The sequence below is a fragment of the Hyperolius riggenbachi genome, chromosome 6, assembly GCF_040937935.1.
Source record: "Hyperolius riggenbachi isolate aHypRig1 chromosome 6, aHypRig1.pri, whole genome shotgun sequence".
NCBI classification, from domain to species: domain Eukaryota; kingdom Metazoa; phylum Chordata; class Amphibia; order Anura; family Hyperoliidae; genus Hyperolius; species Hyperolius riggenbachi.
In genome coordinates this window covers 77,661,691-77,789,286 of record NC_090651.1, presented here as the reverse complement: position 1 = coordinate 77,789,286, position 127,596 = coordinate 77,661,691, and the positions used below count along the sequence as shown (strand labels likewise).

Sequence of the window (127,596 nt, the reverse complement as noted above, 5' to 3'; positions counted from 1 at the left end):
GAGAAGCTTGGGAGACCCCATAATGGCATGTACTTAGATATTTGCTGGGGTACATAGAAAACCTTCCTAAGGGCTCTCCAGGCCATCACTGTGTCTCTAATTACTCTACTGGTTTTGAGTTTTGGGGGCATATATTTTTGTGTGGTATGGAGAAGACCAGGCAGCGACCATGGGTCAGAGAAAGATGCTTCTAAGTAATAATTTGAATGATTGCTGGTCTTGTTCAGCCAGTCTCTGATATGTCTACTCAGACATGCTAGGTTATATCGCCGAATGTCTGGGATTGCTAGGCCCCCCCATAGTCTAGGAAGTGTCAATTTCGAGAGTGCTATCCTCGGCTTTTTATTTTTCCATAGGAATCTAGTCAGGGCTCTATTTATGTCTTGTATATCTGTATGTTTTAACAGCAGAGGAATTGTCTGTAGTGGATATAGCAACCTACCAAAAGTGATCGATTTGATTAAAGCAGCTCTTCCGGGGAGATTGATAGGCAAATTCTCCCAGCTGATTAGTTGCCTTTTTAAGCTTGCAATTAGTGGGGCATAGTTCAGGGAATATAGCAAGTTCGGGTCTTTATGTATCTTGATGCCTAGATACGTAATCACTGAGCTAAGTTTGACAGGAAGATGTGACAAAGTGTGTTTGGGTGCACAGGGAGAAAGGTATAACAGTTCACATTTAGTAATATTAACTTTGAATCCGCTAAATGATCCCACTTCTTGAATGATGTCAAAAGCCTTTTCAAGCTGGGACTCCGGGTTCCTCAAAAATAGTAAGATATCGTCAGCGAACATGGCCTGAGAGATCACTGCGTCCCCTATTTCCATCCCATCTATATTTTGGTTAAGCATCTGGGTTAGAGGTTCCAGTGCTAAGTTAAACAGGAGGGGAGACAAAGGGCAGCCTTGTCTAGTTCCCTTTTCAAGCGCAACTTCGTCTGATAGGAATCCCGGGGTATATATCCGCGCCTTCGGGTTGATATGCATTGCTTTAAGTAGTCGTCTAATGCCCCCCTGGAAATTCATTTTGTCTAGAATTTTCTCCAGCCAGTCCCAGTTAACATTATCAAAGGCCTTTTCCGCGTCGATCAGCAGTAGCGCATAGGTGCTACACGATTTAGGATAGGCTCTCACGTGATCTTGGGCTATCAGAACTTTACGGATATTAGCTATAGCAGATCGTTGTCGTACAAACCCCACCTGGTTAGGGCTCACCAGTTTGGGGAGCAGGTCTGCCAACCTGTCAGCCATTATTTTTGATAAAATTTTGAGGTCTTGATTTATTAGAGAGATGGGACAGTACTTTTTCACTTACTTTTTGGTACCTTTTCCATTGCAAAGTGCTAAAAAGTTCATTTAAATTGAAGATGAAAATGTATCTCCTAGGAGAAAACTTAGGTGAAAAAGTGAATTGCATATGGGCCATGGTACACCCATCCTCTCCATGTCCTACAGAATTGGCCCTCCCTCCCTGCCCTGACCAAAGAGAACCAAGTCCTCCATCTGTTGAGTTACATTCATCTCTTTAAACCATTCTGAATTTGTTGGGGGTTGGGCTCCTTTCCAATGTGCAATGATAAGCGATTTTGCATCATCAAGAAGGTGTCTAACCAGAGGGTTTTTATACTTCTTAGGTGGCCAATCATTATTATGTAATAAAAAAGAAGCCTTTTCTAAGCACTGGTGATTTGAAAAAGCTCTTGCTAATGCAATGCTATGGGGGATTTTTATAAAATCACATCACTCAAGTGGGATCACACCTACAGCATTACATTAGCAGGAAATTTTCAAATCACAAAGTGCTCAGAAAAACGCTCCTAGTGGGTTCCAGGCCTAAATATGTTTCCCAACTTCCAGCCAAAACCTCTCCAGTTTCTTACAGTGCCAATAAATATGCAGCAAGGTCCCCTCTCTTCCCACATCTCCATCAGAGTGGAGAGGAGGTGGGAAACATCTTATTGAGTCTGTCCAGTGTATAATGCCACCTTGTGAATACCTTATAATTTGCTTTTCCATATAAACAGGGAGAATTCACAAGCATACTGTAAAAAAAAAACAAAAAAAAAAACAACATCTGGCATGGGGATTGGCAACACCTAAAAAAGATACAAAAGTCTAGACATCAAAGACATTTTAACTACCGGTACTCAATCTTTTAAACCAAGAGAAGGATGGTCGATCCCAATTCATAAATAAAACCTTTCCTGATCTGCTCCAGGGCCGGGATAACATTTTGGGCAAATAAACCCAAGGATTAGCTGTAATCTTTACCCCTAAATATTTTAAAGCCTTGACTGGCCATTTAAAAAGGAAATTAGCTTCTATACCAGCTCGAACCGGAGATAAGCCTCTATACCAGCTCAAAGTGGAGGGATCAACAGGATTCCTAGGGCCTTGCTTTTATTGTAGTTTATTTTAAAATTTGACAATTGTCCATATATCTCGAATTCACTCATTAAATTTATCAGGGTAACATTTTGATAAGCAGCTATCTTATGTGTTGATTTTGGGAGCGAAAGCGCCATGATATCCGAATTAGCCCTTAATCTCCACAATCGCTTTGTCGATAGTGCGCAGATCAGTGGTGAGAGGGGACATCCTATTTTTATTGGATCCGAAACGAATCCGTTGGTCCTGACCCTCGCACTAGGCATTGTGTTTAAAATCATTATATGTAACCACATCTTTTCTGCCAGGCCCACATAGCTCAGGGTCTCTGAGATGAAGTCCCAGTCCACCCGACGAAATGCCTTCTCCACATCTGTGGACAAAAGCATGATCGGAAGAGACCGGGACCTCGCCCAGTGAATGGAGTTCAGAAAGCACCATGCTTTATATGCAGTTTTTGGCATTTCCATTAACTTTACGCGAACACTCAAAGTGTGTTTGTGCAAAACTTCTATTGCAGTAGTGGAAATGCCACGCCATTGCATTGGAGTAATGCAGACATCCCGCAATGTGCATCAAATTAGAGGCAGAGGAAACTGGAACTAAATCTTTTTACTCACCACTTAAAACTTAATGTCCCATTACCTTAAAGAGACTCTGAAGCGAGAATAAATCTCGCTTCAGAGCTCATAGTTAGCAGAGGCACGTGTGCCCCTGCTAAAACGCCGCTATCCCGCGGCTAAACGAGGGTCCCTGACCCCCCGAAATCCCCTCCGAGCAGCGGGGGATCTCTTCCGGATTGAGGCAAGGCTAACCGCCGCAGCCCTGCCCCACGCGCGTCTGTCAGCGCGTATCTCCGCCTCTCCCCCGCCGCTCTCAGTCTTCCTTCACTTCGCTGATAGACGCGACTGGAGGCAGGGCTGCAGCCGTTAGCCCTGCCTCTAGGAGCAGCAAAATCTACGACCAATTTGGTCGTTGATTTTGCGGGGGGGGGGGGGGGTGAAGGGACCCCCGTTTAGCCGCGGGATAGCGGCGTTTTAGCAGGGGCACACGTGCCCCTGCTAACTATGAGCTCTGAAGCAAGAATTATTCTCGCTTCAGTTAAAGTGTAGAGAAACCGAGAGCCCAATATAGTGTAGTATGTTAAGCATAAATTAAGTAAAGGTTATCGTGAGAAAATTATACTCACAAACATGGGTTACCACACAGGCAACCACTGTATAGGCAGGTGAGGAGATTAGACCTATCCTCACTCAGGGATAAGAAGTCGCTCTCTGTAGATGCGAAAGGGGGTAGATCACCCCTCCACCAGGGGTGGACACGGTATAGCAGTAGGAGAACAGAGGCGCCAGCAGGATAAAAGTGGATAAAAACTTTAAAATTTGCTGGGAGGAAGTGGTGGACTTACCTCCTTTAAAGCAGACACGAAAGACTGTCTGAATAGTAGTCACATTTATTAATTAGTACCCCAAAACAGTGCAACGCGTTTCGCAGGCCCAGCCCGCTTCATCAGGCAATAAAAATGGGGACAAGACAGAATTTCAGCAATAGCAGGTGTAGCGCCTCAGTAGCACTGAGGCACTGAGGCGCTACACCTGCTATTGCTGAAATTCTGTCTTGTCCCCATTTTTATTGCCTGATGAAGCGGGCTGGGCCTGCGAAACGCGTTGCACTGTTTTGGGGTACTAATTAATAAATGTGACTACTATTCAGACAGTCTTTCGTGTCTGCTTTATGGAGGTAAGTCCACCACTTCCTCCCAGCAAATTTTAAAGTTTTTATCCACTTTTATCCTGCTGGCGCCTCTGTTCTCCTACTGCTATTCTCGCTTCAGTGTCTCTTTAAGGGATCCCAAGGTGAGAGTGATATGGAGGCCGCCATATTTATTTCCTTTTAGACAATACCAGTTGCCTGGCAGTCTCCCTGGTCCTGTGTCTCTAATACTTTTAGCCATAAACCCTGAACAAGCATGCAGCAGATCAGGTACTCTGACTCAGGTTTTACTGGATAAATATATGCTTGTTCCAGGGTTCTGACTCAGACACTACTTATGCCAGAAGATCAACAGGGCTGCAAGGCAACCGGCGTTGTTTACAAGGTAATAAATATGTCAGCCTCTGTATTCCTCTCACCGCGGGTTCCCTTTAAAGAGGAACTGTACTGAAAATAACAATGAATAAAATGGCTTTTTTTTTTTTTTTTTACAATATTCACTTATAAATTATTTAGTCAGTATTTGCCCATGGTAAAATCTTTCCTCACACTGATTTACATTCTGAAATGTATCACTGGCGGCGACATCTTTAGTTCTGCCAGGTGATCTGTGCGGGATGTTCGTTACTGAGAGTTCTATGCACAGAGGGAGATATTGCTTGCTTGGCAGTTGGACAAATCTGTTATTTCCCACAACGCAATGAGGTTCACAGACATGAAACTGTCAGGACCATGGTCATGACATCACACTGTGGGAGGGATGTCACCACAATATCAGCCATACAGATCCCCCTGATCATCTATTTGAGAAAAGGTAAAGATTTCTAGTGGAGAAGAGTGTACAGAAGAGTAGAGAACAGCTACTGATTGGGATGACGTTCAATCCTAGGTTACAGTTCCTCTTTAAGTTACATTGTAACAGAGACTACTGACCTTTTTCTTTAGTCTAGAACATGGGCAGGGGAGGACTGGCCCAGGGGGACGGGGGGCAATTGCCCCCCGGGCTGCCCGAATCTTAAGTAATTAGGGCCAGCCGCTGCTATACGCAGCAGCCGCAGACATACCACAGGTGACAGGTTCGCAGTGGGGATCGCAACCTCGCGCGATATTTCCCCGGCAAGTTGAAGTATCCAATCCGAGAAGGGGCTGAGGCGGTCGGCCGTGGTGTGCCCTTGTGCGTGGCTGTGCCTGCGGTGTATGTGAGCGGCACAAGGACACAAATAGCTTAGGTCCTCTCCGGCCCGGTGGGTTGACCCTGCTTGACTCCGCCCCCCGCCTGGAGCCATTGCCGCCCGCAACGTGCTGCTGTGCCTGCGGTGCCATCGGAGTGAGCTGTCTCACTCTTCAGCTTTCTGTGCTGGGGGGGCTGGGGGCCTGGAGCTGCGGCTACGTGTGGCTGGCCTGGCTGGAGGAGTCGGACACAGTCCTCCCCTGTGCTGCTGTGCCTGAGGTGTCGTCAGAGTGAGCTGTATCACTCTTCAGCTTTCTGTGCTGGGGGGGCTGGGGGCCTGGAGCTGCGGCTACGAGTGGCTGGCTGTCCTGGCTGGAGGAGTCGGACACTCGGGGGGGCTGGAAGTCGGAGAAGCCACCTATAGCTGCTTGCTGCTGTGGAGGAGGAGGAGGAGGTGTAGGACTGAGGAGACAGGAGGATAGAGGAGGTCGGGTCCAGGTTGCCAGAGGAGAAGGTGGTTTTTATAAATTTTGTTTCTGTACTTCATCTCCCTTCTTGTCACTGAGTTACTCACACTTTGCTGCCTGCCTGCTACTGCTGTCAAATTCAATTCTCTGCCCAGGCCAGTGCCCTCTGAGTTTTTTTGTGTGATAATCATCCCCATTCTGACCCTGGCCTGAGGGGGAACGTTTTTTCTTCTTGTGGTGTGATTGGCGGCAGGGGAGGGGGGAGGCAGGCAGTTAGGCACTGTCAAACAGGTAGTTGGGGGGGGGGGGGGGGGGGGGGGGTAGGTGTCAGACAAGTAGTTTGTATGGTGGGTGGGCAGGAGTGGGGTTAGGCATCACCAGGTAGGTAGGTTTGTGTGTGTGTGTGCGTGGGGGGGGGGGTTGTTTAAAGGAGTTATCAGACATTTTTAATGAAATAAGTGCTACTTACCCGGGGCTTCCTCCAGCCCCACGCTCCCAGCATGTCCCTCGCCACAGCTCTGCAGTCAGCCATTCGCTGCCGTTGCACCTCCCAGTCCCCGGCGATGGCACCAGTCCGACCTGGATGTCGGCCTGTACTGCGCCTGTGCGAGCAGCACTGTCAATCACCGCCACGTGGACCGGAGTGTACTGCGCAGGCGCAGTAGTTTTGCGTCTGCACAGTACGCTCTGGTCCATGTGGCGGTGATTGACAGTGCCGCTCGCACAGGCGCAGTCGGCCTGACGTCATCGCCGGGGGCTGGGAGGCAGCGGCAGCGAACAGCTGACTGCAGAGCTGCGGCGAGGGACATGCTGGGAGCTTGGGGCTGGACAAGCAAGCCCTGGGTAAGTAGCACTTATTTTCATAAAAGAAAAAAAGCCTGATAACGCCTTTAAGGTTAGGCATCAGACGCAGACAGGTAGATTGTGCGGAGAAATGGGGTTAGGCATCAGGTACATAGTGTGTGTGTGTGTGTGTGTGTGTGTGTGTGTGTGTGTGTGTGTGTTTGTGCGTGCGTGTGTGTGTGTGTGTGTGTGTCTGGGGCTGTTAGTCATCACAATTTGAAGATTTGCACACAAGAAAGATATGGCTTTGGGCTGGGGATGCCGTGAAACGGGCCTCTAGTTTGTGTTGTCCCCCCAGGCCAAAAGGTCCCAGTCCTCCCCTGAACATGGGGCATAACTGTTCCCAGTTCAACTGGCTTTATTGACCATGAAGAATTGAAATGCACAAGTATGATGTGACCAATCTCTTTACTCCTTGAAATTCCTCATCATATTGTTATCAGTGTACTCTCATTTTTTGTCTATTCTGTAGAAAATAGTTCAGCAGATGTAACACCTTTGCCAAACTTGGCACAAAACGAATGTAATCCTTTAAAAGTCCCAAAATAAGAATATAGCTGTGATATATCCTTAAGCGGGAGAGCCTGAAATATTGCTTGGATTATCTCTGGAGACTTGTGGAGACCATGCTCATTAATACCATAACCACAGTCTTGTGTGGAATTTTAAAAAAGTCCTAATTTTGCTTTGTTAGTTCTCAGGCCGTATTATTTTCATGCCAGGACAATTTTCAAGTTTTCCACATGTTCTGAATCACTTGTAATGGTCACAATTATATCATTTCAAAGTAACAGTGTCAGAGGGGATGCCCCAAAGAACTTGATCCAGTGCTCTCATTACACAGCACACTGTGGATGGTGAACTCTAAGGCCCGGTTCACCATCCACACGTTTTTTCCCGCAACGTAAGCAGAACGTATACTGTACAAATGGAACGGATGTGAATGGATCTAATGTTAACCTATAGATCCATTCACATGCGTCCGTTGGTACGGGTACGTTCCGGCCCCAAAAAATGCTGCAGGCCCTAATTTTCCGGACCGTTCTGCCTAGCGGAACGGATCCGGGAAAAAATACTGCAGCATTGGGAGCAATGGGAAACGGAAGGTTTCTTCACACTAGTGAAGAAACGGATCGTTCCACGGGGGATTGGGGCATGGGCCGACGCGATCCTGAGCGACGGGAGGGTGAGGAGAGGGTGCAGCAGCCGGGCGGGTGGGCGAGGGAGGGTTAACACATACCTAATCTTGTGCAGCAGCCGGCGGTAGAGGCTTCCGTCTTCTTCCGCTTCATGATGCGTCATGTGACTAGTCACATGACTCGCTGTGTAATCACAGCGGAAGAAGAGGAAGCCTCTACCGCCGGCTGCTGCACAAGATTAGGTATGTATTTGCTGAGTGAAAATGGATCCGATCAATAATTGATCAGATCTGTTTTCACTATGCGAACGGGCCATGGACTGAGCCATCCGGATCCGGTGAAGCGGACACAACATCTGCTCACCGGATCAGTTTTGGCCAAAAACGCAGATGTGAACCGGGATTAAAATTCTTCAAATGCTAATGAGACCATACAATTTGACAATAGGTACACTCCCAGGTACTTTTGAATATAGATCAGGTTTTTTTTATAGGTGATGTAGTTCCATGCCCACATTTGGGTGAACATAGCTCAGGACATGTTTCTAAAATTTAGGTTGCACATTGTCCTTGAGCAATGTTTTTGATGTACTGGCATTTATGTATGCATTTGATATGTTTTATGTTACCTAAGCCTTTTTCAAAAAATTTTATTGCCTGCAATAACATGATCTTTAATTCCTACTCAACAGATTTAGAAGCATCTGGTACAGCATATATTCCCAGTTAACAACTTTTTTTTTTTCAACCGTTCCCAGCCCTGCAGGGTCAACAGTCTCTGTGATATGTAAGCCCAGCATGCCTTTGGATTGGTTGTAATCTACTTCTATGCATGTACCACAACCCATGGTAGTATTTTATCCCTGGTGTTAGTCTTTAGGTGCAGTTTGCTTTTCTGGAGCATCGTGACTTGTTTTTGAGTTTTGTTTATTTTGAGTACGTCATTATTGAGAGTCTGAGACTGCTGGCTCTGTGTTTGACTCAATCTTAACAAAGATCTCTGATGTTTTCGGGGTCTAGCAAGCAGATTCATCATGGCTATTGATGTCATAATTAAGGTTATGGATTTTTATAAACAAAAAAATCTTTTGCCCCAGAAATGCTTTTCTTGTCCATTTACAAAACTGTATGCATATGTCCTATCTTATTACTGTTCCAACAATATAAATCTTTAAATCTGCAGATTACATTTTTGACTTCAATAGCAGGATTCTGATTTGTGTCCCTTCCTGTGGCCTGAACTCAGAGTAAGGCCTGGAGGAAATCCTGACCTCCTTCAGTCCCTATGTCCCAATCTCCAATGAAGTCTTCACCCTCAGTGGTGGTTGTCACAGGGCCCCTAGTGGCCGGACCGCACAATGCCTTCCAATCGGTTTCAGCACACAGACCATGCAATCTGTGGTCGCAATCGGTGTGCAGAAACCGCTGGAATTTTGGCAGCAGACCGACTAGAAGGGAGCCTGTGAGTTACGGTAATACAATTTACACACTATTTCAGGGTATAACTGCCACCACCCCTGTTACCATGGGACAGAGGAGCCCACTGACTGGCTGATTCTAGACTTGCAAATAAAACGATTAAACACACTCTATTCTGTCTAGCTAGCAACAATAGTAGCGACTCCAGGGTTCAGTTTGTGCGGCTGAATAATAGGGTAGCTGGACAAATAAAGGACGGCTGCGTAGTTTATTAAAAACGCAATACAAATAATTAATATATACTGAAAATAATTAAAATCAACAATTATAGAAACATCAATAGCCAGTATGAAAATAAAAGGAAGGAGAAAATACTTAAGTTCGTGGAAATATGTCCTTTCTGGGAAAGAAATGCTAAGTCCTTGGTTTCAGAGTGGAGGACTCAATGTCAAAGTCCAAACAAGCCAGACGCCAGCATGTTCTCAAGCTGGCAAGGATGTAATCAGGATGATGTTTCAAAGTGGAGGACATTGATTTTGGGTCCTCTGCCATTCTTGTACCCCTGATCCAGTAGGAGGGAGCGAGGGCTGGAACCACACACCCCTTAGAACATGAGATGAGTCCTCCCCTTCTGCTGGCGACCAAAAATCATATCTTACCATATTTGGGCTCTATCTCACAGAACCGTACAGGTCAGGGCAGATTTACTAACATTTTCAGGTCCATCCCGATTTACCCAGTACCCTGATACCAAACATGAGTGGTAGGATCCCTGTGGTATCACCAGGGTACATTTGAACTGCCTAACTGACAGCCCTTACCTCAGAATGTTCTGAAACTTTCTCAGTACCAGCGCCAGGCAAAGCCCGGCACGCTCTGTGAGTTTGGAGGGCCAGGCAGCCTTGTAACACAAGAAATATGACAAATATAGCAGTTTATGGATTATTATATACATCTAGGAACTACAGTAGTTCTAGGTGAAGGGCTCTTTGAAGCTAGGACAGCAGGCTATGTGTCGGCTTCCCTGCTGAGATCGGGGCCGAGGAGTCTCACTCTCTCTCCTCTAAATTGGTTCTGTCAGGCTACTTATCTGACTTCATCTGATGGATGGGTCCTTACCTTAGCACAGCTGGGTGCCTGGGACAGTTCCTGCTGAAAGCTTCCTGCCATTTGGTAAAAGAAAAAAAAAACCTGTCTTTTAAAAGAAGGAATGCCATTTTGTTTGCTGCAATGACTGCGCAAATCTAACCAGGAAGTGATCAGAAAATTGACTGCGCAAATCCTCACGATTCGCCTGCGTTTCTCACGGCTGTTCTGTGACAGTGGTCCCCTGCCCAGCCAAGGACAGGAATGTATTTTATGGCTGCAATTACTTATCAGTGAGGGTTATGCTATAGTCTGATCCAGTCTGACCCAGAACCCAATCAGAAACTGTCACTTGCATACCCGATGTTTAACTCTTTCAGGCAGAGAAAGAAAAAAAGGGACACAGCATAGTTATTTGTGTGCTTGACACTATTCATACACATGTCTATCTAATCATGTCACATGTCACCTTGTTTTTCCTTTAAATATGCAAGGTATAGGGTCAGAAGCCAGGAGGGCAGAAGTACCTCCAGAACCCCTTTATGCAGGGCGCTAGCCAAGAGCAGTCAGGCTACTAAAGCAATCTTAAACATTAAACAGGAGAGGCCAGGAGCACTGGAGAGAGACAGAACATTATTAAGGCAGGGACCAATCAGTGGATCTACTAGCTATGAAAAAAAAACCAGAGAAGCCAATTGGCTTCTTCCCACCAAATGGCAATTCAACAATTCCCTCCAGTTGCTAAGAGAATAAGACAGGTGCATGGCCCTGTGCGTCCACCTAGGAGAATGCAGGTGGGCTGTTTTTGTTTTGTTTGATGTACTTGTACAAATGGTTAATATATTAAATCCCCTCAGATTCACCAGTCATATCCCAACTTCACTGGCAGTGTACCATACATCTGTTGGTTCATGATATGGAATAAAGCAGGAGTCCCCAAACTTTTTGGGTTGAGGGCCGGGGGAACATAATTTAGACTGCTGGTGGTCCGGAGTATACATAAAATTACGTTGGAAAAACATAACATTGAGCCTAGGTATTGTAGACAGTGCTTATTAACATGTCCTCATGTCTCCCATTTAACCAGAGTAGATGTTATGCCCCCAACTCAACAAGTGCAGTTATTATGCCACCAACACAGCATGTGCAGACAGTAAGTGCAGATAGTAAGCCCTCCAACAAAGCAAGTGCAGATATCGTGACCTTAACATAGCAAGTCATATGTGAGCCATATTATCACCCAATATACTGTACCTGCAAAAGCCTGCAGCACAAGCTCACCCATACACACACACGATCTTTGTAGAAACAAAAAACGTACAACCCTCTATTTCCCCTTTGCAAAGTAACCATAACATTCCTGCACAGCACTGACCAAAAAATAAGTGATTATGCTTGATACAAGTTAACCCTCCACCTGGTACCCACTTTCACACAACCCCCCACATGGAATGCAATCAATGTTCAAAATACATATTTTCAACAGTCCTCTCTCCCCCCAAAACTACCCCCTTTCTCCAGTAATTGCATGAACTGCAAATTATCGACCCCTATACATGCACACACTGCCTTTACATTACATTACCTCTAACCCCACCCTCTCCATTCACTCCCCACCCCCTCCATTCCCAGAAGAGAACTCCCAGCAGCAGCCCCAAAAAAGTCATTGTGCACTAGACAGTGACGCATACCCAGGTGACAAACTGCAGTCCAATTGGACAGCAGTGTCATCCGATGTGGAATTTGATAGGAAGCCAGCAAATGACTGCTTTTTGGCTTCCATGTGGAAGGGTGCTGCTAGCACTGCAATTCTATATGCAGGCCGCCAGTATTTAAAGATACAGTGGGTAACATCTATAAGTAACACATTCTGCATGTGGGGAGCCTGTAAAAAAGCCTCGGGAGCCCGCTGAGACCCCAAAGTGCGCCCCTCCATCCCTCCCACCCCAGCCGGACACACACTGATTGCTATTAGACTAAAAGGTACCCCAGGTCTACCAAACCCCCCCCCCCCCAAACCTTAGTCTCTAGTTATCTGGAATGCAGTCAATGCTACGTATTCCCTTTTCTTATTTTTATCTGCTTTAAACACAATAGGGAAGCGATAGGTGAGTGAATCGCGCGCCCCCTCCTGCACTGCGCCCTGAGGCTGGAGCCTCTCTCGCCTCTGCCCGGCCCTGCGCTCCGTACTGCTCACGCATGCGCAGTATAGAGTGCCCCGTCTTTGGGAGCACTTGGGGGCTCTTGAAAACTTCCGAAGCCTTGGGTAACAGCAAAGAGAGCAGTCTCTTAAACTTCAGACTCACTTTAAATAAATAATACAAATATACACCAAAACAAACGCCTCTTCTATCAGAGCGTTACATAGTCAAGAAGAAACTCACATGGCTGCCCTCATGTAAGCCTATGGCACTCCCAAAATCCCTGTCCTTCCAGACAGGTACTTCATTATAACATTTGAAAATAAGAAATATATCAACTGAAATCATGGGAATAAAGTTTAGAGTCAAACACATTTTGTCGAACACATTTTTTAATACAAAACTACACATATTTACACATACATGAGTCCTGAAAGAGGGTCAAATAAGGAAGAAAGACGGATAGAGGGATTTAGTTCCCAAAAAAGGAACCGCCCCTCCGAAAAAAGGGACAGTTGGGAGCTATGAATTAATGACACACCTCCCACTATACTCATGTAAGGCTGAAAGTAGGAAAGACCTGTACATGTAAAACAGGAACAACTGAGAAGAACAACAAATCCAATGTTGCATAAAACAAGCATTTATTTTCTAAAAAACTAGATTTTACACAAACATTTTATGTATAATTAATTTTAAATAGTATTATCTCAAAATATATAAAACATTTTCTAGACATGGGTTTACTGCCTGACTGAAGAAAACGTGAGAGTAAACTCCTAAAAACTGTAATAAAATTACAAAAGGATTTGTATACCTTCTGCAGTCTTTCCAAAAGCAAAATAAAAATGTTTACACAAATGTGTGCTTTAAAACATACCTTTTACTAGGCCAAAACATTACAAATAAAACAGACTGAATACAATACTGCCCTCTGGGCACAGTGACTCTGCAGCTAACCAGAACAGAAGTGGTCCACATACTCAAATTATCATTAACCCACAGTTTTGTTCACTAAAGGTCAGTAATAGATGACACAATTTCCAATAAAGAAAAGTTGCTCCTTCCCTAGTTCTAGCCTCTAGGGCTCTACTTTTCCAGATAAATTGACTAGCTGCTGTCTGTAGGCAAGCTGGAACAAATTTAAACGCAGCAGAAAATAGAATCTGTGTTTTAAATGGACCCTGAGCAGTGGCCTAAAATGAAAATCTGGATTTACCTGGGCTTCCTCCAGCCCCCCGTAACCCGCGAGGTCCCCCGGCATGCTCTTCCTCCCTTCCGTGGTCCAGCTGGCAGCTCCGGTAATCTGGCAACTTCTGCTGAAGTCGCGCATGCACGCCCCCCGACGCGTCATAACGCCGGTCACCGTAAGCACAGAGAAAGTTAACCGTTTGCACACTCAACTGTTCATATATATGCATTCACAAAAAAATAATCATCCAGGCACCACTGCTAGCCCTACAGCTAAGTTAAAAGCCAGGCACTTGGTTATAAAATAATGCATTCTCTTGTGTATTCACCTACACTGCGCAGAAGTACCCAGGTATTCGTAGGTGTCCTAATTCTGGCCCTGTAGCATGCATAATGCAGACATACATTCAGTCATTAAAGAACCGTGCATGCACAGGACGCTTACGGCAACCAGCAAGATGATGCACCGGGGGCGCACATGCGTGACTTCAGCCAAAGTCGCCAGATTACCAGAGCCGCCAGCGTGACCATGGAAGGAAGAGGATGCCGAGGGACCTCACAGGGTCCCTTTAAAAGCACTAATTTCCATACCACAGTCAGGGCTGGTTCACAGAGCTTTTTCTAAGCGTTTGTGATTTTAACCTGCTGAGCGGTCTGGACGAGCTCAGCTCGTCCAACACCGCCAGAGGCTGCCGCTCAGGCCCTGCTGGGCCGATTTTTGTCAAATAAAAAGCAGCACACGCAGCCGGCACTTTGCCAGCCGCGTGTGCTGCCTGATCGCCGCCGCTCTGCGGCGATCCGCCGCGAGCAGCGGCGAAAGAGGGTCCCCCCAGCCGCCTGAGCCCAGCGTAGCCGGAACAAAAAGTTCCGGCCAGCGCTAAGGGCTGGATCGGAGGCGGCTGACGTCAGGACGTCGGCTGACGTCACTCCGCTCGTCGCTATGGCGACGATATAAGCAAAACAAGGAAGGCCGCTCATTGCGGCCTTCCTTGTTTATTCTGGGCGCCGGAGGCGATCGGAAGATCGCCTCCGGAGCGCCCTCTAGTGGGCTTTCATGCAGCCAACTTTCAGTTGGCTGCATGAAATAGTTTTTTTTTTATTTAAAAAAAACCCTCCCGCAGCCACCCTGGCGATTTAATCAGAACGCCAGGGTGGTTAAAAGCTCTTGCTAATGTAATGCTAGGTGTGTGTTCTCACTTGAGCCATGTCACCCATAGCAATGCATTAGCAAAAGCTTTTAAAATCCTTAGTGCTTAAAAAGCCCTTGCAGTGTGAACCCAGCCATTAGTCGATTAGGCAACGTGATCGCAAGCGCATTACCTTTCATTTCCACTGCCGTGATCTGTCGGATACGACCGCAACTGTAGTGACAATCCTGCTGGCCTGCGATTTGGGAAAAAATGAATTGCATTAGTGGAAAACTGCATCACGATTTAATCGCGGTGCTGTTGCGATCTGCAAAAAGTCTGTGATCTACTTCAAAAATCTAGTGAAAAAGGGTCCTTACTGCCCACAGTTCGCTGCATGAGTTCAACCACTTACATAGTCACCTAAGGATAAAATAATCACATAATTTCTTACATTTACAGGGTATACATTCCCCCCACTTTTCTCCAAACTTCTTAGCAATCACTCCTCCAGCCACTCATTTGTCCTCACAACTCCTATCCTGTCAGCTGTTCTTTCCAGTCTCCAAGGAAGTTTGCAGTCTCACTCTAATGCCTTGGAGGTCTCTTTGGCTACCAGTAGGAACTTAGTTGTCACTCTCCCCGCCCCCCTGGATGCCTATGTCCTCACACACTTTTTCATTGTATTGTAAAGGGATGTTATTGCACGGGACTAATTATATTTTAGGTCTGTTGATTTATTAATGTACACCTGAAGTGAGAGGGATACAGAGGCTGCCATATTTTATTTATTTTAAACAATACCAGTTGCCTGACAGTTGTGCTGCTCTTTTCTGATCTATCTGCTTTAGTGTCTGCACCACACACCTGAAACAAGCATGCAGCTAATCCAGTCAGACTCCATTCAGGAACACCTGATCTGCATGCTTGTTCAGGGTCTATGGCTAAAAGTATAAAAGTATTAAGGGTAGAAAGCTCAGCAGCCAGGCAATCTGGATTGGTTTACAGGGAAATAAATATGTCAGCCTCTGACAGATTGCTGGGGGGGAGGAAGGGAAGGGGGCGTTTGGTGTCTGCACAATGTAGTTACACACCTGTTTAAATGTCGTTGTTATGGAGGATGCTTGCCCCCGCAGTACTTTAATTAGTCGTTTAAAATGTTGAAAATTTTGTCGGAAAGACTTGTCGTTTGTTTTGGTTGTTTGATTGGGGAAACTTTTGTAAAGCGTGTGTATGGACCTTAGGGCCAAATTGTGTGTGGAGATAATTTACTTTAACCACTTCACAACTGAGGGGTTTTCCCCTTAAAAACCAGAGCATTTTTCACTCCTCCCAGGCAGTCTTCATTCATTTATTTATTAGGCAATATGATTGGTTATTGGGGACTGGGGTCCCCAAAACCAATCATTGGACTGTGGAGCTGGTGTGCACGTGCGCGCGCGCGGTGCGGGGGCGCGCGATCGCGCGCTGCACCTTTGTTTACAATTGTTGTTATGAATGAAGACTGCCTCAAGCAGAGGCAGTCTCCATTCATTTATTTGTCATGTGGTATGATTGGTTATTGGGGACTGGGGTCCCCAATAACCAATCATTGGACTGCAGGGGCTGTGCGGGTGGGTGTGTGCACGCGCGATCGCGTGATCGCGCGCACATGGACACAATAACAATGTGCCGGCGGTTTGTTATGAAGACTGCTTCTCTTTGAAGCAGCCTTCATACATCAATCGGGGACTCTAATTGGATTTAGGAACACTTGTTCCTAATGTCCAATTAGTCAACTGCTATGCGGGCTGGCTAGAGTGTGCGAGCGTGTTGCCCCGCCCACTCCCGGCATGTAAACAGAAACATACGCCTTTCTCCGTCCCTGGGGGTGAAGCAGTGCGCAGAGGGACGGAGAAATTTAGCACTGCGGAGGTAAAGTGGACCTAAATTAAAAATACAAGATTTCAGAAATAAAATCTATTTTTTAAATTATAATAATAAATAGCAGCCTTTTTTCAGCTGCTTGATGACAAATATAAAATATTTTACATTTACTGGAGGAACCCCTCCCTTCCTTTCATAATGCCGGGACAGAATCCGGCAGACTGGTGGAGGAGATAAAAAACAAAACACAGGCTGCTACTGATGATGTCACAGGGGAGGTTATCTCAGCTTGTGTGAGATTACACATAGACGACACCCCTGTGAGAGAGGGTAGCAGATGACAAATTGACACGGACTCAAAATGACATGAGCTAAAACCATCTACTAAGCTCAGAAAAACAAAAGTTTGCTTTCCTAAAACAGAAAGAATTTGCGATAATTCAGGTTGGAGTGAGCTTGAGATGTCTCCCAGAGCAACACTGCTGAATATATGCAAATTAACCATTGTACTCTTAGAAGCTAAACACACCTCCAGAACCGCTGGAATGCAATGATGTGTCAGCTTGTTAATTTGTACAGCGCCATAATAATCCAACATGCATACAGACTGTTTTGGATTGTTTGATCCTCATCAGTGCATGGCTAAGCTCAGAAGTAATGGCTGCCACCTGTATAACCCTAGTTATGAAAATAGAAGTTTGAAAAGCATGCACTGAAATTCTCATAGGCTTGAAGGAGTGTTTATTTATCTTTGTATGGGCCCTTTTCCACTAGCAATTGCTAGCGTTCACGCTGAACGCTAGCGATTGCTGAATCACAATTATCGGCGATTCCCCGACGTTCGCGGCCGCGATTTTGCTATGCTATGCACTGCATAGCAAAATCGCGGCAAATATCGCTCCGCCGCGCGTTCCCGGCAAAAACGAATCGCGGTAGTGGAAATGACCTACCGCGATTCCTATGTTAAAAAGCAAACCGTAGCGATTGTAAAATCGCTAGCGGTTTGCGTTTTTGCGATTCAGCCAGCGCAAACGCGCTGGTTGAAAAGGGCCCTATGTGTCAGAGTGGTGCAACTAATTATTTTGAATTAAAAAAATGTTTGGTTTGGATTCCACTTTAAGTTTTTGGAAAGTGAAAGGAAATCAGAGGGAGGAACCCATGTAAACACAGAGAACAAACAAACAAATCACCTGCAGATCATGTCCTGGCCCAGGTGTAAACTAAGGACCCAGCTGTGCAAGGCAAGAGTGCTATATACTATGCCACCATGCTGTTGCTGCAAGTATTTAGGTGATTTTGTTGTAGGATACTACTGGTAGTCAGTTGCAGAAAACAGAACCAAACATTTCTAAAGAAAGTTTTGATATCAGGGACATACTGTGCCTCTAGATTTTCATGCTGTTGCAACATTACGTTAAACCATCTCAGGACAAAAAGGAGAAGAGGCAGTTCAGAATACTTGTGCAGAATCCCCTGCAGGTTATTTTTCTGGCAGAGATGCATGTCTCCTTGTAATAAACCGTACTGCTAGATGAAGGTTTACAGCAGTGCTGAGATATCGCATGTCTCTCATATCTTCTTCATCTTCACCCGCTTGGTCTCGACTTGTCTCTGGGAGAAGGCGCCAACCTGTCAGCTCCTGAGTGACAGATGCCCCCAGCAACAGGCCTGATGGAGAGAAATCTGAGCTAGAGGAAACATTACAGAACATCTCAAACTTTTCCTTGCCTTTCCAGGTGTTACCATGTGTTTAACCCTTTTACTGGTGTAGAACCAGGATTATGACATCATCTGCATTGCACATATTAGATTGTCTTGAGCACTGTGCTGGTGACCAACGTCTCTGGCCAGGAAAGCTGCGCTAAGCTACTGTATTCCCTTCCAAAAGCAAATACATTATTTTCATTACAAACACCACTTCTGTATGTGTGATAATTGTGCAACAAGGACATACCAAAGGGAACCTGTCATGTTTCACCAACTCTAAATGCGCTCACGTAAGCATGAACTTTGTTGAAATAACATTATGCTGCACCTGTGTTTTATATACCTTGTTTCTCTCCATTGTTTTCTATGCTAAATGTAAATTGAGACAGCCCTCCAGGCAGCCACATCTACAAGGTGCAAAAGGCATATGGCGACCACACTTCCTTCAAACTCATCCATTTAATCCATGGCTACTTTAGATAACTACAGGCTCCTTCTCTGGATGAAAACTGGAACTGCCATTGGACTAGCTGTTTTTGTTTTCCATTAAGTTTTCCTTGGCTTCCACTCGACCTTACAAGACTTTAGTATGTTTGGTTCCTTCGGCCCTTAAGTTTCAGAGTATGCCATGTGCTGTATGTTTCTCTGTTTTATGATCAATAACATTATTTAACTTGTAGATGGAGACAGACATATTTGCTTTTTACATATGTAGGTTAAAAATGCTGCATAGCAGGGCTGCACCTTATAATGTCACCACGCGTCTCAGTTGTAACTTTCAGTTTTTTACTTCCTAGGTTCTCAACGTGTGGTACGCGTACCCCACGGGGTACTTCTGATGGTTCCAGGTGGTACTTGGGCTTGATATACTTAACCAAGAATAACAAATTTAGAGTTTTAGAAAATGATTAGTTTTATTTAAACAACATCAAATTAGTGTTTTAGCTAATTAAAAGCAATAGTAAATGCTTGGATATTGTTTAGATCCAATTATTATGTAAAACAATTAAATATATATTTGTCAAGGGATACTTGTGATAATGTTTACTATGCCAGGGGTACTCGGTGAGTACAGGGTTTTAACCACTTTACCAGTAGATTGAAGAGATGAGGGCTGCTGGGCACATCCAGTAAAACGCCTTTTATTAGAACAGATTAAAATCAATCACAAATGAACAGCATCAGTCCACCAGGTTAGAGAGGGACAAACATGTGGAGATGTCAACAGCCGTTTCGCACTCAACTACTGAGCGGTTCCTCAGGACCTGAGGAAGCGCTCAGTAGTTGAGTGCGAAACGGCTGTTGACATCTCCACATGTTTGTCCCTCTCTAACCTGGTGGACTGATGCTGTTCATTTGTGATTGATTTTAATCTGTTCTAATAAAAGGCGTTTTTTACTGGATGTGCCCAGCAGCCCTCATCTCTTCAATCTACTGGCCTGGTGCAACTACTTTTTGGCTTGGAGCACTCCAGGGAAGCCTGCTGTGGTTGGTCCTGTGCACCTTTTCTTCATAAGATTGCCTGATATTTTAACCACTTTACCACCACAGGTGCGTAAATCTACGCTCCTTTTAACACCCTTTGCCCACCAGGAGAGTAGATAAACGCACCTCCCGCCGCTACCTGCGCTTCTGCTCGCTCGTGCGCGCGCTCGTGCACGCCGCCGGCCGCTCGCTCCTGTTCATTGATCTCAGCCCCCCAGCAATGATCGGCTGCTTCAGCAATCATTGTGAAAAAAAAAAAAAAGTTTCCCAGCCTCGTTGAACTTCCTGTACTTCCTATGCTTACAGGAAGCATTTACAGAAAATTACTGTGGCCATCTTGTGGCCAAATAGTAAAACTACATCCAAAATATATTTCATATACAAATACATACTTTTACACTATAAATTAACTCATTACCTCCCAAACTCCCCAATTTAGAAAAGAAAAAAAATTACAATTAAAAAAAAAAAACATAAATAGTTACCTTAGGGACTGAACTCAAATATTTATGTCAAGAGGGTACAACACTGTTATTTTATAAACTATGGGCTTGTAATTAGCGATGGACGCAAAACTGAAAAAAATGCACCTTTATTTCCAAATAAAATATTGGCGCCAAACATTGTGATAGGGACATAATGTAAGCGGTGTAATAACTGGGAAAAATGGGCAAATACATTTCATAAATTTAATTACAGTAGCATGCATTATTTAAAAGCTATAATGGCCGAAATGAAAAATAATGATTTTTTCCCCACATTTTTTCCTATTTTCCCATTAAAACACATTTAGAATAAGATAATTCTTGGCATAATGTCTCACCTAAAGAAAGCCTAATTGGTGGCGAAAAAAAAACAAGATATAGTTAATTTCATTGCGATAAGTAATAATAAAGTTATAGACGAATTAATGGAATGAGCGCTGAAAGTAGAAAAATTGCTCTGGTGCTCAAGGGGTAAAACCGCTCAGTGGTGAAGTGGTTAAAAGGGGTACATACCAATAAAATGTTGATAAACACTGTTTTACTTCATGCAATCATTTTAGAAATTGTTTCTACAAAACGTTTTACTTGCCATCATTTGTATTTAAGCCCTATTTAAATGATTAGGCCCTATTTACACTTAATGCGCTGCACTGAGTTGCATTGCATCCCACTGAAAAAAGCTGCTGCAATGCAACTCAGCACAACGCATCATAGGGACTGTCTTCACTCCAGTTTTTCTGCATGAGTTGTCTGACAGTTTTGTATTGCTGTCAATTGTTCTTCTGCATGTGAAAAACGCATTCACGTGTGAACTAGCCCATTAATTAACATTGGTTGCAGTTTTTCTGGGCAGAAAATGCACAGAAAAACTGACGAGTTGAGACAGGCCATAGGTGGGAATCCAGACTCAATCAAACATACATTTTGTTCTGTTTTAAAACAGAAAAAAAAATGGAATGGACAGATTTTTTTCATGTCATTTTTTTTAAACATGTATTATGCGTGGAGGAATCACAACTTAATTGAAAAAAAAAAAAAGATGAAATATATATATATATATTTTTGTTTAGGACAGGCGATCTCAATTTTTTTTAATGATTTTTTTTGCAATGATATATTTTGTTTGGCTGTTATAAGTTAGATTGAGTAAATACAAATTAATGCTGTCTTTATTTCAGGCTACAAAGCAATAAACTGAATATTTTGAACGGAGTGATTCTTTTTTATGCCCATTATAGATGCTCTTTTTGATCCATCCTACAAACTGACTTTCTTCTCTGTTCAAAATTTGTGCCTATATATTTTAATAAATTGGTTTAGTGTCAGCTAGCTGGACTGTTGGCTGAAGTTACTGCATTAAGGGGCGTAGCTAGAAATCACCGGACCCCATAGGGATATTGCACGCTATATTTTCTTGGCCGCTCTCAACCACACCATCCTTCAACTGCTTTCCTGTATGGTGAAAGACTGGCATTAAAAGAAATGTCAAACATGAAGGCAAAATGCCATTCTGGCTCTAAATTATCCCTGTAAAGGAGGCCTACCTGAACATTATATTCATATTGGAAAGACTGTACAGTCAGACTGCATAGTGTATGACCAGCTTTAGAGAGCATCAGATATAGATAAACATAGAGAGATGGAATTTGGTTCCCTAGAATTACAGCTGGTAGCTTGCAGTTAGCAGTAGTAGGGATCACCAAAACAGTTGCTATGGGGCCTGTAGCTAAGGGGGGCCCAATGTCAGTGGCCAGAGGAAATAAGAGAGTCCACAGTGGGCCTCATGGAGAGCCATGACAGACTCCCTGAGGTGCAGATTAAGCAAGTTGAGGAAAGAAGTTAACTCACCTCTCCAGGATCTACTGGCAATCTACATTTTCCAAGGGTCCCCACCTCTATGACTACAGCATTGCCTTTTAAGCTACCTATATACCTGAGGGGCCCTTTGGTTACCTATACTAAAGAGGGAACTTCTGGCTGCCTATACTGAGGGGGAGACCGATATGGGGGGGGGGCTACTTCTAGCTACCTATACTCAGGGGCTACATTACCGGGGAGCTACCCATGCTGGGGAGGAGGGGGGCACTACTTCAGGCTACTATAAAGGGATGTCCCTCTGGCTGCCAATACTGGGGGACTATTTCAGGCTACCTATACCATGGTATGCTACCTATACTGGAGGACTACTTCTGGCATCCTATACTTGGGCTACCTAATACTGGGGGCTACTCTAGTGACCAACTGAGGGGTACCTAATACTTGGGGCCCCTCTGGCTTCCCATACTGTGGGCTACCTATACTGGGAGTCATTTCTGGCTACCTATACGGAAGAAGCTACCAAATATTGGAGGGTCACCTATACTCGGGAGGAAGCTGCTTCTGGCACCCTATACTGGAGACCCTTCTGGCTAACTATGATGGGGGCACATCTGGCTACCTAAAATGAGTGTGTAAATTGTGAGGAAAGGGGGCACACAAGCCGTAGAATTTTTTTTTATTGTCTTGGGGAAAGGGGCAATACAAATTTTGCTATGGGGGCTCCACAGTCAACAAGCTGAATCTGGTGTGACTACATGTGCACTAAGCCCTCTTTGTAAGACCTCCTGCCCCTACCATATGGAGTTTGGTGTGACTAAAGATATTGCGACTTATAATCTTTTGCAACTTGCTGTACAGACTGCGCTTAACTGTGCATGCCCGCCTTCTTTTACTCATCTGGGGGGAGGGTAAGTGTTATTAGTTGCCCACTGGGATGGGGGGATGTAAATTATTTTCTTCCCTTCACGGGGGTTATTAGTTGCCCAGTAGAGGAGGGTTCTGTGTGAGAATAGAGGTTAAGCTGGGTTGCATTTTCTGATACAAATAGCTTGAATCAATGGTTAGGTTGCACTTTCTGATAGCTATACATATAAATTCTTGCAAACGGTTGCAGAATCTTATAAAGTTCAAAACATTTTTGCCACACCGGCCCTAGAAACAGAGGGGTAAGGAGCAGAGTGTATACCATCCACTTGTGACCTTATGACTTGCTTTGTAGTACAACACATATCTGATGCAGGACATTACACTCACCATTTGGCCTGTGCTGGTCTGAGGTAGCCAAAGGGGTCCCCAGTATGAAGTAGCAACTTCCAGTATAGGTAAGGAGAGAAACCCCCTAGTATTAGGTAGTCCCTAGTTCAGTATAGAGTGTCAGAAGTAGCACATTCCCACCCACCCAGTATAGGTTGCAAGCCTTAGCAAGTAATACACTTCCGGTGCTTCGGGTAGTATGGGAAGCCAGAAGTAACACCCCCCCCCCCCCTGCAGAGGTAAGCAGATAGATGTCTCCCCTAATAAGTATAGATAGCCAGAAGTTATAGCTAGTCTACTTTAGGGGACCTAGAAGGAAACCTCATAGGGAACAGTTGTCCAATCACAGCACCCACCACAGTACAAAGCATTGTGATTGGCCAAATAGTGTGGATAGGGTTGCCAGGTGTCCGGTTTTAGACCGGACAGTCCGGTTTTTGGCCGCTGTGTCCGGTGCAAAAAGGCATGTTAAACCGGACAATTAAGATGTCCGGTTTTATGCCTTTTCCGGCGACTGTCAGTGTTGACAGCCGCCTGTAGCAGGAGGAGAGCAGCGCAGTGGAGGGAAAGCGGTGGGCAGCGGCGGAGAAGGGGGCCATCTCCCCCCCTTCTCTCACCTTAGATGCTTTCCGTCCCTCGCTGTCTCCTCCGATCTGTGTGTGGCTGTCTCTGACTGGCGGTGGCGCTTGGCAGCGGGCGGGACTTACCTTCCGTGTCGCTCCAAGCGCCGGCCGGAAGTTCTGGTGCCGCAGCCGCTGCTCTGGTCTGCATCAGACCAGAGTAGTGGCAACTCATCCCACGCGGCGCCTGCGACGAGACCAGACGGAGGAGACACGGAAGGTAAGTTCCGCCCCTCTGCCAGCCACCGCCGCACACACCGATCGGAGCAGACAGCGAGGGAGGGAGAGGACCCTAAGGTGAGCGAAGGGGGGGAGATGGCCCCCTTCTTCACCGCTCTCCCTCTTCTCTGCGCTGACTGCTTCCCTCCTGGGGGGGGGGGGGGGGCGGGGACACACCTGCCCACATATACTGGGCCCATATACACCCTGGCTAAATATACTGGGCCCATATACACCCTGGCTACATATACTGGGCCCATATACACCCTGGCTACATATACTGGGCCCATATACACCCTGGCTAAATATACTGGGCCCATATACACCCTGGCTACATATACTGGGCCCATATACACCCTGGCTAAATATACTGGGCCCATATACACCCTGGCTACATATACTGGGCCCATATACACCCTGGCTACATATACTGGGCCCATATACACCCTGGCTACATATACTGGGCCCATATACACCCTGGCTATATATACTGGGGACATATTCCCCTGCCTACATATACTGGGCATATATACCCCCTGACTACATATACTGGGCCCATATACACCCTGGCTACATATACTGGGCCCATATACACCCTGGCTATATATACTGGGGACATATTCCCCTGCCTACATATACTGGGCATATATACCCCCTGACTACATATACTGGGCCCATATACTCCTGGCTACATATACTGGGCCCATATACACCCTGGCTACATATACTGGGCCCATATACACCCTGGCTACATATACTGGGCCCATATACCGCTGGCTATATATACTGGGGACATATTCCCCTGCCTACATATACTGGGGACATATACCTCTGGCTACATATACTGGGCACATATATCCCTGGCTACATATACTGGGGACAACTGGCTGTTTGTCATTATGTGCAGTTACTGGTGAAAAGCTGTCTCTTATTATGTGCATTTAGTGGTGAAAAGCTTTCTCTTATGTGCATTTAGTGGTGAAAAGCTGTCTCTTATTATGTGCATTTAGTGGTGAAAAGCTTTCTCTTATGTGCATTTAGTGGTGAAAAGCTGTCTCTTATTATGTGCATTTACTGGTGAAAAGCTGTCTCTTATGTGCATTTACTGGTGAAAAGCTGTCTCTTATGTGCATTTAGTGGTGAAAAGATGTCTCTTATGTGCATTTAGTGGTGAAAAGATGTCTCTTATGTGCATTTAGTGGTGAAAAGCTGTCTCTTATGTGCATTTACTGGTGAAAAGCTGTCTCTTATTATGTGCATTTACTGGTGAAAAGCGGTCTCTTATTATGTGCATTTACTGGTGAAAAGTGGTCTCTTATGTGCATGTACTGGTGAGGACAGTTAGTGACATGGCTATGTACTCTGTAATGTGCTGCAGAAGATGTCAGTGCGATATAAATACTGTAAAAAACATTTTTTAAAAAGCCCATTGCTTAGCCCCACTCTACATAAAAGTGCACGTCTGACTCCGCCCCGACTCCGCCCCTAACTCCACCCCCTGTCCGGTTTTCTCCATCAGCCGACCTGGCAACCCTAAGTGTGGACATAGTTTAGTGTAACCTATTGGAGACCTAGCAGATCACGAGGGTGCCATTCATGCAATCAAGTTGGGTCCCCTGTGTAGCTCGAGGGCCCCCAGTGTAGACAATCAGAAGCAGTTTCTACCCTTCTTCAGCATAAGTTGCCCCCTCAGTATAGAGGGCGCCCAGTATAGCCCCTCCCTTAACATAGGTAGTCTTTCAGTGGTGATGGTAGCCAGAGAATTGCTCCAGTATAGCTACTCTGCCCTGATGATGTGACCTCCTCCTGCAAAGAATAAAAACTCGCCTCTTCAGTCTCCACCGACGATCTACATTCTCTAGGCGCCCTTGTCTCTCTCTATGATTCCGGAGCCGTCTCTGGTCACGTGATGACTGAGACGGCGCTGGTTGTCATAGAGACGGGGACGCCTAGAGAATGTGAATCGCCTGTGCATGCAGTCCTGAGAGGTGAGGAGTTCTCTCCTTTCAGCTCGCGCGCCCCCGTATTGCCGCAGTGATCTCTACGTTGCGCCCCAACTATTCACTCCATGTCCCCATCACGCGCGGCACACCCCATTAGTTCCAACATGTCCTCTTATGCCTCGCTTCATTCCTATCACACACTGCACACCGTACCTCTCGCACGACACCACAACCACTGGCACCGCCCTCTAATGTATCTATACCTCTGTACTGTACTCGCAACTATTAACAGCATGCTCTTCATTTCTCACTATATTACCATTACCATACGGTGACCTTTTATTCTACTCTGCATCCCTGTTGGCTCCCCCATTATACAATGCCCCCCCCCCCCCCATTATGCACCACTCCTCTGACTATTCTCACATTGTTTCCCCACTACGTACAGCACCCCAAACTATTCACACATTGGCCTCTATTAACATGTGCGGAAGAGAAATTTGTAACGCAAAAATTACCAACAGCGGTTACTATCATTTTTTTTCTCCACATTCACAAACTTTTTTCTGAGGGTATGGCCTGGTGCACACCAAAACCCACTAGCAGATCCGCAAAATGCTAGCAGATTTTAAAATGCTTTTTCTTATTTTTCTGTAGCGTTTCAGCTAGCATTTTGCGGTTTTGTGAAGCGTTGGTGTAGTAGATTTCATATATTGTTACAGTAAAGCTGTTACTGAACAACTTCTGTAACAAAAACGCCTGCAAAACCGCTCTGAACTGGCGTTTTTCAGAGCGGCTTGCGTTTTTCCTATACTTTACATTAGAGGCAGAAACGCCTCCGAAATCCAAAAAATGCCTCACCCCGGGAGTATGCGTTTCAGCAAAACACCTCCTGCTCTGGTGAACCACCCCATTGAGATATAATGACCAAGCGTATCCGCACCCGCAAGCGGCTGCAAAAACGCCGAAACACCCGCTCGGTGTGCACCAGCCCTATGGCCTGGTGCACACCAAAAACCGCTAGCAGATCCGCAAAATGCTAGCAGATTTTGAAACGCTTTTTCTTATTTTTCTATGGCGTTTTGCTAGCTTTTTGCGGATTGCTGCAGCGGATTTCAGTATAGTACATTTTATATATTGTTACAGTAAAGCTGTTACTGAACAGCTTCTGTAACAAAAACGCCGGCAAAACCGCTCTGAACAGGCGTTTTTCAGAGCGGTTTGCGTTTTTCCTATACTTAACATTAAGACAGAAACGCATCCGAAATCCAAAAAATGCCTCACCCCGGCATTTTTCGTTTCTGCAAAACGCCTCCCGCTCTGGTGTGCACCACCCCATTGAGATACATTGACCAAGCGGATCCGCAGCCGCAAGCGGCTGCAGAAACGCTGAAAAAGCCGCTCGGTGTGCACCAGCCCTATGAGTGAAGCTTTGTTCACATCTAAAATCAGAATCGCTGACGGCAGCGATTTTCGATTTTTTGAGCGTTTGCTTTTTCCCCCTCCCGACACTCCACTGCGCTGTACGATTTTGAGCAAAACGCTTTTGTAAGCGCTTTTGCAGAGCGATTCCTTTTTTTCACTTCCTGATGTCAGTCAAGAAGTGAACTCTTTGACCCGGAAAATAATAAATACAGTGTATTTATTCTTAAAAACGCAAACACAATCGCCGGATAAAAAAAAAAAAAACATTTGTGAGTGTTTTGCGTTTTTCCTATACCTTACATTGTAGCAAAATCACAGCGAAAATGGTACAGGCAGCACTTTTGTGAGCAGAAAGCATACGAACGCGCTGATATAAACTATCCCATAATGATTTATTGCACAAGGTATTTTAGGGTGTTTTTCAAAGTCGCCGGCGCTCAAAAGAAGCAAAAAGGTCCTAGGTGTGAACAAGCGCTACGGCCTCAATCACATCATACGTGCTTCCGTGCGGATATGGAAGCACGTATGATGTGCTGAAACGCAGGAACGGCAGAAGGGCATAGACTGCCCTTCTACCGTTCACATCTACTGCGCTGCGCAGCAGTACGATGTGCTGGGAAGCGCTTGCGTACTGCTGCCTGCATTATGCCCGCAAGCGCAGAGCTAATCCCATCACTGTCAATGGATGGGATCAGCAGCGCACCGGACAGCGGCGCAGATGGCGTGCGACCGTACACGTTGCGTTCGGATCACACGGCCATCTGCGCTAGTCAGATGTGAACGAGGCCTAAGGGTCGGTAAAATAGTGCGGTAACATAGCAATAATATTTTTTTAACTGCACTTTTTCAGCAAAAGGTACTTTCAAGCGGAAAACATTGTGAATGTGAACATAGTCATACTTCATTAGGTAATTTTCCGACATTTCGTTACCGAATGTGGTATCTCATTGAGAATAATAATTCCTTTTTTTGTATAGCGCCTTTCTCCTGTCGGACTCAAAGCGCTTGCGAGGCAGCCACTAGAGCGCACTCAGTAGGCAGTAGCAGTGTTAGGGAGACTTGCCCAATGAACTCCTTACTGAATAGGTGCTGGCTTACTGAGTAGGAAGAGCCAGGATTTGAACCCAGGACTCCTACATCAGAGGCAGAGCCCTTAACCATTACACTATCCAGCCAATAGGAGGCCAATGCCTCCTATTATACATTGCACCCCAACTACTGTATTTTTCGGACTATAAGACACTCCAGACCATAATACGCACCTAGGTTTAGAGGTCAAAAACCAGGGGGAAAAATATATATATATATATATATATATATATATATATATATATATATATATATATATATATATATATATATATATATATATATATATATATATACTAAACCTGGTGCATACATGTTGAAGGGGCATCTTGTGGATTATGCCCCCTTTGTACCTCATTCCCCCTTGTACCTCTTGTGTCTCCCTGTGTCCTCCTCTGTCCCCCTTGAGTCCTCCTGTGTCCCCATGTGTCCGCCTCTGTCCTCCTCTATGCCCCATTGTGTCCCCCTTGCGTCCTCTGTGCCCCTTTGTGTCCCCTGTGTCATTTGTTTGTTCCCCTGTTCCCTCATCTGCATGGGCACAGTGCAGGGAGTCCCTGACATTGCGGCAGGTTGGAGGATTGTATTAGTTTACTATGTGGTATAGGCGCTCCTCTTTGCACTCTTAAACTATATGGCCAATTTTTTAAGTAAATGTACCACCTCCACCCTGGCAGATCGCTACGTACGCTGGGGGGTATCACCTCCCTAAAGGACAATCTTTGTGTATGCGTACAGCGCTCCTACTCTGTGACACAGATTATATACAGCTTCTGCAATATGGCAATTAAGGTTTAGTGACCATCCCTACTTAATAGTATAGGTATTGGTTAAATGTCAATGATCCTATCACATCAATGTCCTCTATTATTAAGATCCAGTATCTAGATTAATCCTGCACAGTCCCGGATTCACATATATCAATTCAGTTGTATAAATCCTTCATTCCACATCCCATTTGCATAACTCAGGACCACTGTACAATAATTTACTCTCACCGATGTCCAAAGGCATATGTCAGCCTTTGGACATCGGTGAGAGTAAATTATTGTACAGTGGTCCTGAGTTATGCAAATGGGATGTGGAATGAAGGATTTATACAACTGAATTGATATATGTGAATCCGGGACTGTGCAGGATTAATCTAGATACTGGATCTTAATAATAGAGGACATTGATGTGATAGGATCATTGACATTTAACCAATACCTATACTATTAAGTAGGGATGGTCACTAAACCTTAATTGCCATATTGCAGAAGCTGTATATAATCTGTGTCACAGAGTAGGAGCGCTGTACGCATACACAAAGATGGAGGATTGTATTGGCAGGAGTTCACAAGTCAGGAACTCCCTGCATTTAGACTGTACGACGCAGTGACTTTTTTTCCTCACTTATAAGTGAGTCTTATAGTCCAAAAAATACAGTAATTACACCATGACCTCTTATTCCATATTGCAACCCACACAAGACTCCCATTTATTAAAAACATGCCCTCAAATATACACTGCCAACCCATCTAATTACATGGTGCCCTCTCTTTCCACACTGCACCTCAAGTGTTCACACCATGCCCTCTCTTTCCACACTGCACCCCAAGTATTCACACCATGCCCTCCCATTATTCACTGCACCCACCAACTAATTACACCATGACCTCTTATTCCACATTGCAACCCAATTGTTCACACAAAAGTCACATTTATTAAAATGATGCCTACACATAACACACTGCAAACCCATCTAATGGTATGGCTGCCTCTCTTCCCCCACTGCAACACAAGTATTCACACCATACCTCCCCACTTCACACTGAACCCACAACTATTGGCACTCTGTCCTCCAGATAGTCACTCACTGTTGCACCCCCTCCCCAGTCCACACTGCATTCCCAGCTACTCAGATTATTGGTGAGGAGTTTTGGTTAGGTTGTTACCCTGGACAGACCTTTCACAGAAGGAGAGGGAGCTTTACAGTGGTGATCCTTGCATCAATCCTCTTACACTTTAAAAAAAGTATGAGGGTGATAGCCGCAACAATCCTTTAGGAGAATACAACTATTTAATTAACACGTCTCGCTTTAGTTATGACTGTCCACAAGGTGAATAAAAATGCTGAGCATCATAATTGGCACATTTGCATTGTTTCCTATATTTTTGGCAGCAGATTTTGTGTAGTCACTTCACTGTCTTCCTGGATGAAAAACTGATGACCCACCTTGACTGTTTTCATTCCTTATTTATGCTGGTTTATTGGATATATGGATCAGTGTTTACTTCTTCTGCCCTGTTTGACTCCTGATCCCCACTACTTCCACACAGTTCACTGTATATAACATTGACATTCTCAAAGGTGGTGTACAGAGTACACTCAGTCATTTACTAGTCACTAAGGTCCACACATTAGGTCCTCTGCTGGACTGTTTTCCATTGCAATACCACAATACACCTTCACAACCTGCACGTTAAACAATGAATGTGTTGCCATATCTGATGATGTGCCACTCTTATGATCCGCAGACAGTGGCAGAATCTCAACAAGCCACCAGAGCAGGATCACCCGCACAGGGTACGCTACACACTGCAGCTGGGTCCGATGTATTGTGGACCGACCCTAACTGTTCCTCAACTGAGCTCGCAAGCAATCGTTCTTACTATCGTTATAGTGTAACATTGCTTACATAGTCAAGGTCGGATATGTGGGAAATCCAATGAACCTATACGTATGGCCTTGGAATGTGGAAGAGGACTGGAGTGCTTCCATGCATGTAGTGTCCTGGCTAGAATCAGAACTTGAATCTCTTGCGCTGTATGGTAGGAGTGCTGGCCACTTAGTCACAGAGACTTACTAAGGTTCACCCCTGGAGCAGGAGTCCACTATGGCCCGGTTCACATTAGCGGTGAGCGTAACGGGAGTGGAATGAATACCGTACAAACGGGCGGGTAATGCGAACGGATCCCATGTTAAACCAATGGATCCGTTCACATCCATCCGCTTGTACGGATCTGACAAAAAAATGCAGCAGGACCTAGTTTCCCAGACCATTGTGCCCAGTGGACCGGAAATGGAAAGTTTTGCAGCTAAATAGGAACAAATAGAAAACTGACATTTTACAGCGCACTGGATGTAAAAACTAACAGTTTTTACCTGATCCTGATGGCTGGTTCCGTGAAAAAACGCAAATGTGAACCGGGCCTAAGAGCCTTCTACAGGCAGGGGACACACTTGACTGTTTTTGTACGCGTTTTCTGCACAGAAAAACTGATGTTAATCAATGGGCTAGTTCACACTTAATGCTTTTTTCGCGCTAAGAAATAAACTGACATTTTGCATTATGATTCTGCACATTTTGTCAGTTATCTCTATCAATTACATTAGCTGCTTTGAAAAAACGGGCACCTTTTTCTGCTTAGAAACACACTTGGGACCTGATTCACTAACTGGTGCTAACCTAGTTAGCACTCCTAAAGGCTTTGGGTGTGCTAACTCGGGTGCTAAGTAGTTAGTACGCACCAAGCCAAATCAGATCGCGTGCAAAACTTTGCGTGCGCAAAGCCGGGTGCGCGCGAAACAAAAACGGCGCACCCAATATACCTATTACGGCGCATTGGGTGCTCCCTAAACATCGCACCCATGCAACGTTTAGGGCGCACCCAATGCGCCGTTATAGGCGCATCGGGTGTGCTGTTTTAGCGAGCACCGGGCAGCGCTAAACTTTGCGCGCGAACGCGAAACTTAGCTCGCGCAAAGTAAGTTTAGGCATGATAAGAGGCTTTTTACAAGCGTGCTAACAGTTAGCACCACTTGGTGAATCAAGCCCTAGGTGTGCAGAAAACATGCGCAGAAAAACGCGCACAGAAAACTGAAAGACACGTGTGTTCCCTGCCTCAAGCATTGTATTTGCTCTTCATTGATGCTATGCACTAGTTTTGGTGTTCAAATCTGGGTTTCTTTATTCAGAAACCAAAATTATGCCGTACACCGCACTTCAGCACCAAAGCTAGTGTAGAGGGTCATGGGGTTTGTGCCCACGTGGTGCGTCACGTGACTCCGATGCTTACTCCTGCCAGCTTGGAAGTCGGAAGCATTGGAGCCATGAAGCTTGAGGTGGACCCCATCTCCTTGATCCTATCCACTAGCTTTGGTGCTGCAGTGCAGTGATGGCATAATTCTGGTTTAAGAATAAAGAATCCCGGATTCGAACACCAACATTACTAGACAAAAACATTCATATTGTGCTTTTTTTCCCTAGTGGACTCAAAGTGCCTGAGCTGCAGCCACTAGGACACCTAACCTTAAACCCCCTGCCACAAATGCTGTTTTCCACTGAGCCACCCTTGTTCAGCATCATTGCATGCTTAAACTTGTGACACTTGGAAATACCCCTACATATACTAATATGTGTGTGTATATATATATCTACCATCATACAGTATACTACAAGTTTTTATTACATAATGAATTATCTGCGCTCCAGTCTGGGATTCTCACAGTTTTGCAGCATGTGACAGGCAGCTCCCTCCCCCTTAGCCTCACAAACTGCATCACAGTAATAAACAAAGCACACAGGAGTGAGCCTGTAGGGGGCGTGCATAACTTGTATTCATTACAACAGAGGCAGCCCATTCCTCCCTGGGTGGACAAAGCTTGACAAAGAAAAGAAGATTAGATATATTACAGAGACAGTGCAAGAGGATAGAAGAAATAAAGCTGAAAATGTTGTTACAGAGTCTCTTTAACCATCTTACTCATTCCCAAACAGATTGATGTGCTGTCAGTACAGAACTTGATATGTTGCAGCCTATTAATGACCAGGACAGTGGCTATGGAGAGATTATAGAGCCTCCACCATCATTATGGAGATTAGTGGAAGACCAAGTGCCCATGAGTGAGAGGGCAGAATTTAAGAGGATTCTGGGAGACGCAGCTGTGGATCTGAGCCTGGATCTACATACAGAGGTGTGTGATGCTTGCTACTGTTGTCCTATTGTGTCACTAAGTGACAGATTAATAAAGTTATTCATTTTCATTTTGTCCTCCACCATAGAGTGCTGGTAGCTAGAACTGGGTTGCTATGGGCAGCACAGAGACTTGCCTTGTCTTTTTTTCACCTCTCTTCAGTATATGTAGGACAGTCTTTCCAACTTTAGTGACATATCTGACTGGGCTGCTCTCGCTGCATAATTCAGAATAATTACTTAATTTCTACCACAAGTGAAAAACCACCAAAGTAAAAACACCCTCCATCACTATATGTTTCTTCCCAAAAAAAAACTTGAAGTGAACACATTTTTTATCTAGCCCTGGTTGCAGTTGTTTTAACCCCTTGTGCCCCTTGTGTCTTTTTTATGCAGGGGAATTTAAAGAGGGGCTGTCAGGGGCTACATTAAAATTACAAAATACATTTGCACCACTTTTCCTACTATTATTATACACCTCTTTGTTAACGGTAATAAAAAAAATGCAGCAATTATCCCCACCTATGAAATGCGCACTCACCACCCGTATATGAAAAGGAACAATTACCTTAACCTATATGAAATGCATCCCCACATACATGAAATGCAGCAATTAGTCCCACAGATCTGAAATGCAGCAATTAGCCCCACATACATGAAATGCAGCAATTGGCGCAGGTGTGTGGAGAGGATACAAGTGGTTATTTACCCATAATTCCGCCGTTCACCCTGCGTTCCAAACTGCTTGCACGCGTCCCAATTGGTCGCGTTGCAAGCCTCACCACGACGCACTCCCTCCTTCAAGCCGGAAATATATCCTCCAGAAGAATAACCCCTTGTATCCCCACTGCACACCTGAGCCAATTAAACTTAATTTCAATCACAAGTGATCAAGTATATTATTTTTTTTCTTTCGTTAAACTACAATTTTTTTTCTGGCATGCAGGAGCATGTTGCTAAGTTACCGAATGGAGTGGGGTCCCAGAGAGCAGGACTGTGAATGAGAGTGGGAGGGAGCACAAATGGTAAGGGGCAGAGAAGACAGGAGCCAGGGATGAGAGAGGGAGAAAGAGAAAAACCTGCCCAGCAGTATATCAGATCCAACAGAGTTAGGAGTAGGACAGGGTGGCTCCTCCTGTTGGCTGTCTCCAGTAATGGTACCGCATCTCTGTTTGGCAGTTATCGACTGTTCAGAGCAGATTTTAAAGCAAACCTGAAGTGATAGTTAAAAGTCAAAATAAACATACACTCATCATACTTACCTCCCGTGAAGTCTGCTCATCAATCTCTTTCTCATTAGAGGAGATTCTGAGCTTTCTAATGGTATGTCCCATGTGGGGGTTGTGGCGGCGGGAAGGCGGAAATTTGTTGCAGTTTACACGGAGGTCAGTTTGTCTATGGAGATTTGTGGTGGGTCCCCTAAAGTAGACTTACCATGTCTGCACTTTATCTGATGAAGGGGACCCTCCGTGGCCCCAAAACAATTGTCATATTGTGCATACAATAAAACTGCTTGGAATATTGATACTGGTGTGCCAGCCGAACTTGAATTGTTTGTACTGGATCGATGTTGCTTTTTCATCAGGGCTGAGCAACCAACCATCCACGGCAAGGTGTGCCTATCTAAAACCTGATATTATATTGAGTTAAGTGATGTACGGTACTATAGATTTTCTGAGGCCAAATGATCTTTTGCCATCCTATCAGGCTGAAAATCTAGTGTGTGCAAAGGCGTTCTTAAACGTTACTTGCCAACTTCAGAGATCAGGAAATTTGAATTTCTCTTGCCAGACCGCTATTTTTTTTTTTATGGTACTGTATTCTTGCTACGGACACCCATCACTCTTTCATCAACAGTGTGTTCATTAGCTTTGAATATATAGTGCTACGATGATAGCTGTCTCCTGAAACAAGTGGCTAGGCTAGGGCTAGTACACAGCAAGAGCGCTTTTGAGCATTTTGAATAGCGCTTGGCTAACTTATTTTCTATGGGCTAGTGGACACCAGAGCAATGTGTTTTGTTCTCCGCCCCCCCCCCCCCTCCCCATCTCAAACGCAGGTCCTGCAGCATTTTGGGGGTGTTTGTGCTTCAATGTGAAGTATATGAAAACGGAACAATCGTTTTAAAAAGCACTGCACATATCGATTTTTATGACATTTTTTTTATTTGTTTTTTTCTAGGGGGGGGGGGGCAAAAACCGATTACACCCTGGTCAAAGTGTACTTTACACTAAATCGATTTTGCTAGGCAAACGCTGGGAATCACTAGTGAAAATCGTTACTAAAATCCCTAAGCGAGGCTTTGCGATTTTTGGTGTCCACTAGGCCTAAACATGATTTTGGGTGCACCACATAATAACACTGGCATGCGTGCAAGGGAGACGTTGCTACAGTTCGCAAGCTGTTGTTGGGCCTGACCCCTCCCCTGATCCAGGGTCGTCTCTTTGCTTTAGACTTGAAGGTAGACATCCTCTGGATCCCACCACTGCAGCCATTTCTGGATCACCCATGTGATCCTGAAATTGAATTGGAAAGGATTAAAGTATAGAGAAGACTTTAGAATGTAAGGTTGGCCTGTATTCTCCCAACCAATTTCTGCCTGGTTTGATCGCATTGGTTGAATCTGCCAGTTGATTATTGCCCCAACATGTCCAGTTGATTCATTTTCTATCTATTGATTTTGAGCAGTTTATCAATGGAAAGTCTGATAAAACATGTTGGAAAACCTCTGTGCAGGAGGAAGTGGAGGTGGGTAATGGCCTTTTACTGTGTGCTTTAGGGATTTATTGGCATATTGGGGTGTAATCAACTAATGTTGTTAGCTTGGTTTACACTTGAGCCGAAAAAAATAGATACTTTTTGTCTGTTTTACTGATCACAAAATGTAAATGTTTATGTACCCTCCACTATTAATAAGATCCATACGCACACATCAATCTGCAGTGGATCCATTACAATCTGTTGCGGTCCAAAGAAGTCCAAGTCCCTACCTGTATGATAATTGTGGACGAGTGAATGCAGTTTCTATTGAAGTCCGTTTGGGAAATGCATTTGCTCTGCTCTCCAAATAGACCACCAGAGTGAATACTGTGCAGTCCCCTCTGGTTGGCGATTGGAGATCCAGCTCTATTGGGGAACAAGCCTTATAATTATGGTTCAGTATAATTATGGTTCAGTGTTCCCTATACATACATACATACATTAGAGCAACTACCTCCACATGCATTAAATGCAGCAATTACCCACAGATATGAAGTGCAGCAATTACCCCCACCGATATGAAGTGCAGCAATTACCCCCACATACAAGAAATGCAGCTATTACCCCCACATACATGAAATGCAGCAATTACCCCCACAGATATGAAGTGCAGCAATTGCCCATACCTACATCAAATACAGCAATTACCACTACATACATGAAATGCAGCAACTACCCATATATATATATATATATATATATATATATATATATATATATATATATATATATATATATACAGTGTATATATATATATATATATATATATATATATATATATATATATATATATATATATATGTGTGTGTGTGTGTATGTGAAATGAAGCAGCAATTATCTCCACATACATGAAATGCAGTAATTACTACTATATACATGAAATTCAGTAATTACCCCTACATATATGAAATGCAATAATTTCCCCCACATACATAAAATACAGCAATTATCCCCACATATATGAAATGCAGCAATTATCTTCACATACATAAAATACAGCAAATACCCTCACATAAATAAATAAATAAATAAATGCAGCAATTACCCCCACAGATATGAATTGCAGCCATTACTCCCACAGATATTAAATGCAGCAATTACCCCAACAAATATGTGAGCTTAATGCATTGTCACCCGCCCATCCCCCCCACCCCCCTCCTCCCCCCCGATCCAGAAACTGTTTCCTGGTTGCATTTGTGCTGAACTGAATTGCCGTGTTCCTTGCCGAATCCTCGTCTTCTCCACTCGCTTTCCTATCACAGTGTTCTCCCCAGAATTTTTTTCCAGCCGGGTGGTATGAAATCGTAGCCGGGTGGCATGAAAAAGTAGCCGGGTGGGGCAATATGAGAAAATGCTGGGCTGGTACTTCTGTGCACAACTCTCCTTATAGCATAGGAAGAGGTGAGCCGATGACAGCCGGGTGCTCATCAAAACTAGCCGGGTGGAGCACCCGGCTAAAAGAGCCTGGGGAGAACACTGTATCATACTGCAACCGCTGCTCTCTTCCACCCTTACTGAAGGCACGTAAGTAGCTCAATATGAGGGCTTGGTGATGCACCATGGATTAGATACGCCAATCGCATCAACAATGGAGTGGAACTACTTATACCCACTAAAAAGGGGGAAATGGGACTATTTTGTCTCACAGAAGTAGCAAAATGCTGCAGTACCCCTAAAGGGATTTCACTGAAAACAAGGGTTCTGCAAAACCTCTGAGTATGGCCGGACTAGATGCAGGAATAGTGTGTTTGAAACTATAGCTAACGAGATGGGCAAAATGACAAACAAGATGGGCAATGTGCTACTCATTCGGTCTTAGGGATGTAAAACAGAAATATTTTGTGTATCCATCTAGCTGGTTCTTTTTTGTTTTGTTCCAGCTTGATACATTTCAATACATTAGTTCCTTTTTCTTGGGCTTTTACAATTACTGGGCTCATAGTTTTCTTCATTTTTATTTCATTTTGTTTTTCTTGTCTTCCTATTTTTGCATTTACTTAGTTGCTAGTAGCATGAGCTAAATACTTCTGTAAGGCCTGGTTCACATTAGCGTTCGCTATCCGGATTTTCCGGATCTGATCCGGACCGCATACTGTACAAACGGAACGTACGTTCCGCATAGCAATGTAAAGTCTATGCGGACGTTCACACGCGTCCGTTCCGTACAGTACGGAGCCGGATCGGATCCGGACTCTTTTCCAACATGCGCTATTTTTTGGGTCCGGATCTCCGGCCCACGCACCCAGACCGGAGCCGGACCTGAGCCTGACAGCACCATCCGGAACACAGTAACCAATGGGGAACGGAAGGCACAGAACACACTGCCTACAAAAACCTGACGTTCTACCCCACTTCCTATGCGTATGCAAGCGGCCATTTCGGATGGGGACACATGGGCCAAGCATGTCTGGAGTGGAACAGCAGTGACAGACGTGCTGGAGCTGTTTGGCAGAATGTCGGAGGTGGAGGTGAGGCCTACAGCGGAGGAACCTGATTCTACACGTGCACCAGGTGCACCTTCTGCTGACCCCAACATTTTTTTTTTCAAATTTCGCTATTTTTTGCCCACGGATCCGGATGGCAGCCTGATGCATGCCTGATACAAACGGACCGGATCCGGATCGGAACCGTACGGTTCTGATCAGGATCACGTCAGGATCCGATCAGGATCCGGTCCGTTTATTTGCCAAAACGCAAGTGTGAACGGGGCCTAACCTGGGGCTGCTGGCCCAGCCTTCTTCCCGCCCATAGACTTTTGGCAGTTTGCCTGGGGCTGGGCAGGGTGCGTGCAAGGTGTGGTCAGTGTGCTGATCTGACAGGTGCTCAAGAAGGATGTGTGAGTCAGAATGAGTGACCATGCCCCCTTGAGTAAGCCGGAAGACTTTCGGCAAAACATGTCTGGTTTTCTTGGCATAGTTTGCTAAAAAGCAGGATTGGGTCATCCCGCACACCCGCTGTGCTGTCCACTGCTCCAGCACAACACGAGCGCACACAGTGAGTCCTTCCCTGTCAGCTTGGGTTCTTGAGACGGCTTACATGCGTAAGTTGGACCTCATGGCTGAGTGTTAGCTGGCTTGCACCGGCTGGACATCACTGCTGGATGGTGTGTGGTGATCTAGTTCTTCATTGACTGGTCCATCATTATATTCACTGCACCCCTGCATCTGTGCAGATTGGTACCAACTATTTCCTTTGTGTATGTGAATGTGGTGATTTCTCTTTTGTTTGCTCCTGTGGTTTCTGTTCACTATTTCTCCATGTTTTTCTGTATTACCACTTAGTGTCCCTCTCTTTCCCCTTGTCTCAGCTCCTTGGCTTCTGGGATGTATTGTCTGATCCTACTAGTTTTCCTGGCCACCTTCTCTTTGTCTTCATCTGATGAAACTCAGTGATGAATATTCAAGCTGTTCTCCACCTGCTAATGGGAATGGGTCCAGGATGGAGAATGTTGATTTTATGGCAATGTAAACTGTTTTGCAGAGAATGTAACCTTTGTGTAGAGAGGAATGGGAGACCTCTATACGGACATTGATGGTTGCAAGTCTTTCTGCATTCCCTTCATTCCCTATAGAAGAAGGGATGGGAATGTTGGTAGGATATCTCAGGCTGAGGAGTGAAGTGTGCAGGTCTCAGAGAAACATTCTGTGCTACCTACCTATACTCCATGTAGAAGAATAAACAGAAATGGAGGTAGGAGATCTCCAGGCCAGACGCTGCTAATGAGTATCTAAGGCGTCTTTTCCCCACACTGCCAGAAATTGCTTACGGCATCTCGCCATCTTAGGGGGGGTAACGTTAGGTTCCTCTTCACCCCTGAAGACTGTGAGATGCCGAAACAGGCAGAATTTGCAGATTGTTGGTCAAAAGGGAATCCGTACCTCTAAAATGGGTAGCGCTGTGTACCAGTGGATTAGGACCCTCATTAAGTGAGGGTACCCTCTTTAATCTGTGGAAACTGTGAGTGCTCACGCAGGTTGTGACAGTTCCACAGAGGGATCTCTGAAGTGGATTGTGCTTACGCTTCTGACACCCCTGATCACCAGTGCTGTGGCAAACTATGATGCATAATTGATTGGATACCAGGATTTGTCCAGCTGTGGCAGCACTGTTATTCATGTGTAATACAGGGAGAATTCAGGTGGCATTGCTGGGACGTTTCTGGCCCATACTTCTAATGCAGCTAATCTTGTCAGACCTGACAAAATGTCAGAAACATCCCATCTTCTGCTTCTGCATGCTTGTTCAGGGTCTATGGCTAAAGGTATTAGAGGCAGAGGATCAGCAGGACTGCCAGGCAACTGGCATTGCTTAAAAGGAAATATAAAAGCCTCAATGTCCCTCTCACTTTGAAACTCACAGCTACATTGTTGACTTGGTGAGAGGAGGTTATGGTGGCATCCCAACCAGATGGCACTTACAGTAGATTGCTGCTCTGAATGCTGGGAAATCTGTGGGTAGTGTGAGACTGAGAGAATTACCATCCCAGTGTCTGCCAAATTAATCACAAATGATTGTTTCAGCTGTGAAAGGCCGACCTGTGCCTGTCGCTGCTCTGTGCAGTCTGACCTCCTTGTGCACTCAGGGTCTCTACGAGGTATCATCTATTTTTCCCCCAGTTACTTTGAGGTTAAAGTGCTCCAATTTGGCTTAGCTGGGACGAGAGCATGTGAATTCATATGGTTATTCTTAGAATGGATTTTCCGAGATTTCCTAGAAGCAGCTCTGAAATCTGACACCTGACCATTCTCATGTACCAGGTGCTGCCTGTTCCATACATTACATATAATCCCATCTCCACATTGTATACCATTGCCAGCTATCCAAATGTATTGAAAGTAAGAAACCTATGTGACTAAGCTCTCCTGTTAACCTTGCAGGGGTGTTTGCGATCAGCAAGTGTTTTTCTGATCTGGATGTTCTGAGACAGGCCATGAGATTTCTGGGAAGTTCTAATTACAGTGTGCTGTTGGAATGGTTAAAAGAATTACTTTTTTTTTTATTGTTTTCAAAAATCAAACCTGACTAGGAATTAAAGTGGAACACTGATTTTAATAAAAGTGAAAGGCTCCTTTAAGGACCATTACTTTCTTAGTCCCTTAAAGTCACTCTGTGGCAGATGTTGCTTTTATCTTTATACGCTCCTTGTTTAGCTAAGTGCCTGGTCATGTGTACCAGTCATTTCCTACAGCCAGGGCTGGATCTACAGGGCAGCTGACACAGCCACATTGGGCCCTGTATTCAGACGGCCTGCCAACAGATACCTATGTCTGTAAATGCCCCTCTTCCAGTCTTTAAAGAGACTCTGTTATAAACTGCATTTTTCCAACATGCTTGGTCACTCTTTCACTTGATAAACTGAGAGGCAGGGTTGCGCGCTAAAGCCATTACTCTGCACAGGTGATGGTGCCGTCCTGCCTGAAGCACAGCCTGTAGCCAGGGCCAGATTTCTGAAAATACCAAAAAGGCCCGGGCCTCGGTTGCAGCCTTAGGGGACACTTTGACATGAAATAGCAGTTGCCTGTAGTCCCTGGTTCTCTTGTACTGTAGTTGGAACAGTATGAGGATGAGGAGCAAAGAATGGAGTCCCAGGGAATTTCCACATGTGTCAGAAGTGCAGCTGAAGACATTGGATTCCATTCATAAAGCGTTACCGCATTTGGTAATTGGCATTCGTAATTTTTCGGGTACACTTTAACCTTAACCCTTTCCAGCCTTATTATCCTGAATTAATGCTGGTTACGTTGGACAATGCAAAGCCTGCAAGGTTGGTGCACAGGTAAACCGTACATACAGTGAATTTTCTTTTTTACTTATGTTTTTTTTAATCCCATCGATTGCCAAAAGCCGGTTGAGAAGTCTGGAGCTCTAAGGCCAGCCCCACTTGTGTCTTATCACATTGAATTACCTACCTGTGCTGCCATAGGCCGTCTCGTCAGGCTCTGCCATGGCATTTTTTTTCAATGGAGGGTGAGATTTAAGATTAATGACTATTTCAGGGAAAATGGGTAAGTTATTCTTCCATTCGATTGCCAATCCCCTGTTAGGGGACAGTATAGACTACTTTAACAAGAGCCTCAATTATACAGGAGGTACACTTCAATGCACAGGCAGAGAAATGCTGATCTAGAGATATTTTTTATTTATATTATTTTATGATTTAAACTGCCTTGCTATAATAAACTTGTTGCATTCCAGCTTTCCTTTCTTTCTACGCAACAGTCTGTGTAAAATATCCCTCAGTGACCTGTCTGCTATGGTGTGTACACAGCTGGGATATGTGTAAATGGAGTAATGTTCATTTGGAGTGAATTTTACTCCTAGTTTGAAGACTTGCCACTGTTGGCGTTAATCCCTGCATGCCAGTGTGTAGACCTGTATGTGGGGATGAGAATTTAATGGCTGGATGAGGTCATTATGTTAGTCAGATTTTCTTTTGCTCCTCTATAAAGTAGGAAAGAATAGAACCATCAGGTTTTCATTGCTGTAAATGCTTAAGTTGGTTAAATTTCCTTTAAATTCTTATCCTGCTGACAAACCGTTTATTATCTATGCCCACTGCCCCAGGAGACCGACCATAATTATTATTATTCCTCATTTTGATAAGTACATTTTATTGGTTTTGGGATTTAGAAGGATGAGGAGATGTTATTGTTAGCGTTTTGGTTAATATAATAGGTTACAGTTAGCGTAAGGGTATCAGTAAGTGCTAGGTAGAAATATATTGGTAAGTCAATATTAGTGATGTTACAGTTAGGTTAGTGTCAAGGGACCCATACACTCAGCCGATTTTCTGGCCGATCGATCGATCAAAATTGGTTGACCGATCGACCAATAGGCGGCCGATTTCGATTGATTTCGCTTGATTTCAATCGATCTGGCAGGGTGGAAAATCCAGGTCGATCTGTTGAGATTGCTTATCATTTTGCATTGTCCCTAATGGAAATCTGATGGCAAAAAAATGCCATCAGATCGATTTTCAATAGATTTCAAACTGAAATCTATTGGAATTAAAATCCTAGTAAAAATTGTTCCTAAACACATCAGATAGATAAGAAATCTATCTGATGATCTATCTGCTGCTAATCTGATGAGTGTATGGCCACCTTATGCTGGATACACAAGGTTCGTTCCCGCGTTCGATTCCCATCGCTGCGCCGCTCGATTCCCGTCGATTCGTTTATTTCCGACATGTCCGATTCACGGTTCGATGGATCGTTAGGTCAATTTGCCATACTTTACATGGCAATCAACCTAAAAATCATCGAAATGCACTCGGAAATGTTCGGGAATAATCGATTTGTCGGGAATCGAGCGGCGCATTCGATGCGGGAACGAACCGTGTGTATTCAGCATAAAGTTGATTTAAACTGTAGCATTTTATATGTCTGGGTTTCAGAGAGAGAAATGATGTTCAGGATCAGAAAGTAACTACTTTCTGATCCTGAACATCATTTCTCTCTCTGAAACCCAGACATATAAAATCCCACAGTTTAAATCAACTACTAAGTAGTCAGATCACAGCTGAACTTGCTGACTCCCATGTGATCCCTCCCTAAACCTCCCTTCTGATGACTCATGCTGTCTAGAAAGAGAGAAGACAGCATGAGACGTCAGAAGGAATCTGATGAGGAGCAATCAGTGGGAGTTGGCAAGCTTGAGTAAGCCGCATGTTTCCTTGTGGCTGAATAAGACAGATAATAGGTGTTCAGGGTAAGAGACAGCAGGTAACAGTGGATTTGTATGCGTGGAACCACTACAGGGCTAAGAATACAGATGCAAGGGAGGAGTTGTTAGCGATACTGGTGGAGCTGGGCTTAGTAAGGACTCTTTCGTACAGGCAGCTGAAGGCGGTGAATACATCGCCTGTCAGCTGCTCTCTTGGATTGACCGGGCTCTTGTTAGCATTTGGTTGGGATGGTGGAGAGGCATCACCCATGGAGTCACATCTGAGTGCTGCCATACCTGTGCTCAGACACGTCATGTCCTGGTTCTCTGCCGCCGAGTAACGCCACCCCGTTTCAAGCACTGATACGCTTAGTGTTACAAACTCTGCCGTTTAACTGCATTTTAATTGCTTCTGAATGGCGCTCATGGGTGACAGATAAGATGCTGAACTGGACGGCAAGCACGCAGATCAGCCTTCCATCTGAAAGAGGCCTAAGGAGTCTCTTTTTATATTAGGCAGAGTTGAAAGGTAAAAGCTACTATTAGTGGCAAAGCAGGAGACAATTTAGTGTTAGGGCTCATTCACACTGTGGTGCGCTGTCAGTTTTGATGCAACGCACATAGTGTACGCTCTACATGACAACATGAAAGTCCATAGCCTTTCATGTTACCATTCACATTACAGGTGTGCATTCCCATGCATTACAATGTAATACGATGTAACACTTCTGGGAACATCTAATCGCACAACGCACACATTCTCCTGATGGGTTGGCTGCCAACGTCTGCGCTCCTAGTGCACCACAACGTGTATTATAATACAATACAATAACATTTGTAAAGCGCTTTTCTCCCATAAGACTCAAAGCCCATACGTGCGATGACCGCACGATGGCAACACATACACGAAATCGCGTTCGTGTATGCTCTCTGTAGTGTGAATGAGCCCTTAAGGTTCGGGTAGTATAGGCAGGTGATACTGTTTGAGTTAAAAAATGTAAGAGGAACTCCAGTGGAAATAATGTAATTAAAAAAGTGCTTCATTTTTACAATAATTTTGTATAAATGATTTAGTCAGTGTTTTCCCATTGTAAAATCTTTCCTCTCCCTGATTTACATTCTGGCATTTATCACATGGTAACATGTTTACTGCTGGCAGGTGATGTCAGTGGAAGGAGATGCTGCTTGCTTTTTTGGAAGTTCAACCCAGCTGTAAACAACTGTTATTTCCCACAATGCAATGAGGTTCACAGACAGGAAACTGTCAGGACCATGGTCCTGACATCCCACTGTGGGAGGGGTTTCACCACAATATCAGCCAGCCCCCTGATGATCCGTTTGTGAAAAGGAAAAGATTTCTCATGGTAAAGGGGATATCAGCTACTGATTGGGATAAAGTTCAATTCTTGGTCATGATTTCTCTTTAACTGTAGAGCTCTGTGTCAGAAAGTGCAGATGGTGGAAGAGTAATGCCAAAGACTGTTGAACTTTGAGTCATTAGAAAGTGTAAAGAAAAATTCTCTCAAGAACCAAAGTAAAGAGCAGACATGTTTTAGCCTTTTTTCTTTTCTTTCTTTTCTTTTTTACAGAACTAAATTGGATAGACTGCAGCTTTAATAAATGTGTTCTTACACATTGCTTCTTGATCTCTAATGCTTTTGTAGTCTGATTTTACCCCAGAACAGATCTGAGAGCCTCCTGACTATGCAGTCTGTCTAGTGTCTACTGTGTACATTGCACAGGCTCGAATATCTCTGCATCCTTGAGTGGAAGCTATAGCAGATAGTAGACAGACATCTTTGGAGCTGGCATGTGAGGACCAGTTCAGACTACAGTATGAAGATTTTTTGCTTTTTTTCAGACTGGACAGCAGACTCAAGACTCATGGGTCGAAAACTAATGAATTTGTTTGGGCTAATGCACATTTATCCTCTCCATTTTGATCTGTTGCCCAAATAAAACACTTGTTGAATCGCATGCCTCCACTCTAGATTGGCAATGAACTCTGCAATGTCACTGGTAGTGACAAAACCCATAGGGCATTACTACAGACATGGAACTAGGATGGCATGCCGGGTTTTGAGTCAGGGATACGGAATTGCAGCGTTGCCAGGAGCTGGCTGGACGGCCTATGCATGTAGTGGAACCCATAAAAAAAATCTGAGCCCTGTTTAATGTTCAAGTATGTGAGTGTGCAATTTTAACAAAAAAACATTTTTGTTAGAGTTTTACGCTATGGCAGGTGCAAATTTTTATCTTTCAAGTGACATTCATATGAAGGCCAGACCTGTGTGCAGTGAAGATGAGGGGGGAGATTTTGTGACAGGCAGGGGGTGGCCTCAATACCCCAAAGCGATGTGGATCCACCTTGCAGAGGGTCATACATTATGGAGTAAGTGCCCTGTCTGAAGGGGAGGTGGTGGAGCTCACTCACGGAGGGGATCCTTTTGTTTCAGTCAGTCTTCCATGTTCTGTGTGGATTGGAGGCTTATGCAAGCTGCATCCTTACCAAAGGTATCCTTACTCTGTCGCAGTGGTAGAGCTTGCGTTAACAAGTGAACCTGAGAGCTATGCTGGCGGTAGCTTAGCTACTAGTAGGGTCTTCCTAGCTGGACAGGTCAATGGTGATGTTCCAGACTAAATAGGATACCCTGGTGACTGGTCCTTCAAGTATGGGGGTTGGGCAATAGACTAACAACCTGTTCCCGTGAAAACCCAACTGTTAAGAAACCTTCAGAGAAGACTCGGAAATCGAGATGGATGGGCAAGGAAACTGAAGAAGGCCAAGCTCAAATTGGGCTATGGTGAGAAGGAGGAGTGGGAGGCAAGTGAATCACTTGTTCACTGGACTGTATGATACAGTGCTGTCTATATGAACTTATATGCATTATGATTGTATTATTGAACAGACAATTGGGTTGTTAAGTACAGTATATTTGTTATATGTACTCTAGTTTATTTCTGTAGACTATCCCTCTTCATTCCATCCAGCGTGCGCCACATTAACAGTTCAGATCTGTTGCTGAGCATTTAGTTGGACGTAGGATTATTATGTCTGTCTGTAGCGCTCAGTCTGGTTGCTGAATATTACTTAATGAATACAGCCCAATCTTCCTCAAGTCTGGCAGTACGCAGTGCGGGATCCAAGACAAGCAGTCTTCAGTCTGTCTGGATCCTGGGCCTCCCTGCAGGAAATGACTGACCTGGAGATGCAATCTCTGATAGAGTGAGCCAGACTACGCACAAAGGGGGTGCCAAAAGCCCCGAGATTTATAGACACTCTGTACGAAAACGCTGTCAGTAAAAACCCGAAAAACAAAAGGAAAATAATGATAATAATTGAGCTTGTCCATGAAGTCAGCAATGTAACAAGACTCCAGTAAAAGGACTGATATCTTTTCCTTACGGCTGAGTATCAGACAACCAGTGTTTCTCGTCACATTAATCCAGTGCAGGCTTGGAGATACTGCTGCCCAGAAAGCTTTGCCTGAGGGAGCGCCTTGCAGTCAGTTTTTCTGTGCGCATTTTATTCCTTGTGTTTTTCTACACGCCACGCCCATTTAAGCGCAGAAAACCGTGCACATTATTCCACAGTAACACAATGTAATTCATAGAGGAAGTGCGCAAGCTGTGCAAAGGGAACAGCAGGACAGGAATCTGCATCTGAAAAAATGCGTTAGATGTATATAGCCTATTAGTTTGGCACAACTTATTTGAAAGCAAACCTAAAGTGAAAAAAAGATAAAAAAAATACCTCAGTAGAGAGAAGTCTTTAGATAATCCAGAGGCTTCCCAGATCCTGATGTTATACTCCGTTTCAGCAGTCTCTAAGCATAATCAACAAGGGCTTGCCAGATATGCTCCGGTGGCCTGTTTCCCGTCCAGGTACAAGCTTTTTCATACTGGGCATGCTCAGTAAAACGTAGCAGCTTGTGTATGCTTTTTCCATCATGCACGAGCCAGCTTTATTCTATTGGGCATGTGCAGACTGTACTTATGCATGCTCAGTACAGAGAAGCTCATACTTGGACAAGAGCATGGCTAGGAGGAAAAAGAGGGTCCCAAACCATGGTGGTGGGTAGTGGTGCTCATCCAATATTCGGGTATCCGAACTACCCAGATAATCCAAACTTTTTCCACTATCCAAACTTTGAATAGCAATTTGGATATTTTTTTAAATCCGAATAGCACTATCCGACAAACTCGGATTTCCTGTCTGAAATCCGAAGTCCGGGCGGATAGTTAGTTCAGATATCCGAGCAGAAGCCAAAATCACCTTCAATGGCAAAAATCCGAAGGCAGTCAGGCCGAGAGAGAGAAAGAGAGAGAGAGAGACCTTCGAAAGAAATTTTTGCCATTTGAGGAGACTTTTGGAAGCATTTTAAGCCATTTTCAGGTCACTTCCGGTTTTCTATCCGGATATCTTAATCCAGGATATTGGGTTTGGATATTCGAGTTTACTCGGATACCAAAAAGTTCGGATTCGAATATCCGATTCGGATCCGGATACCTGGGTATCCGGATCAATTCGGATTTTGAAAAGGGGTATCCGAGCACCTTTGGTGGCGGGCTTGAGGAGGGTCTGAGAAGCCTCTGGACCATTCAGAGGCCTTCCACTACTTAGGTAAGTATCAATTGTTTTTATCTTCATTTTCCTCACCGATTTGCTTGAATATTTTTTTTTTTTTTGCTTGCTGGGGATGAAAAGTATTTGTTGATACGGTGTTAAAACATCTAGGAGAAAAGAGAATGGAATCAGGGCTAGGATCACTTTATGTACCGGTATATATTAGTATTATCGCTAAAATGTTATGTACAGTGTTATCATTGTACTCTAGAGACATTGACCATTATTGGTACTAAGGTATATAGTGAATTATTTTTACAGTTGAAGGTTTCTGGATAGGATGAAGCACAAAGAAAAAAGTACAATAATTACCGTACATACAGAGAAAATCGCTACATATGTACTGAAGGCCAGAGTCAGACTTATAAAGCTGTTGTATACAGAGTATGTTCTGACTGAGCTTAAAAGGAATGCTTTATTTGTGTTTCATGTTTTACTTGTTTGTATTTATTAAGCTTATTAGAGGTTTTTTTTAAGTATTTGTGTACAAGTAGTTAGAAAACTACTAAACATCACAGATGAAAATGTAAGATTTATTTAGTGTTTAACTGGCAAGATTTGCAAATACAAGAAAGTCATTGCTTTTCTACAGCGTAGTAAAGATAAGCTAGCTCCACAGACAGTGGATAAGTAACTAAGGGGGGTGTTCAGGAAATAATGGTTAGGTATTCCCTGGGCATGGCAATTTTACCAGTATTCCCGACAGTGGGTTGTGTGCATTGCATGATTAGCACAACCCACGTAACCTATAAAACACACCCGTTGCCATGGTACCCATGAAGTGGAAGGCAAATACTGACTCCACCCAGAGGAAAGCTCAACAGAAGCTTTACTTCCTCCGCCAACTGAAGAAGTTCGTCACAAAAACTCCTGACGAATTTCTATACCGCTACCATTGAATCCGTCCTCTGTTCTTCCATCACTGTCTGGTATGCTGTCTCCACTGAAGACGACAGGCGCAAACTACAGAGGGTCATCAGGTCAGCGGGAAAGGATCATCGGGAATACACTCCCTGCCCTAGACTTCCTCTATAACACTAGACTACTCTCCAGAGCACTGAAAATCGCCAAGGATCCCTCCCACCCTGGCCACCAGCTTTTCAATCAGCTCCCCGTGGGGCAGAGATACCTGAGGTACCGGTCCATCCTCACAAAGACCACGAGACACAAAAACAGCTTCTTACCCTCAGCTGTAATTTCGCTGAAGTATATAAACTCTGCCCGCGCTCTTCCCCCGTAGGCCCCCCACGTTGACTTTTCCTGCCTGTAAACCACATGGCAGTTGTGTTTGAAAATGTATTATGTATGTCTTTGAGATGAAGTGATGTCTACTATGTTCTATGCTCTGTTGTCTTTTATGTTCCTATGTATATGCCCTGTATTCATGTGTCAAGCCCAATTCCGGGCACGACCCAGTGGTGCTTGGCGAAATAAACGCGATTCTGATTCTGATCACACAATTAATGTAATTCGTGGGTTGTCTGTACTGAATTACAGAGTACAGATTTTAGGCTACAGAATAGTTGCAGTTTGTTCTTAGGGCTGGTTCAGACGGACGCTTTTGCGGCGTTTTAGACGCGATGCTTTTAGTGATCTACCGCCGTCTCATTCAAGTGAATGGGAGCGTTTATGGCTGGCTTTTGCAAGCTTTCATAAACGCCTGGCAGTTGATCCCCGCCTCACGTCTAGGCTCGAAAACGACATGCTGCTTCTGGCAGGCGGTTGCGTCCGGTCGCATCGCATTCGAACGCATACGAAAGCACGCGAAAGCCCCAGAAACGCCTATAAATGCGTCTGGAGGAGGGGCCGGGAGGGTATGAAGAAGGAACCACAATGCAAAGCGGCAGGAAATCTCACATGCGACAGCAATGGCGGCAGCAGCAGCAGAGCGCAGGGTGGAGCTGGGAGAGCTTGTGGAGCAAATCCATGGCCAACCAGCAATTTAAGACTGTAGCAGCAAAGATCATAGCAACAGCATCCGGAAATCTCGCGCATGGGAGGCTGTCTGCAGTCACTTTTTTGAAAATTACCAACAGTACAGCCCATCCACGAAAGATAGCATTTGTAAGTATACTGTGGCTCACTGCATGATTTGATTGTATTGTTTAACTGACATGTGCCCCACTGAATGTGCTTTGTACCTCCCCTCAGGCCCACTGAATGCATTGTACCGCACCTCAGGCCCACTGAATGATTGCATTGTACCGCACCTCAGGCCCACTGAATGCATTGTACCACACCTCAGGCCCACTGAATGATTGCATTGTACCGCACCTCAGGCCCACTGAATGCATTGTACCGCACCTCAGGCCCACTGAATGATTGCATTGTACCGCACCTCAGACCCACTGAATGATTGCATTGTACCTCCCCTCAGGCCCACTGAATGATTGCATTGTACCGCACCTCAGGCCCACTGAATGATTGCATTGTACCTCCCCTCAGGCCCACTGAATGATTGCATTGTACCGCACCTCAGGCCCACTGAATGATTGCATTGTACCGCACCTCAGGCCCACTGAATGAAGCATTGTACCGCACCTCAGGCCCACTGAATGCATTGTACCGCACTTCAGGCCCACTGAATGATTGCATTGTACCGCACCTCAGGCCCACTGAATGATTGCATTGTACCTCCCCTCAGGCCCACTGAATGATTGCATTGTACCTCCCCTCAGGCCCACTGAATGATTGCATTGTACCGCACCTCAGGCCCACTGAATGATTGCATTGTACCGCACCTCAGACCCACTGAATGCATTGTACCGCACCTCAGGCCCACTGAATGATTGCATTGTACCGCACCTCAGGCCCACTGAATGATTGCATTGTACCGCACCTCAGGCCCAATGAATGATTGCATTGTACCGCACCTCAGGCCCACTGAATGATTGCATTGTACCGCACCTCAGGCCCACTGAATGCATTGTACCTCACCTCAGGCCCACTGAATGATTGCATTGTACCACACCTCAGGCCCACTGAATGCATTGTACCGCACCTCAGGCCCACTGAATGCATTGTACCGCACCTCAGGCCCACTGAATGCATTGTACCGCACCTCAGGCCCACTGAATGATTGCATTGTACAGCACCTCAGGCCCACTGAATGCATTGTACCGCACCTCAGGCCCACTGAATGGTTGCATTGTACCGCACCTCAGGCCCACTGAATGATTGCATTGTACCGCACCTCAGGCCCACTGAATGATAGCATTGTACCGCACCTCAGGCCCACTGAATGCATTGCACCGCACCTCAGGCCCTCTGAATGATTGCATTGTACCGCACCGCAGGCCCACTGAATGATTGCATTGTACCGCACCTCAGGCCCACTGAATGATTGCATTGTACCGCACCTCAGGCCCACTGAATGATTGCATTGTACCGCACCTCAGGCCCACTGAATGATTGCATTGTACCGCACCTCAGGCCCACTGAATGATTGCATTGTACCACACCTCAGGCCCACTGAATGATTGCATTGTACCGCACCTCAGGCCCACTGAATGCATTGTACCGCACCTCAGGCCCACTGAATGATTTCATTGTACCGCACCTCAGGCCCACTGAATGATTGAATTGTATCTGTCTTCTGGCCTTGTGCTTGCTACAACCTCCCAATAAGCTCAAGGTTTTGTAACAAAACATTTTGTAACTTGTATATGCAACCTATGTACTATCACATTAGTAATTTCATTTTTCTGTCTTTTTCCCTCAGTAAAAATGGTCAAAAAAATGGAAATCTATTCGTGATAGATATTCAAAAGATTTGCAGGAAAGCCGACAAAATCGAAGCGGACAGGCTGCATCTCGTTACAAGTTTCATCCACTTTTCGAGGAACTTGCATTCCTGAGGAGGACAATGGAGAGAAGAAGGTAAAAAAAATAATAATAAAGTATTGTGTTGGGTCATGCGTCTCTCAACTTTCTCTTCACAATATCCCACAGATTCTCTATGGGGTTCAGGTCAGGAGAGCAGGTGCCAGGTCGTGATGAAAAATGAAATCTTCATCTCCATAAAGCTTTTCAGCAGATGGAAGCATGAAGTGCTCCAAAATCTCCTGATAGCTAGCTGCATTGACCCTGCCCTTGATAAAACACAGTGGACCAACACCAGCAGCTGACATGGCACCCCAGACCATCACTGACTGTGGGTACTTGACACTAGACTACAGGCATTTTGGCATTTCCCTCTCCCCAGTCTTCCTCCAGACTCTGGCATCCTGATTTCCGAATGACATGCAAAAGTTGCTTTCATCCGCAAAAAAGTACTTTGGACCACTGAGCAACAGTCCAGTGCTGCTTCTCTGTAGCCCAGGTCAGGCGCTTCTACCGCTGTTTCTGGTTCAAAAATGGCTTGACCTGGGGAATACACCACCTGAAGCCCATTTCCTGCATACGCCTGTACACGGTGGCTCTGGATGTTTCTACTCCAGACTCAGTCCACTGCTTCCGCAGGTCCCCCAAGGTCTGGAATCGGTCCTTCTCCACAATCTTCCTCAGGGTCCGGTCACCTCTTCTCGTTGTGCAGCGTTTTCTGCCACACTTTTCCTTCCCACAGACTTCCCACTGAGGTGCCTTGATACGGCATTTGGGAACAGCCTATTCATTCAGAAATGTCTTTCTGTGTCTTACCCTCTTGCTTGAGGGTGTCAATGATGGCCTTCTGGACAGCTGTCAGGTCGGCAGTCTTACCCATGATTGTGGTTTTGAGTAATGAACTAGCCTGGGAGTTTTTAAAAGTCTCAGGAATCTTTTGCAGGTGGTTAGAGTAGGTCGTTTACAGAACCTTTTCATGATATGCTATTTTTTTTACCAGATCCTGTAGTTTTTATAATATTCTCATTTGTTTTGCAATACATATGTTTTTTTTTACCTTGCAGAACAAATACAAATGTCCAGGAAACTGAGGCCCAGGAGGAGCAAGGAAGTGAGGCCCAGGAGGAAGATGACGCAAGTGTAGGATCTCTAAATACCTCAGTAAGATCCTCTTCTAAAAACCTGGAGACTGAGGAGGAGTCACTGGAGGAGAGTGGAAACACACAATCCACTGTAGCAACAACATCGACTGGTCAAAGGCCTAGATCACCCATAGTTACCGCTCCAAGGAGAAATCGGGCTAGAAATGTCGTACCAGAACAAAATGCTGAAGTTTTGTCCCTAATCAAAAATGTTGAAACTAGTGTTGCACAACTAATTGAACCAAAAGACAGCCTAGGAACTTTTTTTAGGGCACTGGAAAAAGAAGCAAGGGAGGTTCCCAAAGAAAAGTGGGATGAGATGAAACAAAGACTGTTCGCACTCGTGATGAACATGAAGACAACTAGTGTCCCATCAAGGGAGAGTTGGTCTGGGAGCACATCGCAGGAGGCTGTGCCACATTACTATTTTCCCGGGAGTTATAGCCAAATGGTACCTCCATATCAACTAAACTGGCACCCATACCCCCAACTACCATAAAGTAGCCACACGCAGGGTCAAGCCATAGGACAGGCAACTAATGTACAGCATCCATCATTGCCGGCCACTTTAGAAAGAAGCACAGCAGAGGCTGTATCTGCCTCCCTACAAATGGACTCTCGTTGTACACCGCCTATAATTGAAGATATATGATACAGTTTTTTAAACATGTGTGGCACTTGTGTAGTTGTGTGGTGGCTGAGGTGGAGATGGTCCATCCCCTCATGGTAGGACTATCTGTCTGTGTCCTGGGGTGAGGCTTTGCCTTCCCCAGGCCACAGGCAGAGGGTCCCCCATGGGGTGACGGACTTTCTCTACTTCAGTCAAAGTCCTTTTTGTGCACTGCACTAAATAGTTGTGTACTTTTTGGTTAGCTTCATAACTAGTTTTGTATTATTTGTACAGTTGTACAGTTATTTTTATATAACATATTGTTAAAGACCTACTTTTTGGTTACGTCAATAAAAAAAAAATTGTTTCTCAAGAACAATGTGTGTATTTACTTTATTACGCAATGTGTACTGCTTCCTGGAGGTCCACTATACCCGCATGCTTGCTCCCAAGGATTTTTTCAAGGAACTAGCATGCGGCTATGCCTTCCCTACACCACCCCACCACCAGACAGTAATTAAGCACCAGAATATGGACTACCATGTCATATTTTGCTGCTTTCCCAAGTCCCACTACACCCGCATGGAGTATAGGAAGTACAAAGGTATTTCTCATACTGCAGACACATAACCAAGGCCTTTCCCTTTACAAAAACTCACTTCCTGTTAAAAACACTTTCCATTCCCTTTAAAAAAAAAACACCCCACTTCCTGTAAACAAGCTCTTTTCCTTTAAAAAAGAAAACCCACTTTCCGTGAACAAGCCCTTTTCTGTTAAAAAAAAAAACCCACTTCATGTAAACAAGCCCTTTCCCTTTTAAAAAAAAACACTTCATGTAAACAAGCCATTTCCCTTTAAACTCCCCCCCCCCCCCACTTCCTGTAAGCAAGCCCTATCCCTTTAAAAAAATCCCAATTCCTGTAAACAATTCCTTTCTTAAAACGCCCACTTCCTGTAGCCAGCAAAAGCCCAGAAAACGCAACGCTCACAAAACACTACTAATATGAAAGCTATTAAAAGCCTTCAAAAGCCCTTAAAAGCTTAGCTGTTAAACGCCAGCGTTCTTGGGAAATAAACACAGGCGTCCGAACGCGGCGTTTAAAAAACGCACCACAGACGTCCGTCTGAACCAGCCCTTAGTCAGTTTTGGAAATTGATAGCTAGTTGCTAATTGTAATGGAAAGGTTACATTTAATAAAATTGAATAGCAAAAACATTTGTGCACCATTAATATGTGTTTATAGCAAACCTTTTCTGGCAAGAGTGGAGATTCCCTTGTACCCTGTGTTCTCCGTTGCTCTGCAGACACATTTATCTTGTCTCTCACCTTCTGTCTTCCTCTTCCAGATTGAGGTATTGCTGGAGCTGTGGAGAGAGATCAGATCCACCAGTCCCTCCTCATTCCAGAGTCCCCCGAGCAGCTGCTCCATCCTGGCCGACCCGCCGGTGATAAAGGAAATGGTGACGCAAGAGATTCGCATGTTGCTGCTAAGTGTGAGGAGCAAAGCGCGGCACCAAGGCCTGTAAGTGACAGCAGTGTGCTCCTCAGCATGGCACTGCGGTACCCATGTAATGTCTCCTCCTCGTCTGCAGTCTGTTGCTTAAAGAAAAATTATAATGCTTTTCACTTTACCACTTTACACTTGAGGGCCTTGAAGTGACATGGCGAAAAAAATGTGTATGAAGAGTGCCAGCCCTACTTAGAATGACTATTCATTTGCAATGACAGATTATCTGCAGTTGGACCGTACCTTAGCACTCAGGGCTGGTGCACACTAAGAGCGGTTCTCAGCGTTTTTGAACCACTTGCCAGGGACGGGGACCGCTTGGGAATGGGATGGTGCACACCAGAGAGGTTTGTTTTTTCCCTAAACGCAAACTCGGGGGCTGCAGCATTTTTGCAGTTTTCTGAGGCGTTTCTGCCTCAATGTAAAGTATTGGAAAGTGGAAAACGGCTCTGAAAAACGCAAGATCAGAGCGATTTTCCAAGCATTTTTTGTTACAGAGCCTGTTCAGTTACAGCTTTACTGTAACAAAATATAAAATCTGCTACACAAAAATACTCCAAAAAAGGTTAGGCATGTTTAGAAAACCTTTGTAAACATGCCTAAAATCGCTCTGAAAAACCTTTTTTGAAAAATTCTAGCGTTTGCGGGTCCGCTAGTGGTTTTTGGTGTGCACTGGCACTCAATCATAATGATAACTATTTAGAGGTCAGAAAACTCCTGTGTGGCTGAGAAACACTTCTGAGTCCAGGGAACACATAAAAAATGAAAATGAAAAATAAAGTGTTAATACTTCTATATCACGTTTCTTTAGTTAGGCTCTAAGCAATGGCGTAGCTAAGGGGCTTTGGGCCCCAGTGCAAGTTTTACATTAAAGCGGACTCAAACCAAACATTTTTTTTTATTCAAAATATTTAGTTGCACCACTCTGACACATACAAAGATAAATAAACACTCCTTCAAGCCTATGGGCATTTCAGTGCATGCTTTTCACCCTCCTCTTTGCATAACTAGGGTTATACTGGGGGCAGCCATTAGCAATTCCTCCTTTGCTGGACACCATCTACTTCACCAGTTTGCCGGATTATTTGCCGGCAATATGAAAGGAAGGGACGGGTTTCTCCAATAAATGTAAAATATTTTATATTTGTCATCATGCAGCTGAAAAAAGGCTGCTATTTATTATTATAATTTAGAAAATATATTTTATTTCTGAAATCTTGTATTTTTAGTTTGGGTCCACTTTAACAGTTTGTTAATGATTACCACTATTCAAAGCATCTATAGAAGTGATAATTATCTATAGAAGTGATAATTTTCAGCACAGGAACAATAAATACTACTGTTGAGGGAGGGCTCCTCAGTTTTGTAGAAAGCCAATATTCCTACTAGTATATTTGTGGTATGTGTGAGGAAGCTAGATTGCCGAAGGAAAACTACACAAACGTCGGGAGAACCTACACACTCCATACAGATAGTATTTTGTCTGTGAATTAAACGTGGGACTCTAGGGATAACCACATAGCCAGGGGTGTAGCTACCCGCAGAGATGTCAGCTAGGCCCCACAGCCCTGATCCCCATCTGTGATGTGGAGCCCAGGGCCTGGGGGGCCCATTCCTGTACATAATGCAGAGCGGATGTGGAGTGTAACATATTACCTCCTTCTGGCAGCAGGACAGGTCCTCTCCAGTATTCGGTGTACAAGCGCCATACAGCCAATCACTATACGGCTTCTTTCCCTTCAAGTCTTGTGACAGTGACAGAAGCTGCATAGTGATTGGCTGTACGGCACTTGTGCACTTTAGAGGAATAAAGAGGACCTGTCCCGCTGCTGGAAGGAGGTAGGCTGGATAGTGTACTGGTTAAAGAGAACCCGAGGTGTGTTTAAAGAATGTTATCTGCATACAGAGGCTGGATCTGCCTATACAGCCCAGCCTCTGTTGCTATCCCAAACCTTACTAAGGTCCCCCTGCACTCTGCAATCCCTCATAAATCACAGCCATGCTGTGAGGCTGTGTTTACATCTGTAGTGTCAGTCTCAGCTGCTCCCCCGCCTACTGCATAGCTCCGGTCCCTGCCCCCGTCCTTCCCCTCCAATCAGCAGGGAGGGAAGGGATGCAGGCGGGGACTGGAGTTCTGCAGGAGGCGGGGAGAGAAGCAGACTGACACTATAGAGGTAAACACAGCCATCTCTGACAAGCTGTTTGTCAGCAGCGTGGCTGTGATTTATGAGGGATTGCAGAGTGCAGGGGGACCTTAGGGGGGGTTGGGATAGCAACAGAGGCTGGGCTGTATAGGCAGATCCAGCCTCTGTATGCAGATAATATTCTTCAAACCCACCTTGGGTTCTCTTTAAGGGCTCTGCCTCTGACACAGGAGACCTGGGTTTGAATCTAGTCTCTTCCTGTTCAGTAAGCTGCACCTATTTAGTAGGAGACCTTAGGCAAGTCTCCCTAACACTGCTGCTGCCTATAGAGTGCGTCCTAGTGGCTGCAGCTCTGGAGCTTTGAGTCCGCCAGGAGAAAAGCGCGATATAAATGTTCCGTGCTGTTGTTGTTGCTAATATACGATGCTCCGGTGCTGCCCCTAGGCCCCCACAATGACAGTGGTTTCAGGGTCTATTGTTATGCCCCATAGCCAGCATCTGCCCCAAAGAATTGACCTGGCAGTGTTGGTGGGATGAGGAAGATTACCCTCTGTCCTGTTACATGGGGTTGGGCACATCCACGCTGGGATTGGAGATAGCTTATTTTTCCTTATATGGGCCAAGACTTGTTTAACTTGGACTTAACAGAGATGTTTTCTTCAGCTCCATAAACTTTGCCTTGTAGTTTTACTTCTCACGTTTTGCCATATAATCCACTACAGAATGTCACCTGCTGGCATTTAAAAGGGGTCCTATCCTTTGCAGTAGCGTATGACGTAAAACAATAGTTCTGCACGTCAGTAACATCAATAACCGGACGGCTGTCATCGCCTGCTCTGTAATTGCGTCTCTTGGGTGTCGCAGTTCAAGAGATGCGATGAATGCAGGCCAGTCCTGGAATGCTTTCTGGTTAATCCCGCCTGAGCCGTCCTATTCATCATCTCCAGAACAACATAGTGTTTCAGTGGAAAATCTTCCAGCTTCTCCTGTAAAAGCTGCCCTATCCCAATACAATGGGCCTCTAATTGGTTATTTCATAGCAACTGGGCTGCCCTGCATGGCATGCAGTGCAGCCTGGGGGTCCGCTTTGTTGGCACAACAATAGAGTCGTTCCTGTGGTGTCAACCCATCTATCCATTGTGTCACCTCTCACCCCTTTATAGAGATTCTGTACCTCTCCTCCTATTGTCCCCGTGCTTATAACTGCCTGTTCTGGTGATGTCCTTCACTTCAGATATCTGGTCCCACAGCAGGGTGATGACATTTTACTGGCTCATGCAGAGAACTGGTAATGGGCACAGAAAACTAACGCTGGACCTAAATACTGAGAGAATTTTGGTGATTTAAGGTGGAACTCCAGTCACAGATATGGGGCAATGGTGCTTTCAGTGTGGCCAGGTGAAAAACCTGTAATCTGTCATTACTTGTCATTGTTTTAGATACAGCAATTGTTCATAACAGCTGTATGCGTTCCCTGTCTCTCAGCTGTGTTTTTTTTTTTTTGCCTAGCTTTTAAACTAACAGGCTCCATGCCTTAATCCTTCCCTATTCCATTTAGTCCCAATTGATGAACTATGAACCTTTCTATCTATCCCCTGCACTCAGAAGATGTTCTCTGCTTAGCAGGAGTTTTATGGCTGTAATTCCATATCAGTGGGGTCACGCTATAAGGTACATACACCTTTGACAGGTGTCGTCTGTGGGGGATCAGGACCTGTGTTGCTATATGGGGGGCCAACAAAGGGCCGACAAGTAGCGTGGGTGTGATGTCACACCGCAGGCAGTGGAGTGACGCGATCAATAGGATTGGCGGGGAATCGACTGCGCTGGGGGTGAGTATATCCGCCAGGCGGATAAGCTCGCAGGTTGGAGGTCGGGGCTGCCATACACACGCCTGTTTATCGGCTGAGGCAGTGGTTATTAGTCGACTTAGGGAAGGCCTGTGTACAAGCCTATAGTCTGACTAGATTGCCGACTAGAGAGAAACTGTCACTTGCACACCTGAATAGGTTAACTCTTTCAGGGTAAATCAAGTTATATGCAGGAATGAAGAGGGGGGGCAAGATAATCTTTGGACCCAAAAAACATAACAGAGACAAATACCAGGAGGCAGTAGTTCAATATATTAAAGGATAAAATGTGTAAAGAGGGTCACTCCCAAATTTTGGATAGCACAAGAACTGCAAACAGTAATGAGGCTTACAGAGCAGTAGTTGGGTAGATCCTAGGGATAAGACCTACTCTAAAAACACAATCTTGCAATGGATGTGTGGGGTGGAGGCCCCAAAAATATATAAAATAATTAAAAAAGAGAGGTGTAGTTGGCTTACCTTACCCCTAGATGACAAAACAGACAGCCAGTGCAACACAATTAAGTTTTTCAAGCGTTTTATTGCACAAATCAAGGTCCGATTACGCATTTCCCGGGCGTTTTCCGCTTCATCAGGTCAGTTAAATTTCCAAAAAGTGTCTACTGGCCAGTGATAGTTAGACACGAGTGTGTCCTGGAGGACAATCCAGGCCAAGTTTGCTGTATCACCTTGATCCTTCTCCAGTGTCTCCAGCCCAGAAGAACCTCAGTAAATCAGGACCAGTGTCTCTTCATGCTAAGGTGCCCATTGACAATACAATTTAGTGTACGATTGTCTTTCCAAACTATCAGATCAGCTAGTATTGATGGTACCACTCGACTACAAATTTGTTGATTGTTTAATCGATCTATTTTTTTGGATTCATTTCAATTGAAATGATCGGATTGGTTAAATTTGAATGTTTGCCTTCTGTTTCATTTGTTTCTATGTTTTAAAATGTTTGAAATAAGTGTTCTGTTTTAACAATCATTGAATGACATATGACAATATATCTGATTAATCGCTGCTGACATCCCATTGAAAGTCCCTAGATCAAACTGTTTACTAATCAACGTTATTGGGATGTGGGGAATTTATGTTGAATTAATTTAATCCACTAGTGTTGATGCCTAGAGGTTGCACACAGGCTTGTGTTTTGCTAACCAATCAGCCACTATGCTGTCCTATGCAATTAGTAATACTTTATATGTTTGAAATGTTCAGCTGTCGTGGGACTTGCTCAGCCAATAGCTGTAAGGGCAGAGACATGGCTGCTATAATAATGTCAAATGCTATTAGATTAATTGTTGTAAAGTGTTTTATGCGTAAGTGATCTCCGCTGATCGCCTTCCCTAATGTCTAATCTCTTCATCCTCTTTGCTGGTGGTAATTAATCTGTATTGATTGCAGGAAGAGCTGCACACAGTCCCAAACATACATAATGTTTTATTATTTCGTATATATATAGCGCCGACATCTTCCACAGCGCTGTACAGAGTATATAGTCTTGCCTCTTGACTGTCCCTCAGTGGGGCTCACAATCTAATCCCTACCGTAGTCATATGCCTATGTATGCATCATGTAATGTATTGTTATTTATTTATTGTATTTATGAAACGCCAACATATTACACAGCACTGGACATTAGTTAAGGTTAAAGGAATACTGTAGGGGGGTCGGGGGAAAATGAGTTGAACTTACCCGGGGCGTCTAATGGTCCCCCGCAGACATCCTGTGCCCGCATAGCCGCTCACCGATGCTCCGGCCCCGCCTCCAGTTCACTTCTGGAATTTCAGATGTTAAAGTCTGAAAACCACTGCGCCTGCGATGCCGTCTCCTCGCTCCTGCTGACGTCACCAGGAGTGTACTGCGCAGGCCCAGTATGGTCTGTTCCTGTGCAGTACGCTCCTGGTGACATTAGTGGGAGCGAGGACACGGCAACGCAGGCGGGGCCGGAGCATCGGTGAGTGGCTGTGCGGACACAGGATGTCTTCGGGGGACCATTAGAAGCCCTGGGTAAGTTCAACTCATTTTCCCCCGACCCCCCCTACAGTATTCCTTTAAAGACAATATTTAGGGGTGACATACAGCAATAAGCCTATACAGGAATACATGCAAACCAGATCACGCAGCACAGTATGGGCTTGATTCACTAAACCATGATATGACAAATAGCACACCTTATCAACAATATCACACCTTATCAAAGATAGCACACCTTATCAAAGTTAACACACCTTATCACAGTAGCATAGTGAGTGCTACGAACCCGCAGGGGCTCAGGGCAGGACAAGTGCCATTGCCAATTAGCATGCATAAGTTTGCAGCGCTCGCTATGCTACTCTGATAAGGCATGTTAACTTTGATAAGGTGTGCTATTTTTGATAATGTGTGATATCTTTGATTTCCTGCAGTATATGCAGTGCAGTGCCAGAGTGAAAAGGTGAGTTTTGAGGGCCTTCTTGAAGATGTTGAATGAGGGGGGAAACCTAATGGGGGATGTAGGGAGTTCCATAGTGTATGTATCGTAGTCTAGGGCCAATTTTAGTGGTAAGCACATTAACTTATGTGGCTTGGAATAGACACAAGTGAAACAGAGAGCCCAATATGGTGTAGTATTTAAGATAATGTTGATGTAATATCAGAAGTATAGTAATTATACTCACAAACAAGGGTCACCGCAAAGGCAACCACTGGAAAGGCAGCTGGGGAGAATTTTGACCTGACCCCACTCAGGTAATAAGAAGTCGCTCTCTGTAGACAGGAAAACATGGGGATACACCCCCCACCCAGGGTGGACTACATCAATTGCAAGAGGTTTATGCTTGCTGGCGCCTTTCTTTTTTACCTCTTATAATAACTTATCTGTATGTTTTTGGGATGTGTGAAGAAACCGGAGTGTCCAGAGGAACCCCACGCAGACACAGGAAGAACATACAAACTCCATGCAGATAGCGCTCAGCGTCATATGCAGAGGTTGTCTTTTGCAAATAGACATATGAGTGTTGGCAGTATCCATTCAGTGACTATTCTACTACATGAACTTGGTATGGTTGTACAATCAAGATTCTATCATTGATGAAGGTGCCCATTAACCGTACCATTTTTTCATCAGATGCGAGCTTTCAACACAATATTTATGATCAGAAGGTAATTATTGATTGTTCCCATAAACAAGGTGATTAGCGCATTTTCTCCCTTTCAATTCGATCGTAAAATCCAACATTTGGATTGATTACATTTTCTGCTCCAATCAACCATAGAATTGTTTTACATCGATTTTCGTCACACACTGCGCAGTTTTCTGTACAATTCAATCATAAAAATCACATTGAAAGATAGCATCTGATGGAAAAATTGTATCGTTAATGGGCACTTTTACTGTCAGGCATACCGGTAAAACTGCAGCTTTACTGTTCTTTCCTGCATACAACTCATTGTGGGTTGGTGCACACCAAGAGCGTTTCTGAGCGCTTTTAAAAACACCAGTGCTTTGAAAAGTGCTTGGCTAATGTATTTGAATGGGACGGATCACACCAGACCGATGTGATTTTCTCCCAGACGCAAACGCGGGTCCTGCAGCATTTCTGCTGATTTCTGAGGCGATTCAACCGCAATGTTAAGTATAGGAATGTGAAAAATCGCTCTGAAAAACACTAGATTAGAGCGATTTTCCAGGCGTTTTTGTTACAGAAGCCATTTAGTTCCAGTTCTACTGTAATAAAAAATGCTACAACAAAACACTCCAAAAATCGCTAGGCATGCTTAGAAAATCGCTGTACACATGCCTAGAGCTGCTCTAAAAATCACCTCAAAAAGCGTTGAACGTTTGCGATTACGCTAGCGCGCTTTGTTTTGCACTGGCCCTGACTCTGGATTGTATTGAGCTTACATAGAAGTGCTAGATTTCCCTTGGACTTGCATTATATGCAGTGCAGTAAATGACACAATAGTGTGCTGAGCGACGAGTAGGATTAGTAAAGTGCCTTGAAAAAAACAGCATGGAGAGAACACTGAATAGACGGATAATTAATAATTTAAACTAGCTTCACACCTCACTGACAATGCCCGATGCCTGTGTGCCTCACCTCACAGTATAGCTTGTGGATCTACCCATTCCATTCAGGTAATACAGTTATCTGTATAGGACACCTGTGTCTTTCTAAATTACATACTAGTAGATCACATTCAGAGTTCAACAGCACTCTCAGAAATGTTTCAGAAAATTACCAGTAGGTTGTGAGTAAAGAATCTGTCTGGCTATATATGCATACTGCAGGGGCTTGTGCTGGGGGTGTCATATCTATAAACATTGTGTATTTCTGTATTTCAGTGATGAGGATCAGGCCTTATCCAAATACAATTCCAAAGTAGTGTCCTATGTGATGGGGCCAGGGCAGCCGGAGAGCAGAGCCAGGTCCAGAGAGGGTGGATGGAGTCGCCCGCAGAGTGCCAGCCGGGGTGGAAATGAGCGGTGAGTGCACAGGGATGAAGAAATGAGTAAATGTGACATAAATAGAGAACATAGTAAGCATGAGCAAGCTAAGTTCTAATAGCAAGCAGGTTGGTCAGGGCTTGTTCACACCTAGGGCGTTTTCGCTATTTTTTAAGCGTTGGCGATTTGCAAAATCGAAAGCACTTGTGCAATGATTTCCTATGAGTGAGCTCACATCTGAGCGGTTTGTTTCATTTTTAGGGTGAATTTGCTACAATGGAAGGTATAGGAAAAGTGCAAAACACTCACAAAATCGCATATTGTGGCGATTGCGTTCGCACTTTCACAAATAAATACATCAAAAAGTTCACTTCCTGACTTCTGTCAGGAAGTGAAAAAACAAATCGCTTTGAAAAGCGCTTTACACAAAATCGAAGTGCGCAGGTAAGTGCCGGGAGGAGAAAAAAAAGTGCAAAAAAAAAACGGAAATCGCTGGCGTCAGCGATTTCAATTTTAGATGTGAACAAAGCCTCAGTGATTACAGGCAGATATTCCTTCCCATACTTTGGTTTCATGCACTGTTTCATAGGCCAAGCTGCACTATAGCTAATTTCTCTCGGTATTCTGTTGGCGGCCAGCCAGGCCAATCAGGTCTGACCAGGTGACACCAAATGTAAGAAGAACAACAGATGCCAGACATTATCCAGCTTCCCTGCATTGCAGTCAAAACATTGTATCCGATATGTGAGAAGGCAAATGTGCAGTTCAGTTTGTGGTGAACTGTGAAAAGCTGGTGGCAGCTTGTAGTCCTGTTGAACATCAAGTGACAACAAAATGAGGAGAATCACAGTAACATAACAGTATGTGCCCACCATGAAAATGTCTTGCTTAAGAAAACCAAGCCAAAAATATAAAGATACCAAGTGAAATAATAGTAAAGAGTATAACAAAGGAAAACACTTCTCCAAGTGACAATCAGCCTATTGGGCCAATCAAATTGCAGGGATCTCGTCCTTTGAAACCACTGGACCCAAGGGCCTCAAGGCGGAATGGGATGAGCTGAGAACCCATTATTGGGATGTAGCAGGTGTAAGTTACTAGCGTCTGTATGCACAGAGGGCTCCTCTAAACTTAATTACACATACTACGCTTCCATTAGCGCACTTAGCGTGCAGAGAGTCAAAATTAAGGCATGCAGACTACCTTATATACTTCCGTATAAACCTAATTTTTCAGCACAAAAAAATGTGCTGAAAAGTTATCTCCTCAGCTCATATGCGAGTCAGTGGAGCAAAACAGATGGTGGAACAGGTTTTTTTTTTACAGGCAGAGGATCGTAAGGATTGTGCACTAGTGAACCTGCTCTTGCCAGCTGGCTCCCTGATGTGTCCCAGCCTCCCATCCCCTGCAGCATGGTGTGGAGAGTGCGCAAGACTTCCTGTGTCCCCTGGCTTGTGGAGCAGAACGTGCAAGCAACGTATCATCGGTGCAATGATTGGGGATTCTTCTTGTGTGGCAAACGCTGTGTCTCATATCTATGATGCCACCTAGTGGCACCTTGAGACACAGCTGTATCATCCTTCGGTTGTGGTGAGAGGGGATGACTTGCACTGGGGGCACATCTGGCTACTGTGGAGGGGGCTATACTGGAGAGGGGGCTTATACGTGAGTCAATCACTTTTTCCTGGTTTCAGAGGGAAAAGTGGGTACCTCGGCTTATATACGGGTTGGCTTATATGCGAGTATACACCGTAAATAGTGCGAGTAACAGGAAGTTACTTGCACTATAGTTTTTAGAGAATCAACCCCTTAGTCAGTTGCATCTGATCCTTATGTTTCATAGTTTATCTGTAAGGATGTAAAAGCACCATGACAAGAGAAACGTTGTTGGGAGTTATGGTGAAAATATTTTATTCACTTTAAGTGTATGAAGATCCATATGTGTGAAGTAAATGAGGAGATAGAGAGAAAAAAGAAAAGGAGTAAGGATGAGAGTGCTAGAGATAGAGCGGAAAGTAGAGATAGAGAGTATTTGGGACTGCAGGGCGCTTACATTTATTGCCAGATATCATGATACTGATTCATGTCATAGTCTAATGTCCCTATCATAAAGCCAGGTTTTTTTAGGGGAATCAAATAATATCAATGTTTTTGGGATGTAGGAAGAATCCCGAGTGTTTGGAAGAACTTACTCAAACATGGTGGAAAACATACAAAAGGGTATTGTAAACTTTTAATTATCACCCAGAAGTCATAAATCTGCTCTTTCCGTTATTTCATTTACAGATTGCGCCAGAAGTGACTAAAGTGTGAGATGGAAAAGATTGAGGCTTGCAGCGTGATTAGGTTCCTGTACTTGAAGGGTAATTGTGCCCGACCAAAAATATCCTCTGCATCCAGTGACAACTGCGTCAACATCTGTCTGAATAGGTCACAGCGTGTTTGTTTCTGGAAAGGGGTTAACAAACATGGAACCCGAGTGCAGACACCTTAGATATGTGCAGTTCGTCATGAATCATTTTCCACACACTACCATAAGTGAGGCCAGTTTCATTCATGATCATTTGGATGGCTGTTCATCTGTCTTCTAAGATTAAACACTCCACTTTCTTTACTGTGACCGCTTTGTCCTTCAAAGAAGGTCTTCCAGGTCTTGGCTCATCTGTGATAGACATGTTACCACTATGGAAATTCCTTTTCCACCTCACAATAGTGTCATAAGATGGTTAATCGTTTCCATAAACTGCCATCACCTCATCATTAATTTGCCGGGTACTATTCCGGAACTTTATCATGCTGTGAGCCTCAATCTTTTCCATCTCCACTCTTTCGTCCCTTTTGGCACAATTTATAAAAGAAGTACAGTAAAGGATGCAATGAACTGATTTGCACTTAGGGACCAATGAGGACATTGATAAAATGTTATCAATATACCATAATAACTGTTGGGTGATAATCAAAACTTTACGATACCCACTCGTATAAACTCCACACAGGAGTATATACCCCAGTGTAGACGGTGTCCTAGCCTGGTACCTCAGTGTAGACAGTGTCCTTGCCAGGTACCCCAGTGCAGCCAGTCGACAGTGCCATTCACTATACAACAATGCCACAACAATATCTTCAATTAATTTATGCAACTATGGATGCCACTTTTTTTACATATTGCCTGGAGTTGTTCTTGAATTTTGGTGATGCCCACCTGTTGTATCTATGTATCTTATATATCAAATGGAATAAAGACACATCAGTACCTCATTAACCGCTGTCAGGTTATTTGATTTTATTATCACAGTCCTGTTTCAGTGCAGTTTGATTTCAGCTGGTTATTACAGGTCAATATAGATCATGTATATTTCTGACACACAGAGATAAAAGGCTCTGGCCCATATGCAATTCACTTTTTCTCCTGAGTTTTCTCATAGGAGTTAATTTTTCAACTTCTTTTTAAAATAACTTTTTAACACTTTGCAATTGAAAAAAAAATTCTAAAAAGAAGATGAAAAGGTGCTATCAAAATTATTTTCAGTATTTTCTTGCTTGCTGGTGGTTTAAAGTGTACCTGAGACGGGGGGATGGTAAAAAAATATACATACCTGGGGCTTCCTCCCACCCTATCGGGTTGCTTGCCCCCTCCCGTCCTCCTGCACCTCCAAGATCCTCCACCAATCGGCCTGGTAATTCCTTCAGTCTGGGCCAGTCGGAGCATGCACTGGGAGCGTTCTGTGCATCGCCGATGGGGGTGCGCGGCTGGGCTGCACATGCACAGTACATCCCGACTAGAAGAATTACCAGACCGAATAGCAGAAAATTCAGGCGTCGCAGGAAGAAGGTGAGGGAGGGATGAGCCTGATGGAATAGGAAGAAGCCCCTGGTATGTATTACTTTTTTCTATCCCCCGTCTCAGGTACACTTTAAACCACCAGCAAGCAAGAAAATACTCAAAATAATTTTGATAGCACCTTTTCATGTACTTTTTGGTATTTTTTCAATTGCAAAGTGCTAAAAACTTATTTAAAAAAGACTCCTAAGAGAAAACTCTGGTCTAGTTTCCTTCAAAAAGCATTTTATTTGCAAGATATGAAAATATCACCTAAGAGAAAACGCAGAAGAAAAAGTTAATTGCATATGGGCTTCTGTGTGATGAATAATGAATAATCAGTAGAATTCGATAGAACCTTGTTACTAGCAGGTGTTCCATAGTACTATGGGGCTTCCTGCCATATTACAGGATAGCTGTACACATTCTCCAGGTTGTGGCATCCTGCCCTGTTCTGCAGTGGTGGTTTTAGAGCAAGATGCAGGGTGCAAACATCTCTGTTCCATGGTACATCAGATGTCCTGTGAATTCTGGTTATTATTATTATTGTTGTATTGGTGACCAGCCTCCTCTCTCCACAGACCTGTCTCTGCACTCTCCACCGGCTCCAGCATTGAGGATGACCTGGAAGAACTGAGAGACAAACTGAAAATCTCTGACATTGATGAAGTTGTTCGACATCTCCAGTAAGTCTTAAAACTCACCACTGGCTTGAGGCCTCTTTGTTATACGGTGTTACATGTATTGTCTCTTCATCATCAGCTGTGCTGCAGTAAGGGTGCCCATACATTACTCGATTTTCTGCATTGATATTTGGCTGATTCAATCATAATCGGTCGATTTCTGGCCGAATGGGTCGATCGGGAATACTTCAAAATCTCATTCGCAAGGGTTCAATTGACGAACGATGAACCCTCAGACGGTGTCCCCTCGTTGAAGGCTCACCTGTCTATTGACTCGACTCCTGGCTTCCTGTGTCTGGCATCACCACTAGCGCCTGTACCACATGACACCTGTACTACATGTGCTGGTGTCATGTGGCACAGACGCTTGCAGTGATGCCGGACACAATAGTAGGCCAAGGGTCATCCCAGTGGACAATAAGGGTATAAGAGGCGCCCTGGTGTAATAAAAGCATCTAAAAGTAGTTTAAAAACGGAAAATAAATTTGAGGTAGCTTACCTCAGTGACGAAAAAATCACTGAGATTCAGCAAAGGGAGGCTCCCTTTGCTGAATCTGTCATTTAGTTTGCCACTGTTATTGGCCTGAGGAAGCGGGCTCTGACCCGCGAAACGCGCTGCCTGTGCTACTAATAAAAACCTTTGTAAAACACAAAGATTTTTTCGTCACTGAGGTAAGCTACCTCAAATTTATTTTCCGTTTTTAAACTGCTTTTAGATGCTTTTATTACAACAGGGCGCCTCTTATACCCTTATTGTGCAATCATACCCCCTTACCTCACCCGTCTGAGGGGTGGGTACAGACCACACGTGGCTTTGACCACGGCGGATATCTGTCCCCTTTCTTTTACCAAGGAGAGCGACCGCATCCAGGTCCCTAGGGACCACCCCGAGTGGAGTCGGGTTTGTTGTCTCCACCTGCTTCCTGTGGTCGGTTGCCCCCCTGCAACCCACCTTTGTGAGTAGTGTCTTACTTTTATTACGTTCCACTGTTTTTGACATACTACACCATTGGGCTCCCACTTTTGTCTCCTGTTTCTTTTCACTAGAGGGTGTTTTTTGACACCCACATCCCACTACATCCCAGTGGACAGGTGAACTTTCAACATTCATCACAGGCATGTGGGGGGACATACACTTGGATAGAGGAGGCCCAGCAGGCGGCATCAGAGCTAGGAGGATTTCCAATAGATTTCATGCTGAAATCTATTGGAAATCTGTGTTGAGTGTGTGGGCAGGGAATAAATCCCTCTCTGATCAGATTCAATCAGAGATCTATCTGCTGGTCGGCTGGTGGCAGATCTAAGTGATGTATGACCATCCTAACTTAAGCTGGCCATACTCTTGTAGATTTTTACCCATTGTTCCAAAAGAATTGTTTCCTTTCTAAAAAATAATCAATTCAGAAGGAATTGATTCCTACCACACACTGCACATCAATTTCCAATAAATTCCAGCAGGGAATCCAATGAAAACCCATTGAATGGCCATCAATCTACCAATATTCTTACCATACCTCCAATCTTCCTAAATTTTCCATCCTGTCCGATCAATACTTTAAATAGATTTTTGGTCAAAATTGATCAAAAATCAATCATTCTGAGATTTTGAGGAATCTATTCCCAGTAGATGAATCAAATATGCAGGGAATAAAATGGGACAATTGATGAGAGTATGGGCACCTTTAGAACAGGCCTGGGTTACCCATACTGCCCCACTGATTCAGCATTATCTGATGACATGAAAGACTATTCAGTAATGGTGTCTAATGGAGAGGTGGGTCAGTAACACTGTAGAGCTAGGAAGGAAACATTGAGGAATATTTTCTTTCACTACTAGTATATGCAGAGTATCCCCAGTGCAGCGTTTATCATTTTTGTCACCTTAGGCAATACATACATTATTTAGTACAGAATACCAGATCTTTTTTATGTAAATGTGATTAAAAAAGCAAACCAAACCAAAATGTAGTATCTGAGGCAGAATGTTTGCTTATATGCAGAGTTCACAGACTCTGCCAGCCTGCTGAGACAGAGGTGACACCTTCAGCGGTGTAGCAATAGGGACTGCAGTCAGAGGTTGCAACAGCACTGGGACCTGTGGACCAGAGGAGCCCGTCAGGAGTCCTCCTGCAGTCGCTGTATTAGTTTTTCATTGGTGATATGCTGATAATGATCACCTCTATATTTGCTTTGAATAGTGCCCACCCTTAACAATCTGTGCACCTCCTTAATAAGCCTCTCTGACACTGCGCATGCTCCATAAGGTTTTGGTGCTCCAGAACAATTGATATGTTTAGAGTGCTTGAGGGGTGAGAGAGAGCAGGGAGACCTTCTGCATATGCTGTTGAAGTGCCCCAAAATGTTTAGGGCTGCATGTGTTTGCATGCTCTCAACAGCGTTTACATAAGCGTCACAGTCAATCAAGTTCCCTCAGAACCTGTATGCAGTTTTTGGAGTCGGCAGCGTTCATTAAAAACCAGTAGAAATTGCTGACAGTTGCTTTGAGAAGCCAACAGATGCTTTTTGAAGGCGTCCAGGAGGTAGGTGGCTAACAAAAAGTGGACCACAATTCTTCACACCTTTTAATTTTTATGTCATTTCAATTGCCAAACGCTTTTCAAATGCCAAAGCTTTCGCAAATGCTTTTAAAAGCTTTCTGATGACTTGGGTAAACGACTAGGTGTTTGAGGTCACTCATTGAAAAGTGTTTGAACGCAACAAAACGCCAGACGACCTCAGATGTCCATGTGAACCGGCCCTTAGCTTCTGGCAAAAAATAACTAGAGTCTTATCTGGAATCTTCCTAACGGGAGTCCCACATAATCTCATTATATGTATATTAAGCGCATTAGTCTCTCAGGAGACTCTGTGATTGAACGACCCAATACAATGAAACTTAGACCTAAATCTAAATTCTTCCCAGCCTTGTCCTCGATATCAAGCTTACAGGTATTTGCACAATCTGTAATGAAGGATTTGGAACTTTTGCCCACAGGCAGGGGTTGCCCTTCTAACCTCACCCCTGATCAACCTAGGGCGTTACAGGACTTATCCTCAGCCCGAGATTTGGTGGTCAACCCCTCGGACAAGGGGGGCAATGTGGTTGTCATGAGTACATGCCAATATGAACGGATGTGTTACAACATTTTGAACAATACTGAGTGGTATGAGAGGGTCTCGGCGTCGAGGATGCAAGCCAGCCATCAAAACTTTCAGGATATATTGGGAGATGCCTTGTCGATAGGCATTATTTCCAAAAGGATTTATCGTTTCTTGTGGAATCCCAATCCTAGAATTCCAACTTTTTATGCCCTCCCAAAGACACATAAGTCCACTACAGACCCCCCTGGACGCCCCATTATATCGGGGTGTGCCTCTTTGACTGAAAATGCAAGTCGATATGTGGATGCGCATTTACAGCCCCATGTGAGGGCATTACCTTCTTACGTACGTGATACGACTCATCTACTTACCATTTTAGATGATATTAGCATCCCTACTGGTGCCTGGCTTGTCACCCTTGACGTCGAGGCCCTCTATTCCAGTATCCCTCACACTGAGGGACTTGAGACGATCAGATCGGTTTTGACGACCCTTCCCATTGATGCCATTCCTCATAATATGTTTTTATTAAGGCTATTGGAGTTTATTCTCAAGAACAATTATTTTTTGTTTGACTCCTCCCTTTTCCTCCAGGTGCAGGGCACAGCGATGGGGACCACCTGTGCCCCGTCCTATGCATGCCTGTACCTGGGGGAATGGGAACGATGTATTTTTTCAGATGCGAACCTGAGTGATCTTTTGGGGCATGTACTTACCTGGCATCGTTATATCGATGATATATTTTTAATCTGGACAGGAACACAACAACAGATGTTTAATCTGGTCAATTTGCTAAATAATAATGTTTTCAACCTCAAATTTACCATGACTATGGATACTCACAGTATCCCGTTTTTGGACATTATGATTTCTGTGAACGACCGGGGAGTATTACAGACGGATCTTTATAGAAAACCCACAGCAGCTAACTCCTTGCTTCATGCAAGAAGTTTTCATCCCACACACCAGATACGCAGTATTCCTGTCGGGCAATATTTGAGAGCCCGACGGAACTGCTCTGATGACAGGAACTTCCATGCCCAAGCTAATGATTTACAGCAACGATTTAGGGCTCGCGGTTATCCCAAAAAATACCTAAAGAAAGCCTATCATCGAGCTTGCGATACCCCTAGATCTACTCTCCTATACAATCAATCATCGGGACAAAAGTCTCGAAATGAACTAGATAGGGGTCTTTCCTTCATTACCAAATACAATGATCATCACTTTCAGGTCCGCGCCCTACTTCAGAAACACTGGCATGTGCTCACGGGCGACCAGCGTGTTGCCCCCTTTGTTCCGAGGGAGCCCTCTGTTACCTACAGGCGGGCCACCACCATAGGTGATACCTTGACACGTAGCCACTACTCAGGTAGAGGCAAAACCAAATTATGTAATTGCACAGTTCTGGGCACTTACCCATGTCATTCCTGTAACCAATGCAGGTACATCTATGTCGGTAAACAGTGCCCCCTTGTGATGAGAGACGTTGTATTAACTACCAGACATTATGTTAACTGTGAGACGGAGGGGATAATTTATCTCCTCCTCTGCCCCTGTGGGGCCTTTTATGTGGGCAAGACTGGCAGATCCCTTAACAGACGTATTTATGAACACACTTATGGTATCCAGGAGGGACACCAGACACCTGTAGCCCGACACTTCGCAACTTGCCAGGGGGGTAACCCCAGGAAAATTCGATTCTTTGGCTTGGATAGGGTACACCGGGACCCACGGGGAGGGGACTGGGACGGGAGACTCCTCCAATGTGAGGCCTTCTGGATTTACAAACTTAAGGCCTTTCGGACACCGGGCCTTAATGAAGGTATTGATTTTGCCCCATTTCTGTGACAGCAGTGCTCTGGCTCATGGCCATATGTTCTCTATTTTTCATTATTTTTGTTCAATTTCTAAGGATGAATCTTCATATTTTCCTTTTGCTGTGCTTAAGCTGGCGGCCTTTTTGCGCCCGAACCAGGTCTTTTCCCGACCCTTATATATTTTTTTGATTTAAAACCTTTTATGCCATCTAATTTAGATATGATCTTTGACACTTCCTTGATGGTGGTTGGTGGGTTGGCGTGGCCCCCCGTTGCTCCACTTTGTCCTTAGTCTCCTCTCGTTTGGTCCCCTATCGGCAGGACAACAGTTTATTTATTATTATTTCATTTTACTTTCGTACTCTATTTTTTTGCTTATGATTACTTAATTATATATAGCTATTAGGGATTTATTATTAATGGAAATATTTTTGCATCATTATATTATGTTTTTTTCAATATGTAACTTTTTTCGATGACTTTGCTGATCCTGTGGGAGGTGGTAGCTATGGCCCCCCCGTCGCGCCGCACTTGCTGGTGGTCCTGGATGTGGGGTGGGGTTGGTGGGGGATCGATGTGCCCTGGGGGGGTGCTCGGGGTCGGCCCAGTCTTTGGCTTGACATGGACCATATATTGGGCTAATGCCTGCTGGCCCGTGGCCTGCCTGTGGGCCTTCCCTGTCCTCCTCCCCCCGTGGCCCTCCCCTCCCCCCCCCTGCCCCGTTTCCTGTTGCCCCTGGGCACACTTGGCCGCGGCTATGCTGGCGCTCCGGCGGTGATGGCGACTGGGCAGCCCAGGGGACCCGGGGCCCCGCCTGCGGGACAGCCGGGCCACCCTTTCTCCTTACCATCGATCAGGGGGTGGGGTCTTAATAGTCCGTGCCCCTCAGCGTTCCCGGAGCCCTTTTGCGTCGGCCGCATTTCCATAGCGGCCCTGTTGGGGGTCTCTGTGGGTCGCGTACAGTCGTACGCATATACGCGTTCCCTCCTACTTGATCCGCTTGGCGGTTGCGGCCGCGAAGGAAACGCTGTGCGTGCACTTGTACGCATATATGCGTTCCCTCCTTTGATCCGCATCACCGCATGCGGACGCGGGGGGAACGCCGTGCGTACATGCGGAGAATTGGATGCATCACGCCTCTGCCTCCACCTCTCACTCACCACCTGCATCCTGTGATGGTGGGGTGGGAGTGGTCATGGGGGGGCGTGGTAGCATCCTCTGGCCGCCCAGTGCCATTTTAGGCCGGCTCCTTTCTCCCACAGGCAGCAAAACTTCTGAGCCTGCCCTGATGATGCTGGTAATCTCACCAGTGAAACCGGTTGGCCTCTAAGGCTCTCTTTGTGACCAGACACACTTGTGGTGGCAGCACATGGGCTCCTGTGGATGTACTTTGCAGTGACCAGCTACTCAGATGAGTATACCTCAATGATATGCATTTCTACTGGTGACTTGAAAACAGCCTCCTATGGAGTAACCACTGTTTACCATATGATCATTGAAACAGCTTCCTAGGATGCACCTATATGCTGCTATATGCTGTTGTTTGCTGGAATTTTGAGTTTGTCTATATCAAGTTGATGCTGCTGAAGGGATGACCCTGGCGGACTGTTCCATGAATGAACTATATCAACTTTAATATCACACCATCTGTACCTGCATATGTCTGTGGTTTAAACACTTGCCTGTGAATCTGTCTCAGAATGTGCTTCTGATTGGGGCACTAACTCTGGTGAATTGCTTGTTGCTCCTGGGGCTTGCGGATGTGTCAGGCTTGCTGTGAATATAAATTTTTTGTTTACTAGCCCGAAGTGCTTGCCACATACAGTGTGTGCCTATCAATCTACCTCTGTGCACCTGGCCATTGTTATAGCTCATAAATGAGACAGCTTGCCTGACCTGTAGACCTGCACATCAATTATTTTGTGATAACATATGCAGTAAGACCACCTATTGTGATGGATTGAATCTCTCTATCAGCCGTTATTCAGCCTTTTGATCCTGCAAATCACTGGAAATATTATAGCAACACAGCCGGAATCTGATACACCTGTGCTTTTTCTACTAGGATGTCTTTTCCCATTTAGGTCCTGGACACTTGGCCCTTAAAACCAATGAAACATTGCAGCAACACAGCCAGTATCTGATACACCTGTGCTTTTCTACTAGGAAGTCTTTTTCCATTTAGGTCCTGGACACTTGGCCCTTAAAACCAATGAAACATTGCAGCAACACAGCCAGTATCTGATACACCTGTGCTTTTCTACTAGGAAGTCTTTTTCCATTTAGGTCCTGGACACTTGGCCCTTAAAACCAATGAAACATTGCAGCAACACAGCCAGTATCTGATACACCTGTGCTCTTCTACTAGGATGTTTTTTTTTTTTTTTTCCCATTTAGGTCCTGGACACTTGGCCTTTAAAACCAATGATATATTTCTCTCCAAGGTCTTTTGTTTCAATGTTACCTGCTAGGAGTCGCTTCCCCCTTTTTTGCATTAAGATATTTGATGGATTGCGCACTATCAATATTTTTTTAGGGGATCCCCTACATTTTTCCATCTGGCCTAGACATGGTGGCCCACCTGTGTGTTCTGGTCAATTTTAAATAGATTTACATATATGTGTGTTTGTATTTTGGTCATTAATAAAATTTGTACTTTTATATATAATTTATTTCCTCCTGCTTCCTTAGTCTTACATTGATCATATTGAGAAGTCTCAGACTTGTGGAGGATTATCTGTGATAGGAATTTTTAGGACCCATTTGTCTAAATTGTATTAAGCGCATTCGATTTGTCTGACCCTAAAGAAACTTCCCTTTTGGCACTTTGTTCAAGTCAGGTTATTGATCCTGCAATGTTGGAGTAATGAGGCTCCCCCCTCTTATGCTCAGTGGGTCAAACAGACAAATGCTAGAGAAGTTGGTTCATACCCATAGATTAGAGGACATCCAGATAGGTTCAGTAAGATGTGGAATAGCAGACTTGAGATGCCGAAGGTTCTAGATCTGGATTTAGTGAGGGACGGGCTTTTTGGTTTCGCGAATGGATAATGGTTCTACTTTTATGGGTTATATATTGTCCTGAAACTCTTGTGACTCCCTTAAACATACCCTTAAAGAGGTATCCATGTATTTTCTGATGCAGAGTCTTCAGACTCCTGTAAGCAATTCCTGGGGTAGATGAGTGAATGGTACCTGCTCTGCTGAAAAACTCCACATACTTCAAAGCTGCCCTTTGCGTTCAACCTTTCTCCTGTTGGAATTGCCCACAAATACCAAGATGTGCGTGGCAACCAGTCTACAGAGACTTATAGCACCTCACAGCACCCCTTCGACTCACACTCCTCCTCCTGGTGGATTTATCCATAAATGACAACATCAAGCCTTCTGTTTTAAGAAGTCAAATTTATGTTTTGCTTAGCATTATAGTAAGAGGGCTTTTTGGCCCCTTTTAGCCCCTTACACACTCCTAGAGTCATAGGAGTTCTGGTTCATAATGGAAAAAAGTGACTTTATATTTTGGTGCTGATAAAAGCACAGGCCTGTAATTGCTCTCCACCCACTGTATGAATGGAAGAGATGTTGTATTTGTCACGTTAATAAGGGAATGCTTGAATGGTGGAGGAACACAGAGATGTATACGTGTGCAAGGTGGACAGTGAGAGTGAAACAGACCGAGCTCTGGAGGAGGAGGGAGCGCAGCTGGGATTGGAACTAGAAAGAGACATCCAGCTGGGTCAGCTGTTGGAATGTCGCTTCGTGTTATTACAGCATTTAAAAACAAAGCTACGGCTCTAAACAAGAGGCAAAGCGAGCCAAACTCCTGTGATTCATTCTGTCTGCCTCATTCGCAGCTTCTGAACCCCCGGGGCAAAATGTTGCTGGATCCCAGAATGTGGATAGAGTTCCAGAGCAACACCATAACTCAGAGGAGGGGAATAGGATTGCATTGTGATGGGTGTGCATGACTGCCTGCTAAATACAGAGGAGACTACAACTACAGTTGTGTTCAAAATTATTCAACCCCCACTGAAATTGAGTGTTTTGGCCAGTTTGACATTGATTTTGATCATTTCAGTCATCTTGTTTACAATTAAATCAAAGAGGCACTTGTAGGTCAGACAAATTTAAGATAACATTTATAATGAAATAACCACAAATGTCTTTTCTGTGCTTACATCATTATCAGTTTTATTCAACCCCCAAGTGACATTCATTCTTAGTACTTAGTACAACATCCTTTTCCAGTTATAACAGCTTTTAAACATGAAGCATAGCTTGACACAAGTGTCTTGCAGCGATCTACGGGTATCTTAGCCCATTCTTCATGGGCAAAAGCCTCCATTCTTAGGCTTGTGCGCTGCAACTGCTTTCTTTATGTCCCACCAAAGGTTCTCGATCGGATTTAAGTCTGGTGACTGGGATGGCCAAAATGTTCCATTCTTTAATCTGCAACAATGCTCTAGTGGACTTGGAGGTATGCTTGGGATCATTGTCCTGTTGAAAGGTCCAACGTCTCCCAAACCTCAGGTTTGTGACAGACTGCCTCACATTTTCATCCATTATCTCCTGGTACTGAAGAGAATTCATGGTACCTTGCACATGCTGAAGCTTCCCTGTACCTGCAGAAGCAAAACAGCATGATTGACCCTCCGCCATGCTTCACAGTAGGCGAGGTGTTCTTTTCTTCATAGGCCTTGTTCTTCTTCCTCCAAACATAGCGTTGATCCATGGGCCCAAACAGTTCCAATTTAGTTTCATCAGTCCACAGAACACTATCCCAAAACTTTTGTGGTAGTGTTTTGTGGACTGATGAAACAAAGTTATATTTGTCTGACTTACAAGTGCCTCTTTGATTTAATTGTAAACAAGATGACTGAAATGATCAAAATCAATGTCAAACTGGCCAAAACACTCAATTTCAGTGGGGGTTGAATTCTTTTGAACACAGCTGTATAAAGTGATGTTACAAAATGGAACCAAATTAAAAGCAACCATATAGACAAGCAAAAGATTGTGTGCCGCACCATCCGCCCAAAATGTGCATTGACCACAATATGAATTTGAGAACCAGAGGAATGGTCAAATCACAGCTCCATCTGTTGGAAAGTATTTCATTTACAGCTTTATTTCAAGATATTTCAAACACATAAAACCATTTAAGAACAGGAATAATAAACCTCCTCTTTGGCAATCCTTACCAAAGTATAAATATATATACCATATCCACTACGCTAGACTCCTGAGCGAGGGAGAGAGGGAGGGTTCCCAGGCTTCCATCTCTTACCCTTCAAGTCACGTCATGTGACTACCACGCTTCCTTGTAGTCACGTGACGCAAGGGGAAGAGACGGAGGCCTGGGTAAGAATCCCTCCCTCACCCGCCCACTCAGCAGACCAGAGTGTCTACAGAGTGAAAACAGATCTGTTCGACCAGTGATCAGATCCGTTTGCCAGTGTGGCCCAAGCCATACGGATCCAGTGAAGCGGAGACCAGAACCACTTTACTGGATCCCTTTGGCTTTAAAATACAGTGTGAACCCGGGTAATCCCGGGCTGCCTATGAGGCGGAGTAAGGCAGGTTCCTCAGGCAGCAGACGTGGGGGGGGGCCTCATCTCCCAGGCCGTGGGAAGGAGGGGGGGCACCGAGCTTGAGGGAGTAGCAGCCAGGAAGGGGGACAGTGGGCACAGCAGCGGGGAGGGGGTCGGACCCCCTATCCCTCACCTGGGTCCCCCTGTCCGCTCTCCCCCTCCAGCTAGTAGCTCTGCGTAAAAGTATCAGGCAACCGGCGGGTAGCGATGACTCACCTCCTTGCTTCCCAGCGCTGCGTTCCACCGCTCGTCACTTCCTGCAATGCCGCCCACTGTACTTGTGGTAGGGTGATGCAACTTAACTCAATTATTAACATCATCCTGCTGTATTTTTCATGCATTTACACTTATGTAGAAAGCAATGGCACCATGACACACGTTAGACTGCGAAGTAATTGTGTTGCCATCGCGTGCAATGGATGTACCTGAAATCGCTGTTAGTTTGGGTTCACAAGTAGTAAAGTAGCTACAGTGTGAGCTGCTCCCTGTATCTTACTGAACACTGAGTACACACTAGTAATAGATACAGAGGTACCAGCAGAATAAAAATGGTTAATCAATAAAATCAATTAAAAGTTGGGGGGCAAGGGTGGACTTACCTCCCCAAAACCAAACACAACCACTATGTATGGTTAATTACATTTTAATCTGTACTCTAAAAACACTTGCAACGCATTTCACGGGTCTCTAGTCCGCTTCCTCAGGCAAAATTACAACACGTAGTAACTCAGGGGTTGTGTCATAAGTGCTGTGAGTGGTTGCTTGAATCAGGCAACCCATATTTTTGAGTATATTTCCTTTGCCGCTATTCTAGCATTCCCTTTTTTATCAACAATAATACACTATTGGGGGCTGTCGATTGGGTTTCTCTTTGTTTTACACACTGATGATAACCCATTTCTGTAATGTAAAGGATGGAAGTAACACGCTTGTATTAAAAAACAGTGCTAAAATTACTAATGCAGGTGCATTGCATTTTTGATCAAATCCCAATTTTAGGTTATTTTAAGCACACTTATGAATATAAGTACACAGGTACTCATTCATTATTTGCTTTTTGTCTGTAGTGAGTGGGCTCAATAACCTCTAATGCATTTTCCATCCACGAAAAAATAAGCTGTTCGCTATTTTCCAAGCATTTCTCTCTATGCTTGTATTGAAATGTGTTATTAACAGATGAAAATGTGCTGAGGTGAAACAAGCATGTACAAATGTGCATGGCTTGCAGCAAACAATGTGCGTGTTAAGCCACGTACATAAACGCACTATGTAGTGTGAACAAGGTCTTAAACTATACCATCTCCTCATTCTTCTCTGCTTTCTTAAAGGACACAGGACACCTGACATAAGAGAGATATGGAGGCTACCATATTTATTTCGTTTTAAGCAATTAACCCCCTTGGCGGTATGAAACATTCCGCCAGGGGGCAGCGCAGCAGTTTTTTTTAATTTTTTTTTTTTTTAAATCATGTAGCGAGCCCAGGGCTCGCTACATGATAGCCGCTGCTCAGCGGCATCCCCCCGCCCGCTTCGATCGCCTTCGGCGATCTCCGATCAGGAAATCCCGTTCAAAGAACGGGATTTCCTGGAGGGCTTCCCCCGTCGCCATGGCGACGGGGCGGGATGACGTCACCGACGTCAGCGACGTCGGGACGTCATTGGGACTCCAGATCCACCCCTCGGCGCTGCCTGGCACTGATTGGCCAGGCAGCGCACGGGGTCTGGGGGGGGGCGCGCGTCGCAACGAATAGCGGCGATCGGGCGCGCGGCGGCGATCGGGGTGCTGGCGCAGCTAGCAAAGTGCTAGCTGCGTCCAGCAGAAAAAAAATTATTTAAATCGGCCCAGCAGGGCCTGAGCGGCACCCTCCGGCGGCTTACCCCGTGTCACACACGGGGTTACCGCTAAGGAGGTTAAGCACATTGCCTGGCAGTCCTGCTCATCCTCTGCCTCTAATACTTTTAGTCATAGGCCCTGAACAAGCATGCAGATCAGATGTTTCTGGCTGAAGTCTGGCTGAATTAGCCACATGCTTGTTTCAGGTGTGTGATTCAGACACTACTGATGTATGAAAGATCAGCAGTGCTGCCAGGCAACTGGTATTGTTTGAAAGGAAGTAAATATGGCAGTCTCCATATGCTTCTTATTTCAGGTGTCCTTTAAAGAGAAACTCCATCCTAGAATTGAACTTTATCCCAATCAGTAGCTGATACCCCTGTTTACATGAGAAATATAATGATTTTCACAAACAGACCATCAGGGGGCGCTGTATGGCTGATTTTGTGCTGAAACCCCTCCCACAAGAAGCTCTGAGTACCGCGGTACTCTGGGCAAACTGCCACAATGTAACAATGTTCACAGACAGGAATTGGCTGTTTACAGCTGTCTCTAACAGCCAAAACAGCTAGGAGCAGCTACATAACCTGCCCACAGTAACAATGTCACCATGTAATACATGTCAGAATGTGAATCTGGGAGAGGAAAGATTTTACAATGAGCAAACACTGACTAAATAATTTATACATAATTATGGTAAAAAATGAAGCACTTTTTTTACTACATTATTTTCACTGGAGTTCCTCTTTAAAGTGGACCTGCCAGTAAAACCACCTGTCACATGACCTGATTGACTCCAGAGAACATACCAACTGACATTATTATTATTATTATTCTGAGTAAGAATTTTCCCTTGTCATGAAAAATATTTTTTTTCCCCTGAGCTTTAAACATCTCTTTTAGTGTAGCCAGGCACATAGGAGGAGGCTCAGGAGATGCAACAGAATAGTTTATCGGATATCATCAGAGACTGAAGGACGAGCAAAGAATTTATCATCAATCAGACAGATCATCTGTGAGTGTGATTAGAAGGACAATGGAGATAAAAGACCAGTAAAGCACAACCATGACAACGATCAGAGTTAAAGAGAAACCGTGACCAAGAATTGACCTTCATCCCAATCAGTAGCTGATACCCCCTTTTACATGAGAAATCTATTCCTTTTCACAAACTATCATCAGGGGGCTCTGTATGGCTGATATTGTGGTAAAACCCCTCCCACAGGAAACTGTGAAGACCATAGTCCTGGCAGTTTGCTGTCTGTGAACCTCGTTGCGTTGTGGGAAATAACTGTTTACAGCTGTTTCCAACTGCCAAAAAAACAAGCAGCAGCTATTTCCAGTGACATTACCTGCCAGCAGTAAAAATGTCACCATGTGATAAATGTCAGAATGTAAATCAGGGAGATTAAAGCTTTTACAATGGGCAAACACTGACTAAATCATTTATACATAATTATTGTAAAAATGAATCACTTTTTTTTATTACATTATTTTCACTGGAGTAAGTATATTATCATAGTAATTATCATATATATGACCACATCTACTTACTCTCTTTCAATTACAGTGACCTGAAATAATTTTAGTGATGATTTCAGATGACCATTCAGGAACGGTCGCTATAGAGACTACAGGCGGCTATGTGATGAACAGCTTGTTCTGTTCTGTGGAGAGGGAAAAGGATGAGGGGATGAATGGGAGGCGCCCCACTGTGGAGACGCTAAAAGAATAACGATAGTCATTAGCTGTTAATGATTCAGCTCAATGGATCAACTCACCATATCCGGGGACTGCTGCACTCAGAACGTTCAATCATTCCTGAGACTATCATGGATGTGACGGTTGACCGTTTTGAAAGATGTAAATAAATACATAGTGTGTAGCGTTAGACTGCTTCCATGTATACACAACATTGTGCAAAAGTGTTGGACTGCTGTGAAGAAATGCCATAAAGTGCAGTGGGAATGCTTTCATAAATCATGTCATGATTATTAGGAATTCTCTTAGGTCCACTTGCATGCACTTTGCGAAGGTGCTTGTGTAGCCAGTTTGTCTCAAACTTACTGGAGAAGTTACCCCAGTTTCACAGCAGACTACTAGATTCAGTCTCTGCGGGTAATCCCAGACTGTTTTGGTGATCACGGCTTCCTATGGGCCATAAACAGTGTTGGCAAACTCCTTGTTATTCTTTCCTCTGCAGTGCAGATCATTCATTACGAATGCGGATATGAAGTGTTTGGGTTTATGGTTATCCTGCAGGTCTGGGAGTGACCAGGTGCCTACCTGATGGCATTGAATGAAAGAAGAGATACAGGGGTTGGACAAAATAATGGAAACACCTCGAAAATCAACAAAATATATTTTAATATGGTGTAGGTCCACCTTTTTGCTGCAATTACAGCCTCAATTCTACGAGGTATTGATTCATACATATTGTGAATTGTTTCCAAAGGAAATTTAGCCCATTCTTCAGTTAAAACACCCTCCAGTTCTTTTAGAGACGATGGCGGAGGAAATTGACTTCTTACTTGAATCTCTAAAAACGACCTTAAATGCTCAATAATGTTGAGGTCTGGGGACTGTGATGGCCAGATGAGATGCTCAACTTCATTAGAATGTTCCTTGTGTCATTCTTTAACAATTCTAGCTGTATGGATTGGATCATTATCATCTTGAAAGATGGCATTCCCCTCCGGAAACAGTTCTTGAACTATAGGAGGAACTTGGTCGCCCAAAATTCCTAAATAGTCTTGGCTGTTAATTCTTCCATGAAGGGAAATCATTGGCATGGTGGATTTCCAAGAAATAGCACCCCAGATCATCACAGAACCCCCGCCATGTTTTATGGTTGGGAGAAGGCAGTCTGGATGAAATGCTTGTTTCGGCTGTCTCCAACCGTACACTCGTCCGGAGGTCGGAAATAAGGTAAATGATGATTCGTCAGAGAAAATCACATTTTCCATTGCTTGAGGATCCAATTCTGGTGGTTTTTACACCACTCTAAACGCTTTGAAACATTTGTCTTTGAAAGCAGAGGTTTTTTAATTGCAGCTCTTCTGTGGAATCTAGATTTGTGCAGCTCCTGACGAACAGTTTTTGTGGAAACTGGGTTCTGTAGGTGTTCATTCAGCTCTGCAGTGATTTTAGAAGCCGTGGTCTTGCAAGCTTTTCTAACAATTCGATCTAGAGTCCCTGACGGTCTTTCTCAGACAACTTCGACTTTCGGCCACAACTGTGCTTTGCTGACGACGTTTTTCTTTCTCTTTCAAAGGCAGTCATTACTTTTGAGACAGTACCTCTTGAAATGCCAAGCATTCAGGCAGTTTCTGTTACAGTAGCGTCTGCCATACGACCACCAACAATTTGGCCTCTTTGAAAGCCTGAGAGATCTGCCATTTTTATAAATTATAACCAACTTTTGTTTAAATATCTTTAAAAAACAATTATTTTAATTAAACATATCAAATAGCAAAAATAATAAATAAAAAAAATGTACCATATGTCAAGTTTTGATTGCTTAAAACGTTCAAAGATTATGATGCCAAAATGTTAGGTGTTTCCATTATTTTGTCAAACCTCTGTATCTTCTTAGCAGCCAGGGTGGCAGAATTATGTCCCATAGGGAGCACAGTAGATGAGAATGACATTTTTTACCTGAGTACATATTGCGGCGCCACTGCATGATTAGGGTGCCAGGTGGTGCTGATAATAAAAAATATTGGTAATTTAGATTACTGATATTTTACTATGCATTACCCAGTACCCATTCTTGCTTTAACCCTCCCCTCCCACGCCCAAATGACCTGATCCATGTTTACAGTACTTCTCTTTTCAATACAAACTCAATGCTGTTAGTGTCCTAAGTAGGATCTAAACCTGAGACTCTAGTGCAGTGGTCCTCAAACTAAGGCCAGCTGACCGAATGCGGCCCGCCAAGGCTTTTTCACTGGCCCCCCAAACACATAATTTATAACTTATAGATGCGGCCCACTTCGCCTTTAAATATTGGTGATCTGCATATAGAATAGCAGTGCTGGCACCACCCATCCACATACTGTAGAAGTGAGCAGTAATTTGCTGGCTTCCAATTCTGCATCAGGTGACACTGCTGTCCAACTGGACGGCAGGTTGTCACCTGGGTATGCTTCACTGTCTGGTGCACAAAGATGTTCTTCAGGCACCACATGACTGAATGGCTGCTGCTGGGAGTTCTCCTCCGGGCATGATTGGGGGGGGGGGGGGGAGGAATCAATACCTAGATTCAATGTAATGTTTTTCAATATCATTTTATGTATGTTCCGCCACCCAGCAGTCTGAAGTATGTTGTTCCGGCCCTTGACCGGAAAAGTTTGGGGACCCCTGCTCTAGTGCCTTGAAGGGTGAGCTACTTAGCCAACCCTCCACCGTGTATGTTTCCGAAAAAATAAAAATCAGACCTGGAGTTTATACCAGGTGACTATACCTTGGTAAAAATTTCAAGGTCTGTCTAAAGCCTCGTACCCGCTACGTGATTTTTCTGATGACCGGCAATTTTTTGGGCGCATCATTTCCATGATGTTAGTACAGGTTTGTGATTACACGAACAACACTTAGTGACGCGGGGCGAAAACGTCCGTTTAAGATCCCTGACAACTCCAGCGCAAAGTACTGCGATCGCTCGACCTCTCATTCGTGTGCCGTCACGTGAGGTCACGTATACCCGCCATCAGAAAGTTGGATCAAGGAGCACTCATCGTCGTGGGACGTTGCTGGGATCCATCTTCCTGGGTCGTGAGGTAAGTATTCAGCTTTACAAGCATAGAGGGTGGTTGATGTCATCTGTAACATATAAACCACACCAGAGCTTCGCAAACCAGTGTAATTTATTTCATGACAGCATGTGCAACCATCCGACCACCAACGAGTCATTGTGGGGCCACGGTGGGTTCTCTTTGTCAAGGCACACAGTAGAAGTTTTCTGGGAGAAAAACAAACATGGCTGCCCAATTATTTTGATGTTTGCAGGCATTATCAGGGGTTATGTAAGGACAGCTTGGCTTTCTTCAGCTGTATCTATTTAACGATTGTAATTTTTTTTTTTTGTAAACTCTCTTATTACAGTATAGGTTGACGTTATGTTCCATTTTGAATGTGTGTAGTTACTAAGCAGGAACCGCCTCTGGTTGGCTCTTCTGCCTGTGGTGATGTTACCTCAGTGACACAGAAATACTTCAGCCTGTGGTCAACTGTAAATTATAGGTGGTTGCAACCCTCCAGTGTGGAGCCAGACTCGCTTCCTATCATTTAATATTATGATTATTATTACTGCTGTTATGTGCATGGAGACTGCGAATGATTGGTTGCTATTTTATGACTGTCCTCAATTTAACATTTCCTACTTAAAGTTTTTTATTTTTACCACACCCTGTTCCATCCAATCCCCCAGCCAAGTTAAAGTGAATGTGCAAGGATGGAAATATATGAGCTGCCACTGCTGCTCACAATTGTGTTTGTGGGAAATGCAGACAATTGCTCACAAGCATTTTTCCACATGGTATGTTAGTTTGTCCGAATCATTTATTTCGCCAAGTACAAGGGGGGGTTGTACCCGAAATTATTTTTGGCACATACAGGGTCTGTATAGTGTGGTGACAACATACTGTACAGATGCACAGAGTAGTCATCATACACATTACACATAACATTGCCATGTCTCCCTGCTGTCCTTCTTTTGGAGAGACAGTCTCTCTTTGTGAATCCTGCCCCCCTGTTCCTCTTTCTTCCTCATTTGTCCCTCTTTCAGGACTGATGTACAGATCTGTGTAAATATATGTATTTTTCTACTGAAAAATCTGTTTTATTGACTTTAGCCACTTAACGACCGCCTAACGGCGATAGGCAGCGGCTGGTCATAAGTGGAATTACATATGAGCGGCCTTTCCATGTCAGTTCACGGAGGGTGTCTCCGATCGCGGCTCGCAAGCTAAATGTAAACACGCGGGGATGAAATCCCCGCTGTTTACATCATACGGCGCTGCTGCGCAGCAGCGCCGCAAAGGAGATCGGCGATCCCCAGCCTCTGATTGGCCGGGGATCGCCGCAGTCTGATAGGCTGAAGCCTATTAGAGGCGGCGCAGGACGAATCTCCGTCCTGTGCCGCCCATAGCCTTCGGGAGAGGGAGGGAAGGACGGGGAGGCAGGGAATCGCTGCGGAGGGGGGCTTTGAAGACCCCCACGCAAGGCACAAGTAGCCGGCGGCGATCAGACCCCCCCAGCAGGACATCCCCCTAGTGGGGAAAAAAGGGGGGAAATCTGATCACCCAGGCTGATTCCTGATCTGTGCTGTGGGCTAGAGAGCCCACGCAGCACAGATCAGCCATAAATCCCCTGGTCCTTAAGTGGTTAAACTTTATTCCCGTCCTTTAAATTGATATATTTCTTATTTTCAACTGTTAATATGAAGGAAAATGAACCGGAATAGAAAGGACCAGTGTGGTTTGAATTAACAACATAATTTTCTTATGAAAACTTTATGGTTTGCATGACTTGGGGTGTGTCAGGGGCATGATTAGAGGTGTGGCTTAAAGCCATTGTTACCCGTCCTAAAAAAAACAAGTCAGATACTCACCTAAGGAGAGGGAAGGCTCGGGTCCTAATAAGCCTTCCCTCTCCTCTCCCGGTGCCCTCCGTGCTGCGCTGGCTCCCCCGTTCCAATCCCCCACTACGGGGGACTTCGGAAGTCTTCGAGAGCCGAGTCCTACCGAAGACAGACAACTCCATACTGCGCACGCGCGAGTGCGTCATAGAGGGGGCTCGCGCATGCGCAGTATGGAGCGACCCGTCTTCGGGAGCCCGAGTGCTCCCGAAGACTTCCGAAAACCTCCTTTCAGCGGCGGAAGTGGCAGTATTTGACCGAACTGGTCGAATGCTGCTACGGGGGATTATGAGTGGGACCAGGCACCGGGAGAGGAGAGGGAAGTCTCATTAGGACTCAGAGCCTTCCCTCTCCTTAGGTGAGTATCTGACTTTTGTTTTTTTAGATCGGGTAACATTGACTTTAAGTGTCCCTCTTTCTTATCTCAAAATGTTGGGAGTTATGCATTGGATACAAAACGGTCCGTCTGAGTGCTATGTCGAGCGGAGCTTCCACAATCTGTGCTCAGCAGCAAATTACAGATGTCCCTTGGAAAGTGCAAGATAAAGAGAAAGAGAGAAAGAAGAAGGAGAGATAAGAGAGAGACTGGAGAGCCACCATGGGTGTAAATCAACAGTCAGGCCGTGCATACCCCTATGGCCATGCTTACAAATGTAGCCTCAGGCTTACGGCCTAATCCGGTGCAGATGGTCATGATTCGAGTGGCTGGTGGAGGGTGGCTGGCACCAAGGCACCCTTTCACCTAGTTTTAGCCCCAGACTGAGGTCTAGTCCGGAGCGACCTGAAGCGGGGCCAAAGGTCTGGAAATCCAAAAACATGTGGCGGCTGCAGGCGTAGGGGACCTGGCCTGATGGAGGCGCTGCTGTGGGCTGCTTGAGTGGGCCGGGATTATGGTGCAGTCAGCTGGCGGGGAGGCATTGATGTAGGCAGAGCCGTTGGTACTGAGATTGATCGCAGGCATTTACTTTACAGTAGCCAGTGATGAGGATTTCAATGAGGAATTGCATACGTTGTGCGGAAAAGTCGTGCAGGTTGTATCTTTTTTTTTTTTTAATGCTTGAAAGAATTGCAGATGACTCCTGAAAGCGCAGCAGCCCCATTGGAAAGCATTTTCATGTGATTTCGCATTGCAGCAAAATACCTCAGTGTTCAACCCAGAATTTTTTTTCCAACTGGGTGGCATGAAAAAGTCACGGGTGGGGTAAGATAAGGGGATGCAGGGCCGGCACTTCTCTGCACAACTCTACTTACAGCATAGGAGGAGGTGAGCTAATGACAGCCGGGTGCTCACCAAAACTAGCTGGGGAGAATACCTGGGGAGAACACTGTACCTGCAAATTCAACAAACCCTTTTTTGTTTGCACTATCTGAGGAAGGGGACCCTCCGTGGCCCCGAAACAATTGTCATGCCTAATGTGCTTATGAAGCAATAAATTGACATTCTTTGCATCTTGAAACGGTGTGCTTACCTGGCCTTTTCGATTTGCTGCAAATTTAGCAAGTGTGACCCCTGCATAAGGATTCAAGCTCTGGGGGTATTCATTATCTAGCGAGTCACTTCCCTACTAGGGGGCTTCCAGAAACATCTAGCATGTGTATAAGGCTTAAAGGATTCCTGAGGCGGGAGAAAAAGTGGAGTTTTACTTACATACGGCTTCTTCCAGCCCCTCACAGTCTATCAGGTCCCTCCGTGTCCTCCCGACCCCCTCCAGTGTGCAGCTGTCCTCTCCGAAAGATCCGCTAGTTGCAAGAGACTACTGCACATGTGCGGCTCGGGATGCATGCCTCCTCGATCACACTCCCGTGCGTGGGAGCATTCTGCTGTTCATAAAGACTTTTAACTGCGATTGCGCTAGAGGCTCCCAGCCTTCGATCGAGGAGATGTGTGCCCATGGTCGCGCATATGCAGCCAGGGATCATTCAGGGGGGAATAGCGGCCGAAGACTTTCATTCCAGCGCAGGAGACTTGGGCGCAGCATTGAGTAACTTCAGCGCCGTCAGAAGACGGAGCTGAAGTTACTTATAAAACACTATAATTCGGCCTCCAGCAATTGCTGGAAGCCGAATTATTTCATTCCCCGCCATCCATGGTGGCCTGGAGGGGCAATAGTATTTAACATCAATGGGAATTTGTGCAGGAGCAGGATAAGCCATACAGGCTTTATCCTGCGCCCATGTCTCCTGCGCCGATTCCTCTCGTACGCGACAGCAGCACGCTGTAGGGGATCGGGAGGACTGTGGGGGGTTGAAAGAAGCCCCAGGTATGGTAAGTAAAACTCCACTTTTTTTCACTGCTTTGGGTTTCCTTAAACTTTGCATTCTAGGTTGTCCCATCATCCTCCCTGCAATGCATATTTTGAAAAATGTTTCTGCAGGGAGCTGTACCTCATGTTCTATTATAAGTACTTTCGGGTACAGGAGGCATGTAGCCATATCTTCTGTCCATACACCAGCTCTGGCATTAGAGCAGAGGCTGGCTTAAGTGATGTGGGTAGGCATGGCTCCACTCACTTTACCAGCTGCTTTCAAATCAGCATCTTTGAGTCAGATGGGTTGGGGTATTATTATTATTTTATTATTATTTATTGTATTTATAAAGCGCTAACATATTACGCACTGCTGGACATTAGTTTAGGTTACAGACAATATTTAGGGGTGACATACAGCAAAATGACAATACCTGAATACAAGAAAGACCAGATCATGCAGCACAGTATGAGTACAAGGTAATGCTTAGTCACTGGAGGAGAGCATGGAGATTAGGCAAGTTAGGTTCACTCAGATGCATAGCATGGGTTCACAGTAATGGAGGTGCATGATCAGGTAGGACACAAAAGGAGGAGGACCCTGCCCAAAGGCTTACAATCTAGAGGGAGAGGTAAGGACACGAAAGGTAGGGGACCAGAGTTCAGCTGTGGGTTTAAAACACTTGTGAGGGGTAGTAGGCCAGAGTGAAAAGGTGAGTTTTGAAGGCCTTCTTGAAGATGTTGAAGGAGGGGGCTGCCCTAATGGGTGGAGGTAGGGAGTTCCATAGTGTTGGAGCAGCTCCTGAGAAGTCCTGGAGGCGTGCATGGGACTGGGTGATGCGGGGGGCAGTTAGGCGAAGTTCATTGGGGTATGGCAGTGTCAACTGTCGACTCACATTATTATAAGTCGGCCTCAGGTCCGGGGTGCAGCTGATGTATGGTCAGATGGGGCACGTGGTGAAGGTTTATTCTGCTGTCATTCTTCTGTACCAGAAGCTAGATTCTCTGCCATGATGACCCGAATGCCCACCTTGGCTAGCTAGTGGATGGGGCTTTAGGAGGCAAGGCTGACACAGGTTCACTTTAAAAGCGATGCAGAAATGGCAGCTTACAGTACATGTGGCCACAGTTTTGTTACCTACAGGAAAGTTCCTTTAATAAATAAGCCTCAAAAGGTATATATCAGGATAAATAGTTACATGTACACAAAACAATAAAGGCTTCTTCTAACGAGAGCCGGCAGTGTACAGTAGAGCAAGAAAAAGTTCCCCTTTCATTACATAACTTTGGAGCAGAAAGAGGTGAAGTATTTCAGGTAATTTCTCTGTTTTCGTAAATTTCAGATAAGGACAGCCCCCTGAAGTTGCCCCCTCTGGGTCCTGTTGGTGCCCCCTGGTAGGATGAAGTTACCCCCTCTGGGTCCTGTTGGGGCCCCCTGGTAGGATGAAGTTGTCCTGTTGGGGCCCCCTGGTAGGATGAAGTTTCCTTCTCTTGGTCCTGTTGGTGCCTCCTGGTAGAATTATGTTGTCCCCTCTGGGTTCTGTTGGTGCACCCTGGTAGGAGGAAGTTGCCCCCTCTGGGTCCTGTTGGTGCCCCCTGGTAGGATGAAGTTACCCCCTCTGGGTCCTGTTGGTGCCCCCTGGTAGGATGAAGTTGCCCCCTCTGGGTCCTGTTGGGGCCCCCTGGTAGGATGAAGTTTCCTTCTCTTGGTCCTGTTGGTGCCCCCTGGTAGAATTATGTTGTCCCCTCTGGGTTCTGTTGGTGCCCCCTGGTAGGAGGAAGTTTCCTTCTCTTGGTCCTGTTGGTGCCCCCTGGTAGAATTATGTTGTCCCCTCTGGGTTCTGTTGGTGCCCCCTGGTAGGAGGAAGTTGCACCCTCTGTGTCCTGTTGGTGACCCTGATAGGATGAAGTTGCCCCCTCTGTGTCCTGTTGTTGCCCCCTGGTAGGAGGAAGTTGCCCCCTCTGTGTTCTGTTGGTTCCCCCTTGATAGGATGAAGTTTCCCCCTCTGTGTCCTGTTGGTGCCTCCTGGTAAGATGAAGTTGCCCCGGGGTTTTTTACCAAGGATGATTTGTTCAGGCTGCTCATTGTTTGCGTTTTGTTTGGAGAAAGTGCTGACTGCTAGAATTTCTTCTCCGCTTCAGTCTGCTGGGATTTTACTGCCGGCTGCATCTGTTTCTGCTTTGGCTCCGTCCAGCTAATAAATAGAGCCAGCGAGCTGCGGCTTTCTGCAAACTCCAGTGGCCGACTTTCCAAGAATCTGTGGAGAGCGGGGATCCTGCCAGCTTCACCCGTGTTTAGTCCATGTATTCTGGAGTTTAACTCCTTATACAAAGCTCACTGTCCCTGACCGTAATACTGCTTTCCACAGAGGTACTCCATTCCTGGGAGTACCTAGCTCTGTACATAGTGCCCCCTGTATCCTGACTACTATATTACCTTCCACAGAGCTACTCCATTCCTGGGAATATGTAGCGCCATACATAATGTCCCCTTTCCCTGACTGCATTACTTTTCACAAAGGTACTTTATTCTTTGAGTACCTAGCTATGTACTTAGCACACACTCCCAGCAATATAGATGTCCCAATGTTGCAACCCAATCCTTTCCAGCACCAGGGAGTCAACCAGCTAAAACCCTCATCCACCACAGGGTTACTTCCAAACATAGAACAAAGATGCAGGGTCTCTACCTGGATTTAAGGCCTATACTAGCCAACTTTTATTGCAAATACCACAGTGCAGAGCACAACGATTCGACCGCAAAGGTCTTTCTCAAGTGCTTGAGAAAGACCTTTGCGGGCGAAACGTTGTGCTCTGCACTGTGGTATTTGCAATAAAAATTGGCCAGTAGGCCTTAAATCCAGGTAGAGACCCAGCATATTTGTTCTATGCTTAGCACACACTCACCCAGACTGCAATACTGCCCTCCACAGAGGTATCTCTTTCCTGGAGGACCTAACTCTGTACATAGTGCCCCCTGTATCCTGACTACTATACTATACTTCCACAGAAGTACACCATTCCTAGAAGCACGTAGCTCCATACATAGTGACCACTAATCCTGACAGCTGAATATCTTTCACAGGGAAACTTCATTCCTGGGAGTACCTTGCTCTGTAAATAGAGCCCCCTGTCCCTGACTACAGTACTGCCCTCCACAGGTTTACTCCATTCCTAGAAATACCTAACGCTGTACATAGTGCCCACTGTCCCTGACTGCATTACCTTACACAGAGGTACTTAATTTCTAGGAATATCTAATGCTGTACATAGTGCCCACTGTCCCTGACTACTGAATACTGCCTCCCACAGGATTACTCCATTCCTGGGAGTTTCCGACTCCTTATGTAATGTTTACTGGCCATGACTGCTAAAAACTGCCTTCTGCACATATACCTATTCTTGAAAGTATGTACCACCATAAATAGTGCCCACCAGACCCGGATTTACATCACATGAGCCTATAGGCACAGATCTCCTGGCACCCTAGACTTTGCCCTCCATGCACCTACAAACCCCCGCCAAACCACACCGCAAGTGTGCTGGCTGCCCCAGCTGTCACTTCTCCCTTACTTACCTTTCCTGGCATAGGTAGATACAGGTGCCATTTAGTATTAGGTAGCCAGAGGTTCTCTCAGTATTAAGTAGCTAGAGGTGACCCAAAGTATTAGGTAGCTAGAGGTTCCCCCAGTTAAAGGTAGATCTCATTAGTGGAATGCTGAGAGTCAGGTGAGTAGCCTCTTATGTAAACTCGATTTGGGCCTCTGCACAGGGAAAGAAGAGAGGGATGCACTCAGGGAGGGGAGTGAGCCGCCTTTCCATCATGAGGTGCCTGTAGGCACGTGCCTACTGGCCTACAGTGCCTTATGGTGAATCCAGCCCTAGTGCCCACTGACTGCCCCTGCTAGATACTACCTTCTCCTATTCCTGGGAGTTTATAAGCCCATACATACCACCCCCTAACTACTGCAGCATTACCTGAGACTATGCACTCCATTCCTCATATTTGTACTCAACCTGCTTTTACTTTGTTTATAACTTGTTTTGAAATAACATTGAAGACAGCATTTCTGTTATTAAAGACACAGTCTAGGTATCAATTTGGTGTCAATTCATCAAGGCTGGTCGATAAACAAAAAACAAGTTGGCAACATACCACATTCGGTATTTTAGACTTTTGTGTGCTAATTCATCAATATTTTCACAGGTGCGGTAGAAGTTTGGTAATTTACTGAAGCGCATTGTCGGTAACAGCAGAAGAGTGTGAGTTGTCTGTGTTGTTACATCTGTTCTCCGTGCAGAGAAAGCATGACACTAGTAAGAGGCATCCTGACATCCCTTTAGATGTACATCTTTTGTTATACTGCCTCTGCTTGCTGTGAATCTTTCTATTAGTCGCCATTAGTCTTTCTTAACATTTTATTTCTTTGCCACAGCTTAGATGAACTTCCAAGAAACTTTAAACATGCCCTGCTTAGGGGATTTCCCCACTAGCTACTCTGCATCTTCAAACAGGAACGGAAGAGGTTAAACTGCCGAAGGGAGGCAGGGGAAGCATCTTATTTTCTATCTCTCTCTGCTCGCTGCAAGCAAGACCCGCCAGAGAAGGCTTCGGGTCCAATCAAAATCACTTGCAGGAGACGGGCTGTTCCTATTGGCTTCTGCTCCTGTCAGTCATAGGAATCCTGCTTCTGTGAGTTTGGAGTCCCGCACTGATTCCGACAGAGGAGAACTGTCGGTAATTATAGAGGGCTTTACCACATGCTGAAACCTTGATGAATTGACATTTACTGACATTTGTTGAGGTATTTACCACACGATACGGTAATTTACTTCACTGCCCAGTAATTTCAGCTTTCCATGCTGAAAGCCAAATTATTTAATTCCCCACTATCCATGGCGGTCTGGAGGGGGAATAGTATTTAACACGGCCGGGACTTGTGCAGCAGCAGGATCAGCCACATACCGGCTGTATCCTGCGCCCAAGTCTCCCGCGCAGATTTCTCTCGTATGCAATCCAATGGCCCTGTGTGGAATTCTCCTTTGAAAAGCCGTAGGTCTGATTTAAAACAGGCACATTCAATCAGATTGATTTCATCTCCCAGTAATCTGCTTCTCATGAAAATAATTGACATAGTTCAGTCAGTTTCTAGGGGGAAGATAATTGGGCCCATGATTGGGAGTGGCAGAAAATACAGAATGTATTGGCAGCATCGGTTCTGAACTGCTGCATAGCAGCCATATAAATAGATCAGATTTCTGCTTGAATTCTGACCAGGATCTACAATATAGAGTGGTGTATAGTTGCTGCTCCATGATAATGGAATATTGATCAGGAATGGCATGGCTTCTGGTTCTGGTTCACATTCGTATTACAAAACTTAATCGCAATCACAAAAAACACCCAACCATCCAAGTGCGACGTACTCAGGTCGGTGTCCCTCTGTACCCAGAAACCGCAGCAGGAATGTGAAGAGAAGTGCTGGGTCCCTTCCCTTGCGATTCTTGTTCACGAGAATAAGAAATTGCATCGCGATCACGGCCAAACTGCTGCATGCAGCGCGTTTGCAATTTATGCAAATCTCTAGCACTGCAGTGAGACTAATCTCATAGAGATACTTTTGTCACAGCACTTTGCTGATCATCAGCGATGGTGGAGCAAGTCTGCAGTACTCCAGTTAAAGTGGGATTATACTTCCATAACTAAAACTTCAGTAACTACTCTTAGTTACATCAAAGAAGATTTGAAAGCATTCCCAAGTATTTCTTGTGTGTAAAATCTTTTATTTTCACTGCAGCGAGTAGTGGAAGCTTACTTGTCTCTTGTATATGTGTGGGTCTTCACAATGGAGAGGGTTAACCTTGACCTATAGAGAGGGTGAGACCAGGAGCCCTTATGGTGCAGTATTGTTAGCATGAATTGAAAAAGTAAGTTTGTGAAAAATGTATACTCACAAAGGTGGGTTGCAATCCTGCAACCACCGTAAGTGTGTGCGGAAGAGTAACTGTCTTCGCTCGGTATTCCGGACCCTCTGGATCTGGGTGGTCGCTCTCCTCCTATGGTCCTGTTCCCTAGTGGATTGTGTCGCCCAGAGGTAGGAATGACACCTCAAGATTGCTGAATAATTTAATAAATAAATTAAACTAAAATAATAAAATAAGGAGGTTTCTTACCTCCAAAGAAGACTCACGTGGATGGGAAAAGGGAGTCTTTATTTAAAATAACGGTTATACTCTAGACAACGCGTTTCACGGGACTCAGCCCGCTTCTTCAGGTCAATAAAACAGACAACCTAAAATAAAGTATTTGTTTACAATAATTTGTTCTTTAAGAGACTCTGTAACATCAAAAACCTCCCCTGGGGGGTACTCACCTCGGGTGGGGAAAGCCTCCGGATCCTAATGAGGCTTCCCATGCTGTCCTCTGTCCCACGGGGTCTTGCTGCAGCCCTCCGAACAGCCGGCGACAGACCCGACTGTAGATTCAATATTTACCTTTGCTGGCTCCAGCGGGGGCACTGTGGCTGCTTTCGACTCGGAAATAGACGGAAATACCCGATCTCCGTCGGGTCCGCCCTACTACACAGGCACCGGAAACTTGCGCCTGCGCAGTAGAGCAGACCCGGGTATTTCCGCCTACTTCGGAGCCGACAGCCGACAGAGCGCCTGCGCAGGAGCCGGGAAGGTAAATATTGACGTCACCGCTGCACGGAGGGCTGCAGCGAGACCCCTGAGGGACAGAGGACGGCGTGGGAAGCCTCATTAGGATCCGGAGGCTTTCCTCACCCGAGGTGAGTACCCCCCAGGGGACGTTTTGACGTTACAGTTCCTCTTTAAGTCTCATATAACATAACCCTACACGGTCAGGCTATCTAAACCTTTTTTTACTAATTTATGCAGCTATGCTGCTACTGTAATACTATATTCTACTCTTATAGATAGAGGGTGTATCATATTAGGATGTTACTGTAGGCTTCACATAATATATTAATATGCTAGTTTCATTGTACAATAAAAACACCTGTTAGGTCCTCATAGTATACATCATAGACAAATTTCTTTGCAAAGTAATAACATACCATATCACAGCATCTGCAGTTAAAAAGTACATAAGTCCAATAATGCTTAATGCTATAAAAATTAAATATTGCATTTAAACCTGCATTCTAGTGATGGGTCGTTCACGAACGAGCCGGCTCTAAGAGCCGGCTCTTTGCTGCGAACGACAAGAGCCGGCTCTCAGTTTTGAAAGAGTCGATGCTTCAGCCGCCCCACACAGCTCTGATTTGCTATGTAATAAAGGGCGCTGAGGCATGCTGGGAGATGTAGTCCTCCTCGTGCAGCTTGTAGCATACCTCCCAACTTTTTGAGATTACAAAAAGGGACACTTAAGTCATGCCCCTGCCACATCCCTGGCCACGCCCTCACCACGCCTCTAGTCACACATACCATAAAGATTTCATAAGAAAAATATGTTGTTTTATAATTCAAACCACACTGGTCCTTTCTATCCTGGTTCATTTTCCTTCATAGTAACATTTTAAAATTAGTAATATATCAATTTCAAGGTTGGGAATAAAGTTTAGAGTCTATCAAACACATTTTTTAGTAGAGAAATATATATATATACATAGAAAGAGGGACAAAGTCCTGAAAGAGGGACAACTGAGGGTGACAGAGGGACAGGGCTCCCAAAGAGGGATTGTCCCTCTGAAAAAGGGACAGTTGGGAGCTATGCTTGTAGGAGTGTATGGGGCAGAGCCGAGCAGTAGCATGAGGGATTGCCCGAGCGAGAGAAGCAGTCTGGAGTTGTCATGGAGAGGGGGGCGGGGCTTTTCCTCCGATTCTGAGTGGCGTCTAGTGATATTTAATGAAGAGCCGATTGAGAGCCGTAAGAGCCGGCTCTCTAATGGGAGCCGATTCAGAAGAGCCGATTCTCCAAGAAGAGCCGGAATTCCCATCACTACTGCATTCGCATACTCAGTGGTTGGCGCTTCCGGTTCGCCTGGTGTGGATGGCGAGCGGGCTTCCGTCTGCCGCCGTGGCGGCGGCCATTTTGGGTTTGAAAATTAGTAAACCAGAGGGATTGGAGCCCCCTCGCCATCCACACCAGGCGAACCGGAGCGCCCGAGTTAATTGTTACTAAGTATTTACATTTAAGCCGGTGCTCCAACACTTTATCCTACACGTCGAACTAACCTACATCCCATAGACTTTTACTATCCCTTCCCCTCCCCCAACCCTAACCCTCCTGGTATACGTTTGATAGTGGATGTAGGCAAATTCGACGTGTAGGTTATCACGTCGGAACACCGGCAAGACGAGCGGACGCGTTTGATCTATGCACCCTCGCACGGCTACTAGTAAGGTAAGATTAGACTCTCCGTTCTCTAGAGTCCCCCTAGGGACATCTTTCAATAACTGCTATAGAGCTCGTACATTGAATCTACTAAAACGCTTTTATGTACCTATGAAAACACTACCTACACAAAGATTAAACATAGCATACATACACATCCATTTTTAACATATGGCTATAAGCATAGTAATTTTATACATTGGCAGCACTTGTATTTGCATACACCACTGAGTATTTGAATGCAGGTTTAAATGCAATATGTAATTTTTATAGCATTAAAGCGGACCCAAACCAAACATTTTTTTTAATTAAAAATATTTAGTTGCACCACTCTGACACATACAAAGATAAATAAACACTCCTTCAAACCTATGTGCATTTCAGTGCATGCTTTTCACCCTTCTCTTTTCATAGCTAAGGTTATACTGGGGGCAGCCATTAGCAATTCCTCCATTGCCGGACACCATCTACTCCACCACTTTGCCGGAAAAATCCCGGCAATTTGAAAGGAAGGGAGGGGTTCCTCCAATAAATGTAAAATATTTTATATTTTCATCATGCAGCTGAAAAAAGGCTGCTATTTATTATTATAATTTAGAAAATAGATTTATTTCTGAAATCTTATATTTTTAATTTGGGTCCACTTTAAGCACTATTGGACTTATGTACTTTTTAACTGCAGATGCTGTGATATGGTATGTTATTACTTTGCAAAGAAATTTGTCTATGATGTATACTATGAGGACCTAACAGGTGTTTTTATTGTACAATGAAACTAGTATATTAATATATTATGTGAAGCCTACAGTAACATCCTAATATGATACACCCTCTATCTATAAGAGTAGAATATAGTATTACAGTAGCAGCATAGCTGCATAAACTAGTAGAAAAAGGTTTAGATAGCCTGACCGTGAAGGGTTATGTTAAATGAGACTTATGAACAAATTATTGTAAACAAATACTTTATTTTAGGTTGTCTGTTTTATTGACCTGAAGAAGCATGCTGAGTCCCGTGAAACGCGTTGTCTACAGTATGCCCACCTCCGTCTACTGAATACACCCATCACCCTGCCAACAGGGTGATGGGTGTATTCAGGGAAATTCTTGCCTTTGCCAATGACCAGAGATAAGCAAGCTTCTACTGCTCTCTGCAGTGAATATAAACAATTTTACGCACAAGGAATACTTGGGAATTCATATGTTCTTTTATGTAACTAAGGGTAATAGCTGGAATATTAGTTTTGGGAGTATAATCCCACTTTAAGTGTTTTCTCCACTAGGCCTGAACGATTTTAGGAAGAAATTGAATTGAGCGATTTTTGTCCAAAATTACGATTTCGATTCAATTCACGATTTCCTTCAAATCAAGCTTTGTCCCCCCCCCCCCCCCCTTTGTACCTGTTTATTCCCCCTCTGTCTCTCCTTGTGCCCCCTTTGTCTCTTGATGCCTCCTCTGGGTCTCTCTCTTGCCTCCTTTATGTCTCTGTGCCCCTTCTGTCTCTCTCTTTGTGCCTCCTCTGTGTCTCCTGTGTCTCTCTGTGCCTCCACTGTCCCCCAAGCTGCATCAGTTCTGGACATGGCTTCAAGCACGACTCCAGCGATGCCCGTCTATCCACTTCGCCTCCTGCAGGCTCTAATGCACGGCATACTTCCTGTATGTCATGTGACATACAGGAACCTGGAGGTTTGCCAAGCACACGAGCCGGCAGAGGGCGATAGAGGACGGAAGGTATGTCCAACGCTGCAGGCCTTACGCACTGGGACTTTGGGAAAGTTTGAAGGCGCTTCCTCAAACTTCCCTATGTGGAAATTACGTGATCGCGATATTTGCCGCTTTGACGATTCTGAAATTGTGATCTTGGTGATCGCGATTTCGATTTAAATTCGATTTATCTTTCAGGCCTATTCTCCACCTAGACAGAAGACAAACGGCATCAAACCTTTCAGTCTGGAGTTGCTTCTCTTTTTTTCGGTTTACTCTGCAATCATTTCCCCATCATATTCAGCAGCTGCTGACACTCCGTCTCCGCCAGGAATTGTGAAACATTTACTGATATCTCTGGGATCGTAAACAGCACAAAACGTTCTGTTTCCAGAAAACTCATAAAAAGAGACGTCTGTCTGTGAGGATCAGGATTCTACGTGTTGTGGAAGCCCCCAGCGGTGAGGAGCAGGTTGCAGAAGATCTACATACAGGTGCACACCTATATCCTCACGTGCATAGACTATATCACCACGCTGATGAGAGCTGACTGCTGATTGGCTCCTGTGGCTTATTTCACTCATTTCTGCGCTTTGCTACTTCAGAATGGCTAAGCAAAGATCTGTTAGGCCTGGACTGGTGATAATTATTATTACTGATTTATAAAGCACCAACATATCACATGGCATCTGTACAAAGTATGAAACAAACATGGGGTACATAATAATACAGGCAATGGTATACACCAATATCTATATACAGTGGTGTGAAAAACTATTTGCCCCTTCCTGATTTCTTATTCTTTTGCATGTTTGTCACACTTAAATGTTTCTGCTCATCAAAAACCGTTAACTATTAGTCAAAGATAACATAATTGAACACAAAATGCAGTTTTAAATTATGGTTTTTATTATTTAGTGAGAAAAAAAAACTCAAAACCTACATGGCCCTGTGTGAAAAAGAAATTGCCCCCTGAACCTAATAACTGGTTGGGCCACCCTTAGCAGCAATAACTGCAATCAAGCGTTTGCGATAACTTGCAACGAGTCTTTTACAGCGCTCTGGAGGAATTTTGGCCCACTCATCTTTGCAGAATTGTTGTAATTCAGCTTTATTTGATGGTTTTCTAGCATGAACCGCCTTTTTAAGGTCATGCCACAACATCTCAATAGGATTCAGGTCAGGACTTTGACTAGGTCACTCCAAAGTCTTCATTTTGTTTTTCTTCAGCCATTCAGGTGCATTTGCTGGTGTGTTTTGGGCCATTGTCCTGCTGCAGCACCCAAGATCGCTTCAGCTTGAGTTGAAGAACAGATGGCCGGACATTCTCCTTCAGGATTTTTTGGTAGACAGTAGAATTCATGGTTCCATCTATCACAGCAAGCCTTCCAGGTCCTGAAGCAGCAAAACAACCCCAGACCATCACACTACCACCACCATATTTTACTGTTGGTATGATGTTCTTTTGCTGAAATGCTGTGTTACTTCTATGCCAGATGCAACGGGACACGCACCTTCCAAAAAGTTCAACTTCTGTCTCGTCGGTCCACAAGGTATTTTCCCAAAAGTCTTGGCAATCATTGAGATGTTTTTTTTTTTAGCAAAATTGAAACAAGCCTTAATGTTCTTTTTGCTTAAAAGTGGTTTGCGCCTTGGATATCTGCCATGCAGGCGGTTTTTGCCCAGTCTCTTTCTTATGGTGGAGTCGTGACTCGTGACCTTAATTGAGGCAAGTGAGGCCTGCAGTTCTTTAGATGTTGTCCTGGGGTCTTTTGTGGCCTCTCGGATGAGTTTTCTCTGCACTCTTGGGGTAATTTTGGTCAGCTGGCCACTCCTGGGAAGGTTCATCACTGTTCCATGTTTTTGCCATTTGTGGATAATGGCTCTCACTGTGATTCGCTGGAGTCCCAAAGCTTTAGAAATGGCTTTATAACCTTTACCAGACTGATAGATCTCAATTACAGTTATTAGTTAACGGTTTTTGATGAGCAGAAACATTTAAGTGTGACAAACTTGCAAAAGAATAAGAAATCAGGATGGGGGCAAATAGTTTTTCACACCACTGTATATAAAAGCGGATGTGTATGTGCCACGATCACTCGAAAACGGCTTGACCGATTTGAACGAAACTTGGTATGCAGATCCCTTACTACCTGGGATGATATGTTCTGGGGGTCTCGCTTCCCCCCTGCACACCTGGCCGGAGCTACAAACAGCAAGTCAGATTTCACCCATTCAAGTCAATAAAAAAATGTAAAAGGCAGCCATTCTCACAGTAATCAAGCCTGAGTCCTCACACTTGACACAGTTGGTCACTTGGTGACCGAGGTTACAAATCCAGGAAAAGTGGGCGGAGCATTAAACAGCCAATCACATTTCAGCCATTCATTTTAAATGGTAAAATGTAAACTGCAGCCATTCTTAGACTGTAAATCGCAGGGTTTTCAAACTTGGCACTCTTGCCCACTGAATGACTGGGAGTAATATTCCAAAAAGTGTGTGGAGCTTACAGCAGCCAATCAAAATTCACCTATTGATTTTCAAGAGGAATAAACTGCTGCCATTCTTACACTGTTAACCACCCTGGCGTTCTATTAAGATCGCCAGGGCAGCTGCATGAGGGTTTTTTTTAAATAAAAAAAAAACTATTTCATGCAGCCAACTGAAAGTTGGCTGCATGAAAGCCCACTAGATGGCGCTCCGGAGGCGTTCTTCTGATCGCCTCCGGCGCCCAGAATAAACAAGGAAGGCCGCAATGAGCGGCCTTCCTTGTTTTGCTTAGATCGTCGCCATAGCGACGAGCGGAGTGACGTCATGGACGTCAGCCGACGTCCTGACGTCTGCCGCCTCCGATCCAGCCCTTAGCGCTGGCCGGAACTATTTGTTCCGGCTGCGCAGGGCTCAGGCGGCTGGGGGGACCCTCTTTCGCCGCTGCTCGCGGCGGATCGCCGCAGAGCGGCGGCGATCGGGCAGCACACGCGGCTGGCAAAGTGCCGGCTGCGTGTGCTGCTCTTTATTTGATCAAAATCGGCCCAGCAGGGCCTGAGCGGCACCCTCTGGCGGTAATGGACGAGCTGAGCTCGTCCATACCGCTAAGGTGGTTAATGGCAGAGGCTTCAAATTTTCTACAGATGGTCATTGGGTGACTGGGGTTTAAATTTACTAAAGGGGCGGCGCCATAAGCAACCAATCAGATTTCAGATCAGATTTCTTTGGTACATAAACTGCCTCCATTCACACATTTTTTTATGCCAGCAACCTGAAAGCTCACAAACTTGGTCATTGAGTGACTGTGTGTCAAGGTTACAAACAGTGGGTGGAGCCAAAAAGTTATTTAAATGTGAAAATATAAACTGCAGCCATTCTTACACTGTTAATGGCAGGGTTCTCAAACTTTGCAGAAAACCACAAACAACGAAGGGAAATCTTGCGCTTCTGGGCACCGTGAGTGTAGGGGCAAACAGATAGATGGTGATGATTTCACACAAAGGGCAGCTCCTTCATGCCCGGCTGGAAGGCATTCTTGGATAAAAACAGAAACTGGCGTGCTGGTCGGTGGCGTCACCTGATGAAGGTGAGGATTCGCCGAAACGCGTTGTGACGCCACCAGCACACATCACTCCCCAGGGTCAGCCACCTCCTGTCCTTGCCATCTGGACCACGATCTCCGCAGGCCACGGAGTACGTAGAAGGCGGCCTCCCAGGGTTCCAGGAATAGGGCTTTGCCCTTATTTGATATGCTTTTATGCATCTACTTTCTAGTAAGTGCAATTGTTTTATGCGCATTTTAACCTAATGCGTTCCAGGAATAGGGCTTTGCCCTTATTTGATATGCTTTTATGCATCTACTTTCTAGTAAGTGCAATTGTTTTATGCGCATTTTAACCTAATAAATCTGTTTTACACTATGGAGCGCTCCTCCGCTTCTCCATTTTTCTGTTTTTCTCAAACTTTGCACAGTTAGTCACTGGGTGACTGGGATTAATATTCAGGGAAGTGGGTGGAGCCTACAATAGCCAATCAAAATTGCCTCAAACCTGGTACAGTTGGTCATTGGGTGACTGGGGTTCAAATTCTGGCGGGGGGAGGTAGGGTAGGGAATTAAAAAAAAAATATAGAGACATTTGTTAAAAATAAATAAAAACAAACAAACAGGGCATTAGTGATCAGAACCCACCAACAGAAAGCTCTGTTGGTGAGTAGAAAGGGTGGGGAATCACTTGTGTGCTGAGTTGTATGGCCCTGCAGCGAGCCCTTAAAGCTGCAGTGGCCTGAATTGAAAAAAAATAGCCTGGTCACTACTAGGGAGATATAAGCCTATGGTCCACAAGTGGTTAATATTCAGAAAAGTGGGTGGAGCCTACAACAGCCAATCAAAGTTCACCTATTGATTTTTAAGGGGAATATTTACATTGCTGCCATTCTTATACTCTTAATGGCAAAGGCCTTGAAGCTGGTACAGTTTGTCATTGGGTGACTGGGGCTCACATTCTGAAAAGGGGGCGGGGCCACAAACAGCCAATCAGATTTGTTTAATTTCAGTGGGAACATTTACATTATTGATGCCAAAGACCACAAAGCTCACAAGCTTGGTCACTGACTAACTGTATGTCAAGGTTTGAAAAAGTGGGCGGAGCTAACAACTAAATTTTTTACATCAGAAAATACAAACAGCAGCCATTCTTACTCTGTTAATGGCAGGCTTCTCAAACTTCGCAAGGTTGGTCACTGGGTGACTGGGATAAATATTCAGGAAAGTGTGTTGAGCTTACAACAGCCAATCAAAATTCACCTATTGATTCTCAAGGGTAATTATTATATTGTTGCCATTCTTACACTGTTAATGGCATAGGCCTGAAATCTGGTGCAGTCGGTCATTGGGTGACTGGGGTTCAAATTATCAAATGGGGGTGGGGCCACAAACATCCGGATTTGTTTAATTTCAGTGGTAAACTTCAAATTATTGATACCAAGGATCCAAAAGCTCATAAACTTGGTCATTGAGTGACTGTAAGTCAAGGTTAGAAACAGCAGGCGAAGCCAAAAACAACTAACTTTTTTCATGAGAAAATGTAAACTGCAGCCATTCTTACACTGTTAATGTCAGGGTTCTCAAACTTGACACAGTTGATAACTGGGATTAATATTTAGGAATCAAAATTTAAAATTGATTTTCAAGGGAAATATTTACATTGCTGCCATTCTTACACTGTTAATGGCAGAGGCCTCAAATCTGGTACAGTCTGTCATTGGGTGACTGGGGTTAAAATTCTGGAAAGGGGTGGAACCACAAACAGCCAATCAAATTTTTTTACACTGTTAATGGCAGGGTTCTCAAACATGACACAGTTGGCCACTGTGTGACTGGGATTAATATTTAGAAAAGTGGGTGGAGCCTACAACAGCCAATTAAAATTCACCTATTGATTTTTAAGGGGAATATTTAAGCTGTTTCTATTCTTACACTGTTAATGGCAGAGGCCTCAAACCTGCTACAGTCGGTCATTAAGTGACTGGGGTTCAAATTCGCTAAAGGGGGTAGAGCCACAAACAGCCAATCAGATTTCTTTGCTGGATAAACTGCTTCCATTCACACAATTTTGATGCCAGTAACCTGAAAGCTTGCAAACTTGGTCATTGAGTGACTGTGGTTCCAGGTTACAAAAAGGGGGCAGAGCCAAATACAAATTTCATTGAGAAAATGTAAACTGCAGCCATTCTTACACTGTTAATGGCAGTGTTCTTAAACTTTGCACAGTTGCCCACTGGGTGGGTTAAGTATTCAGAAGTGGGTGAAGCATACAAAAGACAATCAAAATTCACCTATTGATTTTCAAGGGGAATATTTAAATTGCTGCCATTCTTGCACTGTTAATGGTACAAGCCTCAAACCTGGTACAGTCGGTCATTGGGTGACTGGGGTTCAAATTCAGAAAAGAGGGTGGAGCCACAAACAGCCAATCAGATTTGTTTCTTTTCAATGGGAAAATTCAAATTATTGATGCCAAGGACCCCAAAGCTCACAAACTTGGTCAGTGACCAGTGAGTTTGTGTGTTAGGGTTAGAAAAAGTGGGGAGAGTCAACAGCAGCCAAATACATACCCGGGCAACGCCGGGTCAGCAGCTAGTACTAAGTACAGAACTGGTAAAAAAATACAGAATTGATACAAAATACAGAATCGATACAAAATACAGAATTGATACTAAATACAGAACCAATCATTACAGTGACAAAAGTAGCATAATGAATAAAATGTATAAGAAATTCCAAGACACAAAAGGGTGAGAAGATCCTGAGTGTTGTACCAGCAGCTGTGTAGTGTGAGGGTCACATACACTGAATACAATTTGTGTAGATTATTTTGGATACTACTATACAACAGATACCATTGTGCCTGTAGGCATTTCAGTTCACAAATGTTAAGACATCTTGATGATGGTTAATTATGACCTTTTATGGGCAGTTTGTGATTGGCTTTGATTTTTCTTTAACCTCCTTGGCAGTAAACCTGAGTCAGGCTCAAGACGGAAATTTGTAGCTCAGAGTGGTAATCCCGAGTTGAATCCATGGAAGGTGTGTAATGTGCAGGGCTGCCACAGATCTATTAAGCAGTATGATTTTTAGGTTCTAAAAGCTTGTGAAAAATTGCACCGCTTTTAAACAATAAAATCTGGAAGTAATCATACCGCCAGGGTGGTTAAATAAGTCTGTAGCAAGAAGAATAAGGGGGCTTGGCAATGCCTACAACCTTCTCTCTCCCTAGACCTCACGATTTCCATCCTTACGGATATCATTATATCAAGACAAAGACAAATAACATTTATATTGCCTTTTTCTCCTGGTGGACTCAAAGCACCAGAGCTGCAGCTACTAGGACGTGCTCTATAGACAGTAGCAGTGTTATCAGAACGACTCTTAGCAATAGTGAATGACACTATGGAGGTATTTACCAAGACTTGGCAACCCTGGCTCTCCTGCACTGATATCAGTGGTCTTCCTCCCTGTGGCTTGTCAGTGTGACCTTGAGGTACCCAACCTGCTTATTTTTTATTAATGGGATCTCCTATAATAATATGCTGTGTCTGTTAAGCCCTATACAAACGCTCAACAGCGGTCTTTTATGCAGCACAATTATCAAACAACTTTGTTGTGAAACAAGTTGAAACAACCCAAAAAACGTTGCTTGCTATTGTTCACACAGCTAATAAGACGTCAATCCAACAGTTGGATTAATGTGTTATCAGTTCTTTGAACTAAGGTAAGCAACGTTTTTTGGTTGTTTCAACTTGTTTCACAACAAAGTTGTTTGATAATTGTGCTGCATAAAAGACCGCTGTTGAGCGTGTGTATGGGGCTTTATGCACTTCCAACATCAATAATTATGTTCACTCCTCAGCCGACATTGAAAAAGTATGCTACCAATGTTCTGTTTTTGTTAATGCTTATTAAATTTCTGATATGTAAGCTACCTTTGGATGTGTCATCTTTGAGGCATACAATTGCTCGTTTGTATACATTTGAAATTGACGTTCTACCTAATAAGTTATTTGAAACTAGAATAAGGAGGTTGTCCTCTTCATTAAGCTTAGGAAACAAATGATAGTTACCTGGCTGGCCTCTGATATGAGCGACCTGTGCAACTGCAATGGGTGCCGTCACTACATATAGGGTGGCATGCCAGGAGCAGTGGCGTAACTTAGGAGCTCTGGGCCCCAGTGCACGTTTTACATTGGGCCCCCTCAAGCACTCTATACATAACACTTGATATGGAGCACCAAAGCCTGCCAAGGACAACTACAATGTCTGAGAGGTGTAGGCTGGGGAGGGGAAGAGTCTATTAATGTCTACAACTAATCAAAGCACATATAGAGGTGGTCATTACCAGCATAGCACCAAAAATAGAGCTAATAAAGCGATCCAAGCAGGACCCCTAGTGAACTCCTCTGGTCTGGGGCCCTGGTGCGGTCGCTACCTCTGCATCCCCTATTGCTACGCTGCTGCTGCCCAGGAGACACAATGGAGTGAACCTTGCAACTGTGTGTACTTTTGTAACATAAAATAATGATTCTCAGTTGTAACACCTAAACTCTCCGGGTAAAGGGCAAATCATTTGCTTTAGGTACTCCTTAACATGCATAGTATTGTTTATTGGACAAATATGTACACCTATGTCAAAATGTCACTGAAAGTTATGTGTGATAGTAAAAATAGAGATGCTGTGGTAAGGACGCTAAAGCCTGGTACACACATCCAATCTTGATTGGCTAATTTTACCACCTCCATGTAGTAAGAGAGCCAATAGATTTTGAATACTTTGAACAGATTGTGTAGGTAAGCTCTTATACTACATGGAAGTGGTAACGTTGGCCAATCAAGAATGAATGTGTGTACACATTTTATGTTCAACCTAAGATGTCATGCTGGGCAAGCATGCAGCCAGTAGAGTCACCTGATCTGCACACACATTTTGGGTCAGTGACTTAGAATTGTTTAGAGCCAGCTCAACCTTAGTACAGACTAGGATGTGTTGTGTTGTGACAGACCAGCTGATGGGGTTGTGTGTGTTGTTGCAGATCTCTGTTGGAAGATGAGTGTCAGACTTTGAAGAAAGACATTGCTTTTCTACAGGTAAGTGCCTAGGTGTCTGCAGCGATGTGTCTATGTATAGCATTACTGTGTGATGTGTACATTGGCCAGGAGAGTGAGAGAACAAGCCACGGTTTCTATGGCAAGGGAGGAAGAGCCAAGAGCAGCAATAGTATCATCACACTGTACAGCGTCATTGTGTCAGTGTTCTCTGTACAGATCAAGCAAGAAGTTTTAAATCAGGATGATACCATTTATTGGCGAACTAAAAAGAATAAGAATAAGCGAGCTTTCGGCTTTGCAGCCTTCGTCGGACTTAAATTCTGTCTAAGCCCGACGAAGGCTGCAAAGCCGAAAGCTCGCTTATTCTTTTTAGTTAGCCAGTAAATGGTATCATCCTGTTTTAAAACTTCTTGTTTTTACTGATGGCTAACACGGTACAATACCCTACTGCTACTACTGTACAGATCACTGTCGCTTTATGTACAGTACCTGTTTTAATAATATTTTAATAATATTTGTGCATGAGTGTTGTGGGGGCATTTGTGCATGAAAGTGATGGGGATATTAATGCATGAGTGTTATGGGGCCTTTGTGCATGATTACAATAAATTACTTTCAGAATTGTTTTATTTAGTGGCATTGTTGTCTAGCAAAGGAAACTGCTGAGCTTAGTGTATAGAAGTACATACAAATGTGACTCGTCATAGTATTGGCTGTTTTATGTCTAAACAGGCATGCCCCATCTTCTGTCCCTCTCCCCCCCAAAAAAAACAAAAAACGGGCTACAGGTATTTAGCCATGATTGATTGTTTTCCAACCACATGATTTGATCCTCTACAGCAGAGATATTCTTTCTGTAAAATGGGGCCCTGGGCATAAATGAATGTGGGGCCCCATACATCTAGTACGGTGCTGATCATAAAGTTGTGACCTCCACAATCCTTGACTTGAGGGACGATAAGTAGACCAGGGCCTGGGCAGGCCCCAGCCCTGCTTTGCAGGGATCCTCCAACTGCTTCTGGGCCCATGCAAGGACAGTGCATGCTGCTTAGCAAAATTCAGAGTTTAACCACTTGCCGACCGCCTACTTCATATTGGCGGCGGCAAAGTGGCAGCCCCAGGACCACGTAACGCAGATTGGCGTCAGGTCCTGGGGCACTCTCTGGCCGGGGATCGCGCGCTGGGATGCGCGCGCATCCACCGGCAATAGGCTCCGCCCACCCGCGACGTCAACCCGCCGGCCAATCGGAAGCACCGGCGGGTTGTTAACCCGACGATCCCCGGATAGGAAGCGTATAATACGCTTTGTAATGTTTACAAAGTGTATTATACAGGCTGCCTCCTGCCCTGGTGGTCCCAGTGTCCGAGGGACCACCAGGGCAGGCTGCAGCCACCCTAGTCTGCACCCAAACACACTGATCTGCCCCCCCCTGCCCCCTGATCGCCCACAGTACCCCTCAGACCCCCCCCTGCCCACCCCCCAGACCACCATTTGCACACAATCACCCCCCTAATCACCCATCAATCACTCCCTGTCACTATCTGTCAACGCTATTTTTTTTTTTGTCCCTAAACTGCCCCCTGCTCCCCCCTGATCACCCCCCCACCCCTCAGATTCTCCCCAGACCCCCCCAAACCCCCCCCCCCTGTGTACTGTATGCATCTATCCCCCCTGATCACCTGTCAATCACCCGTCAATCACCCATCAATCACCCGTCAATCACCCCCTGTCACTGCCACCCATCAATCAGCCCCTAACCTGCCCCTTGCGGGCAATCTGATCACCCACCCACACCAATAGATCGCCCGCAGATCCGACATCAGATCACCTCCCAAATCCATCGTTTACATCTATTCTCTCCTCTAAACACCCACTAATTACCCATCAATCACCCATCAATCACCCCCTATCACCACCTGTCACTGTTACCCATCAGATTAGACCCTTGCGGGCACCCAATCGCCCGCCCACACGCTCAGATTGCCCTCAACCCCCCCCCCCCCTTATCGATTCGCCAGTGCATTATTTACATCCGTTCTTCCCTGTAATAACCCACTGATCACCTGTCAATCACCCCCTGTCACTGCCACCCATCAATCACCCCCTGTCACTGCCACCCATCAATCAGCCCCTAACCTGCCCCTTGCGGGCAATCTGATCACCCACCCACACCAATAAATCGCCCGCAGATCCGACATCAGATCACCTCCCAAATCCATCGTTTACATCTATTCTCTCCTCTAAACACCCACTAATTACCCATCAATCACCCATCAATCACCCCCTATCACCACCTGTCACTGTTACCCATCAGATTAGACCCTTGCGGGCACCCAATCGCCCGCCCACACGCTCAGATTGCCCTCAACCCCCCCCCCCCCCCCCTTATCGATTCGCCAGTGCATTATTTACATCCGTTCTTCCCTGTACTAACCCACTGATCACCTGTCAATCACCCCCTGTCACTGCCACCCATCAATCACCCCCTGTCACTGCCACCCATCAATCAGCCCCTAACCTGCCCCTTGCGGGCAATCTGATCACCCACCCACACCAATAGATCGCCCGCAGATCCGACATCAGATCACCTCCCAAATCCATCGTTTACATCTATTCTCTCCTCTAAACACCCACTAATTACCCATCAATCACCCCCTATCACCACCTGTCACTGTTACCCATCAGATTAGACCCTAATCTGCCCCTTGCGGGCACCCAATCACCCGCCCACACGCTCAGATTGCCCTCAGACCCCCCCCTTATCAATTCGCCAGTGCAATATTTACATCTGTTATTCCCTGTAATAACCCACTGATCACCTGTCAATCACCCATCAATCACCCCCTGTCACTGCCACCCATCAATCACCCCCTGTCACTGCCACCCATCAATCAGCCCCTAACCTGCCCCTTGCGGGCAATCTGATCACCCACCCACACCAATAGATCGCCCGCAGATCCGACATCAGATCACCTCCCAAGTGCAGTGTTTACATCTCTTCTCTCCTCTAAACACCCACTAATTACCCATCAATCACCCCCTATCACCACCTGTCACTGTTACCCATCAGATTAGACCCTAATCTGCCCCTTGCGGGCACCCAATCACCCGCCCACACCTCAGAACGCCCTCAGACCCCAGCCCTGATCACCTCGCTAGTGCATTGCTTGCATCTATTTCCCCCCTCTAATCACACCTTGAGACACCCATAAATCACCTCCTGTCACCCCCTAGCACACCTACCCATCAGATCAGGCCCTAATTTGCCCCGTGTGGGCCCTGATCACTCGGCCAAACCCTCAGATCCCCCTCAGACCCCCTTCCGATCACCTCCCCAGTGCATTGATTGCATCTATTTTCCCCTCTAACCGCCCCCTGAGACACCCATCAATCACCTCCTGTCACCCCCCTAGCACTCCTATCCATCAGATCAGGCCCAATTCATCCTGTCATCTAAGAGGCCACCCTGCTTATGACCGTTTCCACAAAATTTGCCCCCTCATAGACCACCTGTCATCAAAATTTGCAGATGCTTATACCCCTGAACAGTCATTTTGAGAAATTTGGTTTCCAGACTACTCACAGTTTTGGGCCCGTAAAATGCCAGGGCAGTATAGGAACCCCACAAGTGACCCCATTTTAGAAAGAAGACACCCCAAGGTATTCTGTTAGGTGTATGATGAGTTCATAGAAGATTTTATTTTTTGTCAAAAGTTAGCGGAAATTGGATTTTTATTGTTTTTTTCACAAAGTGTCATTTTTCACTAACTTGTGACAAAAAATAAAATCTTCTATGAACTCACCATACCCCTAACGGAATACCTTGGGGTGTCGTCTTTCTAAAATGGGGTCACTTGTGGGGTTCCTATACTGCCCTGGAATTTTAGGGACCCTAAACCGTAGGGAGTAGTCTAGAAAACAAATGCCTCAAAATGACCTGTGAATAGGACGTTGGGCCCCTTAGCGCACCTAGGCTGCAAAAAAGTGTCACACATGTAGTATCGCCATACTCAGGAGAAGTAGTATAATGTGTTTTGTGGTGTATTTTTACACATACCCATGCTGGGTGGGAGAAATCTCTCTGTAAATGGACAATTGTGTGTAAAAAAATAAAAAATGTGTCATTTACAGAGATATTTCTCCCACCCAGCATGGTTATATGTAAAAATACACCACAAAACACATTATACTACTTCTTCTGAGTACGGCGATACCACATGTGTGACACTTTTTTGCAGCCTAACTGTGCTAAGGGGCCCAAAGTCCAATGAGTACCTTTAGGATTTCACAGGTCATTTTGAGACATTTGGGTTCAAGACTACTCCTCACGGTTTAGGGCCCCTAAAATGCCAGGGCAGTATTGGAACCCCACAATTGACCCCATTCTAGAAAGAAGACACCCCAAGGTATTCCGTTAGGAGTATGGTGAGTTCATAGAAGATTTTATTTTTTGTCACAAGTTAGCGGAAATTGATATGTATTGTTTTTTTTTTCACAAAGTGTCATTTTCCGCTAACTTGTGACAAAAAAAAAATCTTCTATGAACTCACCATACCCCTAACGGAATACCTTGGGGTGTCTTCTTTCTAAAATGGGGTCACTTGTGAGGTTCCTATACTGCCCTGGCATTTTAGGGGCCCTAAACCGTGAGGAGTAGTCTAGAATCCAAATGCCTCAAAATGACCTGTGAATAGGACGTTAGGCCCCTTAGCGCACCTAGGTTGCAAAAAAGTGTCACACATGTGGTATCGCCGTACTCAGAAGAAGTAGTATAATGTGTTTTGAGGTGTATTTTTATACATACCCATGCTGGGTGGGAGAAATCTCTCTGTAAATGGACAATTGTGTGTAAAAAAAATCAAATAATTGTCATTTACAGAGATATTTCTCCCACCTAGCATCTGTATGTGTAAAAATACACCCCAAAACACATTATACTACTTCTCCTGAGTACGGCGGTACCACATGTGTGGCACTTTTTTTGCACCCTAAGTGCGCTAAGGGGCCCAAAGTCCAATGAGTACCTTTAGGATTTCACAGGTCATTTTGCGACATTTGGTTTCAAGACTACTCCTCACGGTTTAGGGCCCCTAAAATGCCAGGGCAGTATAGGAACCCCACAAATGACCCCATTTTAGAAAGAAGACACCCCAAGGTATTCCGTTAGGAGTATGGTGAGTTCATAGAAGATTTTATTTTTGTCACAAGTTAGCAGAAAATGACACTTTGTGAAAAAAAACAATTCAAATCAATTTCCGCTAACTTGTGACAAAAAAAAAAAATCTTCTATGAACTCACCATCCTCCTAATGGAATACCTTGGGGTGTCTTCTTTCTAAAATGGGGTAATTTGTGGGATTCCTATACTGTCCTGGCATTTTAGGGGCCCTAAACCGTGAGGAGCAGTCTTGAAACGAAATTTCTCAAAATGACCTGTGAAATCCTAAAGGTACTCATTGGACTTTGGGCCCCTTAGCGCAGTTAGGGTGCAAAAAAGTGCCACACATGTGGTATCGCCGTACTCAGGAGAAGTAGTATAATGTGTTTTGGGGTGTATTTTTCCACATACCCATGCTGAGTGGGAGAAATATCTCTATAAATTGACAATTGTGTGTAAAAAAAATAAAACAATTGTCATTTACGGAGATATTTCTCCCACCCAGCATGGGTATGTGTAAAAATACACCCCAAAACACATTATACTACTTCTCCTGAGTACGGCAATACCACATGTGTGGCACTTTTTTGCAGCCTAACTGCGCTAAGGGGCCCAAAGTCCAATGAGCATCTTTAGGCTTTACAGGGGTGCTTACAATTAGGCACCCCCCAAAATGCCAGGACAGTGAACACACCCCACAAATGACCCCATTTTGGAAAGTAGACACTTCAAGGTATTCAGAGAGGAGCATAGTGAGTCCGTGGCAGATTTCATTTTTTTTTGTCGCAAGTTAGAAGAAATGGAAACTTTTTTTTTTTTTTTTTTTTTGTTACAAAGTGTCATTTTCCGCTAACTTGTGACAAAAAATAAAATCTTCTATGAACTCACCATGCCTCTCACTGAATACTTTGGGATGTCTTCTTCCTAAAATGGGGTCATTTGGGGGGGATTTGTACTATCCTAGAATTTTAGCCCCTCATGAAACCTGACAGGTGCGCAGAAAAGTCAGAGATGCTTGAAAATAGGAAAATTCACTTTTGGCACCATAGTTTGTAAACGCTATAACTTTTACCCAATCCAATAAATATACACTGAATGTTTTTTTTTTTTTATCAAAGACATGTAGCAGAATAACTTTCGCGCTCAAATGTATAGGAAATTTTACTTTATTTGAAAAATGTCAGCACAGAAAGTTAAAAAAGTCATTTTTTTGACAAAATTCATGTCTTTTTTGATGAATATAATAAAAAGTAAAACTCGCAGCAGCAATCAAATAGCACCGAAAGAAAGCTGTATTAGTGACAAGAAAAGGAGGTAAAATTCATTTAGGTGGTAGGTTGTATGACTGAGCAATAAACCGTGAAAGCTGCAGTGGTCCGAATGGAAAAAAAGGCTCTGGTCCTTAAGGGGTTTTATGACTGCAGTCCTTAAGTGGTTAAAGGGAATCTGAAGTGAAAATAAACTTCTGATATAACGATTTGTACGTATAGTACAGCTAAGAAATAACACATTAGGAGCAGGGACATGAGTCTAATATTGTTTCCAGTACAGGAAGCGTTAAGAAACTCCAGTTATTATCTATGCAAAAGAGCCACTGATCTCTATGACTTTCAAAGTCGCAGAGAGCTCTGTCTTCTGAAGGTTATTATCTCAAGCACTCTACCTATACTGGGGGCAGCACTCTACATATAGTGGAGGTAGCAATCTACCTATACTGGAGGCAGGACTCTGTCTATACTGGGTCTATCTGCCATGGTGTACGGGTGTGGGGGGGGGGGGGGGGTGGCCAGGTTACCTTTGCCCCAGCCCCACCGTGCTGCTTAAACCAGCCCTGAGAGGGGGTTGGAAGGGTGATGGCGCAGCGAGCAACAGATCAGGAGGTACAAAGTTGAATACTCACCTAGCGATGGATCGGAGAACCTCACAGCGACACCTCCCGACAAAAGCTATTGCAGCGTGTAGCAAAGTGTTGTTCACCTAACCGCATGCCTGTACCCTAGAGTGACCAGACGTCCCGGATTGCCCGGGACACGTCCCGGATTCGGGGTCCGCTGTCCCAGGCTTAATGAGGTCCCGGGAAACGTCCCGCTTTGAGCAGCGGGACGTCCCGGCCTCGGGACTCTGGCCACTCTCTCCTCAATGAACTGGCAGCGGCGTCTATAGACGCCGTGCCAGTTCATTGCCCGCAGCCCCGCTCCAGCCTCCTCTTCCGGTGTCTGTTTCCGACACCAGCAGGCGAGCAGGGCTACGGCAAGATGGCTGCCGGAGCCCTGTACTGGAGACCTATTTGTGTCACTAGTACAGGGCTTCGGGCGCCATCTTGCCGTAGCCCTGTCAGCGCGGGAGACCAGAGTAGGAGGAACAAGACGGTCCCGGGACGGAGCAGCGCGCCAGAGGCCGGACACTTCTGCCAGGTGAGTAAATGCTTTCTTTTCCAGGTGAAATGTTTGCCCGCATTGTTTCTTTTCTGGTGAAATGTTTGCCCGCATTGTTTCTTTTCCAGGTGAAATGTTTGCCCGCATTGTTTCTTTTCCAGGTGAAATGTTTGCCCGCATTGTTTCTTTTCCAGGTGAAATGTTTGCCCGCATTGTTTCTTTTCTGGTGAAATGTTTGCCCGCATTGTTTCTTTTCCAGGTGAAATGTTTGCCCGCATTGTTTCTTTTCCGGTGAAATGTTTGCCCGCATTGTTTCTTTTCTGGTGAAATGTTTGCCCGCATTGTTTCTTTTCTAGTGAAATGTTATTGTTTGCCCGCATTGTTTCTTTTCTGGCGAAATGTTTGCCTGCAGTGCGTTTCTTTTCTGGCGAAATGTTTGCCCGCAGTGCGTTTCTTTTCTGGCGAAATGTTTGCCCGCATTGCGTTTCTTTTCTGGTGAAATGTTTGGCCGCAGTGCGTTTCTTTTCTGGTGAAATGTTTGCCCGCAGTGCGTTTCTTTTCTGGTGAAATGTTTGCCCGCATTGCGTTTCTTTTCTGGTGAAATGTTTGGCCGCAGTGCATTTCTTTTCTGGTGAAATGTTTGGCCGCAGTGCGTTTCTTTTCTGGTGAAATGTTTGCCCGCAGTGCGTTTCTTTTCTGGTGAAATGTTTGCCCGCATTGCGTTTCTTTTCTGGTGAAATGTTTGCCCGCATTGCGTTTATTTTGTACTGACATGTTTGCCCGCATTGCATTTATTTTATACTGACATGTTGCCTATTGCGTTTATTTTCTGGTGTCCGGGGTAACTGTTACTGCATTTATTATTTAATGGTCATAGATGGCTATGTTTGCTGCTTTGTGGTTACGGTATACTATTAGCATCACACAGTTTCTGCACACCCATGATACAAAGTCTCATTTGTCCACATCATGGCGTAAACACTGCTTTCTTATGCCTCGCTGTTACATCATTACGTTAGCTCCGCCCATACAATGTCATGGCCACGCCCATTTTTCGGCGCGGCGCGCTGCGCGCGCCCCCCCCCCCCCACGCCCCCCTCCCCGTCCCAGGTTGGACCAACAAAAATATGGTCACTCTACTGTACCCATATCGTGAGATTGCAGAAACGGCTCGTTTATGTAAAAAAATCGCCGGTCCTTGGAAGAATTGCAAGTTGGGTATGAGCCTTTAGGAGGAGAACAATGGGATTGGCCTTCACTTGGCTGATGTGATTAGACATTCTGGATCTGTCTACTGGCCACTTCAGCTGAGAAAACATTTATGCCTGGAATGGGACTTTCAAATTTAAGGCGGAACTGTAAACTTAAAAAACAAAGTTTCACTTACCGGGGGCTTCCCCAAGCCCCCAGCAGGCGTCCTGCTGGACGCTATTGTGGGCTGGAACGCGAAGACATCGCGTAACCCAGGGCACGTAGGCGCAGTTGCCGTCGACCTATAAGTCGGCGGTAACAATACTAGCTGGCGGCGGCAGCAGAAAGGAGGATCATGCAGGACCGGCACAGGACAGGATGGCTGCTGGGGGCCACAGGTAAGTGAAACGGAAACAGTAAATTCGGGCGCCTGAGGCTAGTGGACAAATCGGGCGCCGCCATTCACTCCTATAATAAATATCGTTTAATGGGCACCCGATAGGAAAAAAGGGCGCCGGAGAAAAATAACGTTTTAAAAGCGGCGCCCGGAGACTTAATGTTTTATTACTGTTTCTCATGATTACACATTATTTAATAATTTATACATTTTTAAATTTTATTTTTAAACGAAAAACAGTACAATATTTTTTAAACATTATTTTTAAACGGAAAACAGTACATTTTTTTTTTTAACATTATTTTTAAACGAAAAAACCAACAGGGGGGTCTTAGGTTTAGGCACCAACAGGGGGGTCTTAGGTTTAGGCACCAACAGGGGGGTCTTAGGTTTAGGCACCAACAGGGGGTCTTAGGTTTAGGCACCAAAAGGGGGGTCTTAGGTTTAGGCACCAACAGGGGGGTCTTAGGTTTAGGCACCAACAGGGAGGTCTTAGGTTTAGGCACCAACAGGGGGGTCTTAGGTTTAGGCACCAACAGGGGGGTCTTAGGTTTAGGCACTAACAGGGGGGTCTTAGGTTTAGGCACTAACAGGGGGGTCTAGGGGTTAGGGGTAGGTACAGGGAGGGTTACTTAGGCACCAACAGGGGGGGTCTTAGGTTTAGGCATCAACAGGGGGGTCTAGGGGTTAGGGGTAGGTACAGGGAGGGTTACTTAGTAATTTTTTTTTTTAAACGTTATTATACGTTTCACTATTTAAACGCAAGATTAACGTTTTTACAATTGCCGATTTAATGCACATTATTTAATGATTTATAACTTTATAAAACATTAATTTTAAACGAAATACAGTACAATACATTTTTAAACGTTATCCATGCTTATCGTTAAAAACCCGGCACCCTTTTTTCCCAGCGCCCCTTTTTAACGTACGCAAGTGAAACTGCTTTTTTAGGAGTTTACAGTTCCGCTTTAAATTTTTTCCCAAGTTACACATTTACTTCAGTGATCACCTGCACTTGTTGGTAAAGTCTGTTGATCTGACAGATGAATCTTCCAGTGTTAGCATTAAACATACAAGATGTTTCAGGAGTCTATGCCAGCTGCTGTAAGGAATTAAAGATTTCCTTGTACTTCTGTAGTTCTATACAGTACATGCATAGAACCGCATGAATCTTCCACGCTAGAGTCTGAGGCACTGGTAAAATCCCAGCACTTATGTACGGTATGTTTCCCGTTGTTTTCTGATGTGATGCTGCCCTCTACTGGCTAAAAAATACAACAGCATAAAGTTGAATTATTTCCCTACACTGATGCATACTGCTGCTTTTACTGGGATAAATAATCCATGTGGATGGGCTGAAATATGTGTCAGGGTTTGTTGCAATGTTTAAGACAGACTCTAACACCACTATCTTTTTTTCTAGTGGGAAGGTTAGAATATGTTTGTTTGTTTTTAAAGTTGATGTTTATGGCCCTTATGCTGAAAAGTACAGTAAAGCTGCTGTATGTAAGGAGCACACAGCAATTTTACCATTACTTATGGTGACAAGGTCGGTCACCCATGTATCACGAACGCTGTTAGGAGTAAGGTGCTCTACACAAGTAGCCTAGGGCAGTACCCTGGCACCATGCGCATTACCTAGGTAACCCAGGTCACTCTAATAGCACTATGAACACTACGGGCCATATGCAATTCACTTTTTCACCTAAGTTTTCTCCTAGGTGATATTTTTACACCTTGCAAATAAAATGCTATTTAAACTACCAGAAATCAAGAAAATACTAAAAATGATTTTGATAGTACTTTGTCATGTACTTTTTGGTACTTTTTTAGTTGCAAAGTGCTAAAAAGTTATTTTAAAAACAAGTTGAAAATGTATCTCCTAGGAGATAACTTGGGAGAAAAAGGAAATTGCATATGGGCCTACCTGTCAGAAGTACCTGTAAAATGCACCCCCTGTGCACTGCAATTTTACTGACATTTAGTGAGATCATGCTAGGCTTGGCTGAGGTTCTCTGGCTCACTACCATTAACTTTGCTGAAAATTATTTTATATTACTGGCATTGAGAGCATCCCCTTTAATCATGAGGGATTCTCAGAGGAATTTCCTTAATTATCCCCCTTGGCGGTATGAAAAATACCGCCAGGGGGCAGCGCAGCAGTTTTTTTTTAATTTTTTTTTTTTAAATCATGTAGCGAGCCCAGGGCTCGCTACATGATAGCCGCTGCTCAGCGGCATCCCCCCAGCCCCGCTGATCGCCTCCGGCGATAGGCGATCAGGAAATCCCGTTCAAAGAACGGGATTTCCTGGAGGGCTTCCCCCGTCGCCATGGCGACGGGGCGGGATGACGTCACCGACGTCACCGACGTCGGGACGTCATTGGGAGACCCGATCCACCCCTTGTCGCTGCCTGGCACTGATTGGCCAGGCAGCGCAGGGGTCTGGGGGGGGGGGTGTGCCGCGCGCCGCACCGGATAGCGGCGATCGGGCGCGCGGCAGCGGCGATCAGGGTGCTGGCGCAGCTAGCAAAGTGCTAGCTGCGTCCAGCAAAAAAAAAATTATGAAAATCGGCCCAGCAGGGCCTGAGCGGCACCCTCCGGCGGCTTACCCCGTGTCACACACGGGGTTACCGCTAAGGAGGTTAAGGTGGCTCTAGTTGTTTTCCATTGAGGATGAATCAGGGGCTATTCAGAGCCAGTTCTCTCATGAAGCAAGGTGAAACACTTGCATCAGGCGCAGAGATTACAGGGGCAGCATGTTTGTACTGTGTTTACACTTACAGCATGCAGTCAGAGTAGGAGGAGATGCAAGAGGAGAGTGAGGTGAAGAGGTCATCATTGAAGAAAAGCAGCTTGTTGTGCTGTATGTGGAGTCTGACAGTGAGTGAGGAGGCAGGTGAGCAGCAGTGCTTAATTTGACTTGCAGAGCAGAAGGGAGGAGCTGGCACTGCTGTCCTAACTGACGAGGAATGAGTGGCTGAGGGTGAGCTGTTTGTTTGTCACAGACTCACAGCCAGCCAGTGTGCTGTTGTGTTGAACTGCAGCATGTCATGTGAGAACATTAAATGAAGCAGAGTAAATTGTCAGGTGCTGTGCGATCATTCCAAATCGGGGGAAGGGGAGCATCCTTACAAGTTTGCTTCAGGCAGCAAAAAGTCTAGAACCGGCCCTGGGGCTACTCCAAGACGTTGAGGCTCTAAGTGCCAAGTATCTGAAGGCTGAACAGTTTATAGTTACCAATGGAACCAGTTGTATGCAGAAGTCTTATACTTGCCAGGGGTAGTAAAAGCAGCATTTTAATGTAATTTTGTTTTTGGCACATTCTCCTTGAGGTCAGACAGGCCTGGCCAGAGATAGATTTAACACTCACTTTTGTCAACATCTCTTCACAGCAACGTCTAGAAGAAGAATCTCTGTATGGAGAAGATCTGCAAATGCTGCTGCCGGAGCCATCACTGACAGGTAATGCTCTGACACACCACAGGGATGTAACTAAGCACTGATACATCTCAAGACCACTTTCTGCAATGTATGAAAGTGCCACCTGGCAAGTTCTCAAAAACAAAACACAATGATGCCTTCGTGAACAGGGGCGTAACTAGAAATCACCGGGCCCCCCTGCGAAACTTTGTGTTTCAAAGTTTTTATTAAGCATTTTTAATAAAGTTTACATACATTTCGGATAACATAGGGGAAGGAAGGTGAAGCTCTTGTAACACCGAAATTAGCATACAGGGTGATCATACATAACAGGTTGATCATATAACTTGAAAGTATTGAAAACTTCTATTCCTAAATTGCCCCGAATACATATTCAGTTAGGGAAAACAGACGATAGAGAGGGTAACGGGGAGGAGTTCGGTCTAGGCCAACGGGCCCAATGGGGATCTGGGGGGGGGGGGGGGGGGGGGGAGGGGAATAGGAAACTTGCGTTTATAAAAGAGTAAATGTACCACAGAGGGTTAAACCCGACTATCTGGGGTATGCTATGGTAGTGGGAGGGTGTAGGATCCGGCCTGGGGAAAAGGGGGAAAGGGGGCGGGGGGGGAAAGGCCGGTATAGGAAAAAGCTTAGGAGGGCAGCCCCAGCAGTGGGCTGAGCCTCTGCTATTTCAGAGGTAGTGTGGATTGGGGGCGTGGATGCAGCAGAGGAGAAAGAGAGACAGAAGAAGAGGCAAAGGGAGTGAAGAAAGAAGGAAAGAGAAAGGAGAAAAGAGAGAGAGAAAGGGGTCCATCTCATAGCCTGGTTATCAGTGTTTCCTCCATGTTTGGGTGCTCTGATTGCAACCAAGGTTCCCATACTTTTTCGAAGGAATTATGTGTGTCCCGGAGGATACTGGTAAGTTTTTCATTAACCATGTAGGAGTCCATTCTGGTTTTGACTTCCTCAAATCTAACCGAAGGTTTTTTCCAATTATTTGCTATGGTCATGGTAGCTGCCGAGAAGACCAAGGAGGCTAATTTGTTTTGTTTGGTCGTCAGTATCTCTATTTTTGCATGTAGTAAGGCTTGCCAAGGATTCTTGGGGATTGTCTTGTGAAACAGGGTGGATAACATCTTAAAGACACGGCTCCAAAACCTAATGAGGCGGGGGCAGGACCACCAGATATGCATCATATCCCCAATCACTCTGCATCCTCGAAAACAGAAGGGGCTGGCTGAAGGAAAGACCTTAGTAATTCTGGCTGGAACCAGATACCACCTAGTCAGGACTTTATATGCCGATTCTATAGTGTGTAGGTTGTTGGAGCATTTAGAAATTCTCCCCCAAATGTCTAGCCAATCTTCCCTGTCCTTGGTTTCTGCTAGGTCGGATTCCCATCTTGATACATACATATGCTGGATAGGGGTTCGGGGGCGAGTTTGGAGGGCATAGACAGAGGAAATAAGGCCTTTCGAATTGGGGCGGCGGAGGCAGATGTTCTCGAAGGGGGTGAGATTGAGCGGGAGGTCCCTGTCTTTTATGAGTGTATTGATCCAGTGTCGCAGTTGGAGTCCCCTGCGAAACTTTGGATGCAGCCCCCTACCACCTTGCTTTCTGCACAGGTAAACTGAGAACCAATGTTATGCAATTGGCTAGTGCACACTTGAATATGTTTTCTCCATGGAGATACAACAGACAGCAGTGAAGCACTGCACACATTTTCTCTATCAATTACATTAGCTTCTGTGATAAAACGTGCATGCTTTCACACATACAGACACACATGGGGCTTGATTCACAAAACTGCGATAACTCATATCACGGCCGTGCTAGCGTTTTTGCGTTTTCACGCGCCATCGCAAATTTTCACGTGCAATCGCAAATTTTTACGTGCAAAAATGTGCGATTGCGCGAGAAAGCTCGTGCAAGAATGCTAGCGCAGCTGTGATATGAGTTATCACAGTTTAGTGAGGCCAAGCCCATGGTGTGCAGAAAACGCATACAGAAAACCAACAGACGAGTGTGCTCCCAACCTCAGCTTATTACACTCACTCTGTCCATCTCTGAGGGAGCATAACTGGCTCTGCAGACTTCTCCAGCATCACTTCAGTACAGAGCACTTGGTGAGGGGTAAAGAGATGGTAAAGAGGTTGGGGGCTGGAGACTGTACACAAGAGCCTGCTGCACACTGAATAGGGACTGTCTACAAATCTTTGTTTACAAAACTTTGTATGATTCTTTTTCAGTGCCTGAGCAGATGCAGTCATTAGAAAAATTGTGCAGAGAGCAGAAAGTTTTTCTCTCTGTGCCCTTAGTTGTCAGTCTCTCAGGTTGCATACCTTGCAGGGTCTATTGTTACGCCCCTGTTCTTGAAAATAGTTTTCTTCCAGCTCCTTCCATTAGCAATTGTTGATTAAACCCAGCGTAGGGTGGTTGGTGTAAACCCTCTGCAATTCTTTGCTGTAAGTGTGCAGAGACAAAAGCTTTATGATTTAACCAGCCTGGCATTCTATTAAGATCGCCAGGCTGGCGACCGGACGTTTTTTTTTTAATAAACTGAAAGTTGGCTGCATGAAAGCTCACTAGAGGGCGCTCCGAATGCGTGCTTCTGATCGCCTCTGGCGATCAGAAGTAACAAGAAAGGCCGCGATGAGCAGCCCTTCTTGTTATGCTTCCCTCGTCGCCATGGCGACGAGCGGAGTGACGTCAGCCGCCTCCGATCCAGCCCTTAGCGCTGGCCGGAACTGTTTGGTCCGGCTGCGCTGGGCTCGGGCGGCTGGGGGGACCCTCTTTCGCCGCTGCACGCGGCGGATCGCCGCGCTGCGGCGGCGATCAGGTAGCACACGCGGCTGGCAAAGTGCCGGCTGCGTGTGCTCCTTTTTACTTCATTAAAATCGGCCAAGCAGGGCCTGAGCGGCAGCCTCCGGCGGTAATGGACGAGCTGAGCTCGTCCATACCGCCCAGCAGGTTAAGAAACGTTGTAAATGTATCTCAGATGAAAATGACTAAAATGCCAACTGTAATGTCCTCTCCCTGTGTGAAATGTAATTTCTCTGTTACAGAGCTGAAGGAGGAGCGACGGATCCTGGAGAAGGATTTGCAGCTTGATCAGCTCTCAGTGACACCTCTATATTCAGCCAAGAGGGGGTCTGCCAGGAGCACTGCATCAGCCAGGTACCATACCTCCCAAGTTTTTGAGTAAAGAATGAGGAACCTTTTAAGACACACCCTGTTACGCCTCTAGCCACGCCCCTACCACCAATAATACATGAGCAAAAGATGTAGTTTCATTATTCAAACCACACTGGTCCTTTCTATCACCATTCATTTTATTTCAAAATAAAATTTGAATGTAAGAAATATATTAATTTAACCACTTCACCTCCAAGAGTTTTTCCCCTTAAAAAACAGAGCAATTTTCACCTGTCATCACTCCTTCCATTCATTCGCCTATAACTTTATTACTACTTATCACAATGAAACAATCTATACCTTGTTTTTTCGCCACCAATTAGGCTTACTTTGGGAAAGGGGGGTACATTATGCTAAAAATTATTCACTTCAGACTAAATATGCAGTTGAAAAAAGAATAGCCATACAGCCAGAGACACCACTATTTACAGGCTGAATTTGTGTAGTTTACCATTGCTGCTCACCCTATAGCCACCAATGTCTAAACACCTTCCCTTTCAGTCTCTATTGCCAAGCTTCTAGTAGTTAAAGAGCTTCCCTTCTAGTGCCCTGTAGATAAGCACCTTTCCCTCTAGCCTGAAGTGCCTAAATTCCTTTCCCCTCTAGCCTCTACATGTACTTACGTACAGCAAGAGGAGGCGCCCATAAGATGTATATAAATCTGTTAAATCTATATATGCAATATGTATTCGGATAACTTAGGTAAGAAGAAGATACTCTTACCTGCTATGAAAATAGGAGACAATTGTATAAACTATAATAATTTATTCGTTTCACGATAAATAATCGCTTCTTCAGGTATATGGCGCCCGGACTTTACATTGCAGCTACAGAGCACTTTACATGACCTGAAGAAGCGATTATTTATCGTGAAACGCGTTGTCGAGGTGCTAAACGAATAAATTATTATAGTTTATACAATTGTCTCCTATTTTCATAGCAGGTAAGAGTATCTTCTTCTTACCTAAGTTATCCGAATACATATTGCATATATAGATTTAACAGATTTATATACATCTTATGGGCGCCTCCTCTTGCTGTACGTAAATATCTGTGACCCTAGCATCCCAACTAGGGGTAGCGCCACTACTTTCCTGTAGGACGCTTTTTTCCAGGAGCAGCGACCGAAAAAGGCCGAGTGGAGATGGTACTTCTCCACACGCTTGAAAGGTGGTTGCTCTTTATATAGCAACCCACACTTGTGAGTATAATATATTTTCTTTTGAATTCCTACTACATTGATAGACGTTATTACACGATACTGGGCTCCTGGTGTCCCTGTGTTTTTGTTGTTCTTAACCAGCCCTCTACATGTACTGTACATGAACGCCTTCCTCTTTAGCTTCTAGTGGTTGAAGACCTCGTCTCACCCCTTGTAGATAAGTATCTTACTCTCTAGCTCCTGGTGGCTAAGTTCCCTCCCCTTTGGCCCTTAGTACATAAACACCTTCCTTTCTCGATCCATGTGGCTAAAAACCTTCCCCCCTTAGCACCCAATATATAAACACCTTCATCTTTAGCACCTAGTACCGTATATATAGGAATATAAACCAGTCCTAAAATAAATCAAGGTGCTTAACCGAACTTAACAGAAACCCAGGCAACTACTTATAACATCCCCATATAACTTCTTCGGTGGTCTAGTCTACCCTGCCACTCCTATATAGTATTCCCTGGTGTGTAGTGGTTCCCTCTCCCTCCCCATACAGCTTTACCTCTTGTGTAGTGGTCCCCTCTCCCATAGCGTTCCCTGGTGTCTAGTGGCTGCTTACCATCCCCGCTTCCCCTAAAATTTAAAGGCAGGGTGCCCAGCAGCTGAGGCTATGGAAGAGTATCTCACGTGATCCGGGGCCAATCCAGACACACTCCACGTGACTACTCCGTGTCTTCTTCCGCATTCAGCCTCTAGGGTTTGTACTTCAGCGAGTTCCCCCCAACTTACGAGAAGTAAGTAGACGTGTGCCCCACTTGCTATGTGACTGGCATAAGAAATGGAAAAATCACCATGCGCTGCAGGTGCAGGTCAATTTTAATGTAGTTCTGTGAATATACCCCCTTCTTGAAATATCACTTCACTCTGCAGGTTACTGGATGTTGCCAGGAGAGAATCAGTGGCAAAGCAGGATAGCCGAGTGACTCCACAGAGACCAAGGTCCTGTGTGTTACACCAGCGTGAACTTCCCAGGGTGACCCCATGCCCACCTCATACAAAGCTGAAGGCTTCAGCAAAGAAGGAAGAGGATGCCCTCGCCATCACTGTGGCTGCTGAAGTGTGTCCTCCTGCGGGGCATGTCCCAGGCCTGGACCACTGTCACAAGACTGATAACATATCTGGCATAGCCAAGACATCAGAACGTTTAACCCTTACATACTCAACTTCCTGCAACTCAGATTCTTCCAACAAGGGTACCACCATGAATTTTCTTCCTGCTGATAGCAGGCAGATCAGGACCACAGCCGTGTCATCCAACACTCCATATATTCCTGCTCCTCCTTCTGCCCAGAGAACATACAGTGGTGGCCACTCTGTGTCAGCCTTCCGCAGACTCAAGACACAGGTGCCCACCACACCACCCTGACCCATGGAGTGACTGTGAATGGTGGCAACATATGGTGGCAGGAGGAAAATCTCCACATGACATTGCACAACTCCACTGACAGCCCAGATGATAACACATCAGAATTCAAAACTTTACAATACAAAAGATTCAGCATCAGAAACGAATAAATGTTTTCTGGTCGGAATGTTCCACCCAGGAAGTCTCCAGTCTGACGGGACAGAAGTAGATAAAATCTGAACTCCAACATTTTGATTACTGGACATGCTGAGTGATGATGTTGTGACCAATGGCAACCGATCATACATTTCTAAATTCTGAACATGTTTTGTGATTGGCTCTTGTGGGTCATCGTGCATCATAATGTATGATGTATAGATATGTGCTGTGTCTAACGAATAACAGGGCTGAATGCTTAAACAGTTTTTATTTATATTTATTTACAAACATAAGTTAATTTCTTCAATGTACTCAACCTTTCATATTCACTAAATAGTGGTAACATTTTACTGGTACTCACAGCGGTTAGGTAAATGCTTAGAGCAACTTTTGATAACCGAATGAATGCGCACACTGCTAGTACAGGAGCATTACACTAGTGAAGTGCGTGTTACTCAGGTAATATGAGCTGTGCTAATTATGCAACACTCGCTATGTAAACAGCGTACTTGCTGGCAAAATTTCCATGTGCTCTTCATGCAAGGCAATTTTAAAGTAAGGCAGGGAACCCACTAGATGTGATTGTGTGCGCTTTGCTGTGGACCATTCCACAGGCTGTTGAACTCTATAGTCTCAGGT

At 44.9% G+C, this 127,596-nt stretch overlaps 1 protein-coding gene across 1 annotated transcript; it reads left to right on the top strand.

Annotated features, from left to right (window-relative positions):
• The first annotated feature begins 26,067 nt into the window (after positions 1-26,067).
• On the top strand, positions 26,068-127,396 carry CCDC24 (coiled-coil domain containing 24). The gene is made up of 9 exons (XM_068242534.1): positions 26,068-26,125; positions 33,355-33,551; positions 55,524-55,699; positions 64,012-64,152; positions 68,515-68,619; positions 108,485-108,539; positions 121,018-121,087; positions 124,111-124,222; positions 126,324-127,396. The coding sequence occupies exons 2-9, from the start codon at positions 33,384-33,386 to the stop codon at positions 126,817-126,819; spliced, it is 1,323 nt and encodes a 440-aa protein (XP_068098635.1). The 5' UTR covers positions 26,068-26,125; positions 33,355-33,383; the 3' UTR covers positions 126,820-127,396.
• The last annotated feature ends 200 nt before the right edge of the window (positions 127,397-127,596 follow it).

Coding starts and splice junctions, on each gene's coding strand:
- CCDC24 (XM_068242534.1), top strand. CDS start 33,384: ATGTTGCAGCCTATTAATGACCAGGACAGTGGCTATGGAGAGATTATA. Junction 64,153..68,514: donor AGCCGGGGTGGAAATGAGCG/GTGAGTGCACAG, acceptor CTCTCTCCACAG/ACCTGTCTCTGCACTCTCCA. Junction 108,540..121,017: donor AAGACATTGCTTTTCTACAG/GTAAGTGCCTAG, acceptor ATCTCTTCACAG/CAACGTCTAGAAGAAGAATC.